General features: G+C 47.0%; 1 protein-coding gene across 1 annotated transcript; it reads left to right on the plus strand.

Annotated features, from left to right (window-relative positions):
- Positions 1-5,011: 5,011 nt before the first annotated feature.
- Positions 5,012-107,869, plus strand: FOXO4 (forkhead box O4). The gene is made up of 3 exons (XM_078640204.1): positions 5,012-6,721; positions 96,693-97,927; positions 106,259-107,869. The coding sequence occupies exons 1-2, from the start codon at positions 6,293-6,295 to the stop codon at positions 97,905-97,907; spliced, it is 1,644 nt and encodes a 547-aa protein (XP_078496330.1). The 5' UTR covers positions 5,012-6,292; the 3' UTR covers positions 97,908-97,927; positions 106,259-107,869.
- The last annotated feature ends 36,310 nt before the right edge of the window (positions 107,870-144,179 follow it).

A 144,179-nucleotide genomic window follows, 5' to 3' on the forward strand; every position in this document is an offset into this window, starting at 1 on the left:
GGGCAGAGCAGCGCCGAAGAGGGGTTTATGACTCAAGGCAGATGCAAGCAGGGGGTGGTCAGCGTGCAGGCTTGGTGAAGGCGAAGGGCTATGTCAGGGGCCAGCGGCGTGCAAATGGGTTCGTTCTGCTCGGGGCATCTTAAAAAAATGGCGGGCGCGCACGACAAAAGTGTGGCATCAGGGGGAGAGGCAAGATGGCGCAGATAATGTTCACCAAAACGTACTAATTTTCAACAAGGGGTCAGCTGTGGAAGTTTAATCGCTGGCTGAATTGTAGAAGTCCGCATTACATACTGAACTAATTGTCTGTGAATTTTTAGTAGTTGTTTTAGCTGTATTAATAGCTCTGGTGCAGGCATCTCGTCGATGTCTGGATGTGGTGTGTATCCGGCTAAGACCGGCCACGTTGCTCCTGGTCTTCCTAAAGGACCGAGCCTTGTAATGTGATTATTATGTTTTAGGGCGCCATCAAATAAGAGCAAATGCTCTTGGAATTTGAGTGGTACTTCCACCTCCTCGAAAGGAGTGTACGTTTCTGGAGGAACCTCTATTTTGTAATAGTGGAAGTACTTTGTTACAGCATTTGCTGCTGGAAAATGTATCCATGTATAGTATACCTCTGTCTGCCGATATTCGTGTGCCTCGATTACGAATATGACTGTGCCACCTCTAGGTGTCAGTCCATTTTCTATAAGTTTTAAGGTTATAGATCTCCTTTTGGCGACCGGAATGAGTATTATATCCGCGTCCGCATCTAGTGCAGCATTATCAGCTGCTGCTATTTCAGCCGCTAATCTAACTGCTTCTCTTTCTCCATCACTGTCTCCCATTTTACAGACAGGATGGTATTATGTTTATTTGCAGATCAGGTTTCTTTATGGAAACAGAGATTAGGTGCACAATATTTTGGAACTGTTTTATCCTTCAACGTTGACTATACCAAGAACCATACATAGGAGTTCCCTCCTGCGAGGTTTTGGAGGATATAACCTTTCACCCACTCCAGACGTCTTTGGAGTATTCGGGAAAAGGGGTCTGAGTGAGAAAGCACGACTGAGTTACTCTAAATGTCTTACGTTAGTTTTATCGCCCTTTCCAAACGCGTTGGGCGCCATGTAGTGTAGTTCCTATTTTCCCAATAGGCTCTGCGCATTGGAATAGTACCTACGGCAGTAAAGGCCTAGACCAGACGTTAACTAGGTCTACTACTGTCGATACTAGACTTAATTTTTGGGTTTGCCAGCTAAGCTCAGAGTTCGCTAGAAACTTTCTCGAATGTTCAAGGAAGGATTAACTCCCCTGATTAGACAAGAAGGGATTTAGTTTCTGACAACCATAGAACATGACAACTTTGCTCTCCCCTAATCAAGAGTCAATCTCAAGAGTCGTGTGAGCACAAGGCAATTATTTTACTCAGTCAGTACGTGCATTCTTAGTCTCATCAGAATGTAGAGAAAAGGAAGAGACGGGCGTGTTCAATAAAAAGATGTTATTTATTGATCAGTCTCTTTTCTCGTACAAGAGAAATGGATCGATATTATTGCGATACTTATAGTTAAGTAAAGTGCATACATTAGAAGCAATAGTATAAAATAATACTGTAAAAACATTGATATGGTTTCTGAGCCATATGATGTTTAAAACGATTAAAATATATTTACATACACATATACATTTGACTAAACGTGCTCAACTGGTGTTTCTAAATACGCCTACCCCGTGTACCTGACCTAAGTCTAATGCGTGGGCGGGAATAGAAAGTTACAGTTTAAGTTAAGTTTGTTTTTGCCAAGTGAATAACTAAAGAATTCTCTAGGAGGGGTTATTCAGTTCTGTACCTGGAATTTAGGATGAATGAGGAATGGTATCTCTTTCTCTGCTCTCGATATTCCAGGCTGCCTGCGAGGGCTGCCCAGAAGCGCCGGTGCTGGGTCTCTCGGCTTGAGATAGCAGCGCGTCTCTCAGCGCGTCAGGAAGGCGGGGCTGCTGCCTGCGGGGTCTGCTTCGTCTTGTCACCACGCGTGTGTTTTGCACAGGGCAAGATCGGCAATATTTATACCTTAAAGGTGCCGGGAATGACGTAAGGATGGACATAGGTACGTCAATAAAGATGTCATACGACTTGCTCGTTAGCACATTCTTTACTAAAGTTCTCTGTGAAATCAAAACAATGGCCGCACGGATTATCCAGGTTGTCATAGGTTTGATTTGTTATGAGAACGTCGTATGCCTTATCAGGGGCTGGAGGAATATCGCTTGTCTAATTAGATCTCAAGCGTTATGACCTAATCAGATAACACGTTCCTGTGCCGTAGTGTGACTGCGTCAGATAACGGTATCTGCATCATGGGGAATTTCTTGCCTCATGGGCTGACTGTTAGTTAACTAGCTAGGTAGTTTAACCAGAATAGGGTCAGGAATAGGGGGATCGATTCAGAACCTATAGAAATACACGACAATCCTCAAGGTGTCTACGGTCTCGCAGACCACCTTTATATCTTAATGATTACTGTTGTGATTGATTGATTAGTAAAATGAATCAAAGCATGTTCTCTATAATGACTGCAAAATGTATTCTCTGTGTCATGTACTTTCCTTGTATTACATATAGATTGTTTCCTGTTACTAATAGATATTTTATCTTTCTTTAATTATTCTAATACTTTTGTATTCAGCGAGAGGAGATGTGTTATACATTATTCCTACCTTTGTTTCCTGTAATTTCTTACCTCACTGTATTCCAGAATGTACATAGTTCTGTTCTCCTCTGGAGATTCTGAGTTGAGTCAGTTATTCCTGACCAGCTCCTTGATGAAGATACTTAACCTGTTCTCTGCATAATAAATCCAACTTACTTCAAGACAAGATCTAGAGTATTTACTACAGTTGGCTCTGTGCATGGGGCGCAGCATGGCACGATCTGTTTGCATCCCCTCCAAACACATGGCCGCACTCTCGGGTTCACCTGCTGCACCAGACCCCGACATTGTGGTTTTACCAGCCGTTGCTGCCCCTGTCTCTCTGGATTGCGTGCAGGCTCAGCCTCAAAGCAGATCATCTCATGCCTGCAGCTACTACAGAGGCACCAGACCTGTCTTCCAGGCACAGGGTCGGGTCACGGAGAGTGCACAAATACAGCATTACAGACTTCACTGTTATCAAGCTGTGTCGGTAGTAAGAGCCTCGCAGCTCTTTAATTTTAGAGACACAGACCTGCCCTCACTCATAGAAGCACTCAGCTCAGAGCAGAGAAATCACATTTTCTGGGTAACATTGTTTCTTTTACAATTTTATATACGCGACCAAAAGGTATTCAAGGGCTTTACATGAGCACCAGTTACATTATACTGGCACATATTCACATTCATTTTCCAACATTAAATTGAAAAGTAACCTTGGTGGCAAACCCAGTGCAAGGCTGCAAAACTACCCGATCAGACAATTAAAAAAAATAAGTGCACAACCAAGCACAGACCTTAAATACCATAATCCATTGCTCACGTTGGTAGTGTAACCAACCCCTTTAGGAACGTATCCGTTTTCTACAAAACACACAGTTTTATAGAAGCATTGCTCGTGGTATCTGGCACCTGACCTACCAGTTCTGAGTGACCGTATACTCAAAGCTGCGTACCAGCATCTAATGTTCTAATGAGTCATTCTGTATTATTTCTTTTTTTTTACATCTAATATTTCAGCCACGGTGGCTTGTTTAAAAACTAATTTATGGCAATTTTAGACAACTCAAAAACACTATTGATGTATCTGTAGCTGTGGGTTTATATTTCAAAAGAAATATTAATTCTGGAAGGTGTTCGCCATTTTTTTACCTGCACAGGTCTAAACACTGGTGCAATATTGATAGGGCCTTAACCTAATAATGCCTGAGTGATGTACGTCTTTCTCAGTAACAACTGCAAGGTTTCTCTAGCATACCATAGTCGCCACAGGTTAGGGGTCTGATCAGTTCTCCCCAAAAGTGATCAGGCAGCAGTCATCACAAGGTGTCGATGATCTTTCTAGAAATCACTATAGTACGACCACTTTAGAAATGTAAATCAATTAGTGACCCTCCATTTCAGGAGTTTACAGCGGTTTCCAGGGCTTCTACAAGGCCTCTCACTGCTTAGAAGGTGGTAATTTCCAATATGTATCTCCTTAAATTAATATTATTCCTCAATTTCACTTGTGAGAAAGTGTCACTTGAAGTGTCACACATTTGGCACTACAATGTCCCTCATAAGTGCACTTAATTATTGGAAATGTAGCACTTGAGCAATCTGAAAATTGGCAGCTATGCACTAGGGTTAGTGTCCTTCCATTTCTGGTGCTCTGCAGCAGTTTCAAGAAGTTCTTGGAGTTTCTTGTAGCGCAAATGGCTGTCATTTCTGATATTTATATCTTTTCCTCGTCTTCATTGCATGATTTTTGCTTGCGAGAAAGTGTCACTCATAGTCGTTAAAATGTCACTCATAATTTCACTGATATTATAAAAATGTCACACATGGCAATCTGAAACCTTGGCAGCTATGTGACAGTGATGAGTTTTTGGGATGCCTCATTACTCCACATTCATTTTGAGTTTTTTAGGCGCTGTTTCGATGTTCTTCTTGATGTGTGGCACGAGCAGCACCGTCTCACGAGGACACGTTTATAGGGCCTTATCACCCCATCTGCACCCGGTGACCCGCAGCCGCAGGGAGGGAGGCGAGTTTACAGGCAGTCACGCGTTCGCCCGGTGCATGCCGGGACTGTGTTATATCACAGGGCTGAGGCTTGGCTCCCAGGCGCGCTGGGAGTTGTAGTTCCCTCCATCACGTGCTTCTGTTTCTCCCGCTTCCTTGGTGCCAGCAGGTGAGGTCACGTGCCGTCATTTCCTGGCGGTTCCTTCCGGGAGTTGTAGTCCAGCGGGTGGATAGCCTCCTTGGGTGTCCCATGCTCCGCAGAACTCTAAACGACATCTCCCGTCAAACCCTACGGCTAGTCTGAGCGGAAGTGCGTCATCACGCGTGCGTGGCCGAGCACTCGCGACCTCCTTAGTAAACAGAGACGTCAGCCAGCGGGTCTGGGAGCAAAACAAAAGGGAAACTCGGCACGGGAGCCGGGAAAGGAGACCCGGGAGCAGCGCCTGGGGGCCGGGGGGCTGCGAGGAAGGGACGCCGCATGGGAGCGGGGCGTGCGGGGGCCTGCCGTCCAGTGAGAGGAGAGTTGGCGCTCGGCGGACGGTTGTGACGTCACTGAGACGGGGCCTGCCCCTGGACCCGGGGTCTACCTGCGCTGGGTGCCCGGGGGTCATGGGGGTGCACTGGGGCTGGGTGAGAGAGACTGACCCCGCCTGAGGCAGAGAGAGGGGCCACAGCGCCTGATGAAGCTCAGACCCCGTCGGGGCGCTAGATCGGACGAGTCACCCTGGCTACCCGCGCAGCTGTCAGATCATCGCTGCCCAGCAGCGCCCAGGCATCGGCTGGAGCTTCCCCAGCGCCTGCCAGAGCACAGCAACTCTCAACATAAGCACTTAAAGAGCCCGGGGCCCCATCAGGGCCTCCCCAGCCTGGATCCAGCACTTAACTGAACGCAAGCACTTTACCAGAGCCGAAGCACCTTGACAGAAGCGAGTCACCGGCCTTTGCACAGACCCGGAGCAGCAGTGGAACACGCACATCAGACCTGCAGCAGGTGACCGGACCCAGGCCATAATCCCCTCTCCGGAGCTCTCTGTTGGAGTCCAGGGACCTTGGAACGGTCCGGGGTGGAGGTGTCCTCCCTCTGGCCCCCAGCACACACACTGAGCCGCCTCTGAGCCTCCTTGCACCACCGGATCTCTGTACCAGGGGCCCACGGCCGAGCTGAGGAAGAGGCGCCGGTGGAGGTGTGTGTGTGATGGGTTCCCCAGCACCGATCTCCAACCCCTCTAGGCTGTGCTGAACACACGTGAAGGATACACGTGCATCAGAGCCCTCAGGCCACCCTTGCATGGGGTTTACACACACACACGCCGTTGCACAGATCTGCAGTTCTCCAGGCTGCTCCGCTCGCCTGCTCACCCTCCAGAAGTGGGTCCCGAGTGTCTCTGACCCTTTGCATACTTCGTTAGCCGCGTGTTTTCACATCTTGGTAGAAGCAGGATTTCCTTTGCCCCCTGACTCAAGTAGACTGAAGTTTCCTCTCTGCTGCCATGGTGGGTCCAGCCTCCTCCCATCGGTGAAGCTAACGGGGCGCTGAGGACCGAGCTGAAAACAAGCACTCGTTGCTCCCTTGATTTCACTGAAGTTATCTCAAGAGGGTCGCCGAGATGGAGGAAGCCCTGGAGCAGGGCGGGGTGGACATTGACCCTGACTTCGAGCCTCAGAGCCGGCCCAGGTCCTGTACGTGGCCTCTGCCGAGGCCGGACTTGTCCATTGTGAAGCAGGAACCTCCGTCCGAGGGGATCCCAGTGGACGAAGCTCGGTGCGATGGCCAAGAGGCTGTTCTCTGCCCGCAGAATGATTTGGAGAGCAGGGCCGTGGCGGAGGGCATGGCAGGGGTCGGGGGGACGACCCCTCGGAAGGGCGGCTCTCGGCGCAACGCCTGGGGCAACCAGTCGTATGCCGAGCTGATCAGCCAGGCCATCGAGAGCTCCCCGGAGAAGCGGCTCACCCTGTCCCAGATCTACGAGTGGATGGTGAAGTCCGTGCCCTTCTTCAAAGATAAAGGGGACAGCAACAGCTCCGCCGGCTGGAAGGTACCTTTCCCGTCTTTGCATGTCTTTGGTTGCTGCGGTTCTAGTTCACTGCTTCCCATTTAGGTGTCCGTGCTAAGAATCTGTTTGTATTTATGTCGGGTTTTAATTCCTGCATCCCTCTCCAGGCTCTGTTAAAAGCTTGGTTTACTCCAAGTGTTTCCTGGCAGCGATTCTGGCGCCAGGGAATGCCCCAGGGATTGTGTGGATCGGGGTGCGCTGAAGCGGAACCTCTTTGGTATGTGCCGGTCGAGTGTTGGGAGTGAGAGGGTGCTGTTAAGTCACTAAAGCACCTACGATGTTAGGCCCCCCCCCCCCCCCCCCCTCGGTGAGGCTGTCGGCTTGTACTGAGTGTGCTGCCCCTGAGCACAGCAGAGATATCCATGCCAGACGGCCGTTGGGGCGGGGAAGGTAGCATATCGTTTTAGCAGAGTGAGAACAAGCCACAAGTGTCTCAAGTGACTCCTCTATTCGGATGATAACAGTGTCAGTGTGCTAGATAAAGAACACATCACCTCCCTTCAGAACTATCCACCCTTGCCGGGTAAACATCCCTAGGGAGGAAGCCTTCAGGCCAGCATCACTCTGAGAGAGGCTGAGTGATGGAGCGCAGAGGCCATCAGGCCGCACATTACTCATTTCAGAACAACTTTATTCGATCTAGTTAAAAAGCATAGATCATAAAAGTACATACATTAAAATCACATTTCTGACCATACAATCTACTGGGAAGTAAATATAAGAAGTACCTTTTACAAATGTTAGTCAGTAGCACTTCAAATTTAACAATTCCCCAGTATGCAAATGTATATAATTGGTATCCTTACTCAAAGTGAACACAGGGCAAATTCAGCTATCATGATTGCCTATAAAAATCACAATTGATATATGGTTAGATATTACAGTTAAAACGACTGCCGCTGTCATAATAACAATAAAAAGAGACATACATTCATTCTTATATCAATTACATCATTTCCTAAATGATGTTGATACTTAGTTAATCAGTTATTAAAACTTAGGCTGCTCTTAATTCTAAAACTGTTCTCCTCCTGTTACAAGCCCAGAGGAATGAGGCGACAGAAAAACACGCAAAAGGATCATTAAGCTTTTTGAAGAAAAACAGGGCGATGCAACATTGTGCAAACTTATTTTGTTTTAAAAGCGCTAAAATATATCTATATATTTGTTCTTTATAGAAGTTACAGAAAAAGACATGAAGGTCAGATTGTTCAGAGGAATTGTCACAAGGGCAGAGTGTAAGATCATTAAAGGAGAACTTTTAGCAGGGAACCCCAGCATTAATATGATTACATTTTTGTGAAACCTCAAAAGAATAAATCTATGCTGCAAGTTTCTAACTTTTTCTAAGTATGAGTACTCGCCCTCGATTGGGTAGGGGGGTTCCATTGATGCAACATTGCAACAGGTTTTGCATGATACCTTTCCTTTCTCTCATAACCTGCTTTTGCTAAAAAGTTAACAAATGCAACCAGACAATTTTCTGTACCTTATCCAAGGACAGTTTTTTTTTTTTTACAGTCTGAGTTAGGCCTACTGTGCCTCTTTTCCAGAGGTAAGTCTTATAATGTCAGTCATGCAGGGTAAGTCAAATTCCAAGTGGTAGACATAGTTTGAAAAAGACACAAGAAAGTCAGCTAATTCAGCACACCCAAAGACAATACAGTAGGTCCCAAACACAACAAAATCTCCAAGGACCAATGTCAGTAATAAGTAAATAAGCAATTTCCAAAAGTCATTTATACAATGTAAAGCATCCAAAGGTTCCAAAGGATGAGATGAACAGTCCGCGAAGCTTCAATAAATTATGTTACTTTTATTATTCTTCCAACACATATCCAATAAAGAGTGTTTCTGTCGAGCGTTATCATGCGCAGTGACCGTGGACTTTGAGCCTACAAACACATACGGATCTTCTTAAAAATTGTTTTGCCCATCGCTGTGTGACCTCTTGTTGCCATCAGGAAAGTGATTGCTTCAGGAGGTTCTTTTGCAAGCGGCTCACATTTGATTTGATTATATTCTTTGGACTTCAGAACAGCGTTTATTGGGGACTCAGTACTTTCTACAGCTGTTTATTGACACAGTTACGGAAGGTTTTTATATAGAAACACAGATATTGGAGCACGTACTTTAGCGTGGACCATACTCACTGCGTCTAGACTTTTCCAACAGTGAGGATTAACCTGACTATAGCTTGTACACTGTGGACATTTTGTACTGAGTTTACAGTTCTTCGCTCGTATCTAGTGGATTTTGGAAAAACGTTCAGAAACAACCACTAGCCTTGAGAAAGTCATTGTACGTACCAGGTACAGACGAAACACGTGTTGGCTGTTCTTTATTGGATATGTGTTGGAAGAATAATATAAGTAACATCATTTATTGAAGCTTCGCGGACTATTCATCTCATCCTTTGGAACCTTTGGATGCTTTACATTGTATAAATGACTTTTGGAAATTGCTTATTTACTCATTACTGACATTGGTCCTTGGAGATTTTGCTGTGTTTGGGACCTACTGTATTGTGAATGGGTGTGCTGAATTAGCTGACTTTCTTGTGAATCTTCCAGTGGCTTGTTTCTTCAATCTACTTACAACACTTTTTGGTAGCAAGTGCTTACAGCCTACCTAGCACCCCGCTGTACTCACAGCTACTTTTTACATATCATGCCATTTACTTGATTTTTAGATACTTGCTTTTCCTTTTTTGATGTGAGGTCGTTTCCCATGTTGGGAACACTGCTACCTTCTTGTATTATAGTTTGAAAAAGAGCCAAGGACAGAAACTACGGCCTTAAAAAAATCAGCTAATTTTTTAAGAGAATCTATTGATGCTGTTCCCCACATCCCTATATGTTGTGGCCTTAACTTGTTTTAGCACTATAGATCTTTTTTTATAGTCTCAATGGGTTTTAAGCCCATTTCCTTGATGAAACTAGAACCACAACCATTGTTCGCTCCATTATTAATGCCCTATTATCCACCATTTGTGACCTGGATTTTTTATTGTCAAATAATACCCGTAAGTAGGAGAAAGACTCCACTACTTCCACTTTTCGACTTCCAATATGGAAGGATGGGAGCCTTTTAGAGGGGGATACTAATGTGACTAGAACAAAGGATTTGGACTAATTTACTCTGAGGTACAGCGATGACATGAAACTCACATAGGCGCTGTAGAGCTACGCCTGTCCATTAGGACAGCATCATCCACGTATGCAGAATCAGAAGTGTGCCCGGAGGAAAAGAGGGGACGTCAAATGTGGCGCCAGTCAGGGCAGCCTCCACCCTATTTGTGTAAAGCGAAAATATGAATGGGGCACATTACTCATCTTCCCTCCACAGTAGCAGTACAGAGCACCCCCACCATGAAGGGCTTGGAGCTTGTTGAGCAACGGATTACCCCGCCTTCTTCTTCTTGACGGCCAAGCAAACAATGACTCCCAGGGAGAGGTAATCCGAGGTTCTGGCTCGGCTCCAGGAGCCCTAACTCGAGCTGACAGCATCTTTGGCATGTGATACGTGCCACAAACGATATATCAGACTAAAATAAAACTCTTTAAACTTACATATTTTTTATTTTCGAACACCCTGAAGTATTTCACTTTGGGGCATTAGATTGCGTTGAGTGGCATTGTTTGGAAGTGAAAGTTTATAAACATGAGCTTAGAAACACCCGCCCCCCCAATCACTATCCTGATGACAATGTTGTTATTGAACTAAAAGGCACTAATTTGTCATGCATGCCCTGTATGCGGCCTAGGTTCTTAGTAAGGATGGAACATTAATTAAAGTGTATCACAACATATTCAAGAGTGATTTTTGTATAGCACACTTCCTGGCCTGATGTATTTAACGTGCTGTCAAGTGTGACAATTAACTAAAACAAGCTTTGGCAAAGCCAGGTTTGGCATTGGCTGCCATCATTTACCATTTGTCAATGCTTGTTTTATTCCTGCACAGTTTTTGTTAAACTTTGTTGGGGGAATTGCTGGTCCGTACAAATATAAAAATAAAATGCTAAAAGCAAAAAACACTTTCAGTCTAAAAAACCACAACCTGCCGTAGTGGTCCAAGGCACCGAAAGAAATCCCTTTGAGTGCAGATGTGCTCCTTGTGAAGGGGCACAGTGCTGTCACTCTAGAGAAGTGGACTGACCTATGCAGTCTCTGTAGTGAAGGGTAGAAAATTGTGATTGAGACAACAGTAGACCAGTGTGTGAAGAGAGCGGTCTGACCGCCCCTATAAGTATATTTGGTATTAATATCATTAAAAAAAGTCTCACTTAACTCTAGACATAACAAGCATTTGCAATGCAATGGGTCTCGCATTTGTTAAAGTTAGAGCTGTTGGCGTTTGACATTTTTTTACTTTAGGTTTTTTTATTTTTAGTGGGGTTATTTTATTTGCATAGCACTTTTACCAATGGTATAAAAAAGCAAACATAAAAAGTATTGTAATTTTCAACACCAACAGCTCTAACTTAACAAATGCCAATGTTTTTTTACCTAGCCATGTTTCTGGGTGCCCTTACATAGCACTTGTCCTTGCAGTGATCTGTTAATAACTAGCAGTTATCAGACACTTAGGCCCTGATTAGAAGTGGGTCAGTGTTTTTCAAGCCCTGCGCAAAATCGTGTTTGCGCAGTGGTCGTAATTAAGAGTTGAGTGTTATTTACTCCTCCTAGTAATCACTGAGTGTGTTAACTATCTCCCCTTCATTACGTTTTGTGATGTAAAACCTGCCGGAATGTAACAGGGGAAAAGTATAAAGTATTGAGCGTACCGTACGATTTTTGTGCGGTAAGCACCAAAATCAGCATGTTGTTCCCCATGAACGTGTCATAAGTGTTATTAATCGCATAACGGACCCTGCAGCGTACTTAACAAGTGCGATACGTAGCACCTTCATTCCTACAGACTCTGAATCCAGGCTGTGTTCTTGACCCTCTGTGAGCTTGTTCATCGCTTCTAGTTCTGCTGCTTTTACCCCTCTAATCGTCTCCGTGCTGTGCTTTTCCTGCTCCTGCTTTAAACAGCCTCGATAGCATTTCTGGAGTTTTCACACCAAATGCAGGTAATACGCTTTTGTTTCAGACGCTCTATGCAACACTGAGAATTTGTTCCACAAATTACTTCCAGTTATCTCGTTGTATTCTGGAAATGTTTCTCCATATTCTTTTAGATGTGTTATTACTAAATCTTGTACAAAGCTGTGAAACCTGAAAGGATGAAGCCTGCGCTATAATAAAACAATTTAGTAAATAAAATAACAGCATGGCCACCTTGGTTGGTCTGTGTTCAGAAAGAGCTCCTTTACTAGACAAGCTGTGTGGCATGGCTGGTTTGCGGACAAAGGTCCCTTTAAGAGGGGGGATCATGGAGGTCACTGGCTCTGCGCTCGCCCCAACTCAAGCCGCTGCCTCCCCCCCCCACCCCCACCATGCGGTCCTCTTGGTTGGGGCTGTCACGTGTGGGGTTATCTGCAGCAGTCACCGTGGTGGACTTGTGCAGAGCGATGAGTAATGAGACTGCAACCATGACTGTCTGCGGACCAAGGCGTGCTTAGCTTATTTGTCTGTGCTGTGGCAGGGCTGTGCAGGCTGCTGGCATCTCAGGTTTGGGCCGGAACCTGAGGAGCCAGGGATGGGGCGAAGGGGCAGGGGCTGCTACATATGGTTTATGGTGGGAAGGGTGGCAGGGGCTGCTGCTGCCTATGGTTATTAGTCCGTGCAGTAGGCTGCTGGGTTTTGGCTGGGCCATGAGTAGCCGGGGTGGGGGTGGAGGGGCAAGGGCTGCTGCCTATGGAAAGGTGGTGGGGGGGGGTGAGTGTTGGCAGGACCCGGAGGCTACTCGCATGTTTTTGCAGGTGCGTCTTGCGGTGTGGCACATGTTTCAAGGTGTGTGTGTGTGTGTGTGACGCCTGTGTTGCAGCCCATTCCCGGGCCTCGCTTTTTAAGATCTCTGACTTGGCAAAGCTTTCAGTGTCGTTGCAGATTTTGACTCTCTTTGCTGGGACTGTCTTTTCAAATTAAGGAGACAAATGGATAAGTCAATGTCTTTCGTGTAGGACTCTCGAGAGCACAAATTCTCTAAAACTTATAAATAAATGAAAAAATATGTGGTAAAAAGCAACATGCAGGAATTACTGAAAACCGTGACTCGAAGAAACTGCTCACAACCTCTCTTTCCTTCTTTCATTTAGTTGCTTCCCTGTGAAATGAATACAAAAAAGAAAAATCCTACAAGTGGTGCTCGCGTGCCACAGCAGCCATGTGGTTTCAATTATTGCGCCGATGTCTGGGCACGATATTTGAAAGCACATGGCAGCGGTGCGCGTAATAGACACCAACAGGCCATGGGCGGAGCAATGCGCCAGCCTTTGGCCAATTGCGTGCTGTCTTTGATAAAAAGACGCACACAAAGGCCAATAGCGAGGCCCAAAAGAAAAAGCACGAGCGTGTGCGATTCCTAGATAAGTTTCCAAACCCCCTACATGAGGTCTCTCACTGCGCGGGCAGTGCTGCGCACTGCAACGCAAGCGCGAGACCTAAAAGGGCTCGTTGAAATTGGGTGTGGCCTAGGATCATACATTTGGTCAACCAGGTTGAGCGAGACTGGTCTCAGGTTTTCTAGTTACACAATTTCACCACAGCACGAGTCTCTCTTTTCCTCTCTCTCCCATTTTAAATCCAAGGTTAATAATTTGTCTTGGATTCTTTGAGGCCTGCCATCGTTACTCTGTGTTAAATAAATACTTGTGTAAAAGGCTCCAAGTTGAAACCAAAAGATTCTAAAGTTGAATAAGGGGGCAGGTTCCACATGAGCACTCTCTGTTTTTTGTTTGTTTCAAGAGGGCCTTGAGCTGAGCTCTTAGCTCGAGTCTTCAGAGGCTTGCACCTATACTTTTTTAAGGTAATTTTAGTCGTGGGTCACGCTGTATAAGCAGCAGTGATTCTGATAATCCATCCACAGCCCTGCTGTAGCGCCCAGTAAACTCTCCCACCTACTGGAGGCTGCACATGCCATGTTTTGTATTCTAGGCTGCAAAGATCTTTCTGAAGTGAGGTGACTTCACTACCTGTTGGACGGCTATAATGGACTTCTTTGAAAACGAGATAAAATAGAACGATTCTGTCCTTAAAATGGAGTGGACCCGCACAGTATGTGGCCACATTAAAACTATTGTAAACCCATAAAATCTTTGTCTCATTAAACATTTAGAAGGACTTCCCAGCCCCTCCCCTATCGCCCACCTGCCCCCACTCAACCATGCATCTTAAAGCATTGTCCCTCTGCCCCCCCCCTGAGTTGCCCCTCTGGCCCCCCCTGAGTTGCCCCTCTGGCCCCCCCCCTGAATTGCCCCTCTGGCCCCCCCCTGAGTTGCCCCTCTGGCCCCCCCCTGAGTTGCCCCTCTGGCCCCCCCTGAGTTGCCCCTCTGGCCCCCCCCTGAGTTGCCCCTCTGCCCCCCCCCTGAGTTGCCCCTCTGGCCCCCCCCTGAGTTGCCCCTCTGGCCCCCCCCTGAGTTGCCCCTCTGGCCCCCCCCTGAGTTGCCCCTCTGGCCCCCCCCTGAGTTGCCCCTCTGGCCCCCCCCTGAGTTGCCCCTCTGGCCCCCCCCTGAGTTGCCCCTCTGGCCCCCCCCTGAGTTGCCCCTCTGGCCCCCCCCTGAGTTGCCCCTCTGGCCCCCCCCCTGAGTTGCCCCTCTGGCCCCCCCCCTGAGTTGCCCCTCTGGCCCCCCCCTGAGTTGCCCCTCTGGCCCCCCCCCGAGTTGCCCCTCTGGCCCCCCCCCTGAGTTGCCCCTCTGGCCCCCCCCCTGAGTTGCCCCTCTGGCCCCCCCCTGAGTTGCCCCTCTGGCCCCCCCTGAGTTGCCCCTCTGGGCTCCCCCTGAGTTGCCCCTCTGGCCCCCCCCCCTGAGTTGCCCCTCTGGCCCCCCCCCCTGAGTTGCCCCTCTGCCCCCCCCCCTGAGTTGCCCCTCTGCCCCCCCCCCCTGAGTTGCCCCTCTGCCCCCCCCCCTGAGTTGCCCCTCTGGCCCCCCCTGAGTTGCCCCTCTGCCCCCCCCCCCTGAGTTGCCCCTCTGGGCCCCCCCCCTGAGTTGCCCCTCTGGGCCCCCCCCCTGAGTTGCCCCTCTGGCCCCCCCCCTGAGTTGCCCCTCTGGCCCCCCCCCTGAGTTCCCCCTCTGGGGACCCCCCCCCCGAGTTGTCCCTCTGGACCCCCCCCCCCCGAGTTGTCCTCTGGACCCCCCCCCCGAGTTGTCCCTCTGGACCCCCCCCCCCGAGTTGTCCCTCTGGACCCCCCCCCCCCCGAGTTGTCCCTCTGGACCCCCCCCCCCGAGTTGTCCCTCTGGACCCCCCCCCCCCCCCGAGTTTGTCCCTCTGGACCCCCCCCCCCCCGAGTTGTCCCTCTGGACCCCCCCCCCCCCCGAGTTGCCCCTCTGGGACCCCCCCCCCCCGAGTTGCCCCTCTGGGACCCCCCCCGAGTTGCCCCTCTGGGACCCCCCCCCCCCCCGAGTTGCCCCTCTGGGACCCCCCCCCCCCCGAGTTGCCCCTCTGGGACCCCCCCCGAGTTGTCCCTCTGGGACCCCCCCGAGTTGTCCCTCTGGGACCCCCCCCGAGTTGCCCCTCTGGGACCCCCCCCCCCCCCCCGAGTTGCCCCTCTGGGACCCCCCCCCCCCGAGTTGTCCCTCTGGACCCCCCCCCCGAGTTGTCCCTCTGGACCCCCCCCCCCCCCCCCTGAGTTGTCCCTCTGGCCCCCCCCCCCGAGTTGTCCCTCTTGGCCCCCCCCCCCCGAGTTGTCCCTCTGGCCCCCCCCCCCCCCCCGAGTTGTCCCTCTGGGCCCCCCCCCCGAGTTGTCCCTCTGGGCCCCCCCCCGAGTTGTCCCTCTGGGCCCCCCCCCCCCCGAGTTGTCCCTCTGGGCCCCCCCCCCCCCCGAGTTGCCCCTCTGGGACCCCCCCCCCGAGTTGCCCCTCTGGGACCCCCCCCCGAGTTGCCCCCTCTGGGACCCCCCCCCCCCCGAGTTGCCCCTCTGGGACCCCCCCCCCCCCCCGAGTTGTCCCTCTGGACCCCCCCCCCCCCCCCCGAGTTGCCCCTCTGGGACCCCCCCCCCCGAGTTGTCCCTCTGGACCCCCCCCCCCCGAGTTGTCCCTCTGGACCCCCCCCCCCCCCGAGTTGTCCCTCTTGGCCCCCCCGTGTCCCTTTGCCCCCCCGAGTTGTCCTCCTTGGCCCCCCCCCCCCCCCGAGTTGTCCCTCTTGCCCCCCCCCCGAGTTGTCCCTCTTGGCCCCCCCCCCCCCGAGTTGTCCCCTGGGCCCCCCCCCGAGTGTCCCTCTGGGGCCCCCCCCGAGTTGTCCCTCTGGGCCCCCCCCCCCCCCGAGTTGTCCCTCTGGGCCCCCCCCCCCCCCTGAGTTGGCCCTCTGGGCCCCCCCCCCCTGAGTTGGCCCTCTTGGGCCCCCCCCCCCCCTGAGTTGGCCCTCTTGGCCCCCCCCCCCCCCCTGAGTTGGCCCTCTGCAGGGCTCGAAAAATCTACTCGCCTGCTCGCAATTGCGAGTAAAATTTTATCAGGTTGAGGTATTGTTAGCACTTACTAGTCCCATGAGTGAATTTAGGCTGGAAAGGAGCAGGTGTTCTGTTCCTTCACAAAGTGTATGAGCCTTAGAGATGCCATTAAATCTTGTTTTTATCTTGACACATTTGCTGTCTGTTAAAAGAAAGAGATAACAAATCAGTGTGTCTTTTTACTAACTGCTGCTTGGAAAATAGATTTTATTTTTCTCTCATATTTGCAGAAACTGTATTTCCAAACATTGTTCGTACACTATATAGTTTTATCAGTAAAACCACATGTCAGTGGTAACGTTTATGGCCATTTAAATGTAAAATGTGCTTATTACTAATGACAGTGTGCTACCACTTCATGCTATAATTATGTATTTATTAAAAGTGATGGTTTTTAAACGTGATTTGAGAAACCTTCCTGCCCCCACCCTGATGACTATGCTGTTAATGAACTAGAGGCAGGTCAGGGGTCATGTGTATCCTGTGGCTAGATTTGTAATAACTAATATATATATATATGTCTATTAAATCAAACAAAAGAGCTTTCTGTACCGCACACATGCTGAGCTTGCACATTTGAAGGTGCTGTCATATGTGATAATGAAGAAAATGTCGGCTCAATGAATTTAACTAGTTGCCCACGCACACGCCCTTTGAAACCAGTTTATGGGTCATGAGTATTGCAGATCGGTTGAGTAGATTATTTAAGTCACTAGACCTGCAGGTCTAGTAACCTTTGTATGATTTTTCGAGGCCTGCTCCGAGGTGGTCTGAATGGGAGACCAGCTTGTCCCTCTGAGTTGGCCCGCTGGGCCTCTGAGCCTACTTTCCATTCCACCGTCTACCAGTGAGTTTGCCCTGCACTCTCCAGCTGTTCAGTGCTGTCAGCTCTTGGTCTCTCCTATACACTTTCTCATGCCCCCTTACTGTACATCCTACATAGGCCCCTTTCCCAGTTTTCTCCCAGACGTTTCTTTGGCCGCCCCCCTAACTTATCTTTTCTCTGATGGCCACACTGCCCCGTTTAATTGTACTCTGGTCTGTGTTTTGTTGGTCGTTGCAAAGCAAAGTGTTGGCAAGTTTGCCATGCATTTTGTGTGGATGGACTGTCACCTGCACTCTGTGCCAAGCAGGCCCATTGCATGTTGTGCGCATGTACCCTGTGCCAAGCAGCCGCAGGCCTCCTCCGGGTGGCACGCCTGGCAGCGCAGCCCCAGTGGCAGGCCCCATGCATGTTGCGTGCTTGGACCGTCCCCTGTGCCAAGCAGCCCCCTCCGGGTGGCAGGCCTGGCAGCGCAGCCCCTCTGCGCACCTTTACGCGCCGGGGCTCCTGCCACAAGGGTGCGATTCTCTGCCGCTGCAGTGACTAAGCCCTGGACGGGCCGCATTCCTGGCTCCCTGGAGAAAGGGTGCTCTGTGCCCGGCTTGGCCGGGATTGCGCCGTTTCTGAGAACACATTGTGCCGCTGAATGAAGGGGAGGAAGGCCCTGGAAGGGGCTCGGCGGTGAGCGGCCAGAGCAGGCCATCACATGAAAGGGCTGATATGTGAACACAAGCGCCCAGTAATCCGGGGCCGGCAGGCCTGGCAGGGCGGCCTCGGTGCCATGGCAATGCCTCGGACTCGCCTCCGGCCTTTGCAAGATAGACGCATGCGGCCGCTTAGCTTGATACCAAGATAGCCTAACTTTGGCACGCCGATGCCCACGGAAAGGGGAATAGTTTTCCAGTATCCCGAGGTCTGTTGATATGAGGAGTCTGCGTGCTGAGTTGACTCTTTCACCAGCAGACCGGAGCCCCGCGGACTCCCCCGGCACACCTGCCTTCGTCCACCTCCGGTTACATCACTGGAAGACGCATCGCCACGAAGGTCCTTTCTCGGAGAAACGTCGTCTGTTTATTTCAAACGCACCCAATAAACAGTTAGTTATGCAAGATCCGCCCTTTCAAGAGCTGATGTCCACCCCGCCGCCTCCCCTCGAGGTGTCGAACCGTCGCCATGCTCCCGAGGGCCTCTGTTCCAGAGTCCTACCCCTCCTGTGTCACCTGTGCCGCGCCGGGGGGGGGGGGTGGGGGGGGTGGAGGCCCGAGAGCCGCCCTTTCAAGAGCTGATGTCCACCCCGCCGCCTCCCCTCGAGGTGTCGAACCGTCGCCATGCTCCCGAGGGCCTCTGTTCCAGAGTCCTACCCCTCCTGTGTCACCTGTGCCGCGCCGGGGGGGTGGAGACAGCGGGGGCTTCGGCTCTGCTCTGACTGTCCAAAGCCAGCCTCCTTGTGCACAGAAGCCTCGTCCGCCCAGCCCGGCGCGGAGGCCCCCGGAGGGGGGTGATTTCAGGGGGTGCTGTAGTTAATGCCTGCGAGGGTTCAAAGAGCCAGCCCGGGGGTCCACTCCGCACATGGGCCGTCTTTGAAGACCCTGACGATGCATCGCGGATTAACTCCTCTTAGCCTCAAGCCGCCCCTTGTTTATCACAAATGATGATCCTGAGAAGCAGACCACGCCCAAAGAGCGACACAGCAGGTGCTGCCACTTGTAAGGCGCGTTTGTAATCATTGGCCAGAGACAGGCGGGATGGCTTCAGGGTGCCTCAAAGGGGTGATGCCTGTCACCTGCCCCCATTGATGGGCCAGGAAGCCTCCATGCAGCCAAGCCTGGCGCACGGGCACACACCTGAAGGGTCTGTGCTGCTTCTAAGAAATGTGCACCCATCAAATGTAGAAAATAAGAAACTCTTAAAACAGCGACGCACACTAAACATGTCTACTGTATCAGTGAACTTAGCCACAGAGGTCACCATAGCCTTCTCAAACAGCATCTTTTAGGTCAGGCTGGTGGTCCATTCTCGTGTGTGGTTTATTGTTGAAAATCAAAACCCCCTGGTGGGCTTTACCTCTGGAGCACAATCCAAACATGCCTCTATGTACCCAGGAAGGGGATGTCTGAAGCGGAGCAAACGCCTTCTGAAGAGAAAGAAGGGAATCGCCATCCTCCTTTGATCCAGGAAGCCTGTGGATGGATGCACACTTGGGGGGAGATTTACAAAAAAAGTGACGCAGCACAGCACCCCAAGAAGTTGCACTGGGAGCAGGAGAGCACCATATCTTCATAGGTGTACGTATATCCGGGCGCACAAACTAATTGTCATTTACTCAATTGAGACAAGTTCATTGCTGTATAAATTGAAGATAGATTCTTGTATTTTAATGTTCTTTCTTCCAAAGAAAGAAAATTAAAATACAAGAATCCATCTTCAATTTATAGTGTGCAATGTACTTGTCTTTTAATTGAGTTAATGACTATTATTTTGTGTGTGCTCGGATATGCGTGCAATTGTCAGTGAGATCCCTAGAGATCATAACTTTGGAGGAGTGGATGATTCCTCCTCCCTTGAGCACTATAATGAATAATAAAGTGGAATAACACAGTCACTAGTGAGTGCTAACACCGCATGGGCCATATCATCCAACACAATATCTTCATAGGTATGTCTCTCTCCTTCCCCGGCACTGATTTCAGTGGCCGTACGTCATAGCACTAGGATGTGTGCATGCGTCTTGCATAGGTTTTGTACAGGAAGGGTACCCTTCTTGTACAAAATACTGTAGCAAGACACAATGGAACGCTCTTCCCACTTTGTATGGGTGCTGCACAGTGCAGCGGGCATGCAAAGTCGGAAAAGCATGGAGAAATGAAAGCATTTCTCCTGTTAGCGCCTCCTTTGAAGGGGCATTACTTTTGACGCAAAACCATGTCTACAAGTCTTTGTTAATATGGTTTTGTGTCAAAAGGCACGGGTGGTTGCATGGGAACACCCATGTAACGCCCCCTCAGCGCTAAGTAACGCAAAGCAGTGCTTCGTGCTGCTTTACGCTACTTTGAGGGAGCTTTCCAGCACAAAACAAGTTTGCTCTGGAAAATAAAAAGAAAAAAAGCATTTTGTGCTGGTTAGCATCACTTTTGTGACTCTAACCCAGCGCAAAATGTTTTTAGGTCTCGCCTGTCGATGCGCATGCGCATCGAGCTTGCGAGACTATGGGGGCTTAAACAGTCTTTAACTAACTTGCAAGGAATCGTGGCGATTCCTTCGTGAAATTCAAGCTCAATGCGCTTGCGCATTGAGCTTAAAAGCGCGTGCACATGCCCCCAGCCGCCTGCCTTGCATGTATTTTCCCTCAGGCGCACTCCTCCCACACCCCCGCTCCGCCCCCTCCCCTGCCTGCCGTGTCGCATTTCTTCAGTTCCCTCAGCCGCACTCCAGGCCCCTGCTGCTTTCACACCCTCTCCCCGCTCCGCCCCCTCCCCTGCCCGCTGTGTCGCATGTCTCCTCCCCCCTCCCCTTCTCTGCCTTCCCTCCGTCTTGTCTCTTTTGGTCTTATTCTTGTTTTAACTTTTTTTTCATCTTGGTTTGCCTTTCTTCACTTTCTACTGCAGTAACACACTCAGTTTGTCCCTTCACGCGACAGCATCTCTCAAATTGCAGTAAGTCTACAGCGGGTTCTTTTTGATGCTCTACTTCGTTGCAGTTTGTATTTTAAATTTGCACACTTTTGATGCGGCCGCTGCTTTCACTTTCGCGTGCACAGGGACGAGTCCTCTTCACATCCACCTCCTACAAGTGGTGCCTCCCGCTCACGTGCTGCTGGGTGGCTCTTATTTACCCCACACTACCCAACCCCCCATCTTCGGGCCACTGCACTGTCTCGCCCGCCATATTTGCATTTTGCTAGCACCCTCGCCCTCAGTTCTCGTTGACAGTAAATAATAAAGCGTTTCCGCTATGCCGGCTCTGCAGTGCAGGGCCATGAACCATGTATGATAACATCACCCAAAGTCGCCATTCACATACCGTCTATACTACCGACTTTCAAAGGCCCTCATGCTTGTCTGGCTCCTCCCTAAGTAAAGCAATCCAGAAGTACAACTCTGAATCAAAGACTCTCTGCCTCATCACCATTTGCCAGCATGCGGAGACTTCAAAGACTTCAAGCTGTGGCCATAATCAGGCCCCCTGCTTGCCATAACCCCTCCCTTTTCCCCCTCCCTCCTGGACAGCCTCGCTCTCCCAAGCACCTCGCTTAGGCACATACATACACCACTCACGTGCTCCCCACCCCCCTCCTCCCCCGATCACTTTCACGTCCGTCCGTCTCCCTAGATATAAAACAATTACACGCAAAACTGAAAATGTACAGCTCAGCTGTTGATCTCCCAACTCAATGCCGTATGTGCGACATCAAAGAGTTTAAATACCTATATTCCAAGTGCTACTGTTAATGCAGGTTAAGTGAAACTACTAGTTGTTTTGAAACTGGCATAATAAACTCATGTTTTAAAAATATTATTTTAATCTGTGCCAATTGATTGTAGTTTGCACTCGCCACAGGCAGCACAGTCACACACCCAACGCCACTCACACACGCAACGCCACTCACACACGCAACGCCACTCACACACGCAACGCCACTGACACACGCAACGCCACTGACACACGCAACGCCACTGACACACGCAACGCCACTGACACACGCAACGCCACTGACACACGCAACGCCACTGACACACGCAACGCCACTGACACACGCAACGCCACTGACACACGCAACGCCACTCACCCACGCAACGCCACTCACCCACGCAACGCCACTCACCCACGCAACGCCACTCATCCACGCAACGCCACTCATCCATTTGCAAAACGAAAAAGGTCAAACTCTTCTATTGTGAGACCTATTGCATTTTCAATGCTTGTTTAATCTACCCCCGTAGTTTCATATAGAGGGACCCTACCCCCCTGGTCCATTAATCTATTTCCATTTTTATTGGATGGCTTAGTAGTTTAATTTAATTTAAAAAATAACTCACTGCGTATAGCTTCAGTTTACAAGCAGATATTGATACTAAGGTTGTGTTAATGTATATCTGAATGATCTGTAAAAAGAATGTAGTCTGGTCTGGGTTCACGGACAAACAAAATGGATAAACATGTTCCAAAATTTCAAATTTTTTAATCTAAAAAAATCTGGAAAACCGTGATTTTATTTTTTTGTTTGGGGAAAAAAAGCTTCAGTGAAAGATTGAAAGACTCAAATCCTGGGTTCATGTGGCCTTTGAGGAGTAATCTTAAAAAAAGTTTTGTTTCTTTTATAACAGACGAGGTGAGCCAGTTTGTGTTTTAATGCTTTTGCACCTATAGGAGCGCATGCACAGACACACTGGAAGTTTCTCATGGTCATACACCACAGTCATGTGAAGTGTGTTCTATTATGTGGCGTAGTCCTATGGCGTGTAGACTGTCATAGTACGGTCATGTGGTGTGCAGACTATCGTATAGTGCGGTCATGTGGAGTGCGGGTGATTTACCTTTTTTTGGATTTATATCGCAAATGTGTGCAGTAAATCTCATTGTCTTGCTTCATAGCAGAAAGAGGTCTTTGTCATTAGGCATTCAAGGTACCTGTTAATCCTTCAGTGAAGAAACTTGGTCGACAGTGTCCTAGTGTGGGTTCTAAGGATAAGCCAAATGTCTTCGCTGCTGGGAACCCATGCGCCCTTTTATTTGGAGGCCTTGAGTATTTGCATCGGACAGCACTCCTAAAATTGCTTGGGCCTGAGAAACGTCTCCTCGCTGGATTTACTGAGGACTCTCGAGGGAGTTTACACATAAGGTGGTGTTTTCGTCTTCACATGGCAAAGTACTCTACCTATGCAAGTCTTCGCTGCAGCAGCTGTGCTCATGTGGGGATGGTTATTATTCGAATGGCTTTCCCAGCTTCATTTGACAAAGATGAGAGAAAGAGCAGTGTTAATGTTAAAAAAAAATTGAAACACAGATTCAAAACGAGAAAAGAGCAGACCTTTCTTCCTGTCTTGTCCCTGCGATGGAAGCCCCATTTTGGTGTGCCTGAAGAACAGTCTTGTTTCGCATACTCCCTATAGACCCATGAAATCACCCTCTCTTGGCGTGCAGGAATTGAAATTTAAGTCATGGACTACCTTCTTGATGTTTCCCCCGGAGCTCCCAACCAACCTGCTGCTGGTGTAGGGGGTCTCCCGGCATAAGGAGGCCTTCGTTTTCTTCATCCGTCACAATCCTGTTTATCCAGTTGCTAATCCTTTATGGAGCTTTGTCAAGTTGTTCATAGCAGCACCTGCTACCTTTAGTGAAGGTGTTTGTTTTCTTACTTTAATGCTTTACCTCGAGCTCCAGCAGTTGTTGAATTCTGCCTTCATCAGAAACCCAGCTTCTTGGAATGTGTTTTTTGTGTTACCTTGTGTGCAGCTATTTCCGCCACGATTTCTTTTTCTTCCGCTTGCTATAAGTTGCTGGTATTGTTGGTTACCTTTTTGAGTTATTTTCAGTGCCTACTGCACATACACTTTTTTTCTGTCTGCAGTTTTGGCTCGTGTTTTTTTTTTTTTTTTAGCTAACAGATGAATGGAGTGTTTTCATTGAGATAGGATATTTAAGCTCCTAGGCAGACAACAAGTAGTATTCAAATCTGTACAAACATTCACTTTTTATGTAATGTGCCAAATACAGATTGTTCAAAGTCCACATTTATGGCTCTGAGCGCTTCTATTTGTGCCTGAGCTGCTGCCTGACTTAGGCACAGGTGGTGTAGCTTCAAACTCTGTCTACACTCCAGCTAAGAAGTGAGGCTCGGACCTCAAATCAGATAGCAAAAGACGAAATAGGTGCAGCACGAAAAATCATCTTTGCTGTTTTGCAGGTTCTGTCCCTGTTTTTAAATGAATTCTAGCTTTACTGTGATTCAATGGTCTGTGTGTGTCTCCTCTACTCCCAACTTCGCCACACCAAACCCCTGCAAAATTTGACCTAAACAACGATACAGCTTGGTCTTCCTTTGACACTGAATCTGAAGAAGCTGTAGGCAAGATTCTCAGTACCCTTAAGCCTGCCAATCACCTCACTGATCCTCTCCCCGCAAACGCTGTTAAAGACTTAACCCCATTGCTTCTGCCTCTCTGGACTGAAATCATTAATAGTTCACTTCAACAAGGATGCATCCCGGACACCCTTAAAGTGGGACAGGTATCACCCATCCTAAACAAACCCACAGCTGACCCTACGGACCAAAAACAACTATCGCCCTATTTCTAATATTCCTACTTTGGTCAAACTGTTGGAAAAATGTGTACACCACGAATTGACTAAACACATTGATCACTTTGACCTTCTTAACAAGCACCAATCAGGCTTCCGAGCAGGCCACAGCACGGAATCAGCTATGACACACCTAATTGATGATGTGCCACAAATACTTGATCAGAACGGTACATGCCTACTCATCCTACTAGACCTCTCCTCAGCCTTTGATACATTCCAACACGAGAACTTGATGGATCTGCTGAATCATAGAATGGGTCTATCAGGGTCAGTGCTTAACTGGTTTACCTCTTTTCTTCAAAACCGGACTCAAAAATTCAAGGTCAACAACACCCTGTCTAAACCCGCTCCAGTAACGTTGGGAGTCCCGCAAGGGTCCTTGCTCTCCCCGACATTGTTTAATTTATTCATGGAACCACTCACCAAACTGTTGCAAGCGTCTAACGTGCAATATCACATGTACGCAGACGATACCCAACTATACCTCAAGATACACAACCCTGAAGACATTAAATTGCTTAACACAACGCTTGGGAATACCCAGACTTGGTTGGCAGAGAACCATCTCAAATTGAACGCTCTAAAAACTGAATTCCTCCTAATAGCTCCTCCTGCTAAAGTCCCCATCATGCATGATTAGCTCAAACATTGTGCTGAAGTCAACGTTCAACCAACCATTGTGGATTCAGCAAAATCATTAGGTATAACCCTCGACTCCAACCTCAATATGCAGAAACACATTAGCAATGCAACAAAGGGAGCAAACTTCTAGATAAATACACTGAGGAAGCTGAAACCCTTCCTGCCTGCCAATGACTTCAAGATGGCAGTTCAAGCTCTAGCTATCCCTCGGGTGTACTATGGAAGTGTCTCTCTCTGCGGCCTACCTAAAGCGACAACCGCACCCCTAAGAGCCTTCATTAATACTGCAGCGAGACTCATCACTGGCTCGAAAAGAAGGTCCCACATCTCCCCTGACTTTAAATCCTTGAATTGGCTACCATTTGAAGCCAGAATTCACCTGAAAGATTGTGTGCATGATACATAAGGCCATACATCACAATGCACCCAGATATTTCACACAGAAGCTGACAATTTCTGGTGGTATAAGATCCACAAGAAGTGCAGAAAACCTCCTACTGATGCCACAAAGATTTAACAAGAAAAAAAACATATAAACTATCCTTCTCAGGGATGGCGCCTAGGATTTGGAATACACTACCTCCGGAAACCAGACTTAATTCCTCCACTGCATCCTTCAAAAAGGAAGTAAAATCGATTCTCATGCCAAAATTCACGTGAATATAGACTAAGGAAATTCTGATAACATTCGTACCCTCACCAGTATTCCTTTTATGAAAAGGGTCACCTAGGCATTATAGTTGCCATTGCCTTGACTCCAACGGGACTTTACTGTCTGGCACCTTTTTGCTTTACGTTGCACATGTTATGTTTACCTGATCTATCTGCTTTATTTGTTGTATAAGTAACCCCAATGTTTGTAAAGCGATCTGATATCCACAAGGGTCTTGTTCGCGCTCTATAAAACTTTCAAAATAAATAAATAGGCCTACATCAGAGGGGCATCTTGGTTTTGGCAGAAAAGCTGATACTAGAAAGGGGATTTTGTATCAAGTTAGTCTGCAGCCTGGCAACCAGAATGAGGAGCAGCAAGTGGGAAGGATAGAGTTGACCGGTAGATTTCTAACATAGTGTGGACTGCCAATCAATCAATCACTTGTAAAGTGGACAACATACTCGTGAGGGTCTCAAGGCTACTGATCGAACAGCCAGGTCTTGAGTATCCTCCCGAAGGTCACCAGGTCTTGGGTCTGTCGTAGGCTCAGTGGGAGGGTGTTCCATGTCTTGGCGGCGAGGTGGGAGAAGGATCTCCCACCGGTGGTTGTTCTTCGGATGGACGGTGGCGAGTGAGAGGTCGGCGGAGCGTAGCTGGCTGTTGGGGATGTAGAAGGAGAGCCGTCTATTGAGGTAGGCTGGGCCGGTCTTGTGGAGTGCCTTGTGTGCGTGGGTGAGGACTTTGTTGACGGGGAGCCAGTGCAGGTTTCTCAGGTGGGGGGGGGGGGTGATGTGGCCGTGGCGTGGTACGTCGAGGTTCAGTCGTGCCGAGGCGTTTTGGATGCGTTGTAGTCGTTTGATAAGCTAGGTCGGGGCTCCCGTGTAGAGGGCGTTTCCGTAGTCGAGTGTGCCGCTGAAGAGCGACTGGGTGACTATCTTTCTTGTATCTGTCGGGATCCATCTGTAGATCTTGCGGAGCATGCAAAGGGTGTTGAAGCAGGAGGAGGCGACGGCGTTGACTGCTTGGTCATTGAGAGCGTTGAGTCGAGGAGGATTCCCAGGTTGCATGCGTGGTAGGTGGGTGTCGGGGCTGCCCCCAGTGCCGTCAGCACCCAGGAGTCGTCCCAGGCTGAAGGGTTGGAGCCGAGGATGAGGACCTCTGTCTTGTCAGAGTTCAGCTTCAGACGGCTGGTCTTCATTCAGTCGGCGACAGCCTTCATTCCTTCGTGGAGGTTGGCATTGACGGTGATGGCATCCTTGGTGAGGGAGAGGATCAGCCGAGTGTCGTTGGCGTAGGAGGTCGTACTGTCGGGCTACGTGTGCGAGCGGTGCCATGTAAATGTTGAACAGCGTCGGGCTGAGGGAGGATCCCTGGGGTACGCCAAAGATGAACTCAGAGGTTTTGGAACGGAATGGGGGGAGGCTGATGCTCTGGGTTGTGCCGGAGAGGAAGGAGGTGGTCCAATCCATAGCCTTGTCTCGGATACCTGTGGCATAAAGGCGTGCGCGCAGTGTGCGGTGGCAGACGGTGTCGAAGGCGGCAGAGAGGTCTAGGAGGATAAGTGCTGCGGTCTCGCCGTTGTCCAGCAGGCTCCTGATGGCGGCGATGAGGGCAGTCTCGGTGCTGTGGTTGCTGCGGAACCCTGACTGGGAAGGGTCCAGGATTCTGTGTTCTTCGAGGTATCTGGTTAGCTGTCTGTTGACGGTTTTCTCGAGGACCTTGGCCGGGAAGGGGAGCAGAGAGATGGGCCGGAAGTTCTTGAGGTCTGGCTTAGGTTTTTTGAGTAGGGTGTTGATCTCTGCATGTTTACAAATCTCTGGGAAGGTCGCGGTCTCAAGGGAGAGATTGATGACGTTGCGCAGGTGGGGTGCGATGGAGCCGCTTGCTCTGTTGAAGACATGGTGCGGGAATGGGTCTGATGGAGAGCCGAAGTGGATTGTGCGCCTGGTCTTGATGGTGTCATTGATGCTCACGCTGGCCCAGGCTAGCAGGGGGTCATGGTCGATGGTGTGCGGAGGGTCTGTTGTGTTGCTGTCTGTTGCGGCTGTCTGGGTGTTGAAGCTGTTATGGATGTCGGCTATCTTGCGGTGGAAGAAGGTGGCGAGGGAGTCGCACAGGGCTTGCGACGGCGGGATGTCATTCGTATTGGAGCTGGGGTTGGAGAGTTCCTTCACGATGTTGAAGAGCTCCTTGCTAATGTGTGCGTTGTTGTCGGGGCGGTCTTTGAAGGAGCTCCTCTTGGCCGCCCTGATGAGGTGGTGGTGGTTGCAGATGGCGTCCTTGTGTGCTGCGTGGCTGTCCGGAGTTTGCTCACTGTGCCATTTCTTCTCTAGTTTCCGGCAGGCTTGCTTGGAGGCTAGGAATTCTGGGGTGAACCAACTGGCCCTCTTGCTGGTGTCTCTGTGGGGGGGTTTCTACAGCGGGGCGAGGGTGTTGGCGCAGTCCTCGATCCAGCGTCTGAGGCTCTGGGCAGCATCGTCGGTGTTGGAGGGTTCAGTGGGTGAGCTGAGAGCGAGGTTTGTGTGTAGTTCGTCTTCGGTGATTTTGCTCCAGCAGCGGCAGGGGATCTGTTGGATGCGGTGTTGTGTGGTGGGTTTCTGGAAGGCGAAGTGGATGCAGCTGTGGTCGGTCCAGAGGAGTTCGGTGGTGTGGCTGACGGAGACGTGCAGGCTTGAGGAGAAGACTGGGTCGAGCCTGTGGCCGGCGGAGTGGGTGGGCATTGTGACGAGTTGCTTCAGTCCGAGGTTGTCGATCAGGGTTGTGGAGTTGTTGTTGTTCTCCAGGTGAAAGTTCAGGTCTCCGCGAGGAGGATGTAGTCGGTGGAGGTCAGGGCGTGCGTGCTGATCAAGTTGACGATGGAGTTGCTGAACTGGGGGTGGGGTCCGGGGGGATTGGTAGACGAGGGTGCCTCTACGGGTGGCCCTGGGTTTTTTCCGTGTGACCCCATACTTGATTGCTGTTCAAGCCCCATCCGCCTGCTCTCCCATGTGCTTGTATCTTCCTTCCTTGGCCCAGGGTGTTTTCCGTGTTCTCCCATTCAGAAGGCCATGAAGTGTGGTATTGAGGCTGACGATTGTGATGGAGAATAGGATTGTGTGTGATGAGATGAAGCACAGGGAAGATCGAGGTGTAAAGACATGAAGAGGGAGGCTGTAATGGAAAGAGGAGGGCAAGTGCTGGGGCTAATGATGGATACAGGATGGAGCAAAAGATGAGCACGGGTTGCAAAACCATGGATCGCTTCTCAGTTTGGGTATGTACACCAGCAAAAGAGGGGTGTAGTGAGGGAAGAGCAGAGCAGAGTGGCAGGTTGGTCAAGACTGCTGAAGGAACGACACTGGGCAGAAAAGGGGAATCCCGTAGGGCATAGTGGGAGGACTTTCTCAATTCAAGTGACCTATTGATTACTCTTGAAAGGGAGGACCTTGCTGGAGTTCTTTTCTAAAGCACAGGATGGGGCGGGAAGCCGGACCCATTTTTTACGGCAATGGAGTTCTAGACTCTTGGCGCCTAGCAGGAACATTTCTTTGAAAAAGGACATAATGCCTCTGAAGATAATGTATCACGTGTCATCCAAAACAAATCCCCTGATAACATTGGACTTGGTGAAGGAGCAGTGAAAGGAGTTAGAAAGGACGGAGCTAAGACAGACCACTTATCGAGAGATTGAATGACTGGTGTTTGTAAAGAGAGATTGATTATTGAAAGGCAGAATGGATGGAGTTAGTGAAGAGGGATCAAGAGGTAGAATGGGTGGAGTTAGTGAAGAGGGATCAAGAGGTAGAATGGGTGGAGTTAGTGAAGAGGGATCAAGAGGTAGAATGGGTGGAGTTGGTAATTGGGGATGGATTAAGAAGAGCCGGTGGGTAGAACACTGGAGTTTGTAAAAGAGTATCGAAAGTAGATTTTGAACGGATAAGTTAATAAAAAGGGATGAAATATTGGGGGATAGAACGGATGGAGTTAGTAAAAAGAAATCGACTATGGAGAGACAGAATGGATGGAATTAGCAAAGAGTGATCATCTATTCAGTGGTAGAATGGATGGAGTTAACAAAGACAGATCGACTAAGAGGCAGAGCGGTTGGAGTTCGTACAGAGGGATTTTCTACTGAAAGGTAGAATTGATGGTGTTTAGTAGAGGGATTGTCTATTTAGAGGTAGAATGGATGTAGTTAGTAAAAAGGGATTGTCTATTGAGAGGTAGGATGGATGGAATTAGTTAAGAGGGGTTCTCCTTTGTGATGTAGAATGGATTGATTTAGTTAAAAGGGGTTCTCTTTTGAGATGTTGAACGGATGGATTTAGTAAAGAGGGATTGTCTCATGAGAGAATGGATAGTTAGTAAAGACAAATCGACAATTGAGAAGTAGAATGGATTGAGATCGTAAAGAGGGATTATCTATTGAGAAGTAGAATTGATGGTGTTAGTAGAGGGATTGTCTGAGAGGTAGAATGGATGGAGTTAGCAAAGACAAATCGACTATTGAGGGGTAGAATGAATTGAGTTAGTAAAGTGGGATTGTCTATTGAGAGGTAAATGGATGGAGTAAGTAAAGAGGTATTGTCTGAGAGGTATAATCAGTAAAGAGGGATTGTCTCTTGAGAGGTAGAAGGGACAGTTTATAAAGAGGGATGGAGCATTGAGAGGATCGTCAGTAAAGCAGGATGACTTGGTAACGAGTAGTGCTAGAAAGAAGTTAGTAAATAGAGGTCCAGTGTACATAGAATGGATGTAGAGTTGACAGTCTGAAGAGATGCGTGGAGAATGAAGAGATGAGCAGTAGAATGGGCGTAGCTAGTAAATAAGATGGAGGGGTCCGAGGTCTTCAGTGCTACCCTCCAAGTGACTGATGGTTTGCACTATTGAAGCAGGGGGCTTGAGAAGCTCTTGGGTGCTAGATTCAAAGCCTTTTAAATGGTACACAACTGAAAGCTAGGCTTTGTTGAAGCTCACACTCGTGCTCACTTTTTATCTGTGACAATTTTCTGGTATTAGTTTCTGGCACAGAGGCATATGTAGGCCTTCTCATTCTGAGCCATCCAGCAATTCTGATTTCATTGGTGATCCTCAGCGCTGTAGGGCTGGTAACCAGAATTGTACCAGAGCAGACTGAGTTTGGACAAAAACACATGGTATTTTCACAGCTGAACTGGAGCTATGATGCCTCCAGGCCATAGAGGTACCTGTTGTACATCTGTACCAGGATTTTGTATGGTTGCTACCACAAGATGGCGCTCCCAACCGGATGTTGTCGGTGCCCTCTGCTTCTGCTGTGATTGACTGCCTCTGCTACTTAACCTCCACAGCACCCATTGAACTGCTCGAACGGCTACGCCCGGTTATTGTTCTTCGCAGATAATCCATAGCCTAAAGCTCCCTGAAACCAGCAGGTGGAGCCTGTGTTTGCACCTGTTAACTTGGCATGTCCTGAAGAGCGGCTCAGGTATTTGTTTCTGTTGATATGAGTCAAGGAGATCAGGGCGTGGTGTGGGGATTACCTTTCGCTTCACCCTTTAGGTGTTCCTTGCTGTCTGTTCCAATACGAAAAGTAAAATGCTGAAAGTCCTGGTCACTGTAATGCCAACTGCACTCAGATGACTTGGTGTCCACTGATGTAGAACTGAATAGTCCTATTGTTGTGTGGCCGTGTTTGTGCACGGGTTGTACATCCTAAAAAGGTACATTTGTTACTTCTGTTCGTCACCCCTTGTTACTAGCTCGATATTAAAAGGGTAAATGCGACTTCATTCAGTCTAGAAGACCTGGTGCTTGGGGTTGTCTGGTTCTGCCTAGTGAATGTGAAACAGAAGGTGGAACTGACTGCTTGGACAGAGGATTTTTTTTTTTCAATTTAGGGTTTCTCCTCCAGTTTCTAGAGGCTCTCTATATTGGCCTGCGCGAAGTGGCATTTCAGACGTTTGAGTAAAGGGAGGGGTGTTATTAATCGTTTTTACTTAGGATTTAGATGAGCGAGTAGCTATATTCCCATCTTTGCCGTTGCAGCGAATCTTGGTGGGCCCTTATATGATGTTCAGATTAATGGCAGACAGCATTCGATTTGGAGTGAAGTTAATTGATACCCTTGAGCCACAAGAATCGATTGAAGGAGAATCTGAAAGCAGAAGTTGGCTTTTACGCGTGATTGTGAGCTAGCGTTCTTTGAAGAGTTGTTTCTTCAATTCTTTTCTAAATTGGAGCAGGGTTGTGACACTCTTGATGGGTGGAGGGAGGTTTTTCCAGATCCTGGGGTGCAGAGCTGAAACCTGTTGTCTTTTTTGAGCATCTTCTTTGTTGTGCTGCCATGTTTGTCGGTGTGCCAAGAGCCATTGCAGATGCTGGGTTTTTTCAGCCTGGTATGCGGGGCTGCTGGTCATGATGGCTTTGGCAAGGGCAGCTAGTGAAGTTCCATCATGGTGGGGGTGATATGGTCATATTTCTTTAGGTCTTTGGGGCATTCTAGAGCATGTATGGCACCATCGGAGGTCGTATGTAGAACAATGTCGAGCCTGGGAGGTCTTGGTTCCTAAGAGCTCACAGGTGGTTCTAGCACCTCAATGTCAGTTGGTAGCGTTCAACAAACAAACAAAGGCAATAGTGACCTGTAAATGAAGGACACGTCTCTAGAAAGATGAATGTTTGAACTGATCATGGAGGAGGAATTGTCAGGAAATCGTGGCAAAGGACTGGTAAGAATGCATGAACACCTATTCTGTGATGTAGGAATGTGAAGCCACTCTGCAGAATGATGCCAGCAGGCAAGAGAACCACTGCATCGAGGGCAAGATAGATGTGATGCAGCAATGGAAAGAATAATGATTGATGAAAAAGGAATTCTTCTTTCGACAACATGTTGAGCAGTAATACACAGTGTGATCTATAAAGAAGGCACAGTATGTCTTGGGGCTCAGAGTTAGGAAATGTGAAGACTGAGTCCCTACACAATAATAAAGGGAGGTACATAGAAAGAAGAGTCAGATTGCTGGAGACATCAAGAAAAAAGTCGCCGCATTGCTGGAATGTTTAAGTCTTAATCCAAAGGGGCAAGCAGTGAAGAGTAGAGCAGGGGGTGTATGCCCCATGAAGGATTTGGGATAGGCCGAAGAATCCATGAAGGCTGTTACAGGTACGGTGTTGCATTGCTGCGTTGCTCAGTTAATATGAATTGCATTTGTAATACATTTTCACTTCTGCCGGGATTTGCCCCTGGATGCAGCGACCAGCTGAATGCCATGGTCGGCTCTGCCTTTGTTTGCCTCGTTTGCCACCCCTTCATTGATTTGACAAGGCCAGAACTGAAGCAAGAGTAGCCTAAGGGTTCACTCTGAGTGCATCCACTGTTCCCTCCGTAAGGCTGAGCGGGCTGGTTACAGGGTAACATCACAAAGCATCATACAGTGTATATTAAGAGAAAGCCAGGTGACCAGGGTGTGACTGTTGGTCACAGAGGACAGAATGCAGGAGTGGGGCCTCCAAGCCTTCCACCTGTGAGCAGCATAAGGAAACTGCATCTAGGCTGCTGACGAGGAGATGTCTCCCCCCTGCTAGGCTACACGCAGTTTAGATTAAGTGAGAGCCAGGTGACCGGGGTGTGACTCTTGGTCACAGAGGACAGAATGTAGGAGGTGGGCACCAAGCCTTCCACCTGTGAGCTGCATAAGGAAACTGCATCTAGGCTGCTGACTAGGAGGTGCGTCTCCACTGGTAGGCTACAAGCAGTGTTTGGAGGATCTGACGCCTGCTGGAAAGGATGATGTGAACGGGGTGCTCATGTGTAGGCCTGGGCGGTGAACTTCGCTCCATTCGCGAGTGATTTCTGCACTCTGCAGAGCTCGTGGAGTGTAGAAAACTCTGCTTTGAGGTGCGCGGCTGAGTTTTTTTCCTCGCTTGCGATCGTGAATGTTAAGTTCGCAATTGCGAACATTAAGTTTGCGAGCTGCCGCTCGGGTAGAATTTCTACCAGAGCTGCAGGAATACCAGCACAAACTGCAGTTCGCACTGCACTACGGCACTCGTGGAATTTCACGGAGTTTCGCGTAGCAAAACTCTGCGGACTATGCCCAGGCCTACTCACGCTGTGATCTCACCCCTCCATCCGAGTGTTCAGACCTCCGCCAATACGGTAATAACTCGCACCAGCAGAGCAGGCTTCGGTGCTTGTGTTAAGAACCCAGGCAGAAAAGCGTATTCCCGCTAACCACACCCACTGGGACATTCATCTGACATTACCTCCTCGCTGCATAGATCTGGAAACTGCAGCCGGCCCCACAACTTAACGTGGTGCCCGGGATGAGTTGGAGACGAAGCGTAGACATTTGTCACCTGGCTGTGAGAATTGTCTCCTGCTGGGGGAGAGATGAGGGTAATCCTGTTCCACATGAAGTTGAGGTTTTCTTTCTATTTGCTCTATTATGGAGTGGCCTTTGAACAGTTAGGTGATTTACCTTTCCTGTAGGCCCACAATGATCAGAACAATCTTATTGACTTTCCGGTGTGAATATAATTAGAACTTTAGCATATGACATTGCTTCAAGTGCCAGTGTCCATGTTGAATAATGAAAATAAAGTGTTTATAATGATGTTGAGGGGGGAAGCGTAGAGCGGAACGGAGACCACATGAAAGGCCCTGCCACTCCCTCCCTCGGTGCCTGGTTCATTCTATTTCTTTCGGTGCACTGCTCCTCTCAGTGCAGCTCGGTTCGCCCTACAATGACTCCGCATACCCACAGACTTGGTTTCTGTGCCTGGGGTCGTGTCCTAGACATAGAAAAGGAAGGCCACATTCTGCGCTCGAAACTCGCACTGTTGAGTGGCACCGTCTTACTCCGGAAGTAGAAGATGGATAACTGAACCTCTCTTATCGTCTGAATACGGTTCGCGTTCTTGCTTTTATGGTCCGGTTTAAGATTTGAGTGTTTTTTGCTCCTTATTTCCAAATACTAATGATTCTCGCACCTGCTGTCATGCAGATTAGTGCCTTTATGCTGTCACTTGCGCCCGTAGCACTAGTGATGTGCATCCCAGCCAATCGTTTCTCAAATGGATAGGCTTTCTCGGGACCAGGTATTTTTATTTATTACGATTACTTTTTTAGGCCAAGGTGTCTTCAGGCTTTTCATATCAGGCAAACACCATAGAGATGTGCACACAGAGGGACTGCTTTATTATGAGTTGCTGCTTCGGGAAATATTAGCTTTGCCTAATTTGCAAAAGTTAATTCTGTCTGTAAATAAACTTTCCTGAGGCTTGCCTGATCCTATGTTATTGTTTGGTTAACTAAACACACTCCTGCTTCCTTCCGAGAGAACCATACATAACATACGTTTTGCAGCGTGAATCTTTCTGGATTCACTATGCTGTGCATTATTCCGCGGTCTTGTGGTTGGGTCCGGATTCGTAGTCTTTTCTTTATTTTATTTTTTTGTAGCCCAGGTGGGCGTCGACGTCCCACCTTTTGGTGTATTTCCGGTGACGTCAGCACGCTTCCTGCGGAAGCTCCCACCCTTGGGCGCCATCTTCAGATTCTTTTTTCCGCGGTTGGGTCTGGATCGTTCCCGAAAGGGCGCCAGACATTTTTGGAGAAAGAAGAAGAAATTACGCACCTTTTTGCAAGAAAAGAGATTGAGAAGACTACAAAAGAATACACCATCAAAGAGGACAACGAAGGAGTAGAAGAAACTTCGAGAACTTCAAGAACTTCGACGTCCATCGGAGAATGCAAGCTCAGGGGGCCCCCTGAACGCATGAGATGGACAACACTCCATTCAAATTCTGCCGTAACTGCCACCACAAGTACGCGCAGAAGGACCAGCACCCGGTCTGCAACCTATGCCTACCGGTCGACCACGAGAGCGACGACTGCAACGCCTGCTCCGTCTTCACGCCAAAGACTCTTCGAGTGAGAAAGACAGAGGATAGCCAACGCCACCATGCAGGGCAAGGGACAGCCACTGTCCCTTCGAGACCTGGGGCTATCATCAGACGAAGAGGACAACGCCGCCGCAGAACACGACGACTACACGGTCGTAGAGACCGATATTACGAACACTCCAAAGAAGGTAGGAGACTCTACGGCCCCTAAGGCACCGAGAGACCCCGAGTCTCGAAAAATTGAGGGCAAAACCTCAAGCGCCGACGGCAAAAACTTTGGGGTCCGCGGCTACACCAAGGCACAGCGGATCCTCTGAGAAGGACTCCCAGGCGCCGAGAGCTGGAGAACAGCTGAAGAGATCGAAAATCGCCCCCGAAAAGGAGCGTTAGATGCAGAGGGAAAAGGGACCCGAAGGGCGATCCATCGCCAACGAAGGACCCGAGAGCCAGCTCGGCACCGAAACCTTCGACGATGAAAGTGGGCTCGGCGCCGAAAAGATCGGCCGACCCATTCGCCGCAGATCCCGCGGCCGAAATGGAGAAAAAGAAAAAACGGCTCGAGGCCGAGATGGAAAACATCCTGCAGCGGAAAAAAGATTTCGACGCCAGGATGAAGGAATACACAATCCCGACGAAACCCAGGCTACAGGTGGTCGAGGAAACAGAGGAGGAGGACTACAACGTCGAAGGACAGTCGATGGTCGAGACCTTCGACGACCAAGAAGAGGAGGAGGCCTCCTACCACGCCGAGGAAGGAGACGACTACCGCAGGACACTCCTCGGGTCTGCATCCTCGGAAGCTCAGGATACAGATTGGCAGGACATCAACACCGAAAGTCCAGAGGAAGCCGTCGACACGTATCCCTCGAGGCCCACGCCGCCGGATGACATCGGAGTCTACAACAGTCATCAGGAATGCAGCTGCAGTTTTCAAGGTGAAACTCTACTAAGAGAAGCAGAACGCAGACTTCCTTCTAGAGACACTGCGCCCTACACAAACAAGGAGCCAGTTCCTGCCCATGCTCGACAGTGTCATGGCACAGGGAAAAGAGGCTTTCGAAGAACCAGCCACATGCAAAGCCGTCACTCCCAGGACGGAGAAAAAGTATAAACATTCCTCCAAGGACCCACCCTACATTCAGGGATTGGTCTCAGCAGACTCCATCATCGCAGCCACGGCAAGAAAGAGGGCCAATGTGCCTACCACTTCTGGGCCACCTCCAGACAAAGAAAGCAAGAGGATGGACCTGGTGGGGAGAAGAATTTAACGGAATGCCGCAATGCTCTGGCGCACGGCGAATTCCAATGCTCTGCTCAACAGACACCAATACCAGTTCCTGGAAGAGCAGCTCCAGTTAATAAAGAACATGCCACAGGAATTCAAGCAAAGAGCGGAGAACCTTGTCGAAGAGGGGAAGAATGTAGCCAATTCTTGCCTCAAGACTGCCCTGGACGGAGCAGACACCTCCAGCAGGCTCATTATGATGGGCATCACGGAAAGAAGACGAGCCTGGCTCAGAATTTCGGGTTTCAAGCCAGAGGTGCAGCACAGCATCCTCAACACACCGTTCAACGGAGAAACGCTGTTCAGGGCTCCAGTTGACGAGAAGCTCAGTCAACTGAAGAAGGATAATAAAACTGCAAGATCCATGGGGGCACTGCAGTTCAGAGGAACTAAAAGGGGCACCCCCTCACGAAGACCTAACGGGAGGGGAGGAAACCAGCCAGGAACATCACACCAGGCGTTCCAATAAACCCACCAAGCAGACACCCAGACACAGCAGGGGCAGCAAAAACAGTCCTGGCAGTACCAACCTAGAGGCCAGTCCTTTCGCGGGAGAGGGAATGGACGTGGGCAGAATAAGAGAGGGGGGCATCAACCCGCCTCTAAGTGACTCAATAAAACTCCATGTGCCCACCCGAGCAGAAACTCCCAGGGTGAAGCACAAACACATCGGACAGGAGTTACACGAACTAGACACCTCCGTACATGTAAGACCAGTGGGAGGAAGACTGAAACACTACTTCACGGAGTGGAAGAGTATAACATCAGACAAATGGGTACTCAACATCATACAGTACGGGAACTGCATAGAGTTGGAAGGAAATCCAACGGACAGGAAACCAAAAAGAAGGCCACTAGCAAGAAAAGACCTAGAGCTTCTTCGGGAGGAAGCAATGGAGCTCCTGCAAAAGCAAGCCATAGAACCAGTACCTTACAGGGAAAGGAACAAGGGCGTATACTCCACATACTTCCTGGTACCAAAGGTGGACGAAACTATGAGACCCATCCTGGACCTAAGATTCTTAAACAAGTTCGTAAGAACGCAAAAGTTCAAGATGACCTCCCTACAAGAGGTACTTCCTCAATTCCAAGGCGGGGACTTCATGGTCACCATAGACCTAAAGGATGCCTACCTGCACAATGAACAGGGGCCACAAGCACCTCCTCAGATTCATCATAGGAGAAGACCACTACCAGTTCACAACCCTGGCGTTCGGACTCAAATCGGCACCAAGGGTTTTCACAAAGTGCCTCGCAACAGTCGCAGCACACCTACGAAGGGAAGGGATACACGTGTACCCTTACCTGGACGACTGGCTGATCAAAGCAAGTTCATACAAAACGTGCAAGCAGCACGTGCAGGGAGTGACCAACACACTGATGAATCTAGGATTTCCTCCCTGGAACCAGAACAAATAAAAATCTTCCATGGAGCACAGATCGACACCTTACAGAGCAAGGTGTTCCCCAGCGAGAAGAGAACGATGGCGCTCTTGAGGGAGACGCGGCTCTACCAGAAGGGGCAAGCTCGGACGGTGAGGACAGCAAGCAAAATAATGGGCATGATGGCATCATGTATACACCTAATGCCAAACGTACGGCTCCACATGAGACCTCTACAGGAATGGCTACAGAATAAATGGTCACAAGCTACAGGTCGTTGGGAGGATCTAGTGGTTGTAACGCACGCAGTGCAGAAAGAGATGACCTGGTGGAACATGGGGAACATAACCAGGGGGAAGCCTCTGACTCCACCAACGCCAACAGTGACCATTACCACAGACGCGCCCCAGAAGAGATGTGGCGCTCACATGGAGGAACTCAAAGTAAGAGGCCTGTGGACACCAGCAGATGCGGTCAGACACATCAATTACCTGGAGTTGAAGACAGTTTTCCTAGCCCTAAAGGCCTTCCAAACAAAACTGTACGACCAGAGAGTGTTGATCCAGACAGACAACACAACAGCGATGTTTTACATCAACAAGCAGGGGGGGACACAATCAACCACGCTCTCAACTTGCGCAGGAGATATGGAGATGGGCCGTACCACTCAAAATAGACCTGCTAGCCATACATCTGCCAGGGAAGCACAATGTAGAAGCAGACTAGCTCAGCAGACCGACATCGGCATCCCACGAGTGGGAACTCAATGCACAAGAGACAAGGAGGCTCTTCAGCAGGTGGGGTACACCGTCTGTAGACCTATTTGCGACACGCCAGAATGCAAAATGCCAAAACTTCGCATGCAGGCATCCCGGGGAGGGCTCCCTGGGGAATGCCCTATGGATAGACTGGTCCAGGACATTTGCTTACGCTTTCCCCCCCGATACCCCTGATACACAAGGTACTCGGCAAGTGCAGAGCGAGCAACATGACCCTGATACTGGTCGCACCGCAGTGGGCCAGGCAGACATGGTACTCGCAGATCATGGAGATGACACAGAGCGCACCCCACAGATTCGGGAGGAGAAAAGACCTACTCTCCATGCAAAACGGAGAAGTGCTGCACCCAGAGCCAGAGAGCCTGAGCCTCGTAGCGTGGCTCCTGAGGACATAGAGTTTGCGTATTTGAAACTGCCAGAAAGCACCCTAAGGGTACTTCGGGAGGCACGAAGACCCAGCACACGGAAGTGCTACGCAGTAAAATGGAAGAGATTTACACTGTGATGCAGGAGGGAAAAGCTACTCAATAAAATGAAAAAGGACTCGACAGTGCTAAAGTACCTCACACACCTGCTTGACAAAAATCTGAGCTCATCCTCTCTGAGGGTTCACTTGGCAGCGATTGTCGCTTACACGAGAGGAGAAACGTGCAAAAGTTTCTTCACATCACAGGTCGTTAAGAGATTCCTGGAGGGAGCAAAGAGGATCGCACCGCCAAAGAGGGCGCCACCACCTGCATGGAACCTTAACCTAGTCCTAACCGAACTCATGAAGGAACCTTTCGAACCAATTCACAAGGCCTCCCTAGAAATGCTGACCATGAAAACAGCTTTCCTGGTAGCAATCACTTCACTGCGCAGAGTGAGCGAACTGCAGGCACTAACGCTACAGGAACCCTACATACAGATACACAGCGATAGGGTAGTGATGAGAACGGACCCACACTTCATGCCAAAGGTGGTGTCAAGGTTCCACTTGAACCAGACTATACAAATACCGAGTTTCTTTCAAAACCCAGCAACAAGAGCTGAAAGGGCACTGCACACCCTGGACGCCAGAAGGGCAGTCTTGCACTACATTAAGAGAACGAAGGAACACAGGAAAACAAAGCCGTTCTTTGTGTCCTTCGCTAACAGTTTCATACGGAAACCAGTAACTAAAGGAACAATAGCGCGATGGATCGCCCAAACGATACAGTTCTGCCACAAGCGGGCAGGGCAGGAACTAGCAGAGGGGACACGTGCCCACTCTACCAGGAAAAAAGGAGCTACAATAGCCTTCCTAGCTACCACACCAATTCAGGACATATGCCTGGCGGCAACATGGGCTTCAGTGCACACGTTCACGAAGCACTACTGTGTGGATATACAAATGAACAAGGAAGCACAAGTCTGACAAAAGGGTGCTTCAACACATATTCAATAACCAACGCTCATCTTCCACCCAGCCGCCACAAGCATGAGAAACCGCTACAAAGTCTATGCACAGCATAGTGAATCCAGAAAGATTCACGCTGCAAAACGAATAGTTTCTTACCTGTCGGTGTAGTTTTGCAGCTTGATTATCTTTCTGGATTCACTAGCGAACCCACCGACCTCCGCCAGAAAGATGAGCCTGGAGAGAAAAGGTGGTTGAAACCAAGACAATACTTGCAAAAAGAAACCTTAAAGGTTAAAGCGGTGAAAATACTTTAGTTGAACATTGCCATAACTTCGGTAACAAAACGAACACGAGAAAAAAGAATCCGAAGATGGCGCCCAAGGGTGGGAGCTTCCGCAGGAAGCGCGCCGACGTCACCGGAAATACACCAAAAGATGGGACGTCGACGTCCACCTGGGCTACAAAAAGAAAGAAAAGACTACGAATCCGGACCCAACCACAAGACCGCGGAATAATGCACAGCATAGTGAATGCAGAAAGATCATCAAGCTGCAAAACTACACTGACAGGTAAGAAACTATTCGTTTTATCTGAACTGGGCCTCGCTTCCTCCAATGCTCTCCTCCTCTCCACCGGGTAGGGTGGTCTTGGCAAGGCGCTGAGGCTCCAGGGCAGGTGGTCTTAGATTCCCTCAGTCATGTCTCCACACCCAGCTCAGAGGCTGGCAGGCCTTGACCCTCAGTCCTGGTCACAGACAGAAGTCTTGCAGAGATTCCTCTCCTCCTCACACAGCCCGACTGGCTGCTTGACAGTTGATAATATTTGGGGTCTCATGCGCCACTCCTTATTGTCTATTTCCAGGCATCAAGTGTGATTTACAGTCTGAGCCTTTGAAGTTTATGTGGGGGGGTCTGTTCCATTTGAAGTGTCCACTCCTCTATCCTCTCTTCCTTCAGAAAGCATTCGGTCACTGCAGGAGCGACTCCAAATCTGATAGCCCCACAACACCGGCCATGGGAGCGACCAGAGTTCACACCTGGATTTTGCACAGTGATATGTGTATCAAAAGCTTAACCCAGGTCCTCAGCACTACTCTTTATGATTCTCTTATCAGCCCCATTCCTTGTTGGCTCTCTCTGAATGAGCACAGTTTGAAGTGTACATAGGAAGCCGGTTTCACCCTTCTCCAATGTGTACCACCCCGCTACAGGAATGCAGCAATACACAAATCTGTCTGGGGGTGGAGGGTTCCTCTATGCAGCCCTGGATCTCCAAAAATGCATCCCAGAGTCGGCTATATTGTTCACAGGCACGCATACACCCAGCACACACCCAGCACACACCCAGCACACACCCAGCACACACCCAGCACACACCCAGCACACACTACACCACTTAATCCTTCATGTATTGTCCCTTTCGCAGGCATACACCCAGCAATTGCATGCAACATACATGCACCACACAGTAATGCTTTATCCCTGTATCGTACCATTCAGACACACATACATCCAGCACATGTACACCACACATGCACTGTGCAACACTATACAGCAAAGAGTTGTAGACCAAGGGTGAGTTCAGCACAGCGATTGAACTTTAAACGAGTGAGCCTGTAGCAGTGATGCAGGTAAAAATGACTTGTTCACTCCAGCTGATTACGACACTGTAGGTTGCCACAACCATACTCGTGTTCTCAACTCCTGGTAAATGTAGTAGCCTTTCACCACTTTGAAGGTAGCACTTTGGGCGGCCCCTACTGGTCCAACAAGACTGCAACCTGTGACAACACTATGTCATGGTGCAAGGGTATGATCTGTGTTTGCCTGTGACAACAAAAATCACCATTCGGGATCCAGGCATGAGGACATTTGGAGCACCCAGGGCAAAGGTGCACATCCATTACCACGCAGAGGACTTTTCTGTCCCAACAACACTTACGTTTGTCATTGGTGGAGTGGTGACGTGTGTTCTGTCCACAGAAGCCTTGCTTTATAATGGCCCAAACTCCTTGCAGGTTGCAGAAGAAAGAGGTGTGGTATCGGAATATTTATCCCAGGCACAGAGCACCTGTTCCAATGGGGCCCTTGATGCTGCTGGTTCGAGAGCAGTATGCCATACATAGATGCCTAGTGTGGATTGGGGTGGAGTGATATCGACAGAGAGGCCACATTGGTAAACAATTGGGCTGCAGCAGAGACAGTTCACACAGGGGGAGACCGTGGGTGACAGCAGAGGGACAGACAGACAGATTGCTGCATTATATTTCTAGACCTTGCAGGAAGTGGCTGCAGCCTGCTCTGAAAGGGTGTGTGTCAGTATGTATTTACATATGCGAAAGCTTGCTGTATTTTTAGCTACGAGTGGTCTTGTGGGGATTATTTCTCTCTTTCATATTAGCGCCTTCGAGAGTCCCAACCGCATGGACAGGCAGCTGCTGCAGATACTTGAGACAGGCAGGAGGTGTTTTCAGACGTCTGCCGCAGCTGAGGCGCAGAACCCGATCCACTATCCTGCAAGGCATGAAGTCCTCTTTGGTACATTCAGCTGGCAGAGGGCCAGCCCTCGTCCCTAGACCAGGGATGACTGACGTGTATTTTACATTCTTAGTCTAATTCTGCATCGGATCCCACACATTACTTCTAGGCTCACGCCTTTTTTGGCTTTGCTTAATTCCAGTTTCTGATAAATTAGACTTGGCTGATCATTGTCTATGATCTGATATCTATCCTGAAGTTTGTATTCTACATCTTGGCACTTGAAGAGGTATGTGTTTGGAATTTTGCATTCCTCGTGGAGCTGGCTCAGCCATTCATCTTTCTGAGGTTGAAAAGTTGAGTAAAGACGTTTCTTCTTGGCCGCCAAGGCACCTTTCAATAGTGGTGTGTACTGTTAAAATATCTATCTCTTTGTTGGTTTGCTATTTTTAGAGATGAGCTCTCACTAAAAGTAATGTAATCAAACTAAAAAAAGCTTTCAGGAGTCCCACAGTGTTACTTCTGCCACACCCACAGGTTGGTCGTCAAGAGTACATGTTTTGTTTAAGGAGAAGTTGTGCGCATCCACAGGGGAAAAAAGTGCTTTCACCTCCACGCAGCGGTGTTTAAAGGATTGGCTCGCCAGCCGTGTCACTTACCTGCGCTTCTTTGAAGACAAATGTGCATGTGAACTAATGCTAAAGTGAGCTCACCTCTGCTCATACTGTATGGTGTAAGCTTGTGGAAGCAAACAGGAATGACGGACAAATGGGTGCAGAGGATTGATTTTAAGGCAGCTCTACGTGTGTGTGTGCGCGCGCACACACACACACACACACACACACACACACACACACACACACACACACACACACGCGCTAAAGATAAGTTATAGTTATGAAAAATCTATTTATGTTTGGTATATAAACACAACTTACTGCACAAGCATAAGAAATTCTAAATGCATAGCACTCTTAGACTTATGATTTCTGCACCACTAACACACTTCTTTATATCTTATTTGTTCCAAACCCACCTTAAACTACACAACTAAAATAAATTCCAAAGTTTTACGAATCTGTTGAATTTCATTTATGTACCACTTTCAAATTACTGTCGTACTTATACCTCACATTTACTCTTGCGCTCCACTGTTAAATTAATATCACTCACGCACCTCTGTACAGAGCCTTGTCACCTCACTCACCACACTGCATGAACTCTCATTTTTAGGTCGAGCGACCTATCTCAATGCGCATGCGCATTGAGCGGGAGCTCGATATATAGCGGCTTAAACAGAGCTTACCGAGATCAGGCGATTCCCAGGCGATTTCTTCCAGTGCATGTGAAAGCGCGTGCACAATGCCACCAGCTGCTTGCCTCGCATTATCACATCAAAGGCGGCCGCATCTCAGGCCCCTGCTGCTTCACACCCTCATGCCGCTCTCCCCGCTCCGCCCCCTCCCCTGCCCGCCGTGTCGCATTTCTCCTCCGCCGGCCGTACTTTCACTTTGACGGCCGCAGGCCGTCTCTCGTGTTTCTCCTTGTTCTTTTATCAACCCTCCCAGGCATGGCACCTTCACATAGTAGTATATATGCTATAATCTGGTTGCATCTGGCTTACAGTATTACATACTGAATGGTATTTCCTTCTGGTTCAGCCAATCTTTGCAACCAAATCCTTCTCACTAAAAGTACTGTTATATCATCAAAAAGATGGGGATATATTCTTTTATAATAAGTGCACTGTTGAATTGACTACGTCCATAATGCTCTAAGGTGGCAACGATTGCACTCGTTGACATAATAACTCCGACATCGTTTGGCTTCCCGGGTCTATTTTGTTTTTTCGAGGCAAGCTAATATCAATTTGCACTATACATGCAGCATTTTCCAGTTAGCTTTGCCAAACTTGGTTCGCTAATGTTCCATAATGAATAGTTACTCTATTGGGTCCACTCAAGCATGGCGACGATCACTATTCCTTTGAGTGCTCATCTCGTAGCCCTCTTCCTATGTTTACTTTCTGACTGCACGTCATTGCCGTCAGGGCTTGGCGCGCATTCCTCACAAACAAAGTTTAAATAGCCAGCAGCTGCTGGCATGTAACACACGTCATCTCAGCATTGCTGTAGCTCGGTTTGTGGAGCGTTCAAGACGCATGGGATCATGAAATAAAGATCGGCTTCAACAAGGATCAACTATTGTGGCGTCCTCCAGCCTTGGCTTGCATAGAGTGATCTGGCTCCTTGGAGTCTTCGTAACCATCGATACCATAGGTAAGAACCCATATGCCCCAGTCTCGCTTCGCCCGATATTGCTGCCACTTCTGCTACTGCAGTGTGTTCACTCAGTAACTTCGAGTAATCCTTTTTCTCTGCAGCCTAACTAATTAAAGTCCACTGTTCTTCAATACTGCTACCGATGGCAAGCTTCAGGCCATGTGAGTCTCTGCCATTTTTCCTTCCCCTTATTTCCCTTTCCTTCTCTATAATTATGTAATACATTCTGTTCTATGTCGGTAACCTGCTCATTGCTGTTTCACTCTGTCTTTAGCCGTATCGTGAGCCCCTGCAAATTACTTAAATATAAGACAAGACACTAATCAACTTTTAGCGGTGACCCTACTAATTCATTGGTAAGCACCGGCGCAAAGCATTCTCCTACCTTTGTATACTCAGAGCTCCTTTTGACCCAACTATGAGCATGCAGTGCGCAATATGTACGCCTTTAATTATACATAGTAGGCAGTATTTATTTAGACTGCTTATATACATGCGCACTCCAATAGGATTAATACGTTTTCTGATTTATTTACCACTCGTTCTCAAGTAGGACATACATCGTTTTTTCATCCCGGTACAGCTAGTGTGAGCTAAGCAGGCCTGATGCATTGTAGATATCATGTGATCTTCGCAGCTATCGAATTCACTAATTACATGCAGAGTAATATATATATCCCCTCTTCTTAACTTTTGAATAATCTGACAAGATAGATATCTGCCCCACATTATTCTTTGCAATCTAATGTCGAATCGTACCTATGTTATGTTGTTTAGACTCACGGTCTCACAGCCTAGTGGACTGCGGCCGCTATTGATGCGAAAATAACATCATTGCAATCCAGTCCTTTCTATCTGGACCTGAGGACCCCTACCTACATAGGTTCCATCATAACGCCAGACTTTCATTACTGATTGGTAATGCCCTTTACATGAGTAGTGGCTCTTTTACTTTTTCAATACTAATGTAGATAGAGTTTACTCTTGTACATACCTTGAATCGTTCTTTCTGTTCCCATATAGAACCATCTATCCAACCTGAGGCCTCACACTATCCTAAGTGATCTACCTCATAAGTCCCAATAAGGTACTTAATAAATGATTCTCCTGAGAAATCCCTTTATAATATGGTGTCACTGGATCAATAGCATACTAGCTCCTTTCATTTATTTTTTGCATGTTACATAATTGCCACCAAGGCTATCTTGGCTTCTCTACTCTATTCTTGGGACACTATTGCTTCATTTAATCTTTTCACCTCTAGGTATCTTTGGCACTGCTGGTTTCACTGATGGACATTCAGTAGAAATGGCACACAGTTAAGTTTAACTATTTGTCTTGTGTTTTTGACAGTTATAAATGACTTGCAATTAGCGTTTTTAATTCCTCAGCCGCTTTCGGTCTGAGTTGTATCTTTCGCATACCATATGGTAGCTAATATTGTAATAGGAATGTTGATTTTGTTCTTAATATTGATCTTTGTTTTGTTTGTACATGCACCCTCTTTATAGGCCATGCCAGAAATGATTGTCCTCTGAATATATCAATATGATCATTTTGAATGTATGTTGTTGATATTCATTGTATCCTGCCAACAGTTTCCCATATATCAATGATTGACACTGTGTGCACTATATATGCCATTTCATTAATGTAAAAAATTTCTGTATTTTGACTGTATGTACCCAGTGCAAACATACATACAGAGGACGATATGTTTTATATGTGGCCTTATCTATTTATAAAAATAACAATAAATAGAAACAAGCATTGAAAATGCAATAGGTCTCGCAGCATTAGAGTTAGTGCTTTTAGAATTGTTTATGGGTTTTTTTTGTAAATCTTTAGCATTTTTGTTTCCTGTAGCCAATGCTAAAGAATTTCAAAAAAAAAAAGCCATAAACATTTTTAAAAGCTCTGAAATGCAGTCTGAAATGCTGGATATATATTCAGTACAGATACACTATATTGTTAATGAAGACATAGGATATAATATGTTGTACTGTATACACACAATTAGATGGGAACGTGCTGTGTGTGTCAGCGATTGAATGTGGAGGTGATGGTGGATGTGGTGGTGGATGTGGTGGTGGATTCGGTGGATGTGGTGGTGGTGGATGTGGTGGTGGATGTGGTGGTGGATGTGGTGGTGGATGTGGATGCGGTGAATGTGGTGGGATGTGGTGGTGGATGTGGTGGATGTGTTGGTGGTGGATGTGGTGGTGGATGTGGTGGTGGATGTGGTGGTGGATGTGGTGGTGGATGCGGAGGTGGAGGATGTGGTGGATGTGGTGGTGGTGGATGCGGTGGATGTGGTGGTGGATGTGGTGGATATGGTGGTGGATGTGGTGGTGGTGGGTGTGGTTGATGTGGTGGTGGATGCGGTGGATGTGGTGGTGGTGGATGCAGTGGTGGATGCGGTGGTGAATGTGGCGGTGGATGTCATGGTGGATGTGGAGGTGGTGGTGGATGTGGTGGTGGATGTGGTGGTGGATGTGGTGGTGGATGCGGTGGATGTGTTGATGGTGGATGTGGTGGTGGTGGTGGATGCGGTGGTGGTGGTGGATGGGGTGGTGGTGGTGGATGGGGTGGTGGATGTAGTGGTGGTGGATGTGGTGGATGTGGCGGTGGATGTGGTGGTGGCGGTGGATGTGCCGTCCCAGAGTGATGTGGCGCCGTCCCAGAGTGATATGGTGGTGTTGTGCGGCGTGCAGCAGTGTGCGGGGTGCAGCAGTGTGAGGCGTGCAGCAGTGTGAGGCATGCAGCAGTGTGAGGCGTGCAGCAGTGTGAGGCGTGCAGCAGTGTGAGGCGTGCAGGGGTGAGAGGCGTGCAGGGGTGAGAGGCGTGCAGGGGTGAGAGGCGTGCAGGGGTGAGAGGCGTGCAGGGGTGAGGGAGGGTGAGGGAGGGTGAGGGAGGGTGAGGGTGTGTGAGGGTGTGTGAGGGGGTGTGAGGGGGTGTGAGGGGGTGTGAGGGGGTGTGAGGGGGTGTGAGGGTGAGGGGGTGTGAGGGTGAGGGGGTGTGAGGGTGAGGGGGTGTGAGGGTGAGGGGGTGTGAGGGTGAGGGGGTGTGAGGGTGAGGGGGTCTGAGGGGGTGTGGGGGTCTGAGGGGGTGAGGGGGTGTGAGGGTGTGAGGGTGAGGGGGTGTGAGTGAGGGGGTGTGTGGGTGAGGGGGTGTGTGGGTGAGGGGGTGTGTGGGTGAGGAGGTGTGTGGGTGAGGGGGTGTGTGGGGAGGGTGTGTGAGGGTGAGGGGGTGTGAGGGTGAGGGGTGTGAGGGTGAGGGGTGTGAGGGTGAGGGGGTGTGTGGGTGAGGGGGGTGAGGGGGAGTGAGGGTGAGGGGGAGTGAGAGTGAGGGGGAGTGAGAGTGAGGGGGAGTGAGAGTGAGAGTGAGGGGGAGTGAGAGTGAGGGGGAGTGAGAGTGAGGGGGAGTGAGAGTGAGGGGGAGTGAGAGCGAGGGGGTGTGAGAGTGAGGGGGTGTGAGGGGGTGTGGCGGTGTGAGGGAGAGGGTGAGGAGTGTGAGGGTGAGGGGGAGGGAGGGGGTGTGTGAGGGTGAGGGGGTGTGCATTCTGAGGGTGTGTGGCGGTGTGAGGGGGTGAGGGAGGGTGAGGGGGTGTGCATTCTGAGGGTGTGTGGCGGTGTGAGGGGGTGAGGGCGTGTGAGGGTGTGTGTAAGGGTGAGAGGGTGGGTGTGTGTGAGGGTGAGAGGGTGGGTGAGAGGGTGGGTGAGGGTGAGGGGGTGAGTGAGGGGGTGAGGGAGGGGGTGAGTGAGGGGGTGAGTGAGGGTGAGGGGGTGAGTGAGGGGGTGAGAGTGAGTCAGGTGAGTGAGGGTGTGAGAGTGAGTGAGGGTGAGAGGGTTGTGAGAGTGAGTGAGGGTGAGAGGGTTGTGAGGGTGAGTGAGGGTGAGTGAGGGTGAGTGAGTGAGGGTGAGGGGTGAGTGAGTGAGGGTGAGTGAGAGTGAGGGCTCTGAGGGGGTGTGGCGGTGTGAGGGAGAGGGTGAGGGGGAGTGAGGCGGTGGGTGAGGGGGTGTGCATTCTAAGGGAGTGTGGCGGTGTGAGTGGGTGAGGGCGTGTGAGGGTGAGGGGGTGTGCATTCTGAGTGGGGGGTGGCGGTGTGAGGGGGTGAGGGCGTGTGAGGGGGTGGGTGAGAGGGTGGGTGAGAGGGTGGGTGAGAGGGTGAGTGAGGGGGTGAGGGGGTGAGTGAGGGGGTGAGGGGGGTGAGTGAGGGGGTGAGTGAGGGGGTGAGTGAAGGTGAGGGGGTGAGTGAGGGGTGAGAGTGAGTGAGGTGAGTGAGGGGGTGAGAGTGAGTGAGGGTGAGAGGGTTGTGAGAGTGAGTGAGGGTGAGAGGGTTGTGAGGGTGCCTGTAGATGGCAGACTCGTTCCCTACATTCTCTGGGTATGCAATAGGTCTGATAAAAACACATTTCCTGGGCTGCTGTTTCCTCCCAGTCCACCACTGCAACAGAGGTGCAACAGAAAAGAATACAGTGACATAGCCGAGTACCCAGTACCCTGGAAAAGAGTCAATCACTGCTAACTGACCTCTTTATATAGCAGGGATAACGAGTTCTCGTGGGTGCTTTTCCACACGAACACACCATCGTCACAAGATGTGTTGTTACTTCGAATTGGCTAGCGTTACATTCGCATCTGCTGCTCAGAGCCTGCTTGTTCAATAATGAATTCACAGTTCGGAACGTGTTAACATTAGGACATTTTGTCTGCTTGGAGAAATGCATTTTGTCAGATGCAAATGGGAGCGCCTCAAACCCCGAAGCACATTTTTAATTGTTTTACTCCTGCTAAAAATGACTGCATACCTGCAAGCATCTGTCAGATCGTTTATGAACTGAACAAAATGTCTGCACCCCCGCGTGCTCCTCCAAGGGTGTGCTCGGTCTATTGTTTATAGGCCCCTTCGAGCTATTCTGCAGCAGAACATAGCCTCGAATAGACTGTGGCACTGCAGCGACAAGGATGCATGTTTCACCCCAGCTGTAGAGCAATTCAGAGTAGGCTGAACCATGATACTAATTGATTGTGAAAGAACAAATAACAGTTTTGTCACTTTAAAGCACTGCTCGACTCATTTGAAAGAATATGCATTAACACCTCTTGATCTGTGTCAAAGTGAAAAAGAATGTTGAATATTAAAGGGATGAAGGCTTATTGCTGCATATATCAGCTTTGATCTTAATTGGCTCCTGCTATCGCTAGTTACACTTGGGTTGTTTGCCAGCTTTCCTATGAGAGCAGGCGCCCCTCCCCCACGCCAGAGCAGGCTGCCAGGGTGCTTGCAAGTGGCCAGGATGACTTCTAACGATGCAGATGCTAAGTAGATGATTGGCGGCACATCGAGGTCTGACGGCTCAAGGGACGGGAAATGTACCGCTCGTCAGGCTTTCAGCAGGAAATTAATTAAAAAATAAAAAACGAGGGGGCGGGAGGCGGAGAGTTGAGGCAGGAAGAATTAAGTGAGAGAAATGTGTGGAGAACAGATGAGCACGAAGAGAAGTGGGGGCGAGAGGGTAGAAAGAAAAGAGAAAGATGTGAGAGTAGGCGGGAGAAACGAGGAGCTAAGGAAACAGAGGTAAAGGGAGGCAAACGTGTGGGGAGACGAGGAAAGCAGACGTGGCAAATGTTGGAGAAAAGAAAGGAACAGGAGATGGGCATAGAAGGAGGTTCAGAGAGGGAATAGAAAGGAAGGGATAGAAGTAAGGGGCAAAGAGTGACAAGTGAGCAAGAAGAACAAGACGGAGGGAAGAGAGGGGAGGGGGGAGGAGAAATGCGACACGGCGGGAAGGGGCAGGCAGGATGACTCAGGGGAGGGGGCGGAGCGGGGCAGAGCGGCATGTGGGTGTGAACAAGCCGGGCCTTTGAAGTGAAGCTAAGCTTCACTTCAAAGGTGTCGGAGGAATGCGGGCGGCTGTGCACGCGCTTTTAAGCTCAATGCACATGCGCATTGAGCTTAAAAGTCAAGGGCACTGCAAGGAATCGCCACGATTCCTTGCAAGTTAGATAAAGTCTGGATGAGCCCCTATAGTCTCGCTTGCTCGATGCGCATGCGCATCGACAGGCGAGACCTAAAAACGTTTGATACTACTGAACAGAGGTTGCATGTATATGTCTTTAATACTGTTTAGCTCCATATTTATTTCCATTGCTCCTGAAATTGTGATATTCACACCCCAAACAGGATTCAAACCTGTTTCTTACTGGTTACACACAGATATCTGCAGTGATTGCATTAACCAGTTGACGTTTCATCATGTAAAGGAGTGCATGTTCCGCTGAATACTCTAACTTGCATTTATCTTTAGTATGTGTTATTTGATATGCTGCTAACTGAAGGTGAAAGAGCAACAGAATAGTTACAGGATAATTTGTCATTTTAAGCCATTTCTGTGACTCTAACCCCACCCTTTGACACTGCCCCCATTGCACTCAGCATGAGTAATTCCTCTGCTGGACTCATCTGTTTCAAAAAGAAGTGCCTCCCTGGAGACTGTCAGGCTGAGAACCAGAAGCTTATCTCCCCTCAGGAGGTGATCCACTCGCTGTTCACTTACAGTTCGCACCACACTCATCAAATAGTCACTCTTAGTGACTGTTACACAGGTGTAAGGATTTAATATTATATCATATCAAAAATATTTACAATATGTATGTACCCACAATAATATAGTGATACCACAGAGCATCTGATCTAGAGAACTAAAAACTCAACATTTAAAAGAAGGATGACTCTTCACTGCGGCGTCAATTATCCAGTACATTAAAAACCCAACAATAAACATAAAGTAAGCATTGGCATAGCCAATAGGTCACGCCTTTGGGACCTTATAAGTGTTTAGTTATCCAGCACAATATCCTTGGTGCAACAACATCAAGTGTTGTAAAGCTAAACACTTATAAGATCCCAAAGGCGAGACCTATTGGCTATGCCAATGCTTGTTGTAAAGGCAGTCATTAGCAGCGACTAATGCCGATACGAAGTGATACAGCGGCAAGTGGGAGAGGGGGAGACTTACATACATTAAAATCAGTGGTTCCCAAACTTTTTCTACCTGCGGCTCCCTTGACCCCTTGGCCATTGCCTGTGGCTCCATAATGTTGTTTTTTTTTTTTTTTGGGAGAGTCGGGAGGATGTAAGCCCAGCCTCTGGAGCATTGCATTTTTTTCCCAGAAAATAATTGGGATGACGCTGATGAAGGTATTATCATATACGCAGGGTGTTTGGTATTACTAAGGCAGCGCCTCTAATAAAATATTCCTAGTTACGCTTCTTTGCCCATGCCTTTTTTAGAATAACCTCCCAAACTTTTTATCCCACTTCGTGCTAGATAGCACCCCTATGCATTTTGCTCCTTCCACCTTAAAATAAATTACTGATATATTTTTTTTGTTGTTGTTTTGAAACGTCTCTTTCTTTTTTCCAAATGTTGTCATTATGGTGTACAAGGTGCTTTACTTCCCTGTGCTCAAGGAGAGGGCAGGCCTGCTGGAAAAGAATGAAATACTGAAAAAAATGTGTACTGGAAAGTAGCTATGATTCCAGTCCGAATGTCGCTACTTAAATAATACTTGGTTTGTTTAATAGACGGGACAACTGTACTTTCTTGATAACATGCATTGGTGTAAAATGCATTTGGAAACAAATAAAACTATTAATGAGTCTAACAAAATAAATCCGGCATCTTCCGCTTACTTTGGGATTGTTGGAACTTGGGGATCCAGTGAAATATGGTGGTGATCTCCCTCGACATGCCATCAATTAAGCACTGCGTTTACAGCTTTAGGAATGTCACTTACAAATCATCGACATCATGCGTTTAGGTCCAATTAATTTAACTGAAGCCAACAGACCCTTCAACATTAAATGCAATAAAGTGCTTGGGGCGAGGCTCCCCAGGCTAGGTTTGGTGGCTCCCCAGACACACCACTAATTAGAGAGGCTTCTGTTCGTTGACGGCATCTGTGTGTGGTGTGCAGATTACTCACAAGATCTGACTGTGGTGTTTCTCCTTCTCATGCCGATACATTTCTATTAGGCATTAATACACCATGTCATTCAAGGCGCTGTGAAATGGCAGTAGCAAGGGCTACGTAGGAATCAAGGTTGAATGCGCGAGGATAAAATCCGAGCCTGGAGCCTAAACTTCAAGGAGTGAGACAGACCCACAGACAACTATGTTGGTAGCCTGGAGACATCTGTGTTTAACGCATGTGCGTCTGTTCAGATGCACGTGCATGAGGTAAACAAACGTGGGTCTGCCTGGACACAGCAATCCTGCTAGTTTCCAGCTTCTGACATCATTGAAAAAAGCAGCATATGAGCGCACCTGCTTCGTGGTGTGCTTAAAGAAACATGCATTAAGATTTGTAGTGTTTCCCTGCAATACTGTGATTTAAACATGAAAGCATCGCTTCACCCAACAACCGGTCCGTGCAGTCTCCCCTGTGTGCGGTGAGGGCGTCTGGCGGAACCCTCTGTATTAAAGTAAATAAATACACTGAGCGCAATGTCCCTAAAGCAGTGCGCGTCCAGGACACAAAAAAAAATAGCAGCTGCCATTATCCCCAAAAGTGGCCATGAACAAAATAGTGCTGACCCCCTAGATAAAGCTGATCGTGTATAAATCAATCACAAAAATTTGTAAAGCGCGCTACTCACCCGTAAGGGTCTCAAGGCGCTGAGGGGGGGGGGGGGGTAGCTACTTCTCGAACAGCCAGGTCTTGAGTTGTTTCCTAAAGGAGAGGTGATCCAGGGTCAGCCATAGGTGAGTGGGGAGGGAGTTCCATGTCTTGGCTGCCAGTTAGGAGAGGGATCTTCCTCCGACGGATTTCTGAAATCGTGGGACGGAGGCGAGGGCGAGGCTGGCGGATCGGAGCTGGCGGGTGGGTGTGTAGAAAGTGAGGCGGCTGTTGAGGTACTTTGGGCCCATGTCGTGGAGAGCCTTGTGTGCGTGGGTGAGCAGTCTGAACGTGATCCTCTTGTTGACGGGGAGCCAGTGCAGGTCTTTCAGGTGGGCGGAGATGTGGTTGCGGCGAGGGATGTCCAGGATGAGTCGTGCTGAGGCGTTCTGAATGCGCTGGAGTCTTTTCTGGAGTTTGGCTGTGGTTCCAGCGTAGAGGGTGTTCCCGTAGTCCAGAGCCAATAAAAGATCCAGTCGTCATGGGCGGTCACAAATGGAGATAGGGCGGTAACAAGGATAGGGCGGTAACAATGAGGGACTAACAAACCTCAACAATCATTTACCTATGACAATGACACTAGCCAATCAAAAATATGGGTGGAGAGAAGGCGAGGCTTATGCAACTTACTCTGCTACTGTATGCCTCGCAGAGCGAGCAGTGTATGCACGCTGCCACTAGGCTCGACCTAAAAACAAGACACAGTAATCATCATACGAAGGTTTGGTGGTCACTGGTCCTGGGGGTCTCAAGGTATTGGAGAATGAACCATGTGCATTTTCTACGTAAAGAGTAACCATAGTGCTGTGTCTCATATTTCTGTGCCCGAAACAGTGGTTGAAACATCAAAGGTGGTGGGGAGAATGGAGAAAAAAGACAAATACAGTTTCTCCAAATGCACCCTAACACAAATGTTATGCTCTTGATCTCCTTTTTGTCTCATAAAAATCATCTTCTAAGAATCCAGTTTCAGTGGTCAATCTCTCTTCTGTCACCAAATCACACTCCGTGTCCAATATGCCACACAGCCCCTTTACCTGGGCTTACTAGAGCTGTTGTCCATGTTCAGGCCACGCGTAAACAACAAAAACAATACTTTTTGGAAAAACGCCCGAAACATGTTCCGGCCCACATAACATCAGGGGCCGAATTACAGATGACTGCGCCGGCGCCAATTGTCCCTTTGAGGTTCGGTCTCTAATGCGCCGTGATGTTGGCGCCGATTTTGAACTGTGTTTTATGTGCATTTGCGTCTGTGCGCATAATGTATTGCCGCAAAGAAGCACATAAACACAAACATTATCTGGCGCACATCGATAGTTAGCGTTTGCGCAGTCATCTGTAATACGGCCCCAGGTGATTAATGAATGTGAGCAGCTACGGTGCGAACTGGGTTCGAGTTTCGAGGTCGGTTCTCCCCAAGCCTCTCAAAAAATCCAATTCAAGTACTTGTCGAGCCTTAACAAATAAAACAATAGAAATACAGAAACAAAATGCAGAATGCCCTACAAGTAATTAGTAGTACCACATGAACTCTCTTTGGGTGTACAAAGAGAAACCAAATACAAACAAGCATTGGCATGGCCAATAGGTCTCGCTCTTGGGACCTTATTAGTATTTAGTTATGCAGCACAATATCCTTGGTGCTACTTTATCAACCATTGCATGGCTAAACACTTATAAGGTCCCAAAGGCTAGACCTATTGGCTGTGCCAATGTTTGTTAGGGACAGGGACCGAGTTTTCAGGTCAGACTTAGACCGAAAGAAAGGATAGAGAGGAAATCTGTGGCAAAGCGAGAAATCGTGGGCCGAAAAGGATCTGAAAGAATTTTATAACGATAGCATACGTGTGGAGTGGTGAAAGAAAGATGCAGGAGGTGCACTGGCATGTGGCCGCAAAAGCATCTTCTTTCTTGGAAGAACGTTGGGCTCTTGCACTTATTTTATTTATTTACATATCTATTTATATATTCATGAAGTAATCACAGCGTTCATCCCTTTCGCACAGCGGCCCTGACCCGAACCCACCCCCTTTGAGATTTTTAACCACATGCACTAATGCATAGACAGGCACACTTGACGGCCAATGCAAGAATAACAATTTGGGTCCCTTTCATCAGAATATGCAGTGTTGACTCAGTTGTAAGAGGGTGAAGTGTGCGCTCTGCGAGGCTTTTTCTTTGATTGATGGCAGCGTGAATGACAAGCGCGGTCCGTGTTGTGTTTTTGGCGGCTCATTCCACCTCATGGAACGTTTAATGACCTCGGGGCTCGGGGTAAGCCCGGCAGACCTGACAGAAACCCTATTAGGGTAAATAAACTGTTACCAGTCTGTTGTTGTCAGGGGGGGATTTGAGGTAAAGGGTCTTCAAGTGGTTCTTTCCAAAGTTCCGCTACAGGTTAAAACGTATCCCCTGCGGGTGAGCTTTTTCTCACTGGATTTACAGCACTGCACACACCAGGAAATGGACTTTCCATGTACGCATGCAGTCTCACAGCATGGAAGGCAGAAAAATGTGTGGGAGCTCTCTGAGAATAACAGTTTGCGGTATGTTATTTATTTAAAAATTGTCTTTGCGGAAAGTTAAGGTTAATAAACACACGAGTATTGTTAAACTGTAGGCAGCTTACTAATGTTTAAATGAAGGTGGTTGGGTCCTGCTTGAGTCTCCTTTCTGAGTGATTGGCATCCCAAAATGTTTCCTCTCAGCTGAGGTCGAGACTGGAGAGTCAGGTGGTTGGCTGTCTCCATTTATAGGAGAAACAGAGCTTTGGAATGGATGTGAATGCCCCATACTCCTCGTAGCTAGATTAAAGGCAAGTAACATTCTACAAAACTGGTCCGATGCGAACAAGCGAAAAACGCAGGGGGGGAAAAGGGCATGGGGAAGACCGCTAAACAACGCGACGTGTCCCTGAAATTAATCACAATTGCGGGGACGTGCTCTGTGGTCGGGGGCAGGGGGCGGAGCGAGGCACGCTGCATTGGAGAGGCAGAGCGAGGCGCGCACGCTTGTGCGTGTAATCGCACGCTGGTGGCCGGCAATAGCCTTTGGGAGCACTTCGAAAAGCCACTGACTAAATGTCTTGGCCAGACCAGCGCATGCGCTGGATCAGGCGAGACCTACAAAGGAGCTTTGGCATAGGTTCCTCCCATGCCTACCAAAAAACCCACAGTTTAAATGCAAGTAGATCCATAGCTAATTAATAAATGCATAACGAAGTAGTCCGATTTCACTCGTGTCCTGTGGGTCGGACACCTTGAAGCACAGTTTCACTCACATAATGTGGGTTGTACACCTTGAAGCACAGTCTGACTCGTGCAATGTGGGTCTGACGCCATTGAGCGCAGTCTCACTCCTCGGATGTTGGTCGCATTGAAGGACACGCTTACTTGGGTCTTACACCTATACGTACAGCCAACTGGTGGGATGTGGGTGTAGCACCTTGGAGCACAGTCTCACTCATGGGATGTAGGTCTGACACCTTAAAGCACAGTTTCACCCATGTGATGTGGATTTTACCACAGGGAGTGTAGTCTCACTCCGGTGATGTGACTTTTACATCTTGAAGCTCCGCTTCGGTCCTTGGACTGAAGCACAGCCTCACACTTGTGATGTGGGTTTGACACCTTGACACACAGCCTCCTTCGCTTGATGTGGGCCATGCACCTTGAAGCACAGGCTCACTTGTGGGATGTGGGTGCCGTTTCACACGCTGGAGTGTAGTCTCCCTCGTGGGATGTGGGTGTTACACCTGAACGTCTCACTCTATCCAGCCTCGAAGGCCTCTTTCACTTTAGTTAGGCGCCTCTCGCCCTAAACGCACCAACATTACATTCTAATATATATAATCATGAGTGTGCATGTAAATTTGCCCTTTTTGGTCTCAAATTGAAGATTATTTGAGAAAATACTCCTCTACTTCACTTCTCTCAAACCCCGGTTTTTACTGTTGCAGGATGCATCAGTCTCCCCCGTTTCCTTTCGTATTTTTAAGTGGCTTTCTACAGCTCTCAGTTTGGTCAAAATTAATATCTTGTAGTTATTGTAAGACGGATACTATCCCGACGCTTAATTCTTGGCTGAAAGATAGGTTAGATGTGGCTCAGTTTGAGAAAATGAATTATAAATTAAATGATAATTTACAATCCTTAGATCACACATGGAGTCCTTTTCTTGATGCACGATAATACCAAATGTAGTTACTCAACGTTATTCAGTTTGCTCTACATGTCTCAAGATATGTATTAATATTGACAATTGATGCTCTAGTTTTTCAACTTTACAAATTGTTTTACTGTCTTTATATGTAGATATGGTATCTGATTTCTTTTTCTTAATTTTTCTGTTTTATCATCTTCGTTCTCTACTTATGACATATACAGCTCAGAGTACCTGTAATATCTTATTGTAGGGAACAACCAACAAATCATTTTTATGGTACGGTTCAGTGATGCATACAAACTTGCTTGTTTATGCGTTGTTAGTACAAACATGTGAACAAACAATCAATGGTGGATTGGGAATGGGGTACAATTGAGGTAAACAATGACTGCTTTTCAGATGCAAGAAGCTAAAGTGTGGTCCCATTAATATCATTCCAAAAACACCACATGTTAGTGGTAGTTCCTAAGTTGTACCCAATGAAAATCCGGTAATTGAAAAGATGTATCTAAAAAAGTCACTCGCCATATATCTGAAACTTTCAGTCTGTAGGAAGTTACAAAGGAAAGAGTGAAAGAAATAGTAAAGAGTAAAATGCATTGTTGTATAATCTGCTCTCTACTAGGTCATGGGGGGTGCTGAAACTCTTCTGAATTGTGATTGGGATAGTAAAACTATAATTGCAGAGTTTAAGAAAGCACTAAGGGTTCTCCTCAGAAGAAAAAGGGTCAGTCAGAAAGTAATACACTTATGCATTGTCATGCTTAGGGCCGCAAAACCCAAAGTTGCAGAATTTTACAAGCACCAAGGGTTTTCCTTGAAAGTAAAGAGTCAATCGGAAAGCTATCCTAGGCTCAATAAGTAGCTAACAGCATAATGCATACTAGACCGACATTAGCTATTAACAGTCGCGGAAAATGAATGACTGCTGGAATAGGAGCGTTATGTCCTGCCTAGAGTTACTTACCTCTGGCCTGTGGAATATAGATGAACGTTAGAGGAAGGTGTCTCTATGGTCCATACGGTCTTTCCCGAATGCGCCATTTTTAATTATGTGCAAAAGGATGTTTACATAAATTGAAAACTATACAGAACTTGTAATAAAGAGCTTACAAAACAAGCATTCTTAAAGACATAAAATGAAGGTACTTATCTGTGTGGAGCTGCATTTGAAAAAGGCAGGCACTTACGTGCGTGAGTTTGTTATATGCCATGAAAGTTGTCGTCTGGAATAGTTTCTTTCTGATGTATGACTTTCAAGTGCTGCATGGAGGTGGCATTAAAGGAATAATGCACAATGGTAGCCTCTGGGCATGTAATGAAATTCTTAGAACACTTTTCCATTATAATTTTTCAATATGCCGTTCTACAACATAGCTTAAAGGCATTGCCAATAGCTGTGGCTAAACACACAGTCTCAAAGGCAAGACCTATTGGCTATGCTAATGCTTGTTCTTTACTCTGTTTATTTTCTGTTGATTTCAATGTTTTGTAAATGTCACTTTAGAGGCTCTCAAGATCGCTAGCCGGCCATGCAGGTACTGAATGGACGTGAAACTGGTTTGAAAGGTGGACTGTTTTCTCATTGGTGCGCGATAGGAATGTTCCACAACCAGTTTTGAGTGCTGTTGTCGCCATTCCCCTGTCTACAAAGGCTTACGACCGACCTCGGCTGCTACTCTTCAGCCCTGCAATGATAGAACATGTCCTGCTTTCACAGTAGGTGCAAGCAGTGTCCTGTTTTTGTTTCAAGATTTGCAGCATGCCTGCTCTGGTGTTTTTTAGGTCTCGCCTGGCATTGCAACGCAAAGCTCTGCACGCTGGGCGAGAGATTTTGTAGGAGAGTAGATTTAAGAAGGGGACCTGAAGCCCCGCCCCTCATTTTCATTGGCTTGCGTCAGCGTGTATGCTAAACGGTGGCCTGCCGTTGGAAATGAGGTTTTTTTTCATGCCCTTTCGCCTCCGATCTGGACTGCGTCGCCTGCTTTGCTGCTGTCGCAAAGCACTTTCTTATCTTTATGGGGCTATGTGTTAGACGCTGATTAGAAACCCATGGCCCCATAAATCTAAGAGATCGATGCTTGTTTTCGTAGTGCGAGGGGGTGTGTACTCCTCAAGGCAGCACAGTTTTCAACATTTGGCGGTCATAGACGCCGTTTGATATAACTTCCGGTCGCCATAATATAAGGAATAATAATAACTTGGCTTATTATAACACACCCTAAGCATTACTGTTTGTGGCATGCTCTACCACATAAATACAGACAGATTGTGAACATCTGTGCTTGCCAGGCTGGGGCTTACGGCATGAAAATAACCTTTCTCTACAGAGGCTGCCATATAAAACCCTCCGGGAGTTTGCTGAGCTACAACCGTATGGGTTCTACTGCCAGAAGAGTTTTATCAAAATGATAACACAGTAGCCGCCGGCAGGCCGTGCTAGGGCTCCGGCTACTAGAAGCAACAAGAAGACATTTGCTGTTGTTAGGGGCTCCTTCTGGCAACGCCCTAGCATCAGCTCAAGTTAAGGGTCAGCCTTAGCAACAAAACTTGGAACAAAAGTTGTCACTGGCTGCTCTTTGTGTCACTTGTGTTCTACAAAGTGTGTCAAAGCATTAACATTCCAGGCCAAAAATTAGACCAATAGATACTCATTTTGTGTTTCATTTGTACAAAGTGAAACCATAAAATCTGGATTAAAAGCGGCTTCCCCGCATCGCTGCTGGCGCGCTGCTGCTGCCCTGCCTCTGCTGCACCGCTTCTACTACACCGCAGCCGCTCACCACTTCTGCTACACCGCCGCTGCTGACACACCGCTGCTGACACACCACAGTGATGAAGGCAGAATTCAATGCAGCCAAATTTGGAAGAGGTGGGCATGCACAGCACAGACTCGCGTCATCTGAAGGAGGAGGGTGCAAAAAGCTGCCAGCACAGCTACTATAGGAGGAACATTAGATAGGTGCATGAAAGACAAGGACTATATCCATTTGATCCCAAAGCGGAGACACGCGGGCGGGGGATAAGATGTTGGGTGCAACTAAAAGAAGTGGCGTAGGAGGAGGCAAGAGCTCTGATGAAAAGAAAACACTAGCTCCGTAGAGCAAATGGACAACAAGGGGTGCTACCGGGTGGACAAATCTTTACAGAGCAGATTAAGGCTGCTCAGCCCTAACTAAGGATTGTCTTGGGTGCAGGTAAAAGGGATGTTTGGCAAGGATTGTAGGGGGAGAGGACATGGGAGAGTTACACGAATAGAACAAGCATTGAAAATGCAATAGATCTCGCCTTTGATTAAGTTAAAGCCATTTGCTTTGCTTATGGTATTGTATAGCAAAGCAAAGGGCTTTAACTTAATGAAAGACGAGACCTATTGCATTTTTAATGCTTGTTGTACTTGTTTGCTGGATTGCACCAAGGGCACTTCTAAATCTGGGCAGTGTGTGGCCCCTTCTGCAGAAGTCTAGCACATAGCTTTGTGATCTTGCTGAAGACCGCGGAGCTGCACCCTGATGGAAGTCCGGAACCTGCTCTGGCTGAAGTTGCTATTTTGGACATTAATTCAATGACTCGATCACATCTACCTTCCCGTTATTTTTCTGCAGTTGCCCCATTGCACTAGGGCAGCAGTGTGAACCGAAGGGGTGTCATTCTCCTTGTATGGACCTATTATTTTTGCTGGTCTTTGCTGCACCTGTATGGTTGTTGTTATGTTAGTAACACTTGTTATAGTACAGCGAATCATCCCCGGAAGAATATCTCGTTGCTTAACTGAACACATACAAGCTAAATTAATTAAAATTAAAGTGCCCTGCTAAAATAACCACGTTTTTAGGCTTTTTTTTTAAACTTTCCAAACTCCATACATAAACAGAATTGCAGAGGTAGTTTGTTCTAGTGGACGGGGGCAAGATAGGAAAAAGATCTCCTGCCGAATCTAGCAGTACATTTTGCTTTTCCTCTATTAGGTTATACTGCTGAGCTTCCGGTACATATATCTCCATCAATATACTCAATATCATTGGGAGATACTACAAAAGGCGTATTGACTCGTATTCTCGAACCGAGTTATTTAAAAAAAAAACACATTTAAGGTATTGTGGGCTTTATTTTCGGTATGGCAAAAAATTCGTCGCCATTTTCATATTCCCAAGATCAATTATTATACCCCATTAAATGCTTGTGGATTACTGCCAGTGATATTTCAAGAGGGGGTGGCAACTACTTGGATATCTCTTGGTGTGAAGGAGATGGGCGATTTAGCTGATCTTGGGCAATTGGCTTCTTTTGCTTTTTTGAAAGAGAAATTTCATTTGCAGTCCAATCATTTTTTTAAATATTTGCAATTGAGAAGTTTTCTTGATAAAATATTTCCCCAAAATTCAACAATGTTTGAAAAAGTTATAATCGTTGAATCCATAAGAAAGAAAGAAAAAAAATTGGTAGTCTATATCAGATTCTCCTATCTCAACTTCCTGATGACTTAGATGACCAAAATAATAAGTGGGCGATTAAATTTGGAGTACCCTCTATTGATTTAAAATTCCCATTGGTCTTAGCTAGGTCTGTTTTGGTTTCAGGCACTCTGTGTACGCAAAGCTATATGGCTATGTATAATCTTTATTATACGCCTGCAAAGCTTGTTAGATGGGGGTTGTTAGTGGGGGTAAAGGGTCGTTTTGCGCAAGATGTAAATTTTATTCTGCAGACTCTGTTCATATGTTTTATAAATGTCCGGAGCTATCTTTATCAATCAAATTGAAACCTTTCTTACTCAGATAACTCAAACTTCTGTTAAAATCTCAGCGGAAATGGTAATTACTGGTTATGAATATTCTACGGCTCCTGAAAAAACGAGACCTTTGCAAGCGTTTTTGTTTATCGCTATGGCCATGATCAGACTCTGCAATACATCACTCTGGATAAATCCTGAACCCCCTACTTTTTGTCATTGGAAGACCAGGATGCTGGCATGGTTTAAACTAGAGACTTCTGTACAGGCTTTTAGAGGAAAGAAAAGACGTTTAACTGCGTCCAAGAACTGGGCACCTTTTGAAAAATGGTTGGCGACTTAAATAATAATGTTCTTTAATAATTATTGTATAATTTATTTTTATCTACAATCATGTATGATTTATGTTTGTTTGCTTTAATCTGTCTTCCACCACCATGGGCACAAATGGTGGAAAAAATCAATAAATAAATTTTTTTAAAAAATACGAATTTGCAAACCGCTTTCTTTAGATTTTAACAGTCTGGCTGGGTTAAAGTGCCAGAGCCTATGTTGCAGATGGGATGAAGCATTGCCATATAGTGCCTTATGAGTAAGGCAGCATAACTTGAAGATGAGCCTTTTCCTAATGGATATCCAGTGCAGAGAATTCGAAATCTGAGCAGAGGAGGAACCAGATGGTCGTTTACAAACTAGACTGGCTGCCGTTTTCTGCACCACCTGCAGTTCAGATAGCAAAGTCTCATTAGCTGCTACCAATAGAGCAGTGCCATAGACTAGGCGACTTGTGATCAAGGCTTGAAGTAGAGTTTTTCTAGAAGTTGGAGGGAGGCAAGAAAATGCTTTTTTCAAAAGTCGCACGTGGAACAGCAGGATCTACAAATCGAGGATACGTATTCTTTCATATGTGCTATCCGAAGTGAGTCATGAGTGAGTGGTGATCGATCTGTGGGCAAGGAGGGTGTTGGGTAGGTCAAATGTATGAATATGATGGTGAAGAGTGGTTGAGTGAGTCGGTGCCTACTGAGGGACATTTAAGATGTGGCATAAAAGATTTTTCAGGCCCTAGGGGTTCTGTAGAGGCTGATATTTGGGAGGAGTGTGCAGGCGGTCGTTTTCCTCCCCTGAGGTTGGGTGTCTTTATGGGTTGTCTTCACTGATTTTGACCCCATGTTCTTTAGTTTTGTTTGGTCAGTGTTTGGTTTGTTAGCGGGAGCCCAAGCGCACCTCAATCCAGCGGACATGATCATTCCAGAAACCACTGGTGATTTATTTGTCGCTTGGTTGTGCAGTGGCTGCATCTGCATCTTTTACCCCCATGAACATACTCTGATGCATCAAGTTCTTGGTAATACTTCATTAACTCCCATCCAGTTCATTTACCTGGTGTTTAGGTGTTTTTCTTGCTTTTTCTGTCCGCAGGACTAAATGTGCTAAACATTTTTAAATGTCAGTGCTGACCTTGGTGTCCAGGTCTTGCTGTGGTATCCTGGACAGTGCAGATGCACTTAACCAGATGTGATACAGGTGTTCAGGTACAGGCGGTAAACTTTGTTGTGGGGGGCATAGCACCATTAGATGGTTTAGCAAGAGGAGATCGGGCCTCATAAGTGCTCCTTCATGAACATTGAGCACTTCTCGGACACCTTAACCACCTGCCAGAGACCGTATTATTGACTGTAATTTGTATAGCGCTTTTTACCCTGGAAGGCGTCGCAGTGCTGGACATCCTACGGCTTAGAAGCTGAGTGCCAGAAATCTTCCACAGATTCTCTCTTGAAGTCTGCTGAGGGGGTGATGAAGAGCACCCAAGGAAAGGAACTCCAGTGGCTCCACCATCTGTGCTGGTATCTTTTCTCTTTCTGAAAACCCTTGCTGCTTTTAGGGTTTGCCTACCACACATCTTTTAGCTGTTTGTAAGCAAAAGCCTCCTTTTGATCATACCAGCACGTACGTTGGTCTTAGAGTCCCATTGGGACATAGCACTGGTAACAGGTATTGGCAAAGCCAATGGGCCGAAAAGGCGAGACTTATTGGCATTGTTCTGTTTGGAAGTGGAGTTTGTTCAGCACAGCTCTTGCTCACAGACCCCTCCAGACTCCAATTAGTAATAATACTTCCTTGATGGGTTCCTCTCTGCAGTGGCCCATGGGTGAAACATTGGTGCTCACTCTCTGTGCTTCTCTTCGCCCAAGTTCTGTTTTCAAGATTTCCTGTTTCTTTTTCATTTACAGACTTAAAGTTGAAAAATGTGTCCTCTCTTGTATGTTGTATAAAAAGGGTATGGGTACAACCTGTTCTTTCATAGCCGGGCTTTGCTGTACTTCCTGTCAGATTATCACTTGTGTTCAATGGTGCATGGAAGATGGCAGCTGTTGATGTTAGAGGCAGTGTTATAACGTGCTCGTTTAAGTGCCTGTTTTGTCTTTTATGACGGGATGAATGTGAAGCAAAGTCTTGTATTGGTATGCTGTAAACACATACCTTAGAAATTACATTTAGAGACAAGGAAAAAGTGGTTCCACTGTCTCCGATACATTAATTGTCAATTACTTTAAGATGGAACTCGAACACAATGTTGCTCTTAAAAGTCTGTCGATTTTAGTGCTTGGAAACCTCACATTCTGCATCCCGCCAGGTCTGGCCCTAGGTGTACCATTGTTGTTCTAGCCCTTAGCGGATATAGATCTGCAGAGTACTTACTTTAAATCCTTCAAAGTTTACCTAATTTTTTTTTTTAAATAATGGTTTACATGTGTTGTCCTATTGCTCACTAATATCACTGTTATTGCCCTGGATGCCGTCTTGGAACCGTGTGCTTTTTGGTCTAGGCTGATGTATTCTTGTCTGTTTTTATAGAAAAACAGAAAAGTGATGGGTGAAGTGCTTAAATGAATGTGCCCCTAGTAATTACTCTGACCTATTCCAGCCATCAGCACTTTTTTGTCCATTACAACACCCCAGATAAGTGACCGCCCGCATTCAAATCAGACCTGCTCCAGTAAGAAATGACCAGCCGGAACTCCCAGGCGAGGTGCCCTTCTGAAAGGAATACAAGCAACCTCTGGCGGGTTTTTGCATAATTTAGCCTCACTGTGAGCACAACTCCCACATCTGTGCATACTGGTCACACTTAGAACACTTCACGTAGAAAAGAAAAGCATTGATGGGTGGAATGCTTGAAATGAATATCAGCCACTGGTAATTATTACTTTCATTAGAGTCTATTGGTTTTGTGCCCACCAGGCATATTAAATATTGACCAGCTGTATGCTGATAAGATTTCTACTTCCCCACCACGGACAGTTCAGACTGTGCCATATTAGGTGCTCTCTCGCGACGGGAAGACAAGTGAGACGTTTCTCTCTTTTGACAATCATGGATGCTTTGTACACGCCTCCCCACTCCAGGCTATTTTCAGGAGCTGTTTCATACTTGTCTCTCTGCCTCATCTGGCTCCACCTCAAAAGCCCTGAATTCCATGTTTTGTTGTTTGGGCATAGTGGGAAGCTTTAAAAAGACCATGCAATGTTGCTTATGTTGTAAAGATGGACACGAGAACAAATCAATTACATCCTAGAGTATAGGAAGTTGGCAGAGCTAGGCAGCCTTTGGGCCATCCTTGTGCAAATGGACTGTTTCCAGAGCAGATCTTTAGTGTTAGAACAGCATTTAACCTTTTAGAGCCTATTTGTCCCAAAAAAATGAGTCTCTGTCTGGGATGTCTTTCACGTGTGTATTTTGTCGAATACATTGCTTAGTAGTACTGGCTCTAGATGCCTTAGTGTTCCTGCTGGATGCTGCCACCACCTCCATGTCCCCGCTCGCCATAGCTGTGTCTTGTTTGCTCCCGTTCACTGCTGCCACTGTGCCCCCACTGGCTCTTACCTGTGCAACCCCGCTAGCCCCTTCCTTGGTGTCCCCGTTGGCTTTCTGTGCTGTACCCGCTGCTTCCACTGCCATGCCCCTGCTGCCGCTACATCTGTGACCCCACCTGCTGCTGCTTGAGAGCAAATCATTTCCTCCTCCTCCAAGACTGTGATTCCACAGGTGTGGGCAAAATCACAAGCACAACAGAAACAGCCCCTTGAGAAATCATTATAAGCACTACAACCTTTGCTACCCTCAGCCAGTGCTTGGGCACAGAGCATCTGATAGTAGGTTCACTGACTTGCATACAGGATGGTCTGACTAGGGCATTTATAGGTCCATTTTAAAGTTGTTGTTTTTTTTATAGGCTGTCTTTTGATGGCAGATAATCAACAACGAGTCCAGTATCCACGAGAATGGCCTACTAGAATTTATTTACCAGATAGTCCCCGTGCCCTGGGTGTTTATCAAAGACACAAAAGTCATTTAGTGCCCAGTTTCCAACGTGCCAGTGTTACAGCTGTTTAATGCGTGGAACTATATTGGGAAATGGGTTGGGCCCACAATACCCCATTTCACAAGCAAGTTGACCCTGGACACTCCAGTGAGGAAGTTGGGCGTCCACTCATCAATGAGGTTGTTCCCTGGTGTACTATTCAGGCAAAGTGCTGCCTCTCTGCACTCCATTTCACATGTAAGGACACACCCAGAACTCGAATCCGGAAGCGGGGGCTCACAGCTAAGTCAGATAAACTAAGGCCATGACCAGTAACTACAAGGCTTAGGGATGCCTTGCAGTGAGAAATACCACGTGCTGTGCTGAGCTACGTGAAAAGGTGTGAAACTTTATAAAAAACCAAGGACGGGATGTTTTGGAAACCTAATAGTCCTTTAAAAATATCCACTCGTCACTTTAGATGCCGTACAGTAAGGTGACAAATGATGGCAGTGTTCTCAGTCTATCAGAGCTCTGATCGTTTTGTGGTATTCTGTTTGGGCAAGTTTGGATTCTAGCTGGGCTCTGATTTTGCCACCTTTCCACAACTCTGCACACAGGGCCTAGAAGTAGGTGGGAAGCAGTAGTTGGAATGCCCTTTGAATCTGTGCACAACCATAAGGCTTTTCACCAACTCCTTTCCAGTCGCTTCCCACACTGGAAAAGATTGGAAATTTACTTCAGACAAAAGCAAAAGTAAAACTTTTTCAAGAATGGGCTAAAATTAATTTTGGACCAAATGAATTTGCAATTGCTCAATGCATTTTCACAAGAGAGAATAAATGTGTATATTTCTTCATGTTTAAATGGAATTCACAAAACTTTGCCGGGAGTAGCCTTCTGAGGCCTACTTCTATGAACGTTTGTGAATTGCTGAGTCTTAAACCCCCACCAGTGAAAGGACATATACCTTCAGTGCCACTTTCGTAACTTTCATCAAGAATCGGCCCTTTGATTGATTTTTATGCTGCCCATAACATAGATTCTGTATTAGTAATCTTTTTTTTTTTTATATATTTAATGTACCAAATTATAGGGGCTTTCAGCCTGCCCTCTTCGTCCATTGTCATTTGTTTTCATTCTTGTTTTGTTCAGCTCACTGCTCTGTACAGCATGGGGCATTGGGTAGCCCATTACAGCCATTGGCTACCTTCACTCTTAGTGACTAAATCCTGCACTTTTAAAAGGAGAACACAATGCAGTACGTGAAGGGACTATGCTGTTTGAAACCAACATAATATATATATATTTTTTTAATATCCGTGAGGGCAGCAGAGCTCTCATGGCAATTTTTTTTTTTTTTTTAAATACCAAATAAAACCGGCACTGACAAAGCCAAAAGGGTGACAGCCAAAACTAGACAGATTGGTTTTTGCCAATGCTTGTTTAACTATTTGCATACATCAAACACTTTTTACTAGTTGATGCCTCCAGAAATGGTATTTAAAAGTTCACAATAGTTTAGGAAAACTTTTTTGGGCCAGTTGAAATTTTTTTTGTGTACTAATTATTTTAAAAGTGAACTTTCTCTATTTGTTTTACTTTCTTGCTTACGAATGTTTCACATAAAATCGGGTGAGGATTTTCAAAGCAGCAAAAGTAGTCTCTGGTTGTAAAATTTTGCAAACACGGTTTCATACTGGAAACATTGATGGTAATGCAAGCCGAGCTCACTGCATGTCCTTCGAGCACCCACACTAAATTTGCCTTAATGAATCATATTTAAAAGTTTGGATTCTTATATATGCAGGTACATGCCTTATCTTCGGGCTGCAGACTGTCTTCTTTAACCAATTTGTACGGTGTTGCTGTAAAGTGGCAGCAAATGGGCTTTTTGGTGCTCACATTGACTAGTCGAGTAACTCTAACCCAGACTAGCTGTTGGGGATTATGATATAATCTATGTACAGGAAACTTGCTCTCATGATAGCTTTAATGTTTTTGGGTTCATTGTATGCACAGTCCGGCTGTCCCTTCACGTGCCAGCAGAGCAAAAAGGGGCTTAGCTACTTTAGTTTCAGTTTAATTAATAAAACTGGTGGTGAAGGAATCTTGTATTGTCCTGGTCTATCGAATGACGCTTTTAAAGATTCCCTGTTCCTTGGATATTTTATCGATCAACTTGTATTGTAAACTTTTTCATGACTATTTCTCTTGAGATTATGGATGATTTAGCAGAAAATATAGTACATTTCCTTGATGAATACAAAAAAAATCCTATTCTTAGGGGTAATCTACGTCTGTGTACCGCAGGTAACCGCACGTTGGATAGTTTAACTGGAATAGAGGGAGAGGAACTGACCCATTTTAAGCATGTCCTGTGTGGGACGCTTTCAGGGAACTTGGTTTATGTAAGGGACTGGAGGATTTCAGAGAGTCCCTGTCCTCCCACTTATAAAGCAAATAGAAACTGTAGTGATATTGATCATATTATATTAGCTTTTGATCTGATGCCCTTATTGCAAGGGTGTTGGGCGGGGCACGCGTTAAGGATGTTATTCACAAAATCAAGTCAAGCTCTTCAGGAAAAGCCATGGACCTGGATGGAGTCCCCGTGGATTTATATAAGGAAAATACTCCTCTTTGGGCCTCTGTTCAAACTAATATCATAAAAGCATTTCTAATGAGGGCTGTAGTGCCCTCCTGGAAGGAGGGCAGTGGTGGTCCCCTTTTTTTTTTTTTTTTTTTTTTTTTTTTTTTAAAAAGGGAAATGGCAGCAACAACCGAGTAGAGTCCAATCTTCCTTTTAGACAGCTTGTTTAAGAGTTTAGGCAGAATTTTAGTTTCCAAATTGGAAACCTGGTGGAGGAGAAGCAGATTTTATCTAGGTTTCTTTTTGGCTTCCGTCCTGGGGTAGGTACACTAGGGTAGGCCCCTAATCTCCACTTAATCCTAGGGAAGTATTGTTAGACCTGGAGAGGGTCTGTTCCTTGTGCCTTTGATTTAATCGATCTAAACTATGGGGCTCCTTGGAGGAGGAGGGGTTGATCTAGCCATTATTGACTTGCATCAGGATACCCTGGCAAGAAACTGATATGGAATGGATGGCGAACTCTCTGCTAGAGTCCAGATTGGGAGTTGTCAGGGATGTATGCTTGCCCTGTTGCTCTTTCCTCTATTTGTAAATGGGTAAGAGAAGCACCTGCGGCAAGCTGGCAAAGATATGCCACAATTGGGGAACCTTTTAGTCCCGATTCTGCTATATGTTAATGGTGTGCTGCTACTTTTTGGGAAAAGCAAACTGCCTCCAAATGCTGTTAGATGCTTTCAATTCCTTTATGAATAATTTGGATCTTAAAATAAATTTATCAAAATCTTTCATCATGAAAATGGCGCCAAAACATTCAAAAACCTGGAATTTCAGCTGGGTGGGATAAAGATAGCCAAGGTACAACATTTCAAACATTTGTGCATCCCCTTGGATTCCCTCATGAACTGGGAATCTCCATGTAAAAGGAGGGCGCATCTACTGTAGAGATTCAGAAATTGCATTTTTAACTTCACAATAAATTGGGTCAAAAATTAATGAATGTATAAAAAGCAAGTGTGCGGCCACAGGGTCATTTGGGGCAGGGGTTGGGTGTATAATGTAGCTAAGCTACTACAAAGGGTGGAAAATAATACATTCTTATATAGATTTTTGGCGGACACAAAATCTACTTAATATTTCATGTCATTCTGAAATAAGGCTGGACTTCATGACAGACAAAATTGATTTAGGCCTATTGCAACTATGGTTAAAGATTTGGGAATTGCCAGAGGGAAGCTTTACCTAAGAGTTTTTATCATGTCTTTTATTGGATAATATCTCAGTTATCCCTGGCTTGTATATGTTAAACTGTTTTGTAATAGCTTGTGCATTCCTGAGATTTTTTCCAACCCCGATGGCATAAAAGCAGATTTGGAAAGCTTGATTAAAATTCAGTTTTTCAGTTGGCCAGCCCAAATACGTCTCGGGGACTTCCAAGGTGCGCATTGTAGTTTAAGCTATAACCTTATGATATCTTCCCCAGGCCCGAGTATTATTCACATAACATTCTGAGAACAGAGCATAGATTTTACTTGACGAGATTCCGCTTTAATATTATTATTATTATTTTTTCCCCCCGCTGTTTTATATAGCGCGAACTTTACCCGAAGGTATCGGATCGCTTTAAACGAGCGCCAGTTATGTTACACAAGAACACATTCATTTTTGTTAGGCACGGGGAGATTAAGTGATTTGCCCAAAATCACAGGATGTTGAGCGTCATTGCTGAGACTCGAACCTTGTTCCCCAGATCTTGTAGTGTAGTTCCTATATTCCCAATAGGCTCTGTGCATTGGAATAATATATCCTGTAGTTTAGACGTAGGACTGAGGTCGATTAGGTCTCTACCGAATATATTAAACTTAATTGTGAGTGCCAGCTAGCTCAGAGGTCACTAGAAACTTTCTTGAATTCACAAGAAGGGATTAGTTTCTGACAACCGCATAAACATGACAACTTTGTTTCCCAAGAATAAGAAATCACTCTCTAGAGTCGCGGAAGCAATAGATAGCTATTTTACTCAGTCAATCATGCATGCTTCGTTTCACCCGAGGTGCCGAGAAAATAGAAACTGGCGTTTTCAATAGAAAGTATTTATTGAACATTCTTCTTTCTCAAGCATAAGAAATGTACTGCTACAATAGTAATACTGGTTATAAAGTACAGGGCATATAATACGAAAAGTATTATAAAGTAGTACCTTAAAAGCATGATATGTTTTTAAGCCATAAGTTGCCTAAAACATATAAAATACATACAGTGATAAAATGACTAAAAGTACTCAACTGGTGCCTCTAAAATATGCCTACCCCGGTGTACCTAACCTAAGTCTAGTACAAGGGAAGAAGTAAGTGAGGAGTAGCTTAAGTTTAGTATTTCTCTGCCGAGAGTCTGTCAAAGAATTCTCTAAGGGTCTAATCAGCTCTGTACCTTGGTTTAGAATGAAGGAGGTCTTGTATCTCTCTCTCGGGACTCGATTTCCCAGCAACCCGCAAGGGTAGCCTGGAAATACTGGAGCTGGATTTCTCGGCATGAGAAAAGACAGCGTCTCTCACTGCGTCAGCTGGAGGGTCGACTTCCTTCGGCACTTGCTGCTGCTGGGCGTCGGGCAAGTAGTTAGTCGATCTGCTCCAAACCACCGTGTGTTTGTCTGGGCAAATCTAGGCATATTTATACTTTGAAGGTGCCGAGTTTGACGTATGATTGGACTTAATAACGTCATCAAAGACTCAGTTCTTCGAAAACTCCATGATTTCCTAGATAAATTAGTATTCAGGCAAGGGGAAGTCCCTAGCTGCTGAAGGCGGGTTTCTCTAAGAAATCGTTGTTGATTCTTGGAACTTAGTGGAAGTAGCCATGCCGTATTTGGGCTGCATAGGCTCAGCCTAAATATGGTAATTTCTGTGCCTATATAAGGATCGGATAATCTATGGCTGTATAAGGGCATGAATCGGGAAAAATTACACTAGGGTCCTAGATTCATTTACAACACCCACTCCACGATTTTAAGTTCAATAAAACTAAACTTATAAGCACTGAACATATCTAAAGCTAGTGTTTACAATCCCACCCAAAATACAACATACAAATTGCATTTGAAAAGGCTTGTTTAAATGTAACGAGTATAGACTAGTACGAACAAACAGCTCTCTATAGACATGAAGCATAGTGTGGGAGCATACATTCTATCATTTATAAAATACAAAATTACATTCATGAAACATCTCTGAAGTTTACAGATTTTTTTATTTTTCGAGATCTCATAGCATAATATCTAAACAGTTTTTGTTCTTTAGGACAAGGCCAAATATTGTCATTAGGAAGTTTTCAAAAATAAATCTTGTTCTCTAAGAATAGTTATACTTTAAGCAGATTACTCTGTGCCAAAAAGTTCAAATTTGTTAGTCGGTTTGTTTTGAGAGAAAAAACAAAACGAAGGCCGAATTTCAGAGTTCAGAGAACGCAGTGTGAATTAATCAAAAGTTATTCTCGGTGTTGGGAGGAAACATCAGATCGTCTAGGCTGGCAAAGAAACCGTCTACCATAGTAGGCGAAAGTGGAACAACTTCAGTTAGCAGATCAAATGTGCATAAATGTGGATCATCGCCATCAGCGTTTGATGCATTAACAATGTCCGCCGTAGATGGTACCTGTGTGCCTGTAGTGTCTCGTATCTCACCCTCAGTTAGACTAGCCGGCGAGACCTTAATGAATGCCGTCATCAGAATTGGCAGCTGTTGGGGGCAACACGATGCATGAGTCGTTACCGGACCGAGCAAAGCGTCAACATCCGATGGCAGGACTGATGGAAGTGTAAGACAAATGTCCAACACTCATTCCTCTCCGCAAAGCAGGCATCGTAGAACAGGTAAGATGCAATCTTGCCAGATTGGTCTGAACGATAGAAACCAGGTTGTGTTCAGATCTTTTAAACGAGCCAAGCCAAGCATCTGTGTAATTCTCTCACGATACCTCCTGGCAAGGAGGGCTCCTTCCATTGTAGTCTGGGTATCGCCGGTGACTGGACTTGCCATATTGGAGCAGAAGGAATAAAAATAGAATTCCTGCTACTAGTCCCAAGATGAGAGGCAGGCCGCCAAACGCAGAGTGCACGAAATTTGGAAAAATGCCGAGGACAGGTGTTTCTTGACGAACTGTTATTTGGGTATCCAGAGGCACAAGTTCCATGGCTTTGTTACATAGTCCTTCTTTTCTTACTGCAGGTTTATCAAAGGTGATAAGTATTTCAGTTTGAACCTCTTGGAATGTAGCAAGATTTGGTCGTCTGCTATTTCTTGGGAGTCCACTGGGCCTACTACTTATTATTGGCCACATGATGTGGTTTGACCAGGTCGATGGACACAACTCTAATCTCCCTTTTACCAGCAAGGGACGGTAGTAATACTGATCTTGTTCCTTGGATTGCCAAGACAGGTACTGCTTTTCTGTAAGAAGGCCCAAATTCCTTCTTTACCGCGATCTTTTCCCTCTCTAGATTCCCAATCTTTGGAATCCAGACAGGTCTTGCTGGGACAGGTGTTTTTTCTTCAGGGTTGTTGGCTTGTGTATCCTGTTACTCAGACTTCTTCTTGTTTCATTTAAGTCCTGTAAAACAGCCAAACGATCTTTGACATCAAAGGCTTTTTGTTCCACTACTGAAGTTTGACAATCGAGGTCTTCGATTATCATTCTAGTACCAAACAGTAATTCATATGGAGTGATTCCCCCCCAGAGAATTTCTTGGCAGATTAAGACTACGTTGGACATTTGTTAGATGTTTGACCCACCCTTCACCCGAACCTAATACCTTAGCTGTTATGGATTGCTTTATGTCAACGCCCAAGCTAGCCATGGCCTCCTTGTAAGCTCGAGAGCTAAACGCAGGACCATGGTCAGAATGTAGCATGCCGATTGCGTATATGCCGATAAAGAATCGCAAATCCTTTATAACCGTTCTGGCGTCAGCCGAGCGCTGGGGCCACATCCAAATAAATCTTGTCCTAGTAGTTGTGGGACCGCATCTGTCCATCGCGACGTTGTTGTATCGATAGACTAATGCTGTCTAGCAATGGTATCTGAACTGGGATGGCTACACTGTAGTCAGGTATCTGGTGGTCTTCAAAGCTGTGATCTCTGTAACAGTCATCGCAATTAATTCCAAATTCGTAAACTTGAACACTCATTCCTGGCCTCCAGTACATCTCTTCTAATTCTATTAGAGATTTTAAGATCCCTTGATGTGTCAGACCCTCTCCCATATGTGCTTCGTGTACCAAAGCATCTCTCCGATTCCTGTTTGTAATTACTCTGTCCCCCACTTCCGGGATTCGAGCAAAAGGAACGGAGTTTGCATCAATTATGTATGTATTTGTGAGTGGATAGTTTAGAGGTAACGCTGCATAGCTGCCTTCCATTGAGGCTTTTACCGCTAGTAACGTTTCACCGTCTATTACTCTTCTTGATCGAGTGATTGTAGCTACGGAAGCTGTTTGCACAGCTGCCTTCACGGCTTCATCAGCCAATGAATTCCCTGCAACATGAACGCCATCACGCTGTTGACTCAGTGTATGAATCACGTGAGTCTTTTGTAGTTCTTTCTGTAATAGAGCTACTTGTTCCCAAAGCATTTTATGCTTAATTGTGCCACCTTTTGTATTTTTGAAACCGTTTCGAACCCAGTTCTGCAAGTGCTCGTTGTAAGATTCGATGCAGAAATAAGAATCGCACACTATAAGTGTGGGGAAATTGCGGTCGGTATTTTCAAGCGCCATCTTGAAAGCCTGTAGTTCAGCTCGCTGAGCTGTACAGTCTCCGAGTGATTGAATTTTAGTGACCATAGGTCTGAATTTACCTTCGCGCCAGCGACCTTTAACAATCGCGCACGCAGCACTATAGGCTAGTTTACCCCCAATTGCCGGCTGTGCTGATCCGTCTGTATAGATTATACATCCGTAATGTTCTAGAGGCAGAATTTCGCTCGGCAGAGGACATTCGTGTTCGTATTGTAAGAATTCTTGTGACTTCAAATAGGGGTCAAAGATGTATTCCACGTCTGTTGCAGCAAGAGAGTTAACCCATTGTATCCATCTCGGATGTAAAGCCTTAGCAATGGGAATGCTTGCTTTCGTCACTGCCTCTAAGGCAGGTACAGGTGTAACGATCATTATGCGTTTACCCTGCGCGAGAGCTCTCTCCTTTGCTACTGCAGTTTGAACCGCTGTCAGAATTTTTTCTGTAGAAGTGAATTTTATTTCAACTTGTGTGTACAAGTGTGATTTGTAAGCTATTGGTACCTTTTCACCTTCATTAAAGGTTAGGTACGTGAATCCGCATCTCCCTGGGTTGATTCGGATCACAAGGTTGCGCAGATTGTCGCATTTCTCTAACTGTTTTTGCTAACATGTCTGTTTGCACAGAATGCAACATTTCTGTGTGTGTTTGAGTCCAATTAGTTGGTTTGAAATCAGGTTTGATTAGTTCGTAGAGCGGTTTACCCCTTTCTGCGTAGTTTAGAACATACGTTCTTCCAAAATTCAGGAAACCAAGAATTGACTAAGTTTTTCAGCGTTTTTGGAGGTTGGAGCAGCGCACATTTCTCTAGGAAGTTGGCTGCCAGGCTTTTGCCTTCACTTGATAACTCGTATCCTAAGAATAGGACGTTGAGCTGGGCAATTTGTGATTTCTTAAAATTGAATTTGTACCCTTCAGATGCGAACCCAAGTATTATGGTGTTCACTCTTTTCAAGTGCACGTCCAAATCATTGTCTGTAAGATAGATGTCATCGACATAAGATAATGCCTCATCATCATACATTTGTAGTAACTCTGTTACTCTGGCTGAAAATAACCCTGGACTATTCTTGAATCCTTGGGGGAGACGGCAAAATTGTCTCTGTGTCCCCATTATTGAGAAAACGGTCAAATGTCTTCTTTCAGGTGCAATATTTTGACAGAAAAACCCATTCGAAATATCTAATGTGGTTTTATATTTTTTCCGCACAATGTTATTCATCAGTGCTGCACTTTGTGCGTTTTGTACTGCAAATGTTTTGAAACAGGAGTTTAGATGTTTATAATCCAAAACTAGACGATATGAATTGTCTGGTTTGGAGACAGGAAACAAAGGATTGTTCATTGACGAGGTGCATGTTTCAATCACCCCTTGGTATTCAAGTTGATTTAAAATCTCCCTGACTTGTTTTTTAGCTTCTTGCTTAACTGGATACTGCCTTTGTGCAGTAGGTTGATTTTTTAACTGGATTTTATGGTGAGGAGAGTCCTCATTCCATCCCACATGATTTTTATATAATGCCTGACCTACTGCCCATTTTCTGGCATATGTATATTTTTTATGAATTGAAATGTGATTTGAGAAGGCTGGCATAATTATCTCTTCGCCATGTAGGCACTCCCTGACCAATTCAGGTGGCCAGTCTTGTTCAGCTAGAAGAATGTCATAACCCTTAGAAAACTTCTCCCAAAAGAGTGCCTTTATTTTTCTAGGTATGTCCCCCTCCATCCGGAGTGTTACTTCATATAACTTGTGGGGTACACTAACCCTGGTGTCGGCAGTTTCAACTGGCCTAACGGCTAAGGCGCTCGACCTCGGACCTGGGGATCTGGGTTCGAGTCTCGGTAACGACCCCAAAACCTCCTGTGATTCTGGGCAAATCACTTAATCTCCCCGTGCCTAAAAATGAAAGTGTGTCCTAAAAAAACTTAACTTGTGCTATGTAAAGCACTCTGATACCTGATTCGGTTCGGGTCTAGTTTGCGCTATATAAAACTTCACCCAAAAAAAAAATGCATTCATTCAAGTCCACTGTCTCCAGATGATCCATCAGGATCTTGCGAGCTATGGTCACTTCTGTTGCGCTGTCTAGCATTGTCTGGGCCCACTCCCCGTTCTTGAGTTGTGTCCTCAAGATCCTAGGCATGTCTGATCTTTACACTTGCTACCTTCTTTTTGGTGAATTGAGGTTTCTTATTTTTTGGAGCGTGCTGTTCGTCTTTGGACTTCACGCGTTCTTCTTTTTGTTTTGATCGTCCTCTTCTTCCTGATTTCTGCGAGGAAGTCTGAAAGGTACGAGAGGAACGTGTATCAGTATCTTGATATCTATCAGGTTTTCTTAAGTTATCCCTATTTCTGAGGTTGTACCTTTTTTCCAGAGGGCTCCCGTTGGGGAGACCTACCTCAGGACTGGGAATGCTTCTCTCTAGGAAGTGCCTGTTTAGTGTTTTCCCACTTCTTTTTCGGAGTAGGTAGATTATTTTTAATAAACATTTTTCCAGGATTTTCAGTTAATTGGTGTTTTAACGGTTTCCCACCCAAACTAGCTCTACCTAGTTCTTCATATGATTTTTCAATAATTCTTGCCAGCTCATATGGCTGGTCTGGTCTGGCTGTTTCTTTTAACTTCTGGCGGATTGCCACTGATGCTGCTTCACCTTTAATGTTGGCTAATAATATAGCCGAGACCCATTTGAAATATTTTGGTAATTTCATACCAGATTTAAGGCAGGTTCTGGTCTGTATTCATTTTGAATCTGTATCAGAGCATCTGGTATTACCGCCAAAGATGGAAAACCATGTGTTTTTGTGCCCCAAGTGTCACAGTCCTCCACGTGGTGCTATCCCCATTGGTAAACAGATTGTCAGAATTCTGTGTTTCTCATGAGGTGTACTATCAGGGAATACTGCCTCAATTTGAGTAATTTTTTGTGCTAACCAAAACAGAATTTGTTCCCTTTTGGCAGGCAATTTACCAATGACTGATTGTATAGTCTGTGGTGTGATTTTGTTTGTGTTCCCCCTGGTGAGGGGTATGTTGTGGAATCCTTACAGTAGGTTGGACTGTTAAGGTCTGCATGACATATTGAACCATTTTTCTATGTATTTTAATTAACTGTTTTAGCAGAGCTAACAGTTCTGGACCGGTCATCTTTCAATGTCTGGATGTGGTGTATAGCTGGCTAGTACCGGCCATGTAGCTCCAGGTCTACCTAGTGGACTGAGCATGGTAATGTGATTTTGATGTTGTAGGGCGCCTTTAAACCAGAGCTGATGCTCTTGGTAAGTTAATGGAATTTCAATGTCCTCGTAAGGAACGTATTCCTCTGGAGGTTCCTCTACTTTGTAGTAGTGGAACTCGTGTGCTCCTCCATCTGTTAGAGGTATTTTATTCATGGATTCACTTTCCTCCGTCTGCCGATATTCATGTGCCTCTATAACAAAGATTACTTTACCACCTCTCGATGATACTCCATTATGTATGAGTTTGTAAGTTATAGTTTTCCTTACATTTATCGGGATGTTTATAACATCTGGGTCATTCTGTAACCTATTTCTGTCATCTAAATCTGCTTGTGCTGCTGCTGCTGCAGCTAATTCTTCGTCTTTAATCATTTTTTACTGACTGAAGAGTTTGCAGAACAAGTTTCAAGGAAACAAAGATTAGGTGCACAATATGTTCGAACACTATATCCTTCAACGTTGAACAAACCAAAAACTAATACATAGGATTTTCCGCCCTACTCCGCTCTGGCGGATATTAGCCTTTCACCCACTCCAGACGTCTATTGGAGTTTTTACGGGAGAAAGGGGTCTGTGTGAAAAGCACGACTGAGTTACTCTAGTATCTAGCGTTAAATTATCGCCTTACCAAACGTTGGGCGCCATGTAGTGTAGTTCCTATATTCCCAATGGGCTCTGCGCATTGGAATAATATATCCTGTAGTTTAAACATAGGACTGAGGTCGACTAGGTCTCTATCGAATATATTAAACTTAATTGTGAGTGCCAGCTAGCTCAGAGGTCACTAGAAACTTTCTCGAATTCACAAGAAGAGATTAGTTTCTGACAACCGCATAAAGATGACAACTTTGTTTCCCAAGAATAAGAAATCAATCTCTAGAGTCGCGGAAACAATAGATAGCTATATTACGCAGTCAATCGTGCATGCTTCTTTTCACCAGAGGTGCTGAGAAAATAGAGAGACGGGCGTTTTCAATAAAAAGCATTTATTGAACAGTCTTCTTTCTCAAGCATAAGAAATTTACTGCTACAATCGTAATACTGGTTATAAAGTACAGGGCATATAATACGAAAAGTTTTATAAAGTAGTACTGTAAAAGCATGATCTTGTTTCTAAGACATAAATTGCCTAAAACATATAAAATACATACAGTGGTAAAATAATGACTAAAAGTACTCAACTGGTGTCTCTAAAATACGCCTACCCCGGTGTACCTAACCTAAGTCTAGTACAAGGGAAGAAGTAAGTGAGGAGTAGCTTAAGTTTTTAGTATTTCTCTGCCGAGAATCTGTCCAAGAATTCTCTATGGGTCTAATCAGCTCCGTACCTTGGTTTAGAATGAAGGAGGTCTTGTATCTCTTTCTCTCTCTCAGGACTCGATTTCCCAGCAACCCGCGAGGGTAGCCTGGAAACACTGGAGCTGGATTTCTCGGCATGAGTAAAGACAGCGTTTCTCAGTGCGTCAGCTGGAGGGTCGACTTCCTTCGGCACTTGCTGCTGCAGGGCATCGGGCAAGTAGTTAGTCGATCTGCTCCAAACCACCGTGTGTTTGTCTGGGCAAATCTAGGCATATTTATACTTTGAAGGTGCCGAGTTTGACGTGTGATTGGACTTAATAACGCCATCAAAGACTCAGTTCTTCGAAAACTCCATGATTTCCTAGATAAATTAGTATTCAGGCAAGGGGAAGTCCCCAGCTGCTGAAGGCGGGTTTCTCTAAGAAATCGTTGTTGATTCTTGGAACTTCGTGGAAGTAGCCATGCCGTATTTGGGCTGTATAGGCTCAGTCTAAATATGGTAATGATTTCTATGGATCGGATAATCTATACCTATATAAGGGCATGAATCGGGAAAAATTACACTAGGGTCCTAGATTCATTTACAACAATCTGAGATCGACTGCCCTAGCCCGTTCGGCCACATCCTCTCCCCATTTCATGGAGGCATTCTAAAAGTGGGGAACTTGGTGTGCAGTGCTTCCTAATTGTCTTTGTGAAAATGCTTCCAACCAAAGGACATTGCACTTTATGCTTTTTTGCCCCTTGAATGAATACCCACAGAATCGTTTTTTATTCCCAATTTTACGAGTTTCCAACTTGTGGCAGCATCAGTTAGCTTTTGAATTTTTGCAACACCTAGGCTCATTGCATATGTGATGCTGTTATTTATTGAGATGCTCCCTGACGGTTAGAAATATCTATGGGTCTTCAGTGTGATTATATTCACATTATGTCTGGTTTTTCATTTGTTTTAATATGAGGGATTTGTGATAACATTGGCCACCACGGGCCATATTATACAAACGTTGCATTTTCCTGGTTTGAGCCGGGCGCAACTTTCATAACATGTGCTCGGCACTAACAAGGAGAGTGTGCCGTATTATATTGAATGTGCTGCCCCCAAGGCAGCTGTGAATTCGTGCTGCCCTGGAGGACCGCGCATTCAAGTGGAATACTGAGCGACTTTGAAGCAGCCACTCCGTGTTTCACTATGCACGCGGCAAGCCGCCTGCAGTTTTAAGAGGTGTGAGAGATCCCCTTGCAGGTGGGTGCAGTGGAGGAGTGCAAGGAGATGTCTAGCGGGCCCATAGGACCCCCTTCAGAGGGCTGCCATCAGGGGGCGCACTGACAGTGGGGCACTGTCAATGCGCCTCCTGACCGCTTCTTTGCCTCCGCACCTGCACCTATAATATAACAGAGGCAAAGAGATTCCCTCATTTGCATAGGGCCACGCCCCCATGCAAATGATGGAACGCCCTTTGATGATAGTGCTGGCACTATATGTGCGCCAGCACTATCTGCGCGCCAGCACTATCTGCATTACAGAAGGGACCACACAAGTGTCTGCGGCCCTCCTCTGTAATACCAAAGTGACACGGGCCGCACAAAGCTGGGCGCCAATGCCCGTTGCACCCCTCGACACTTTGTGTAATACGACCCCAGGAGGAGAGTTGAGTGCTTCGAAAGTTGATGTCCATTTTTGTCTTTGTTTTATTGCTTAAATACGTATAAGGATTTGTGATACTATCGTTATTAGAGTGCAGCACACTTTATGTTCACTCGCCTATGTAGGGAGGTTAACTGAATTTAGAATAGATAACTTAGGCGAGCTCTAGAAAAATTTGGATTTGTATCTGGTATGTTTTTTTTTTTTTTTTTTAGAATACTCTGATTCTTAGGATGTGATATGAACTGTAGTCTGAATTACATAGTTACTTTTGATATCGATGTTTAACAATGGAATGCATTTATACTTTAATGTTGTTTTAGATGCATGTTTTCTTTTTATGTTGGTGCTTATATATCTAGTTACAGCCAAATAAAGAATGATGACTGACTGACTAGTTCAGTAGACAAAACATTTGTTGTCCTTGACTGAAAGCAATGTGTCCTGTACGTGGGGTGGTAGTGTGTTAAAGGCCCTGGTGTCATTATTTGAGCTCTTCCTCCGTGTGGTTGCCCGCATCCGGTGTTGTGGGTGGTAGTGTGCTAAAGGCCCTAGTGTCATTATTTGAGCTCTTCCTCCATGGGGTTGCCCTCATCGGTGTTGTGGGTGGTAGTGTGCTGAAGGCCCTAGCGTCATTAGTTTGAGCTCTTCCTCCCTGTGGCTGCCCTCATCAGGTGTTGTGGGTAGTAGTGTGCGAAAGGCCCTAGCGTCATTAGTTTGAGCTCTTCCTCCGTGTGGCTGCCCGCATCAGGTGTTGTGGGTGGTAGTGTGCTAAAGGCCCTAGCGTCATTAGTTTGAGCTCTTCCTCCATGTGGTTGCCCTAATCGGGTGTTGTGGGTGGTAGTGTGCTAAATGCCCTTGCGTCATTAGCTCTTCCTCCATGTGGTTGCCCTAATAGGGTGTTGTGGGTGGTAGTGTGCTAAAGGCCCTAGCATCATTAGTTTGAGCTCTTCCTCCGTGTGGCTGCCCGCATCAGTTGTTGTGGGTGGGAGTGTGCCCTAGCCTCATTAGTTTGAGCTCTTCCTCCGTGTGGCTGCCCGCATCAGTTGTTGTGGGTGGGAGTGTGCCCTAGCGTCATTAGTTTGAGCTCTTCCTCCGTGTGGCTGCCCGCATCAGTTGTTGTGGGTGGTAGTGTGCTAAAGGCCCTAGCATCATTAGTTTGAGCTCTTCCTCCGTGTGGCTGCCCGCATCAGTTGTTGTGGGTGGGAGTGTGCCCTAGCGTCATTAGTTTGAGCTCTTCCTCCGTGTGGCTGCCCGCATCAGTTGTTGTGGGTGGTAGTGTGCTAAAGGCTTTAGCGTCATTAGTTTGAGCTCTTCCTCCGTGTGGCTTCCCTCATCAGTTGTTGTGGGTGGTAGTGTGCTAAAGGCCCTAGTGTCATTAGCTTGAGCTCTTCCTCCGTGTGGCTGCCCTCATCGGTGTTGTGGGTGGTAATGTGCCCTAGCGTCATTGGTTTGAGCTCTTCCTCCGTGTGGCTGCCCTCATCGGTGTTGTGGGTGGTAGTGTGCCCTAGCGTCATTAGTTTGAGCTCTTCCTCCGTGTGGCTGCCCTCATCGGTGTTGTGGGTGGTAGTGTGCCCTAGCGTCATTAGTTTGAGCTCTTCCTCCGTGTGGCTGCCCTCATCGGTGTTGTGGGTGGTAGTGTGCCCTAGCGTCATTAGTTTGAGCTCTTCCTCCGTGTGGCTGCCCTCATCGGTGTTGTGGGTGGTAATGTGCCCTAGCGTCATTCGTTTGAGCTCTTCCTTCATGTGGTTGCCCTCATCGGTGTTGTGGGTGGTAGTGTGCTAAAGGCCCTAGTGTCATTGGCTTGAGCTCTTCCTCCGTGTGGCTGCCCTCATCGGTGTTGTGGGTGGTAGTGTGCCCTAGCGTCATTAGTTTGAGCTCTTCCTCCGTGTGACTGCCCTCATCGGTGTTGTGGGTGGTAGTGTGCCCTAGCGTCATTAGTTTGAGCTCTTCCTCTGTGTGGCTGCCCTCATCAGTTGTTGTGGGTGGGAGTGTGCCCTAGCGTCATTAGTTTGAGCTCTTCCTCTGTGTGGCTGCCCTCATCAGTTGTTGTGGGTGGTAGTGTGCCCTAGCGTCATTAGTTTGAGCTCTTCCTCCGTGTGGCTGCCCTCATCGGTGTTGTGGGTGGCAGTGTGCCCTAGCGTCATTAGTTTGAGCTCTTCCTCCGTGTGGCTGCCCTCATCGGGTTTTGTGGTTGGTACTGTGCTAACGGACCTAGCATCATTAGTTTGAGATCAGGTGTTGTGGGTGATAGTCCGAAGGTTGTGTTTGACGACTGAGTCGTGTGTTGTTGCTCTGTACAAATATATGTGATTATGTCTAACATGACACAGAGTGGAGAGTTTGGGCTACAACTTAAAATGAATGTGGGGGTCGTCATTAACACGAAATCATGAATAAATTCACATAGTGCCTGCTTATATGCTTTCTTGTATTGCTGTATTACAGGACACATTCTGAGTGTCCTTGCGCCTTCACAAGCGGTCACCCAAATAAATGCATGTGTTGTGTGAAGGCATGCATTGCCTACAAAGCCATTCTTTTTAAATGCAGCTCCTTACTTGTTGAGTCTGCTCACCATCTCAGGCGGGCCGAGGAGTCTTAGAAGCAAATAATAGATTTGGAAACGCTCAAAATCAAGACTTCCCAAGCATTGGACCAAACTTCCGCCTGAGCCTCCACCTCCATTGGAACCCCTTCAAGGCAGACTTCAGAACCGAACCCACGTTACTTTTTACTTCTCCGTTGTTTACCTGCAAGACTGTATATCTGGATTCCAGTCCTTGGTTACTGTTCCGAGACTGGAGCCTCACCACAGCCTTCTGCGGTCTCAGTGTTTACTATATGTGATGCTCACCCCTCCATTTTCTGTGAAGCGCGCTGATGTCTTATCGTGCAGGAGCACTATAAGCGCTGCAAATTAAATAAAAAACAGCTGTTTTATTCATATAAACGGTGTGATCTCCTCCCCCGCATGTTTTTAAGCACTTACAAGAAGCCTCATCGCTGACCTTTGCAGGGCTGCCCTACTCTGGCAGGTTACTGCCCCTGAGCACCCTACATTCTGGAAAGCTTGTCAGGGGCCACTTGTAGAAGCCATATCTTACACCAACATGCTTCTCTGGAGCCTCACTAGCACCCGTTATCTCCTGTAGTCAAACATTGGCTGGTTGAGGGTGTGTTGAAGGCCTTCGTGGTGTAATAGGTTACACATTGTTCAGCATTAACGGTGCACTCATAGCAGCTGAGTAATATTGCCTGCAGCTCCTCTTGCTAGTACTCAGTGGTCACTCATTACCTAAGCATTACAGCTCTACCTACATATTGTACATGTAGCCTCATCGCTTCCTGAGCACGTCTGGTTGTACCGTGAAAATGCCACACTCGCCTTTCTCAAACTTAAATACTTCTACTAGCCTTTATTTTATTTCCTCTATTTAAATGGGATGTTGCTGTTGCGATTGCGTTCACCATTAGTTTAGTGCCTTCTTTTGCGTTTAATGTAATCTCTTTGAAAAATCCTCCGATCTTCTGGTTAACATTCGAGGGAGCTCCTTTGTTCTCTGCCTGCATCTCTTCGGTGCTCTCTGAGCCCTGTGTAGAGACTTCCCAAACATCTCTGCCTATTGATGTCGGCCTCGGCACACTATTCCACATGCGCCTGGTAGTATCAGCATGCCCCTAAGTAAGATTGCAGTGGTGCTACATTTAGTCTTCATCGTACACTTATGTACCTTCCTGGCTACATCCAATCTCCCTGTGTTAGCTGCTCACATCTGAAACTAAATTCCCACACCTAGCTGTGCCCATGTGCGTTTAGCTCTGATGACATACTATCTGTAGCAAATGGTCGTTAGCGCACTGTTGCTAGTGTTGTATGTGCTTGCAGTGTTTGCAGCATTCTAGTGTCCTCGGCTGTGTAATGTCTATTCTTTAGAAGAAACAACGGTTCAAAGGTGGCCCGAAGGTCCATATATGTAAATAGTGCTCCCCAAGAGAGACACTGTCAGGAAAATCTTTTTACAACGACAATCACTTTGGGAGTATCTAATAATGTACAGGGGCAAAACGGTCTTGTAAGGTAGGGTATTTATTACCAAAGCACAATTGAAAACTCTTAAAAAATATTCAGGTGTTCACATATAAGTCAAAAAGCGTGGAGTGACAAAGTGAGGATGAATTTAAATCTTGACATCGCATTGACAACAAGAAATGGAACTCCACACGAATTAACAAAATGCAGGGAGTTCCTGTTGGAGGGGTCGACGGCGTTTCGATCTCATGACATTGAGATCATCTTCAGGACCACAGGTGAGCGTTTGAATTAGTCACAATGGGAGGCAATGGCGGCGGGATCAGGCACAACAGCGAATCGGTGGAAATTGGAGTAACTCAGGGTAGGGCATAGATCCGTGTCCCTCGGGCGTTACCATGAGAGAATTCAAATAAATTCCTCCCCTTTTTTACGCGCTTTGTACACCAGTTTCCCACGGTATTGACCGGATCACCACTGATCTATGCCCTACCCTGAGTTACTCCAGACACCAATTTCCACTGATTCGCTGTTGTGACTGATCCCGCTGCGATTGCCTCCCATTGTGACTGATTGAGCATTCAAGTGGTTGCACCTGCCCCCTGGTGGAACTTTGCGAATGCTGCTGGTGTCTCTGCAATCAGCTGGTTGCACCTGCCTCCTGGTGGGACTTAGCGAATACTGCTGGTGAATCTTCAACCTGCTCGTTACATGTGGGTACTGGTTGGACTTCTGGCAGTGTCCACACACTTCATTTTGTGACTACATGATGATGATGCATTCCTTATCATCTCTGGGGTATCTGCACACTCTTGGCTCTATCTTGAAACCCTGGTGGTGCATGCACATTCTTTACACCATCTACAACCTAGCTATGTTATGGGTGCACTATTGTTGCTGTCAGCAGAGACCTGGGGCTACCTTAGGCAGTGTCACCCTTCGCTTTGTCTGCATAGCCCTGGTGGCATCAGCTCAGTCCCATCTCCTGGCGTCTCCACACACTTACCTCATTCGCTGAAGGTTCATGGTCGTTGTTGTCTTGCTCCTAGTAGTATTAGCATAGTGTTGGTGACGTCCACTCCATTTTTGTAATGTCTGTTGGGGTCTGTAAAGCCCTATTTTTGTTTTTTCCTGACAGCAGTTGCACACTTGTATTGATGTCCCAACATTCCTAGTGGCCTCTACAGTCCTGTCCCCATTCTATTTTTCAAATGGCTCTTTATTTGGTTTTCAACGTAGTCCTACATTTCCACAAGATATGCATCAACATTTAAAGATAAGAAAAATAAGGTCACAATGTGATCAATTTTACAGGAACACCTCCAATATCCTTTGCCTATCATCCTGATGAAGGCTCTATGTTAAGCTGTCTGATCAAAGAAAAAGTATTAACAAAACTTCACACAAAAACAAACACCATGAAAAAGTGCAAGATAACTCTGGAGAGCAACTACATTAACACAAGGCTGAAAGACCCACTTGTTGGCACTGCTGTTGTGCTGACACAGTCAAAGTAGGCATGCCAGTGCTGCCTCGGTTCTACTGAAACAATTTGACGGGTACAGCGAAAAAATGTTTTAACCATCCCTTCAGGAGCGATCCAACCACAAAGTCACTTAAAACATGCATTAACGTCTAAATTTCAGGGCACCAAGTTTGGTCATAATTTCATCCTATAACAATGCCTCGAGTTGGAGCCACCGTTGCTTTCCAACCCATTGCAATCTTTCATTTTGCCAAAATCTGCACCAAGTCTATAAATATACAAGTCTGTAAATTTTCACTGGTCCTAGATAACTTGCACAACAGTAGAGATCAGGAGTCGCCCCCCCCGACGAGTGCTGGCAAGGTTTTAATTGAGGAAAGGACCTGTATCCAAAACTGCCCTTTTACCCCACTGTCTCGCACCATATGATGAATGTCGGCCTGAAGGGCCCTTTACTGTGTGCAAAGGTCAGAGGCACCGAGTGGATCTTATCAATCCTGGAAGGTGCCTGGTAAGTGTGGCGTAAATAGTTAATTTGTATATACTTCAGTGACTGACTGCTGCAGAGTGACTTGACGCATTCCAGCATGCTGGACCGTTCCCTATTATTTTCTCCAACAATTCTTTATTAAGGTTAGTCCTCCACTGTATCTTAACGCCTGTAATGTCAAAGTAAAACGCCGGTGCCAGCATGGAGTACAGCGTCAACACTGCTCTTCTACCAGACCCGTGTGTCAACATTAACACGAAGGCATGGTTCCTTAATGGCTCACAAAAGATCCAAACCCCGGGGGACTCGCACTGCATCCACCAGAGCCCTAAATGCAATAACTGGCAGCACTCAAGTTTAAACTCCTTCCGAAGTAATTCAGAGGTGCAGAGTACACCATCCCTTTAAAAGTTCCCCACCTTCTTGATCCCCGCATCTGACTATGCTGACTCCTCATAAGTGCCAACTCCACCACTTGGCCCCCGAAGGATCCATAAGGGTATCTCGGGGGAGTACTCTATTTGTATGCCGGTCTGCATTGCGCTGCGGGGAAGGTTCTAGGGTATGCGTGTGTTAGTTTCAGATCAGCACTTACAACATCCCCCTCAGGTATTGTCTCACCTCCGCGCCTTCCACATCTGTGGCCTCCTCGATCTATCGCACCGGCCATTATAAATGCACCGAAAGATAACCTTCATAATTAGGAGTACTCATACCATCCCCATCTAATAGATTAATAGCCTTCCCCAGCGCCAATGTAAGCCTGTCTCAGCCCTATAGCAAAGCACCAAGGAGTGAATTTACTTCTCTGAAAAACCCTACCGAGGGCCTCGAAGTGGTACGAGATGCAGCTTGTCTCGCTGCTGTCAAGTCCTTACTCAAACTCCATGCAAACAACTTCTCCGCATGTAATTTTTGGGCCCCTAAGTAATCGAATCAGGTTATCACTGAAGTGCAGTTTCAAATCCGCGTCTTCCATCTTGTGGAATATCATCCCACGACTTCTCCCAGCTATTTTTCAGGTGAGAAATTTGTGCATAACTACCTAGTGGTCTGAATCATCTGATTCTGAACATATAATGATATAGGAACTTCACACCCAATCAACAAATTCCTGAATACTATTAAGATCTCATTGTGACAATCATCACAGGAGCATAAATAAATCACAATTTCTATTTCAAGAATTTGCTATTAACTTCAGTCACCTGGTGTGAGGAGGAATCGGAGAGTAATGCTATGAAACCCTGTTACCTTTCCTGGAAACTGGAGGCATCACGGACCAAGGAATGCCAAGGTATAGCAAGGGTTAACCCGTTGCTCCCATCCTCTCCGCTGCAGGACGGAGGTGGCTCCATGGAGGAGGACTAAACAGAGATGCTGGATGGTGAAGAAAAGGCGGATACGGAAGACTTGAGAGCGCTCGAGGAGGAAGCAGGAAGGTGTAGCCAGGAGAAGCCGCAGAACGCTGAAGCGGAGAAGACCAAGGAGAAGCTGGGGAAACGGTACTGCGACGACGACGAGAACCAGGACGAAGGAGAGGAGTGGTGCGAGGAGTGGTGGATCGCCCCTCCCCCAGGAGGTGCGAGAACGCAGCCCTAACTCAGCTGCCCCTTTAGCAGACGTCTTTTAAAAAGAAGTCAAATCCGAAAGAGCTTAAACAACCATCAACCGAGGCAGTACAGTCCTTTCTTAAATTATAACAGGCCCTCACCTCCAAACCAGCAGTACTTAGTCCAGATTACACCAAACCCTTTATCCTGCAAACAGACGCCTCCGAGTACGGCATAGGAGCAGTCCTGTCCCAACAAGATTCCCAGGGGAATGAGAAACCTATAATTTACATAAGTCTGTGTGACGTGGGCGAGAAGCAGACCAGGACAAAGTGGGGTGCTGTTCACTAAGGCAAGTTTTATTGGGGCTGAAAACCAAAACAAAGCAGAATAGAACAGGGACTGTTGTTCTTCCCAAACGGGCTACTAGAGTGTCTGCAAATGTCTTCACAGGCAAAGGATTATGGGAGATGTAGTCCGGTTGCTTCTTGGGGTTATTGGTCAACCTCCTCTGTGTCTTGTGGCAGCCTCTTCCTGCAGTGGTTGCTCCGGAGTTCGGTGAGGTGGACCCCAGAAAAAGAAAAGCAAAGAATAGTCAGGAAGGGGTTTCCTTCCTTTTAACGTCGCGGGCGTGCCGACGGGGGGGGAGAGGGGGAGAAGTGTATGGAAGTCACCACTACCGTCACCAGTGTAGCGCTACTGTAATGGACAACGCGCTTCTAGGTTTACTCTTCCTTTCTACCCCCACCCTTCCGCTCCACCCGGTCTCCTCCCCACGTTAGCCCAAGGCGTCCCCCGTACCTTGTGGAGCCACGACCCTTCTCCTGGGCCGTGGCGGGCGATGGCGCGTTGCCAGCTAGGGTCTGGCTGCCCTTTTTGCCGGTCGTCCGTTCTTCCCTCCAGCGACAAGGCTTACTCGCCAGCAATCGGATCTTTCTCCTCAGTCGGCGACGTGTTCTGGTTCCACGGGAATACCTCAAAGGTTGCCACCAGCGTCTCCTCCTCGCAGACGGGTCCCAGCGAATGCCGCTCTTCCTCCGCGTCTTCCTTTTTCAGCGCGCCTACGCCATGTGACCCTGTCACATGACCGGCCCAGGAAGAGGAGTTAAAGGGCCCGTACTCCCCAGGGACATTCTGTGAAAAGAGAAGGGGAGAACAGTGAGGGGAAAAGTGCCCCGAGTGTGTCTCTAGAGTCCGTGTCCTCCGTGTCCTCACAGTCTGAAATTTTTTCCCCGAGAGAAAAACTAAGCAGTAATAGAAAAAGAGGCTCTAGCCATCAAACGGGCTGTTGAATCCCTGCGATACTACCTGGACGGACGGGAGTTCACTCTCTATGCAGACCGTGTCCCACTGGAGTGGCTCTCCCGAAACAAAGGACTTAACGATCAAATTCTAAGGTGGTTCCTGCCCTTACAACCCTGTAGATTCACTACTCATCAAAGGAAAGGAACAAACGAATGCTGATTACAAGAAAAGGGTCCAGGGGATACCTGGAGAGATGAATAAGAAAGGCATCACGGACCAAGGAATGCAGGGGATAGCAAGGGTTAACCCGTTGCTTCCGACCTCTCCCCTGCAGGAAGAAAGAGGTGGCTCCACGGAGGAAGACCAATCGGAGACACAGGAAGGTGAAGAAAAGGCGGATACGGAAGACGCTAGGGCGCACGAGAAAGAAGCAGGAAGGTGTAGCCAGGAGAAGCAGCAGGACGCTGAAGCAAAGGAGACGACGGAGACGCCGGGGAAACGGGACGGCAAAGACAGCGAGAACTAGGAGAGGAGTGGTGCGAGGATTGGTGGCTCCCACCTTCCCCAGGAGGTGTGAGAAAGCCGCCGCAACTCGGGAGAGTTGCGGCCATGACGGTGAGTGAACCGGGTCGGATGTGGGTACCAAGTTGGAAGGTTAGGGCATCTTGAGGGAGTGGATAGGGTGGAACGAGCACAGTAAAGGTGCGAGGACGAAACAAAAGTAGGGCGGTTGTAATGCACCGGAGTAAGCCACTTGTATTTCTTCCGTGGGGGGGGGGTCCTTTTTATTTTTCCATCTTTCTTCAAGTTTAACAGCTTATTGGGCTGATATTCATCTCTGGTGGTTCTCTCTCTCCATAACCTCGGAGTGACTCGATTTGATTTTCCTACACCGCGTGGGGTCGCGTAGTTTAAAAGCCAGCCTCCAAGTGTTCTGGGGTCTGGGCAAAATCTAAAAGATATGTTAGCCCTTGAATGGTGACAACATTCTTCAGCAAAGACAGAGTGAAGGTCAAGAACGCCCGCCGTCTTGAATATCTATCTGCAGCTAGGTAGAATGTACGGCAAGTCCAGGAAAATAGGACAAGGAATCCCGGGGCATTTTTTTCCTTACAGGTTTTAGTTGTTTGTTGGATTTTTCCTTAAGTACTTGGCCCCAGTAATGGTCATCAACCCCTCTCTGACACATCATGGTGTGGTGACGGATACTTTCCCATTTCCTGATCAATATCTTTGTCGAGCTCAAGAGTCTCACTGTCCTTTCTTTCCTTTTTAGGTCTCGCCTGTCGATGCGCATGCGCATCGAGCAAGCGAGACTATAGGGGCTCATCTACTCTTTATCTAACTTGCAAGGAATCGTGGCGATTCCTTGCAGTGCCCGTGACTTTTAAGCTCAATGCGCATGTGCATTGAGCTTAAAAGCGCGTGCACAGCCGCCCGCATTCCTCCGACACCTTTGAGGTGAAGCTTAGCTTCACTTCAAAGGCCCGGCTTCTTCACACCCACATGCCGCTCTGCCCCGCTCCGCCCCCTCCCCTGAGTCATCCTGCCTGCCCCTTCCCGCCGTGTCGCATTTCTCCTCCCCCCTCCCCTCTCCCCTCTCTTCCCTCCGTCTTGTTTTCTTTGATGCTGGTATTTCCATATCTGGCAGCTTCCTGCCCTCACCCCACGCACGCTGTTTATTTATTTATATTTAATATGCAGGAGATCTCAGTTTATTTAATTTATAATTAATGATGCCGCCCACGCTGAGGCTCGAACCCTGTTCTCCTTCTCCAAAGTCGGCATCGTTATATGTTGAGCCACCTCTTCGCACCGTTTGTTTGTGCTGACTTTCTTGCTCTGCCGCTGCTGGCAGCGGCATTGCGCTTGGAGGGAACATGTAATTGACCCGTCTCGCTTCTTTTCATTTGAATTTTTTTTACATTGTCTCCTTCCTTCCGCCCCTCGCAGTTTGTTTTCCTTGCACCGTCCCTTCTTACAGTCCCTTTAACCATTTTGGTGTTGCTCAGCCCCAACTAGCATGTTATTGTCAAGCCTCCAAATATGCAGCACAAACACGACGTACAAAGAGATTAACGTGTTGCCTGGAGCACATTTCGGGAATAACATTAAATGAAAGCCCAAACCCGCTTTACCGCAACTTGCTTTCACTTGTTGTCTTTGTTTCCAGTGCTATTTTAGAGCTTTGTGCAAACTACACTCTCGTTATTTTGCTGGTAATAACTTTGAGGGAATAGCGTATTTTTGTTTTTTAAATAGCATGCACGAAAACAGTATAATTTCAATTTGCACCACTTATTTCCCATGTTTGTGTCAATGTAAAAATCGACCCTGCACACCCAGCACCAGGGCCGTGTGCCTCAATGATGCAGTACACGCACCAGTAACTGAAATATGACGAAAGACTGAAAGGAGTAGCTACAAGCTGTGCTCTAGTTCTGCTCTCCAAAAAATCAGCAAAGAAACAAGCAATTAAGAACATTTCATTGAAGAAACCATTGAGCAGGAAACAGAAGGAAATCCTACAGAAAGAATCCTAGAGAAAGAAGCTTGAGGTATGTAAACACTTTTATTATGCAAAGGACGTCAATTTCAGGATGCTCAGATGCTCTCATTGGAGTGAAGCGATGGCTTACGTTGAATGAAGAAGCAGCTCTGAACAGCACTTCAAGAACAGCTGTAGTTTACCACAAGGCACAGAGGCTCTGGCAAGCTTGCATAATGTGGCGGTAGTCCACATCTCGTCATCTAGTGCCCCTCCCTCTGACCACATTATAACACGTTTGTGCCGAGTTGGCTCTATGGTTTATGCAGGAATGAAAAGAAACAAGTAAAATGCATCAGAGATGAGAAAATAAAAAACAGCGAATCTTTCGTACTAAAAAGATGTATGTGAAATAGTTACGAATCTGTTAAAATATGAGCGACAATCCTCAAGTCATCCACAACTTACACTGGTGCTGTTCACTGAAGGGTTCACACTCTGCTTATTCAATTGTTGGCCTCTTGCTGAGATGGTGAATAAAAAGCTATTTAGTGTTCATTTGTATTAGAGCATGAATTACAAGATCAGCGAGTAGTAGTGAGACCACCCAACAATTCTCCATCAGTTGGCAAGTAAGGGGCCATTCTAAAATGGCAACACCCAGATCCTGGACTGCCTAACTCTCGGCCCACCCATAGTATAGTCTGGTAAAGATGATGCTCACGAGTGCCTGTGCAGCAACAAAAAATATCAAAAATGCATAATCTCGCCGGCGCTGAACTATGGATCGATAATTATTTGTCAAATACATTTTTAAAACATAAATGTTCCTCTAAGGCACATGGCAGATGCTATCTGTAGCCTTGAAAGTCCATAGGCCCTGAGAAGTGAAAGGTGATTGGTGAGGGCAAGTTGTGCTAAGACATACTCCTAAGCTTGTGTGCTCACCCTCACCCTCAAACCTTCACCCTCAACCCCTCACTCACCCTCACTCTCACTCACCCTCACTCAGCCTCAACTACTCTCACTCACCCTCAACCCCTCACCCTAACTCACCCTCACCCTCACTCACCCTCAACACCTCACTCACCCTCACCCTCACTCACCCTCACCCTCACTCACCCTCAACACCTCACCCTCAACCTCAACCCCTCACCCTCACTCACCCTCACTCTCACTCACCCTCAACCCCTCACCCTCACTCACCCTCAACCCCTCACCCTCACTCACCCTCAACCCCTCACCCTCACTCACCCTCAACCCCTCACCCTCACTCACCCTCACCCACTCTCACCCTCACCCTCACTCATCCTCAACCCCTCACCCTCACACAGTGCAATAGGTCTCAGACCATTTCAGTTAGAGCTTTAAGAAATGTTTATGGCTTTTTTTATTTGTAATTCTTTAGCATTGGCTACAGGAAACAAAAATGCTAAACATTTACAAAAAAAACCCATAAACAATTCTAAAAGCACTAACTCTAATGGTGCGAGACCTATTGCATTTCCAATGCTTGTTCCTTTGAGCTACCTGGGAGACGGACAGCAGAAGGGGGATTCAGGAACCAGGAATACCGGGACCTCGGTACAGAAAAAACAGGAGAACCACTGGTCCGGACATCTACTCAAGGAAAACTCCTTATTTCCTCTCAAGTTTTCAAATAAAACGGAAAAATTGATTAACACATCAAGCCTCCTAGCTTCTATTTCCTCCCATCCCTCCCACACCAAATTGAATCCAAAAGTTCTCAGTTAACCTAGGAACAGGATAGCTTCAATTTTGCCAGTTCACCAAGGAAAATTTATTTCCGAAGGATCAAGTCAATTTCAAAATCAACGCATGTAGAACAAGTATGACTTGCGCTTCAAAGTCTCAGTGGTGGTGCACAACACTACAGCTGCAGTGCTGACTCAGCCAGAGTAACGGTGTTGAGAAGCAAGGTTCTGACTATTCGGTTTCCTTCTGTCCGGCCTCTCTTTGGGCCACCAGGGCACCTCTTCTGCGTTGCTCCTGGACTCATCCAAAATAGCCAGCTCTTACCAGAACCTTTTAATGTGCTCTGCTCTCGGTTACTCTACTTGTGCTGCCAGATTTGTGAACCAGATTTGAACCCTGGTGCCTTTGCATCAATTTCTAGGTAAGTCTTGATGAGACAATGGTAGGGATAAGGGCTTTCGAAAAGTGCTGCTGGTCATGCTAATAATCGAAATCCAGCCTAGATGGCTTTGCATGATCTCTTTCAGGACAAATAGGGGTGCTACCTTTTAAAGAGAAGTACTTGGTATATAGTTCTAACTCCAACGGGAAGAGAGGATAAGTGCCAAGTGTACTTCCAGCACCCCCACTGGCAACCTGTTTTGCAAGGAAAATATTTACCCTGGTTGTATTGACAAACTGCTGAGATCTTAGCCACGGTAGGAACTGGGGTAGGTCTCACTCTGGAGATTCTCCCTCTGCAGCCTCTTTTGCAGCTTCATCGGCCTCCTGGTTCGGTTACCCTCAAACCTTCTGGTGGCCCAATATTTTGTCTTTGTTCCACAATGGAGTACATTTGACTTTGCTTTCTCCTGATTCTCTGTGAATTTGTTTGTGGATTTAGCTTTCTAATAACAAATCTAAACTCCGAGTGTAGAATGCTACTCATGTTTGTGTTCCTATTTGGTGGCATATTCAAGATCTACAGCCACCACCACCAATTCAACATATTGAGAATATTGATGTACTGTCTGGAGATTATCACCTTCATCGACCTGACAAGCACTCCCTTGTAATGTGCACTCTAGTCTGTGCAGCATGCCACTCTGTATCTGGAGACTTAGTCATGTATTTTGTTCTGTGACACTACATGTGTACCACAAACTACTTGACAATGTATTGTTTTTTGAGATGAAGATGTACATTATTTGCTTTTACCCAACCTTTACCCTTTTTCTTTTTTTAATTCATGAGGGCCAATCGGCATCCCCAGCAATAAAATGTTGCAGAAACCATGATGAAGCAAACATTGACCAAGCCAATAGGGTGGTGGTCCACTCCTGACCTGTTGGCTTTGGCAGAGCTAGTTTTTTTCCCAGCACCGCTTAGTAGTGCATGTGTTTTCTTGATCTCTCCCCTTGTTCTCTATTGTGCGTGTCTCCTTCACATCCCTGCACCTGCACTTTCTATGTTACTTTACCCATAGTACGTCACAAGACCCCGTTCCATCGTAATTGGTGACTCTAGTATAAACTTGGCTCCACTTGTCTCCATCCATTGCCTATTGTTACGCTTTGTATATTGGGCCCTGAACATTACTGTATCCCTATTTTTGCTGTGAGACATCCGTTGGCATATCTACTAGGTTAAATTTCACCTTAACGTTGCTACTCTGATGTCTAGTAAAAATTATGTTCCTCTCACTCACTTGGGCAAACGTACATTTTTCTCAAATATGACATTCCTTGTTTCAAGACACTTCTAAGTTGGAATTCTTAGGACCGGACCATTATCCCACCAGAGTCAATTGTTGGTGGTTAATACCTGTTTGCAAAAATGAGTTTGGGCACTCATTTAACAGTGTGGTTGCTTTAGTGTTTGAATTGTAGACTTTTGTTGTTTCACGTTCTCTGCCTGGCTGTGAGGGAGTTCATACAGAATTGTCAGGTGTCCTTTAGGGGTTGAAATAGGAATGGCCAAAGCAGATTACATTGATACAGGATTTAAATTGAAAGTGTTGCATCATGTGACTATTTTCCTATGTCTTATTTTGTTTTTTCTTTTTGTTTAGAACTCGATCCGACACAACCTATCTCTTCATAGCAAGTTCATTAAAGTCCACAACGAGGCAACGGGGAAGAGTTCCTGGTGGATGCTGAACCCAGATGGTGGCAAAAGTGGAAAGGCTCCCCGGAGACGGGCTGCTTCTATGGACAACAACAGCAAGTTGCAAAAGGCAAGGAGCAAGGTGTCAAGGAAGAAGGCCACCATGCCAGCTTCTCCGGATGGAACGGCTGACAGCCCAGGCTCTCAATTCCCGAAGTGGCCCGGCAGCCCTTCTTCTAGGAGTAACGATGACTCCGATGTGTGGACAAGCTTCCGGCCTCGGACAAGCTCTAATGCGAGCACCATCAGCTCCAGGCTGTCTCCCATCATGAATGATCAGGATGACCTGGCTGATGAGCACCTTCATCCGTCTCTGGTGTTCTCAAGCACCTCTACTAATGTCCCTCCGACAGTAACTGAAGAGCTGGAGCTCATTGATGGTTTAAATCTCATGTCACCCAGCTCCTCGATTCTCCCAGCCCAGCAATCCCTGAACAGCGGTCTGATGCCAAGGAGCGCAAGCTTCTCTTTGCGACAGCAAGGCTCCACCGGCCATGCTTCGTCATTTGGTAACTCTTTGTTTAACCCTATAGATATCTCTCTGCAGCGTTCTGCTGGTCACTACTCTGGCTCTCAGACACTGGAAGCCCTCTTGACGTCAGATTCGCCCCCTCCCAGTGATGTCATGATGACACAAGTAGATCCCCTCTTGACAGGGAACCGTCTCAGCAGCCACAACCTCATTTTGTTAGGCGGATTTACCCCTGAAAATAAACAGCTCCACATGGGGAGCATGCAAGGGCAACAGCAGACCTCCTTGGGTGTCCTTTCTCTGCCAACCACCCTTACACTGTTGGTGTCACCGCAGAACACAGCAAGCTTGTCTGTTTCGAAGGGTCTGGTTCAGGGTTCTGCCAGCCCTGCAGGCACCTTGGGTACCCTGCCCCCTGTGTCGTCTGCAGGCACGATGGCCTTTAGCAACGTGAGAGAAGACAAGCTGCCCACAGACCTGGACTTTGATATGTTCCTAGAGAATTTGGAGTGCGACGTAGACGATATTATCAATAGTGACCTCATGGACGGAGATGGGATTGAGGGACTAGACTTTGAGTCGACGCTGCACAGCATGAACTATCCCAGCACTTCACAAGCCTCTACTCACAGCTGGGTCCCCAGCTAAGGCTCGGGTGAACGTGAAAGGTAAGAGTGAGAGTTATCTGCGCCTCAGGTTAGGAGTGTGACATTGATGATCTTTTACTAGTGGCCTGGGTTTGCTTTTGTTCAGCTGTTGAAATCTACAGCTACGTAGGAGGGCCTTTTTGTGTGGAAATCACAAGATTCACCTTGAAGAAGAATTGTAGAATAGTAGACCATAGACCAAGTAGGGGATGCGGTTAGTGTCTAACCTAGACTCGTGGGAGTTGAGCAACAGTGTTCTTCTCATTGTTAGGGTTCTCTCTGTCTTTATTTGATTTTATTTTTAGTGTAAGATGGAAAATGAAATGCTAAGTTGTTTTATCTCTTTTCATTATTTGCGCATTCAAGTGAACGAACCTCCCTATTCACTGATCCACCAGAGTGAATTACCTCTCAATCTGAGAAACTACAGAAGTGGAGCCAACTCACTAACCTCACTAACGAGACTGCCACTAAATATGAAACGGGCTGGCCCATCACCAGAACAGCTCCAGCGGTCATGCATACAAGCTGTGCTAACCTGGGCCACTTTGAAACAACTGTCCAAAGCATGTGCAGGTCTCGCCTAGCCCGAGTCTTGGAATAGGATTGGCTTGGGAAATTACATTCCCTCTCTATTTACTTTTGACCATGTGACCTGCACTGTTACCAGAAGTATGTGTTGTACCCATTTTTGCTAAATCTTTTGTACAAAAGAGAGTAAAGCAGCTTTCTTTCATCTCCAGAGATTTCCTGCCAAAAAATCCTTCCCATGTGGATTTCCAGGCATAAAAAAGTGGCACCAAAAAATATGCATATCAAAACCACTCTTTTTTTGAGTTACCCTTTTGATGGTTTAAAATCTGTTTATTAAAAACGTGTGAAAGTTATCCCTTGCCTTGTCACAGCAGCCTTAGGCGCCTGGGTAGTTTGGAAAAGATAACTTAATGCTTGGGCTGGAAGACCGCTCAAATCTTCAGAGGAGTAAGGGAACATAACTCAGGAGGTATAGGACTGATGATTTGTTTAATGTATGACCACGACCATTTTTGATTCTGTGCTTCACACTGGTAATTTTCCAGCTTCAAAGCACTCCTAGTTTCAGTAGACAAGGTAACTAAGCTACTCTGCCCCCATTGATCAATAGGAGCATGACTCTCCGGCCCCCTCCTGCACCTTCTGGTTGTAACCAGGTCAAAATGTACGGAGCCTTTATGTGGTCACAAAGGGTCCAACGTGCAGAATCGGACCGTTTGCAACCGCAAAAAGGCCTTTTCTTATGTGCAAAACTAATTTATTATTGCGTTCTTGTATAGCGCCTAGCTACCCTTAGGGTTTTCCAGCTCTTTGAGGACAGGTGAGACAGCTTAGAAGTGAGACCTAAAATAACCAGGTTTTTGATTGCTTGCAGAAAGTGGTTAGGGAGGTGCAGCATCTCAGACCCCCAGGAAGAGTATTCCGTAACTTGGGCCCAGAAAAGAGAGAGAGTGACCACCCATCTGGGTGGAACTGTAAAGAGGGATCGATTCCTCAAGTGCAAAGTTCGAAGCGAGGTCCCGAGCGCGAGTTGAGTTTATATGTGTAACAGAATGCCTTAAAATAAATAGCTTGTCCACTTTGAGCCAGTGAAGGTCACGGAATGTTTAGGAAGCCAGACCAGAAGCCTGGTGTCAAGAATTCTGGACCATTTAGAGGCCTCTGAACACAGCCTTACCTAAGTACAGGAAGTTGTCTTAATCTAACCTACATAGTATCATAGCTTGGATGACCGTTCTTTGGGCCAAGAAAAGAAGTATCCACAAGATCTTTTTGAGCCATTTCATAATGGCAAAAAATAGAAGAAGCTACTTTAGCTGCCCCTGGCTTCATGGACAGGGTGGAGTCAAGCCAGAAGCAAAGATTCTTCACCTTGTTGGTTGGTTGGTTCAGAAAGTGCTCCCAGTGTGGCAGGCCAGTGTTGTGGCCGCTCAAGCTGGGGATTCTTACCCAATATCATAACCTCAGTCCTGCTCCATTTCATTTTAGGGAGTTGGTATTCATCCAAGTTGGAGACAAGGCAGAGGCAGAAGTTGAGGTCTTCCAAGAGAACTTCCTGTTCGGATGACAGAGAGAAAACTATGTGGATGTTGTCCATGTAGGAGAGTAGGGCAAGGCCACAGCTTTCAACTAGGTCTACCAAAGGGCAGACGTGAATGTTAAAGAGCATGGGTTGAGAGCAGAACCCTACGAAATTCTAAAGGGGAGCGAGTGAGGGCTAGACAGTACATTCATCGAGAGAACCTGAAAAGTGCGATCTGCCATGAAGGTGAGCCAGGCAAGTGCTGTGCCTTGAAGCCCAGTTGTACCAGTCTTTCTGCAAGAATGTCATGAGACTGTGTCAAAAGCCGCCCTCAGGTCTTTTTTGCGATTCACTTACATGTTACCAAACGGCAATTTATGTTTGTCACCAAAAACCGATTCTGTATCTAGCAAATTTGTGTTTATGATGTCCCTTGCAACTCATACATGGTGGTAAGCCATTTGCACATATGAATGTTTACAATAGCATTTTTTGAGAGTAGAGAGTCGTCTCGTGTACCACTAGCTACTCTTAAAAAAATTAACCGTACACTTCTCATTTGTGTTTTTTTTCACCACCAAAGTCATTCCGTTTTCCTTTAAGGAAAACTGGTTCCATATATATATATATATTTTTTTAAGCGCTGTTTTTAAAAGGCCACCATCCCTGTGATTGCTGCGAATCCTAGTGGTTCTCAATTTGCAGCCTACCTCATTGATATTCTTTATTTTTTTTTTTTTTTTTTTTTGGTTAAAGACTTTTATTGAGCAATCAGATAAGAATTACAGAGATGGGCCTACAACCACACAGGCTGGCCGCTAATAGCAACGCACAACATAAGAAGCAAACGATCACTTCCGTGGCCAGGCACAAATCATATATCAATTATTGCTCAAAGCATAGGACAGGACATAACAGTTTTCTGTATGGAACATAAAAACAACGAACTCTAAACAAGGCGAATGCACATTAATCAAGTCAGCCCAGAAGGCGGAGGGGAAAGCCACTAATCAGGAAGACAAAAGCAAATCAATGGTACTCGGCAAGGCCGGGGGGGGGGGGGGGACAGCGGGGAGGACAGGAAAATCCTAAAACAGCATGAAAAATTTCGGGAACGTCAGCCTAGGGAGATAGGGTAACATCGGGAGTGTCAACCAAGGGGGGGGTACAAATATCTCCACGATATGCATTCCACTGACCCCAAATCTTCGTCCACGCCCTGGGTCTGCCCCTAGCCACATAGACGGTCTTCTCTCGGAACATGGACCAGTCCATGTTATCCTCCCACACCGAGACGTCGGGAGGTCTGGATGCGCCCCAGAGTTGCGCAATGTCCCGCTTCGCGACCATGTATCCCAAGGTCGCCCATCTGGTCTGGGCCACAGAATAGTCGGTGGGTTCCCACACGTTCAACAGGCATCGTCGGGCCTCAGGCCGCAGGGTAATACCAGTCACAACAGTCATCACCGCAAGCACATCAATCCAGTAGGCTGCTACCACCGGGCACTCCCAAAGAATATGCAGAAATGTAGCACTCATCCCACAACCACGCTTGCATAAGCCATCTGGGGAAAAACCCATTACAACCAAACGCGGACCAGTTACATACACCCGGTGGAGGATCTTAAGTTGAACCAAACGAAGACGGGCGGGGATGGCGACCTCTTTCGGAGAAGAGAGTGCCGACTGCCAATCCTCGTCATCCAAGTCCAATTCGTCACCGACCCAAACCTCCCTAAGTCGGACCAATAAGTCAGCGCGATTATTAATCAGTTTCTTGTAAATAAGGGAGATAGTGCTATCGGGCAGGTGTCCATCCAGTATGCGATCCTCAAGGGGGGAGGACTCGGGCAGGGTCACATCAGGAGTCAGAACTGAGGCCAGGGCATGCCGGACCTGCAGATACCGAAAAAACTCTCTATCACTCAAGTCATATTCTGCCTTAAGGGCCTGGAAAGACTTCACTCTACCCTTTACACAGACATCACCCACTTTACATATCCCAATCATATCCCAGCGGTCAAAGCCCTTAGTAGACCAGAGACACCCCAAACGTTCAGAAGCATAAAGCGGAGTCGCCATTGTCAGTCGATTCTCCCATCCCAAACTCACATTCGCGGCGTGCCACACATTGACTGCGATCATTGATATTCTTGAGGTAGGTCGAATTGTGACCCACTAGGTTTCGGAAATTTCCAAACTTCCCTATTAGTACATAGGTCGGTGCACAAATTACCACACTGTAGGAAATTGTCCCTTTTTGCATGACTTGGTGTGCACTGGGTCCCTGCTAATCAGGTCTCCAGGCCCTGTGTTCTTTCCCAAAACTGTACCTTTGTACCCACAAGTGGCACCTCTCTGGCCTCAGGTAAGCCCCTTGTAAAAGGTACCACGGGACCAAGGGCACTGCTACCAGAGAAGGCCTCTTAGGGCTGCAGCACCTATTATGCCACCCCTATAGGCCCTGTACATTTACACCCACACACTGCCATTGCTGGCTGTGTGTTTTGGTGCAGAGAAAAGTGAAGTCGACATGGCACTCATCCCCGTGTGCCATGCCTGAAATCCACTGTCTGGGGCCCAGGTAAGTGACCCTTCTAGAAGGGTGTACTAGCCTCCAGGTAAGGGCATAGTCTCATGAGTCCTGTACCCCATATTATGATTATTTATTATTTTTTATTTATGCGTTTTTATATAGCGCGGACTTTACCCGAAGGTGTCAGAGCGCTTCACAATAGGAACAGAACTGATACATGAGAGCATTACAAGTGAACAAATTACAAAAGCAAACATTACATTACATGAGGCAAAAGTGACAATCGTGAGCAAACAAAATACAAGAGGTAGCAAACAGTGCATTATAGGAGGAAAAAGTGACATGCGTGCAGGTTACAAAAGCGTACAAAGTACAAGTAGAGGTATAATACTGCAAGTCCATTCTTAGACATTGTCAGTGTAGTAAAGCCTTAAAGAGTATATGGTCTTGTCGTTGGTCATTACGAACTCCACAGCTCCATAATGGCTTTACTAAAACCTAGGAAGTTTGGTAGCAAACTTCTTAGCACATTAACCCCACACTGATGCTAGTGTGGGATTTAATATAAAATGCACTCAGAGGGTACCTTAGAGATGCCCCTTGAAAAGCGACTGCCCTGGTGTGGTTCCTGAATGGCTGCCTGCCATTTTCCACCACCAGACCGGCTTCTGGACCCCTGGGTAGAGAGCCTCCTCTCTGGGTGCCGAGAGAAAGCTCATCCTGCGCAGAGGTGTCATGCCTCCTCTCCCCCAGGGTGGGTTGGGTCCATGAAATAGGAAGCTTCAAAGGCCTGCTGCCTTTGTCCGCGGTCACTGCCTTTTGCTTCCCCAGCAACTGGCTCCCACTGGTTCTTACCCCCGCTTTGGGCAGGAGAGTCGATGGTAAACCGAGCTAGTAGGTGAGGTGTGCTCACATTTGCCAGGCCCATCCCTGAGGAGCGGACGCAACCAGTCAGGCGAGTCTTTTGCCCCCCTCCCACTGGAGGGTGGCATAATAGAGGGTGTACTCACACCAAGGAAGGGACCTATTGGTCCCAACTTACACAGCGCTGTAACACCCATACATTTAGTATTATGGGGCAACCCTGAACCTTGCCTCCTCAGATTCAAGGAAGAAAGAAGGACTGAAGAGCCATGCTGACCCAGGAAGAAGAGGGCACCTACTGCTTTGGCCCCAACCCTTCCAGCCTTTCCTGACTCCGACCTGCCTACAGCGAAGAAACCGGCATTGCCTGCAGCCGCCCAGAGGACCTGCCCTGCACTCACCTTACAGACTCTGTCTCCTGTGAACACCAGATTTGCTCGACAAAGACTCCAAGACCAAGAACCGGAACCAGGCGGCTCTGCGGTTCTGCACCTGATGCCAATGGCCTGAGTTTGAGTGGCCCAACACCACGAGGAGGTCTCCCCAGTGATCAAGACCTGGCATCTTGTGATCCCTGACCTCCCTCAAGCTTCAGGACTGTGCCTGCAGTCTCAACCTGAAGGGTAGTCCACCCCCCCAACCCCTGACCAGAGCTGGTAAGACACCCCTGCACTTGAGGCCCCACGGCCTTGGGTGGCCCATCCAACATCCCCAAAGAACCCTATTTTAACTATCCAGCCGCTGGTCGCCTTTAGGGTGTCTTCCTACCCAAGCCTGCAGCCTCTTCGCCAAATCAAAAGTCTCCATTGGCATCAACCGGGTCCCTGACATCTCCTTGGCACTCTGCACCCGGCTGCCCCTGTGCCGCTGGTGGTGCAGCTCCTGTGCTGATTGTTGGCCCCTTCAGTGCAGATCTTTAATACCAGGAGTTTTGCTCCCACTCTTGAGTGGCCTGCTCTTAAGCATCCCCTGACCACAGGCCCTCTTAGCCCCATTGGCTAAGGTTGGGCCCCTGCACTCTGTACCCGACCGCCCCAGTGCCTCTGTTGGTGAGATTTGAGTGCCTTGGGGAACCTTGGTCCTAACCCCCAAAACTGTCACTTGTAAGTCGCTTACTTACCTGTGAAACCGATTACCATTTTTCTCACATAAGAACCCATGTCACGAGTTTTTGTTCCTAAAACGTCCTCTATCAAGTTGAACTTTTGTATGGAAAGTTAGGCAAGAAAGGTCTTTCTTACCTTGTATTGTGAGATCCTCTGTGTGATATCTAGGCATGCCACCCCGAATCTAAAAGTAATCCAAAGGTATTCCAAAAGAAATTTGTGTAATTTAAACTGCCTTTTGAACCAGTAGAAACCTGTATCGATTGTAGATCAATTCCCAGTTGCACTTCTTGGAATTTTCGAAGATTGAAAGTACAGTTTACCTATCTGTACCAAGTCCTGCTTGGCTCTAAAAATAAAACATAAGTATATCTTCTTTTTTTATGCTTACATGATTGGTCTGGATTCAGTCTCTGAGTGTGTGCCATCAGTCTTGATTGAGTGAATAAAATTAATGCCTGGAAAAGCCTAATTACTCTCCAACACTACCACAAAGAGAGCTGTTGGTACTTAACTCATTTAGTCTCTGCTATACCTCTGGGGACTCCCGGGACTCTGTACACACTATACCCTACTTTGGTATAGTATATACAGAGCCAGCCTCCTACACACATTGGTCCCAAATACTGATTGCAAAGTGCAGCCAGTATTTTGCAACCGTATATGTGGACCCCAGTCCTACAAATTGGCTCACACTCTTCCTTGTCCGCAGAGCTCGCACCTGAGCATTATCCCTTTATTCTTCTCAAGTTGCCAGAGGACGACATTGAAGCTGCTCAGAACACTAATTTGTTATTAAATTGTGAAGCTATATAGAAGTTTTAAAATACACTATTGCCACTATATTGGTGGGCTATTTCCTGCAGTTTAGAAACGTATGCTACGTCAGCATAGGAAGCATTACGCAACGTAGATGTTTCTAGAGCTCAGAAGTTCTACTTGCAGAGAATGCTTTAGAGCATGCATTTTAAATATACGGTCCTCTTCCACTAGTGCATTAAGTGTCTAAATCCACTATTGGCAGGTGGGAAAGTCGTTTGCATTTCAAAGGTTAGGACATTAGTCGTTTAGGTGTTTTAGCAGATTCAGAACAAAGGCAGTATCACTGGCTTTGAAAAGCTATGAGTTTTTGTGGATCTTGTTGATAAAGCCTTGACCGGTATGTGCTATGTATCCCTCACAGCATTAGGGCCCCAAAATATTGGGACAAAGTATTTAGCAGGGTATGGGGAATGTATCTAAAAGGTGATCCATGTACTCTGGTCCTTGCTCTCCCTCTTTCCAAACATCCACCCTCTTACGTGCTGTGCCGGAATATTGCGTATCCGAGAACGCATGTAAGTTGGTCGCACACCGCTTTGGGATGATGCTCTCGTGAGCGAAGGCTCAACATTTTTAAAGTGCTGTCATTTTTAAAGCTGGTAAAAAAAGCCCGCTATCTTATATAGTCTGTTCTTCATAATTACTTGCTGCCTCATTGCCTCAGCCTCAGCGCACCCCCTTTCTAGTGAGTGCCCAGGTTGTGGCTAATAGCTCTTTCTTCAGGTTAAGTTGTTGGTGTTTAATAGTCACTCTTTACTGTTGCAGGCAGCAGCACGTTTGTTTGTACTGCTTTCCTTAACTGAAAAGAATGTTTCAGTCGCCAGGGTAATCTACTTTTGGCTTTGCTCCCTGGAGTAGTGCTTGTTTAGTGACCTCCCACCTTCTCACCAAGAGCTAGAAAGGACTAGAGATGTTGAACAATTGATGCCTTGTGTTAATGATTTCTCTTATGTTTTTTTTATCCAAAGATTTCATCAGACCATCCCTGGATCAACTATTTCATCTTCGCTTCTCAGACACGAAGTAAAGTCCTTGGAGAACTAGACGGCATCTGTGGCAGTGACCAGGCAATTGTGCCCACTCTCAGGAGGCTTTCACCCAGTTGGAACATCCTTCAGCTTAGCAACTAGGATATTCGTTCCAGATATGGCGTGGGTCTTCCGCCTGTGGCCACCTAACAGATGAGATTAAAGCTTGAGATGGCTCTCAGAACGCACCTTGATTCATGGACCGCTCACCATTGCGGTGTACGGATGGCTACTGACTCCAAGAGCGCCTGCTCAGCGGAGCTTGCTTTTCTTCTGCACAGAAGAGCACCAGCCATCTTCTTTGCCCAATGCACTTAGGTGGGGACCGGGCACCACCATAAACCAGCCTTTGCCCTCCTAGGTTTCCACGCCTGCTCTCATGTCCTAGAGGAAGGAGGGTCGTTGGATCAGAGCTGAAAGATTCATTTGTAATGTGTACAATAATATATGTGGACAATTTCTGATCAATCTGCAGAGACGGTGGGCTCATGTATTCTGTGTTATAAGCAGACATTGGACAGACAGCAGTACTTCCTGAAATCCTCCTCTTACTACCGACTGTCAGGAAAACATGCTAGCTTGCCATCATTTGCCCTTTCAAATGCCTCCTGCTGTGTGATTGCCAGGGACTGTTATTTCTTTGCAGGCTCAGAGCCATAACTGCAATACATTTCATTTCTTCACAGGATACCGGAAGCCTTTCACGGGGTCGCATTTTGGTTGTGGCCGAGTCATTCAAAAGTAAGCCGAGGCGCATCCTCGTAGGCACAAACGACTACACCAGGGACAGCCAGTTTTGATCCAGGATTGGTGACTTGGGCTGTTTTTAGAGGGCCTTTCCCACCACTCTTGTGTGGAGTTGAAGGCCTTTTTATTGTTTTTTACAGTCTCCCTTTTTAATCAAAGGTACTGAGGGGTAGGCATGCCTGCCACAGCTGCCTTGTGTCGGTGCGGTGTTTGTAACTGATTATAGTACCAGGTTTATAAAATGTGGTGGGGGAGGGGGATCTGTGAGTTTGGCTTTCATCCCTCCCTCCCGCGTAACCTGTTGATTTGTATTTTTTAAAGATCTAGTTTGATCATTACCTTGTAATCTACCAGTAAAAGTAGCTGCAAATAACAAGAAAGCTTTTTTATAAACTTTTAAAGATATAGATCACCTATTTTAATTATGAGCATTATTAGGCAAAAATGTAAGAGAAAGAAAACAATTTTCTACTAAAATTTTGTAATTTTGTGTAGAATACTTTTTGTAACTTTGATAATGAGGTGAACACTACAGAAAAGTTTCAGGCATAACCGATGGGTTACAGACAATGGAGGAGTCTTGGAAAATAAGCTACGGATAGATGCAATTCAGTTGATAGTCAGACTGTAAGAACGCTTGTTGGCTAGCGCTTTTGTAGGATCATCAAAACCTGTATCTGGCTTCTTCCATCTTTCCTTTTTTATTTTTACTTGCACCCTTGTACATTATTGCCTGTGTTTCCTAATGGTTTTGTGACGTGATGTTCCTTCCTCAGAAATCATAAAAAAATAACTGTATTGCCACCCCTCTTGCATCCTTTGTCTTTACTTTTCTGTACAGCAAGGACACCAGTGTCATAGGGTTAGCTGCAGATGGTTCTAGTGATGCACTTGGACCATCACTAAGGCGCACGTTTCTCCCTGATCGTGTGGCAGGCTGGAGTTCATTTTGAAAGCCCCGTCATCCGATTTGTAATGAAGGGTAAGAGACCAAGCTTAAGAATTTCTTGACAGTGTCGCTCCTAATGGAGTTTAGAATTTATGTGCACAAAACAGTAGTTCTATCCTGACCAGGATAGGTGAGCAGGAAGCTTAGCAGAAGGTGTTTATTTCCTACTAGGCAAAACCCATTGCTAAGCACTTCTCCTATTTCCCCCTGACCAGTATGATAACTGACAAACAACCAAGCCTCTCTGGCCCTTAAGGAGCTGTGCCCTTGTAACTGTACTAGCGTAGCTGCTGTTTTCAGTTTTTCAGGATACCCATCGCCATATTGCTAAATCTCTACACCTTTCCTAGATTACAAACTATTCACCTCTACCATTGGACCAGAGGGCATTTCAAGTCACAACCCAACACTTTTAAGACCTTTAGAATTAATGGTACAGTGCATATGAAATCAATTTTAATTCTATTCATCAGGGGAGTGAATAGCACTTTGAAAGAGATACGTTACAGTGAGTAAATTGCTAGTATTAAGTCATTGCCATGTATGGCACAGTAAAGAAATTCAATCTTAATACAGAACCTTTCTAATCTTGTCCAGTAGTCCTGCAATCCAGCTAATGGATTTTTCAAGTTAGCAAGAGGCTGCAGCCTACAGATTTGTGAATTTAAAAGCGTTCTTACTTAGCTTTCTACCATGCATTGTGGAGAGCCCACACGTTTGGTGTTTAGAAATGGCTACTACATCCCACCGTTATTCTGTGGTGACTTTGGCTTCTGCTGTAGTTTTCCCATGTAGAACATCACAGCTTGGTAGGCAGATTGGTTTCTGCTTCCAGGAACTTTCTTTTTATATAGGTTCTTGTGTTGTAAGAGAAAAGTGTTACTAGGTTTTAATCGAGTCACAGACTGCATCATCCCACCAATTAGTTAATGAGCTTCAAAAACCATATATGCATAACCTGTTGTTTGTACCATGCATGTTTAATACGTATGCTCTGCATACTCCTGCCATCAAGTGTTGGGCGTGAATGTTTGCAACTTCTTTTTGCCAAAGAGCTTTTAGGTCACAAGGTTTTGTAACAACTCCTTGAGTTCACCAGGACAAAGATTCCACCTCCGATATTTTTTGTTGTTGTTGCTTTTTTGCCGCCATCTGGTTCAGATATTCCAGTGCAAGCCCCAGGACCGACTACTCGTTTCGCTGGTCTGACCAGCAATATATGTGCAACCTCAGTCTCCTGACCTAGAGAAGCTCATTAGCTTAGTGTGTAAGGCGTTACAGTGAAAGAAACCCATCTGGTACCAGTGCAAAAGAAGCTGGACACATGAAAAGATGCAATGTCAAGGTTCCACAACACTGGATATTTTTGGTCCAGAGAACATCACCAATGCTGAGGGAGAAGAGCTAGGCCTTGAGGCATCCAGCTGGCATAAGGGCAGCAGAGCTAGGAGGTGCTGACCTCTGAAGTTTGGGAAGCAGAGGAACAGGAAGAACTCCCATTTCGCAAACACAAAGGCTTCAAGACAAAAACAACCCCTAGAGCCTTCATTCCACCACAGTTGGTAGAGGATCAGCTCTCCAGTGACAGATGCCATAAGTGCCCTCTCATCAAGTACCGAGCACTACTCCAGAATAAGTCCAGCATCAAGCCTTGAGGTAAGCCACAAGAGCCACCTACCGTCTGGCCTGATTTCAGGCTTCAAGGCCTCTTGATTCTAGAGACCACCTTCACACCAGGAAAGTCTCTGACAAAAGGGCTTCCAGCCTCGAAACCCACTGATGCAGGCCTGACCCCTTAGCCTCCACAAACCCCACTTGTTAGTCGAAATCTGCTTCGAAGCCAGCTCTGAAACTTAGCCTGCACTTTGTGCCAAGAGGCTTCAGTACCAAAATTGGACTCTAGGAAGACACGACAACCCCCCCCTCCCCCAACACACGACCCGCACTTGCAGCACCTCCTCAGCCTCACACACCATCAAATCTGCCTCAGACATGCGCACTGCAACCTCCTTAGTCCTCACAATCTTCCTTTCATTTAGATCACTCAGACTCTCACCACAGAAGCACCTAGGACCCACAGGACCCACACCATGACCGCGTAATACCTGGGAATGGACACAGCCCTTGGGAAGATCACCAGGTAGATTCCCAAGGCAACCACGACCTTGAGCCCTAGCCAGTCAAGGCCGCTCCAGCGCATGAAACCGCGGTCTACCGTGATGATATGCAAAGGACAGCCCAACATCGCAGAGCAAATGTACACTTCGTGGAAGAAGTTAATTTCTTCAATAAATCCCTCTCCAGGACCGAAAAATCGTCCAAGCACCTCTCCATGCTAAAAAGGTTGATGAAGTATCCAACTGAGAACTTTAAAGACACAGTCTAGGACCAAGCTGTAACCTCCGGGGCCGTAAAGAAATGAAAGGCTGACCCTGTGTACATCAGGTGGCTGATTATGCCAGACTCTTGGTGCACGCTGCGAGATAAAATGGTCTCCGTGGAGGCAACCGGGGATGATCATCCTCCAGACAAGGAGAGCAAGAAGATTGAAACGGCATGGATACAGGTGGGGCTATCCATGCAATGGAGAATCGTCTGATTAGTTGGACGGCTCTCCAGGTATGATTCCACAACTGGGATGTGGTTGAGTCGTTGCTCAAGCACCTCTGAGACCCATTACAAAAGGGGCCAGGAAACGGATGCGGAAGAGAAGGCGATCTCCAACGTAATCATCGGGTGCTCACTGGAATGTGTCAACTTCCTGAGAAATAAACATCCGTGTTCTCCTCAGACGCCACGCCTAGCGATGGGTATCTGGCTTTAGGCCAGAGGTGCAGCACCACATAATCAGTATGACGGGGAGGTCCTGTTCTTTCTATGGTAGATTCCATGATGGAAAAGATGAAAACGGAGTAAGGACACAGACTCCTGAGGTGATTGGAAGGCAGATGTAGGTATCTGGGTATGCATTACACCAAAGACCTAAGCCAAGAGGAACCCCAAATCATTAACCCTTATTTACAGACTGGTATGGAAGCAGTTAGCAGTCTTTTCAGTGCGTGCAAGGAGGATAAGGCAAACCGTGGCAACGGTGAGGCAAGGGGAGAGAGGACTCCCAACAGGGGCACATCCACAACTAATCATTGACTTGCCTGTCATTCATTTCCCATGAATACCTGTTTGGGGAGGAAGATTGAGGTTCTTCCTGCCACAGTGACAGGAAATAAACTGACAAATGGGTGCTTTCAGTTGTATAGGTGGATACGCCATACCATGCCACCAAACAAACCTCCCCGTCGCTATGCAATGAGTTAGGACCAGCTATGACTATTGCAGGAGGATGTGCAGGTGCCCCTAACCAAAGGGGGCAGAGAATCTGTACCCTCTCACCAACTGGGTCAAGGACTCTACTCCCTGTACTTCCTCGGCCCTAAAAATGATGGACCTGCATATCAGGCCCTTAAATGGCTACACACTGTTGGAGCTCTTCAAGATGACTGTCCTGCTAGACATTTTCCCCCATGATGACCCTAGACATGGATGCATACTTTCCCATTCCCTTTCATCCAGTGCATCACATCTACCTGTCCTTTGTGTTAAGTGGACAATCCTGCCAATCCAAAGTACTTCGCTTCAGTGTCCTGACGGTGCAAGGATGTTACCAACTGTCTAATGGTCATCGCTGTGCACCAGCGCATAACCACCATTCGTGTTTACTTACCTAGACAATAGGTTGACAATGCCTAGTACACACTCTGGCCACAGTCTGTTACACAGGCTAGGTTTCACAGCCAATGCCAAAAGTTCTCCTTTTTGTGCCACAACTGATTCAACCTTTTTTAGGATTTCTCCTAAGCGCCATCACAGGAAAAGCCAAATCAAGAGTGATGGATGGGATTCCAACGACTGCTGCCTCTTTTTCGGACATTGTCCTTTCCTGGTGAGGACATTCATTAAACTGTTGGATGGTGGCCTCGTGCATATCCTTAGAGCTGCAAGCAAGATTACACATAGGCCTGTTAGAGGAGTGCTTAGCAAGGCAATGCTCACAAGCAGAGCGTCAATGTAAATGTCTAGTGTTGGCAAGGCCTAGATCCCAGTGCACACTCCTATGGTGGAACAGAGTAAATTCTGGACAAGCCATTCCTGGGCCTCCTCTATCCTTCTGCTATCATTCCAAATCTAAATAACTGACTAACCTATCCACCACTTAAAATGTACTTGCATGTTTCACTATACTTATTCAACACTAATCCTTTATGGGTCACGGAGTAGCATGCTACTCGCCGAAAAAGCGCTTTGATGCCTCGTCGGGGGTAGTAAGCGCTATATAAATGCAATTACAATTACCACAGACCCTTCACTCATAGGGTGGCGTGCATGTCACTGTGCAAGAGCAACAGGCAATAGAATTTGGACTGTGCATTTCTCTCCTTCAATGTAGGCAAAACAGTACTCCTCAAACAGACCGAACAGTGATGTACCCAATTGAGACTGCCGTCCCTGCTGCCAGTGGAGTGGATAGAAGATTTGTGGACGTGTTAACCAGGACACATCATTAAGCACAGTTATGGGAAATGAATCCCCAAATAGTTGACAAGTGCTTTAAACATGGGCAGCCCCGCAATCAGGCTATTTGCCACTGTGCAGAACACTAGATGCCACATCTTCATCTCCAGGTTCCTACACCCACAGTCTATGGGGCGTGCACTATGGATGAACTGGTCAGGGATGTTTGCCTACTCTGTTCCTCTGATCCCCTACATTGTGAGCAGCAAAATGCAGCAAGTATTAATGGCCCTCATTCTTGTGACACCAACTTAGGTGAGCTAGCCTTAATATCCCATGCTGCTAGAAGAGTCAGTCCATCCCCACGAGAGGTTAGTACTTGAAGCAGACCTTCTGACTCATCAAGAGGGTCAGCTCAGACATTCAGACCTCAGTCGGTTGGTACTAGCAATCTACCATCTGAGGTCCTAGAGTTTGTTTACTGTAATCTCCCAGAGGAGTGTGTGCTAATCTTGCAAGAGGCTCATATGCCCACAATTAATGCCTGCTATGAAAGTGAAAAGGACTAAAGATGGACCCTCTGAAAGCATCTGTTCAGAATATCATCCGCTGTTAATTACATTTGCAGAAAGCAGGGTTGGCGTAGACTGCTCTTTAGTTCCATTTGGCAGCCTACGTGCACAACAGGAAGCATCTGTCAGTTATTAAAATACCTGCCGTTAAGGCTTTCAAAGGAGTCATTCCTCCAAAAACTCCTCCAAGCCACCCTGACGTTTGAGTCTAGTTTTAAGAAGGTGGATTAGAGCCTCCTTTTATACCACTTTATTCTAGTGGTTTTGTCTTTAGTTCTTGTCTTAAGTGGTATCATTTTTAGCAGCGATCACTGACTTAGAATAATCAATGAGACACAAGCACTAACAGTGGGCAAGTACATGGAGCCCCATCTCACTCCTGTAACCCACTTTCTGCCTTACACCTCTAGAAGCAGAGGAAACAACACCTGACCGGGTTTCACTCATGGAGCTAAAACAGCACCTCACTTTAAGAGTCCTGGGACTTCCATCCCACTTGCTTGTTAGCCCTGGCATTTTCCTCACAGAGTTGCTTCTTTTAGAAGCATATGATAAGTCGGGGAATTCTTGTCTTTCATACCTTTCTTTCTTACGGTAGACACACAAAGCTGGGGAGGGCAATGGGTCGTGTACAACTTCAGTGAAGATTCTTACAATGCAGAACCATACTAAATGTAAATAACTTTTTTCTTCATTGTGGAATTGTCGCTAATTAGCATAAGTGTTGAATTAGAATAGCTAGCATATCCTCCCTTCTAGTAACCTTTTGTCTTTAAGGGAAAAATGTTAGCGACCCTTTGAGGAGGAAAGTTAACCCTTCAAGTGCAAAATTAGCCAAACAGGTGTTTAAGGTAGCTTGACCAACTCTAGAGTCAGACAATACTGTCTAGTAAAAGTATGAATTGGATTCCCGGTGGCGGCATTACATAGATCTGCTTTTGAATGATTTGAGATCGCTTCCCCTGGTTGGATGTGTTTTTGGGCTTGCTTGGAAGAGGTTTATTTTGCAACTGATAACAAAGATTGAATACTAGAAATAATCGGCCGGCAATAGTGATGGTTTCGAAATGGCTAAACCAGTACATATTGGACCATAATTTGTGAAAATCTAGTTTGTTTTCCTTAATGTTGGTCTTGTGTAGGTACAAGTTTAAAACCCTCCTAAGATCCGGGCAGTATTTTGCAGAAGGTGACTGACCCAGTGATGGAATTAATTTTTGGAACTGAAAGACCCCCTTACTTCAATACGAGGTGCAAATGCTCTCTATTGGAGTGAAAAATGGCCTGTAGCTCACTAACTACGTGCTCTTGTGATAGCAGCTAAAGATGGCAGCCTTCCATTCTTCCTCGAAAGATGCTGCAATGAAGCTTTGTGAATGGGTCAACCCTCCCAGCGAAAAGTAAAGTTAGCATGTTACATTCTACCGAAAATCCAGATACCTTCATGCCTTGCCCAATGAATGACGAACAACAAGCTGAAGATGCGGTCTACAGTTTGAACCATTTCTGTCAACTGCAAAATGACGTATATCAACTACCCCTATGATCGGTACACCTACAAAGACATGTTTAATATTAATGCTATGCTGTCCGGTGATGGATGATGCATAGCATGTGATTCTAGAATCTCCTCAGGCTTCAGAACAGTTTTGTTTTGATCAGACACTGTGGTGGAAGGAATGGGTTTTGCAGCGCCAAAGACATCTGTTGGATGTAGCAAATCAACCAGCCTTCCAGTATGCAAGATGCACGTCTTTACCAACAGTAGGAATGCATCGCTGCAGTTTTTCAGACCACTGGAACCACAAAGGATTTTAATTATTGTCTTGTAGAAAGTTTTTTAAAAATATTATTTTCATTATTAAAATGGCAGTTAGTATTCTCTGGTTTACCGCAACATATTTCAGTTTACATTCTACTAGCGAAGCATTGAAGGACTTAGGGGAGTTACAGTTTTTAATTGATGTTTCCTCTCGAACTGACTCTGTTGACGCCAAGCATGTGTCCCACAGAATGTCACTACACCAACAATAATCAATTGGACTATAAAAATAATGCATGGTAGGCATGTCTAAATCTAATCTTTCACAAATTTCTGTTCGTCTGGCTAACTCTCAAGCTAAAATATGGGGTAAAGTTTGTCGGCTGCACTCTTCCTTGCTCTTACCTTTGACATACAAGAGCAACATCTCCGAACACAGCAGAGATCATGACAAAAGTTGTATCTGCCATCTTTATCTCAAGTTGACTAACCCTCTATTGAGCTGTGAAAAAATCTTTGCCCTCATGAAGCAGGAGACCATGCCTCGCTGAGGTAGATAGCTTGTGTTCTTTTGCTTCTGTTGTTATGATGCTGCTGTTTACAAATAAGCTGAGTTTTGGTCGTAGTCTTCTTCTCGGTTCTGTATTTGTTGTACAAGTAAGTGTAGATTGAAAGTGGTAGGGGTCATTCTAAGAGAGGCTTTTTGAGACCCAGACGCAGATGACTTGCTTGATTTTGGAACTGAAGTATTGCACAGTTTGTTACCAGATGGATACCGCTACTTCCATCAAACAGAGCTTGCAAGCGCTTTCTGCTCCCATCAGGTGTGATTTGGAGGTCACCTGTTTAAATCCTGGTAAGAGCAACTCCACCTTTCTTCCATCCAAGGTTGATGAATTCAGTACCATTAGTTTGGGTAATAGTACACATATTACTTCCAACACTTAGACAGGTCAAGACTGTGGTATTTACTGATACTTAAAAGTACGTTCTCGTTGAGATCAGGATTCCCAAGGTGGCTCTTAATCAGTAATGCGCCAATTCCAAATTGAAGACTGATGCCTGATTTGACTGAGTTTTATTTCACCATTTCTCCCCTCTCTAAAGCTGCACCTCAACATCCACCCATCCTGGTCGTTGTACTGCCTCTTTGCTTATTGATCTGGCAAAAATTGCAGGCCACACATAGATTTTGTGTTGCCGCTGGTGTCCACTAGACGTACGTTCGTAACTTCCTTCTGAGGTGGTCGCTCTTACATCCTTCATGAAAATCAACAAGCCGAACTGGTAAACAAGGCAATGGTAGAGTGTTTTCAAGATCGCTTGTTAGTGTGGCTCAGTGTGACGTCACAGTCTCTGAAGCCATTGTAGAAGCATCTCTACTGGTGTGGGTCTGTGGATAGTAGAAAACAGCCCTAGCAACCTCGAAATGAGGATTTAAGAGTTAGTTATTGTCACCCCAACTTGATAAAGTCCTTTTTTCCTTCCAACAAAGTTTTTGCTGGTTCAGCTTCAGCAAACCGTGAACGACTGCCCAGATATTGAAATCATGTTTTTGAAAGCAAGGGTTCTTCTTTGAAATTGGGATTCTCTGTGCAACATTGCTCTTACATGACTGATTAATTCTTAGGGGTGAGCGAAGTTCTCCCCTATCTTCTGATAAGGACTTGAAGTTGGTGAATGCTTTTCAGTCTTGACAGAAAGCAGCATGTATCCGGCCCCACTGTGATTCGTGTGGCCATGTTTTATCTGCTTTTTAAGCTGGGGGTAATTAATGTTTAAGTCCTTTTTGAACCGCGAGATCCAGGGTGCAGTAGTTTTCAGACCGTATCTCACATTTTGTATTTTATGGCAATCTATTCATTGTATTTTTGTGTTTTAGCACAGATATTTCTATGAGCTTGAATGTTTCTGTTTTCACTGTGATGATTTGTTGGGGCACAGTGGTGCTGCAGGATCCCCTTACATCAGATGTAACTTGTTCACTCACTTAGTTGCATTCAAAACATTGTTTGCCGCCAGAAAGTTAAGTAGTTCAGAATCTGTCATGTTTTTAGTGATAATCTTGCTGAAACATATTTCAGTGGCAACCCTTGGCACAGAGTATCAGAATGAAAGCATTACTCGTTAGTGCAGGTTTTCGATGGTATGCAAGTTAGTTGACAGGATAAAATATTGTCTGTAATGTCAGGCAGATTGCTTTTACTATGCCAAAGCTTTCTTTTTAAGTGCTTGTAAACCTTGCTTATTGGAATTGCACCCTAGAGAAATGTGGTGCTTGTATTCTCAAAAAAAGTTTATATCTTTGTGCACGAGTGAAGAATGTATTTTTCAGTTGGAAACCGGTGATATTTGGTACTTTTCTTGCACTTTATTTTCCTATTTGCCCCAACGAATCCCACATTTCTCTTCATTACAGTCATGACTAATTGTTGTCTTATCTACCTCGGCAGGATAAATGCCTGAGCCGACTTAGCTGGTATTTGAAAACTCAAATGCTGGACATTTGTGTAGACCTTATAAGTTTGTGCTACAGACCTCCTAATATTATTGTACGCTGTTACGTTACATGCCAGTGGTGTATCTGCCCATACCCAATTGTTTGCGAGTTTTTGTTTGTTGTGGTATAATTTTAAGGAGTGCTTTTTAAAAGATGGACGAAGGGGAGTTGGGCGGTCCTAATCTAATGGAGATTTGTTGGTGTACTTTATGGTTTGAATGATGCTAAAGAGCACATCAGGTCCTTTTGGAGAGTTCGTAGAATGTTGGGGCATGTGGGGGCAAGGTTGACCAGAAGAAACTTGGAATGTTTATTTCCGCCGCCTCACACCATGTAATGACTCCAGTTCTGTCGCGAGATTAGAGCTTTAGAGATGGTGCAACATCTGGTCCGCAACTCATTGTCAACAAAGAGGCAAGCCATGGCATCTCAGATGCCATGGCTTGCCTCTTTGTTGACTAAAAGGGAAGAAGTGTAGATGGTTACCACAATTGAGACTTAAATACTTCAGAAGAATGAAAATGTAAGAGGAGGCAAGCGTGTTTCACTCCTAGTACAGTTTCTACTTGAAATGGGTTCGAAGATCAAATTTCACTGAGCGGTAAAAAAAATAGTTCTTTGCAGAATGTATGGCAGCAAAATCTGTACCAGAATCTGTTGAAGGCTGTCAGAGGGATTTGGTGGTCTGTGCTGTCAGGCTGCTGTTTTACAGCAGGTGCACATAATTGTCAATCTGGATGGCCTAGCCTGACAAATCTATCATGAGTTTCAGTAGGCTTTCATATAAATGCTTTCACACTGATTAATATACAACTAAAAAAATCCCTCTGGGTGTCCATAAGTATAGAGACTGATACAAAATGGCCAACTCACTGTACAGAAAGTCCAACAGTACATTTCTGTTTCTGTTAGATGTTTGATATACCTCTACGCCAAACATGTATCTTGCCTTAGGTCGCATACAGTGAATTCTGAGGCTGCTTACTCCAGAGCAGACACCATGGCTTTTCTCCATCACCTTCTCAAATCAGCCAGATAATAGACAGAAGTAATCCATTCACATCCTGTTCCTTTAGGTATAATAACATTTTATTTTGCTTTTTTGCAGAAAAGTGAACCAAAGCAAATGGTCCATGAATAAACCCCAACATCTGAAAAGCTTATTATACCTGTATACAGGCGCAAATGTGAGAAAGTATGTACATTGCATTGCTGTTTGTAATTCAAAGTGAAGCACACTTTGACTTGATGTATTATGTTGTGCATCACACGCATTTGTCTCCTTGGCATAGGAAATATGTTTTTATTCACCAGATAGATAGATCATCCCTCCTACCTCCTATTTTTACATGTGATTCTAGGCCTGGCCGCTCATGCCTTGCTGTTGTATTTTCAAATCTGTGTTAGCTGTGCTGCATTACACATGGATATTTGCCATATCTATCACTGTGTAGTTATGTTTATTCACACTATAGGACACACTATATTTGAGTTGCAAACTTGAATTGCATGGAAGAAGTTTACAAGTGCATATCTCTTGCACCCTGTGTAGAGTTGTTCCTTTAGAAAAACGTTTTATGAACCATCATCCATCTGTCCAAAGCACTGCAATTACCGGGCAAGGGAGAGGAGCTCCTCGGCCAAGCTCTCAAAACGCAGTCTGTAGAGTTTGCGGGTTTAACATTGTTTTCAGCCTGTAAAAAAGAAATCCCAAAGAAAACCAGCAGGCAGCCATTTTAAAGAAGAGGCTGGATCAGTTTCCATATGCAGTGGAAGGTTTGCTGTTTTTTTGCCAGAGTCTGGACATTAGTGAAGCACCCCATTTGTTTGTTTTCTTTAATTTTGTCATTTTAGTTATGGTCTTGTACTTTGCAAAATAAAAATCATATTGACAGTTAATTAAATGTTGTTCTGGTCCTATCTGTTCTTTTGCGACTTTATGCAATGTTGACAGCAAAGCGAAGAAAGTTAAATAAAAACAAGCATTTCCATGGCCAGTATGTTGCAGCTTTAAAAAGCCAGGTTATTTTCTTTGCAGTGCTTTTTGAAAGTGCATGGGGCACAGAAAAAAGCAGGGAGAGCAAGGAAATACATACACCTGCATGGAGGGTTGGAGAAAAAAAATTCTGCTTTAAAGGTAGAAGGATACAACTCATTCAATCAATACTTAGTCAGAAATGCTCCTGGGTGGGACCATAAACAAGATTAGAAAGTAAAGCCATCAAATCAAGACCAGACAACTGAGATAGATACCAAATCTGATCCAAAGTGCACTGGACGTATATTATGTTTTAGAAACTATAGGCCTCCTGCTGACAGCAAAAGCGGTCTGTCGGCGAGACCTAACCTAACAGAACAGAACCTGTGAGCTCCCAAGCATGCTGCAGACCTTTTTGTTAATGTCCATGTGTGTTCCAGGCTTGGATCCGACATTGTGAAAGTTTGAGACATTCCTCTGACTGATGTGCGAGTGCTTTGGTCTTCAAATGGTACCTGTGACGTAAGCCCTCTTGTGAACTGCATATGTTCAGTTGTTTCTTGTTGACCTGCTTTCAGTTTACAGTTAAGGAACATTGTAAACCCCTTTCCTTGTTGCCCAAGCAGTGGCCAGGGAATGAGTGCGATATCGAACTGAATGTCCAGTCATAAGACGGGATCATGAATTGTGCCAGTGTTGATTCATATGCTTCCCCACCCGAAGTCACTCCTTGCTCCGCATCCGTGGTGCTCTTGTGGCACAGATGCTAGATTATTTTTTAGGTCGAGCCTAGCACAGCGTGCATGTGCTGCTCTAGGAGATGACCTTTAGAAATCGGTCTGCTCTTTTCAAGCACTCGTGCTTGTTGCGACATCCACCTTGCAGGAGCGTGCAGCGGCGCGCAAGGGCCATCTGTTTTTGTAATTAACGTGACTGCGCGCACTTTACTCTCGCTCCCCTGCCTGTGCGCCTTTCATCGCTAATTTGCCCACGTCCTTGCACGTCCTGGATATCACGCTGCGTCCCCCCCCCTCCCGCTCCTCACACCCCTTTTTGTTTTATAAAACTAAGCATTTCTACCAGAGATAGGCGGGACCTGGGAGGAGTTTGGTTTGATGTCTAATTCTTTTTAGACTGTGCCATAAAATGTACCTGTATTTAAGCCCTTGAGAGGTAAAGAAGGGGGCGAGTGGGACTGAATATGGGGGGTGGGGGAGGGGTGTCTTGAGGAGGGCATTTTATGTTTATCCAGATGGTTTATCAGAAAAGCATGTTCGAGGCATGTGGGCTGCTAAATTCATATCTTAGCATTAGATCGCCGCCTAGTGTTGGGTCCGGATGATCGCACATTGTTGTCCTGGAAGAGTCTTCGAAGTATCCTGAGATAGGTGGCTCCTCCCCTGGACTACAGTGCGCATGGGCATCGGCTCCATCCCCAGATTGTTTTTTTCCGCCATTGGGTTCGGATGCGGTCTCGACTTCTCTCTGTCGGAACCGAGTAAAACTAACTTTTTAAGGCCAAAAGGCCTTGTATTTTATAGCGTCGGTATTGTTTGCGCACGGTCTCGAGTTCTTCCAACTCTTGGAGTCGGATTCAGCGGAGTTTTTCGCTCTTCGGACGTCGAGGCCTTCTCATCGCGACACGACCACAACTTTCCAGCATGGAGAGGAGTCCGTTTAAGTACTGTCCGCTCTGTGGGTCTAAGTACCCACATATAGACCTGCACCCGGTCTGTAACAAATGCCTTTCACCGGACCATGACGACGGCAAGTGCAAGGCTTGCGCTCAATTCCGGTCTAAGAAGACTCTCAAGCTCCGGCGCGCGGTGCGCCTGGAGGCCAGACAAGCGGCCCCGGATCCAGAAAACATCTTCGGCGACCAAGAAGAAGATGAACAGGGTCATCATCTCCAAATATCCCCACCCGAAACGGAGGTCGAGGCGGATCCGGTGGACGACGACGGAGTCGTGGGTCAAGGCCTTGAATACGTCGACGAGGTAGGGGACGTCGAAGAGATTTATGGGGCCGCGTAAGATAGCTCAGGGAACGAGCTATGCCCCGAAGGTTTAGAAGATCTCGATCGGGTCACGGGATCGCCAGTTGGCCTTACCCATGACCCCGTGCCGCAAGCCACGGCCCCGCCATCAGGCCCGGCCACGGACATACTTGCTGAGCAGGCCGGATCGAAACCGAAACCTACGGTGTCGACTACACCTAAAATGGCCGACCCGAAACCGAAACTTATGGACTCGAGCGTCCCTAAAATGGCGGCCGGCCCGCCCACATACAACTACTGCACCCGCCGCCGCATCGGCTCCGTCGACCTCCGGTCCGCAGAAGTCGGTCGATTCCACAGGGTCAAAATCGGCGCCAGAGGAGGGATCCTCTAAAAAGGGTGGTCGGCACGGATCAACCGCGGCGACACCGTCTAAGCACGCCAAGGCCAGCGGCACGGCTCCGGTTACGCCTGGGACTCCGTTAGTCGGTCGCGTAGTGGACACGGAACCGACACAGGCGCACGGATCGACAGCTGGCACATCTGCGCATCGATCCAAGGACTCTGGGTCAGCGACAACTGCATCGGCGTCCAAACCTAAGAAAGGCCACCATGACGTCGGATCCGAGGGGAAGGTCAAGACATCCTCGTCAGCGCCAAAAGCCACTGTGAGTGAAGCGTCCCCCATCGCCGCTTCGCTACAGAGAATCAGGGACAAGGCCGCTGCTACGTCGGCTCCGTTGCCGTCGCCTCAGACGCCGAAGGACGCTCCGGCAAAGCCTAAGAGTAAGCTTCTCTTCCTTCTGCCGCCGAAAGAGGCTCCGAAGGCCTTTTCCACTAAATCGACGCCAAAGAAGTCGGATTCTTCTACGGCAGGAGCACCTTCAGGTCGAGAACTCGAATCAGAGGACGATTCTGAGCACTTCATCGACGCCAACACAGGCAAATTAACCCTATACAAGAGGAGGATCACTTCAGAGCCTCTGGACTCCTATGTCATCCCACTAAAGAAAAAAGGGTTCCTCAGGACGCTTCTAACCTCATAGAGCCTATCCAGCCTCCTCCAAGAAGAAGCCCTACTCCCTCACCAGAACAATCTGAGGGTGAGGGATATGATGAAGAGGACCAATACACCTTCCCCATCAATGAACCAGATGCACATCCAGATGCATATGATGACATTGGTGACCAAGGCACCCAGAGTGTGGGGCAAGACCCACAACCTTTCAGTGCACGTGCATCCCCAACAGAGGATTCTGCAGGTTTTCATGCACTCATTGAGAGGGCAGCTGCTAATCATGATGTGGACATGCATGCTGACCCGGTTGAAGAAGACTTTCTCTTTGACACCTTTTCAGTCTCTGAGAGGACTGTAAAGACACTGCCTATGCTCAAGGGGGTCCTCAAACATGCTGCGGATATCTTTTAAAGAACCTACCAGGGCGAGAGTGGTCAATCCACGTATTGAAAAAAAGTACAGACCAGCACCTGCAGACCCTGCATACATTCGGGGACAGTTGCCGCTGGACTCCCTGGTGGTCGCCAATGCCCGCAAAAGGGCCAACTCCCAAACAACGGGTGAAGCTCCTCCCCCGGATAAGGAGTCCAAAGTGCTAGAGGCAGGGGGCAAAAGAGTAGCTGCACAGGCTGCCAACTTTTGGCGTATTTCTAATACACAAGCACTCTTAGCACGTTACGATAGGGCGCATTACGACACCCTAGAGCAGATTGTACAACACCTGCCTCCGCAGTTTCAAAAGGGCACAAAACTGCTTATAGAGGAAGGAAAATTGATCTCCAACGCAGCCATCAAGTGTGCACTTGACGCCGCAGACACAGCAGCTAGGGCGATCAACACTAGCGTCATGCTGAGACGACAGGCTTGGCTCCGCATATCAGGGTTTAAACCTGATATTCAGACAACCATCCTTAATCAGCCAGTCAATCCTGATAGACTGTTTGGTCCAGATGTTGACACCACCCTCGAAAAGATAAAAAAGGACACAGAAACTGCTAAGTCCATGGGGGCCCTACAGTCACAACAGTTTCGTGGCAGCAATTTTCGTCGCTCAGGTGCACGTGGAGTCACCAGAGGACAAATGGGTCAACAATCTCAATTCTCAAGAGGTGGAGCACAATCCTCGTTCACAAAACAGAACAAGGGAGGTTACAGAAATAACAGCAACAGAGGTCGCGGCAGAGGAAACAACAGCTCCCGCTCCTCTACCCCAAGCAAACAGTGACTCTCTGTCACTGCCCCCCGACCACTTAACACCTGTCGGGGGGAGACTGCAGCAGTTCCTGCCTGTCTGGAGAAACATCACCACAGACAGGTGGGTGCGACAACTAGTCCAGTACGGTTATTGCCTAGAGTTGAAATCCACTCCACCCAACATCCCGCAAAGGCCTATGTCCGCAGAGCACTTGCACTTATTGCAGCAGGAAGTAGTGGTGATGCTGCAAAAAGGCGCAATCGAGCTCGTGCCGGTGGGAGAGGAAGGCACAGGGGTATATTCCCTGTACTTCCTTATTCCAAAGAAGGACGGATCTCTCAGATCCATTCTAGATCTACGTCCCCTCAACCTGTACATACTATCAGAACATTTCCATATGCTTACATTGCAACAGATTCTTCCCTTGCTAAACCAAGGAGACTTCTTAGCAACCTTAGATCTCAAGGATGCTTATTTCCACATTCCACTACACCCGTCCCACAGGAAATACCTCAGGTTCACTATTCAAGGCAAACATTACCAGTTCAAGGTCCTACCCTTCGGAGTCACCACAGCCCCAAGGGTATTTACCAAGTGTCTGGCGACAGTAGCCGCGCACCTCAGGAGGCAGAACATCCATGTCTACCCCTACCTAGACGACTGGCTCGTTCAAGCCAAGTCGGAACAACAGTGCGCCGCGGACATGTCGACTACCATTCACCTCCTTCACAATCTGGGCTTCTCGCTGAACTACCCAAAGTCGCATCTTCAGCCGGCACATGTCCGGCAGTTTCTAGGTGCGACGATCAATACCCTGACGGCCATGGCTCAACCAAACCAAGTCAGGATAGACAGCATGCAGTCTCTAATCCAGAAGTTCAGACCACAACACTCGCTTCCAGCGAGAGTGTTCATGCAGTTGATAGGCATGATGGCCTCCTGCATCTTCATAGTCCCTCACGCACGGTTACATATGCGCCCGCTCCAGGAGTGCTTAGCGAATCAGTGGACACAGGCTCAGGGGCAATTGACAGACCTAGTGTTGGTTACCAGTCGGGCATACGACTCTCTGCATTGGTGGACTCCACACAACCTTTGCAAGGGCCGACTGTTCCAAAAGCCAGTGCCGCAGATTATCCTGACAACGGACGCATCTCTCCAGGGATGGGGAGCTCATCTGCTCACTTACACAGTGCAGGGACTATGGACGACGCAGCAACAGAAGATGCACATCAACTATCTGGAACTGATGGCAATCTTCATGGCGATCAAGTCCTTCATTGTACATCTGTGCAACAAGGTAGTGTTAGTCCGGACGGACAACATGACCGCGATGTACTACATTCAAAAGCAGGGAGGCACCCACTCGCCACAGCTGTCTCATCTGGCTCAGAGCATGTGGAAGTGGGCCATTCAGAGGAACATTTTCCTCATGGCAGAACACCTCCCGGGAAAGGACAATCAGATGGCGGATCTGCTCAGCAGGTACAGCCATCAAATGCACGAGTGGGAGATACACCCATCTGTCCTCCACCCGTACTTCCAGCAGTGGGGTCATCCGGAGATAGACCTGTTTGCCACAAAAGAAAACGCCAAATGCCAACACTTTGCCGCCAGGTTCCCTCACCCACAGTCGCAGGGGAATGCGATATGGATGAACTGGTCAGGCAAATTTGCGTACGCTTTTCCGCCAGCCCCTCTGATACCGCTGGTCGCAAGAAAGCTAAGGCAGCACGCGATGACTCTCATCCTAGTTGCTCCAACGTGGGCGCGCCAAGCATGGTACACCACGTTCCTCGAACTCTCAGTGGTGCCGCATCAAAGACTGCGCCTCACGCCCAGTCTTTTGACGCAGAACCATGGAGAAATTCAGCATCCAGATCCGCAACAGCTCAACCTGGCGATCTGGCTCCTGAAGTCCTAGAGTTTGGTTACCTTAACCTACCTCCGGAATGCATGGACATCATCAAGGAGGCAAGGAAACCAACTACCAGAGCATGCTATGCTGCAAAATGGAAGCGTTTTGTCATTTACTGTACTGCCAATGACATCAACCCGCTAGATGCATCTATCCATGACATCATTTGCTATCTGTTGCATCTTTACAAGTGCAATCTAGCGTACACTTCCATTCGGATACATCTATCCGCCATAGCGGCTTATCTTCAGAACAGGCAGCATCTCTCTGTCTTCAGAGTGCCTGCCATTAAGGCCTTCCTTGAAGGTCTGAAACGAGTCATTCCCCCAAGAACACCGCCAGCTCCGGTGTGGAACCTCAATGTGGTCCTCACCAGACTGATGGGCCCACCATTTGAGCCACTGCACTCGTGTGAACTCCAGTTCCTAACGTGGAAAGTAGCTTTCCTAATAGCTATTACGTCTCTGAGGCGTGTTAGTGAGCTACAAGCGCTCACAATCCAAGAGCCATTCATTCAAATTCATCCAAATAGGGTAGTGCTACGCACTAACCCAAAATTCCTTCCGAAGGTGGTGTCACAGTTTCATCTCAACCAAACTATTGACTTGCCGGCATTCTTTCAAAACCCACAAACGGTGGCGGAAAGAATGCTCCATACCTTAGATGTACGGAGGGCATTGATGTACTACATAGACAGGACACAACCCTTTAGAAAGACAAAACAACTTTTTGTTGCCTTCGCACCACAACACAAAGGCAACCCTATTTCCAAAGCAGGAATAGCCAGGTGGATTGTTAAGTGCATCCAGATATGTTATCAAAAGGCCAAGCGCACTTTAACGATACCCCCAAGGGCGCACTCCACACGCAAACTGGGGGCATCCATGGCTTTCCTAGGGAACATTCCTTTAGAGGATATTTGCAGAGCAGCCACGTGGGTTACACCACATACCTTTACAAAACACTACTGTGTTGATGTACATTCCAAGCAGCAAGCTGCTGTAGGACAAGCTGTTCTCAAAACACTTTTTCAGGTTTCTGCAGCTGGCACGGGCAACCGCCGCTGATGGAGGGACTGCTATGTATTCTATGCTAAGATATGAATTTAGCAGCCCACATGCCTCGAACTGAATATGCTACTTACCAGTATGCATCTGTTCTTGGCATGTAGGGCTGCTAACATTCATATCGCCCACCCTCCTCCCCGGTGCCTGTTGCAGCTGCAGATATACTATTGTATTCACTTATTAGCATGGACATCCTTTACACTTTTCACTCCATCTTCTGCCACAATGGCGAAAAACAATCTGGGGATGGAGCCGATGCCCATGCGCACTGTAGTCCAGGGGAGGAGCCACCTATCTCAGGATACTTCGAAGACTCTTCCAGGACAACAATGTGCGATCATCCGGACCCAACACTAGGCGGCGATCTAATGCTAAGATATGAATGTTAGCAGCCCTACATGCCAAGCACAGATGCATACTGGTAAGTAGCATATTCATCTTAGAGGGTGCCCTGATCAGTGTTTGGGTCTGGTGCTTACTCAAGGGTGCCAGAGACCTCCGTTTGCTCTACCATGACACTGGAATTCTGCCCCAGTGGCCTTCAGCCACTCCCAAGATGGTGTTTTGTTACATTGGATTTGAAAGAGTTGATGGTGTCTGAGACTCTAGGTCTCTTCGGAATCCACAGTTGAACTGTGTGTTTGGTGCTTTCACGTCTGCCAATATCTCAGCCTGCCTTTACCACCCAAGTTCATAAAATATAGAACCTTCTCTTCATTCTTACATTTTTTAAATAGTATTCTTAGTAAACCTCCCCTTTCCTTTATTTTGGGAGGTTTGAGGTAGAATTAGGGGTGTATAACTATTGCGGAATCATCTACTTGGATGTCCTTATGGTGGACAGTGATACAAGTTTGCGCTGATCTATCGCTTAGCCGTAAGAACAGTTCTTGCCACCATAATGTCCCCGCTCTGCACCCTGGTGAACTAGTCCAGCTTGCCTTTGGCGCATGTTTTCTAGCTGCAGAGGTCCTGCTGATTGGATATCGGTACAGGTGAACCTAGAGTCTAGCCAGGAGGGCTGGGGCGGAGTCAAGCTCAGGTCATTCAAAGCCTGACATGTGCTCCCTGCACACTGGTAGTGCCGACCCTTATGTGTGTTAATTCTGGCCTGTCCTGCTTTTACTGGCATTAGCTTCAAGTTACAGACCTGGGAAGGTGCCCAAAGAGCGACATTTGAGTTGGCTTGAGCCGAGGTCCTTGCCTTTCGGTGCTTAAGTGACATATTGTATAATTTATGCAATCTCTTAAAAAATATATCCTACAGCGCAACATCACCTCGGAATCAAACTAGCATCACCTCAAAACAACTCCAGCTAAACAGAACTCAGCACCACCTTAACACCAGCTAAGCACACCTAACACAACTGCAACAGCACCACCTCACCATGCCTTTCTACCACCGCAGCATCACTAAGCACCACTATAGCATCAATCAGCACCACCACATCATTCATTACCACCTCAACATCATTAAGCACCACCTTAACTTTAGAACATCCAGGAAGAAGTAGTTAGCATTGCAAGGACAAAAAAAAGTCATTTTTTATGTTTAATTCTTTTTTTAATCGGGTCATTCAGTTGTACATAATATCTTCTTGGTTATATACAAGGTAATAAAAATGCTTCTAATACTTTTTTATTATAACTTTTCAACATGCTGCACAGCAGCCACAATGCTCTACAACATACCTTAAAAACATTGGCAAAGCTGCTAGCAATGGCTGAACACTTATAAGGAACCAACGGTGAGACCTATTGGCTATGCCAATGCTTGTTTCCATGTATTTTTGTCAGTGTCTTGTTTTCTGAGTCATTTTCTGAGTTACGCCCTGCTGTAAGTGAAAAAAGATATGTTGGGGTCAGATATAATTAGTTGTTCCCTGCGCTGTCTATGGCTATATCGAAGTTCTGGTAGATCGAGGCCTATTGCAGATACCCCAAAAACAATAGAACCAGCAGGGATAAGGTTTTTCTGTCCATTTACAAGTGAGTCCAGATACTACTCTACTCTTATTCGGGGTAGATCTGAGATTGTGCAGTCATTCTACTCCTGACCCTGGTGATGCTTCCTGCCACACCAGAAAAACTGGCCACACTAGAGACGTAGGTCCAAGTCGTCCTCTTCTCTAGATATCGATGTGACTCAAGCACGGACTCGTCACCGAAGGCAGTGATTTGTCTCTGGCCTCCCAATACCTACTCCAGTCTAACTGCTGAATTGGTTCTAGGAATTGAAGTTTCAGTTGAGTATTCAGCATCTTGTTTCTCGTTGTCCTTGTCGCATCATGATTAGATATGAGAGCCCATGGCAAGGCTGGTTTGCAGGTCTTCAGAGGTACTACCTTTGGCCCTCAGCCCTGGGATGCCTTTGTTTCAGTAGCTTTGCCAATGTGGCTGCCAGTGGTTTCGGCCTCCTGAGAATTTTAAGGAAGACTCTGAAATGGCTCCCTATCAAGGTCTGAAGTATTGTGATTCAAGGACTAATTATCTTGCATTGATTCTGGCTACTCACATTACCCGGGTAGCCCAAGGTCCGTCTTAAAAAAAACTCCAGCTCACCCAGAATGCGGCTGCCTAAATATTGATGGGAATTTCTAAACACAGTCAGCCCAAGCAGCGCTCAAAACCCTTAATTGGTTGGCTATAGATTGTAGAATACAATTCAAGGCACTATGTATCGCACGTCGTGCAAAGCATAAAGTCGGTCCAGATATTCTCCATCAGCTTGTTATCCCCCATCGAACAAATGGGCATCTTGGGTCAAACAATCTGGGCCTTCACGTTGTGTCCAGAGGGCCAGATATGAAGGTCACTCATTTACATATCTTGCCCCAAAACTTTGGAACTCACTACCTACCAACCTGAGACTAGATGAGAATCTTATGAGATTCAGAAAGCAATTGAACACTTACCTCTATTCTTAAACATCTCTAGGCAGTCTCACTTCAGCAAGGACTGACAGCACTGGGAAGCCCGTTTCGGGTAGCCATGCGCTGTACAAGTTATGTCAATCAAATAGAATGTGGGTAGTGCTTGGTGCTACTAATGACTAGGTATGTGATGATGCTTGAGGATGGCCTCTAGCACTCAAGCGAATGACGATTTGAACAAGAACAGCAGAATTCTTTCCAGTGGAGATTCCGGCACCTTCAGTGTGACAAGCATTGTTTCCTTACTCTCCCACACTTGATTCTCAGAGGCGCAGGAGAACAACTCCTCGAAACACTGATGCATTTCCACATATCTGTGGTTCTGATTTTTAGGAAGTTCCTATTAGTAACACCTTGAAGGGAGGGAAAGGCCTCCGCGTAGAGACTGATCACTTCTTCCACCATTTGGGGATGGATACTGATGTTTAAAGGCGACTAGTCAATTCTCAGGAAATTAAATTTTCTTTGTTTTGTGCCGCCCACTGAGAAGTGCTCCTCTATTTAAATAGGCTCTGAGCAAGCACTAGGGCGGGTATTGCGACAGTGGACACTGTTATGTTGTCAGCATTTGTATAGCACACACATACCATTTGTACAGCACTATAGCATGAGCAAACTTTAGGCAGCTTTTCTATTTAGTTTTGATTTTTCCAATTTTTCCAGTGATTGCAGTTTGCTTAGTGAAGATTGGTTTCACCAATGTATTATTTACTAATCTTCATACACTTTTATTTAAACTTGATGGCTCACTCACCCTGCCCATCCAAGTCTTCCATCCGCCTTGCTCCTAGTCAGCACCTGTAAGAAAATACACGGTAATCACTTTGTCAAAATTAGATCGTATCACCCCCTGCAAGGAATTCAATAGTGGGAACCTCCTTCAATATTGCATTTAGCAGGGGCAGATCTGGTGCATGAGGTCGCAATAAGCTTCTTAATAAATAAGCAGTATGAACATTACATCGGGCCAGGATAGACATTTCCATTAAAAACTAGGCAACATCCTTAAATCAGCATGAACCTCCTCTTACGGCAGGTATGAACATTTCCCTACTCAGGAGTAACATTATGTAAAGCAATCACCACACTCCTGATAGTAGGGTCTAACAGTCGCCTGTAACCAACTACTTTCCCCAACCAGGATTTAACTTGGACCAACATAGGCCCCAAAGGTGTCTCTTGGGGCTCCGGCCCAGTTCCAGTACTTTGGAAGGATTTCACAGGGCCAACGGGGCCCAACAACAGTATTCCCCAGGGGAGGGGCGAACTCTGGGCCTCCTGTAGCCTTCCGCCCTCCTCCCTGGGGGTTACCTGGTCTCTTCAGGCCTCCTCGGCCTCTTGCGGCGATGTCAGCAGGCCTCTGGGTGAGAGGGACCAGCTGCAGGCACCGCAGGGTGGCACGGGCCCCGCGCTGATGGGGGGCCGGCCCCGAGGGCGTCACAGCTCAGAGGGGCTCTCAGGCTCTTCTGGAGCCCTCCGATGGTGAAGATGCTGGTTTCCGGGCCTGTCGTGATGTCAGCGGTGTGGGGGACCAATGGCTGTGCGGTGTCTGACGGGGGGGGTGGGATCCAGGACGACGCCCCCATCACGTGTTTGTGGAGGTAGGCTTCAGGGCCTAGCACGGCCCTCTCCTCAGATCGCGGCCTGACTAAGATTTTCGGCAGCCCTCTCCGGGGGCCACCTTGGGGGTGATGAGGTCGGCGCTTCTGAGCCGGTAGAGGCTGCAAACGGCGCCTGAGGCTCTGGCGGGGCTGCAAGGGCCGCGGCGGTGAGTGGGGCTACCAGCGCTTCTCCTTAGCGCTTCAAAGCACAGAGCTAGCAAGGCTTTGCAGCGCTTCTCCTGGGGGCCCAGCACTTGGGTGACAAGCGCTATGGGGCAGTCACAGCAGTTCTAGCAGGACAGGCAGTCTGAGTAATAGCGCTTCTCAGGTACAGCGCCTCAAGGCACAATAGCTTCCAGGACCTCAGCGCTTCTCAAGGGGGCACAGTAGGGGAGCGCTGGGTAGGCAGTGAAGGCAGGACAGCGCAGGGGCTACAGGTGCAAACAGAGGAGGCACAGATGGCACAGCCCAGTACCTGGTTGATCCCCAGTAGTCCTGGTCAGTTAGGTTTCCTCTTGGCGCTTGGTGGTTCTGGCACCCTTTTTGTGGAAGCAGGTTCTTGGTTGCTTGAAGAGAGGGGGGGGGTTTGAGTTGAAGGCTGTTGACAGGTTTCCTCGGCAGGTCACTGTAGGTGGTCCCTGGGTTCCCCTCCCGCCGGGCCAGATCAGTGGGCTAGTTAAGTTTTCCTCACACAACTTGGTGGGCAGCGCCTAAACCCCCGTCACCCCCAGTGGTATAGGTTTCTGACTAGGCCCTACCGCCTAAGTCTCCTGCGTAGGGTCCCCCAGGTCAGTGATGCCCCAACTGACTGGAAAGTTTCCCTCCCTTTTCTTTGATAGTCCCAGGTCAGGTGACCACTCTCTGAGATGGCAGTTGGTGACCACTCCCCTATTCCGGAAGGTTCCAGGAGCTTCCTCACTCTAGCTATGGGCAGGGTAGGCAGGCTGGTATGGCAACAATGTTTAAGGGTTCCAGCCTGCTCCTGGCAATTAGGGTGCTACTATCAAGTCCACTCCGCAGGGGCTTGTGGCAGCCATATAGGTAGGGGAGAGAACCTGCACCTTAGCATTGTTTAGCAATGGGAAGGTGCCCGGAGATCTAAGGCCAACAAGAAGAAGGTGGGGAAAAAATGAGGTAAGGGCAAATAAAAAAAATAGGGAAAGACCACCCTAGGGCTGACAGGTCTTACAGTGTGGTTAATGGAAGCTTACTTTTTCTTCATGGATAGAATATGTTAGTTTATGGTGACAAGGATATGCTGTCGCGGTGGTAACACTTTACCAAGAATGTAGCTGGTGTGCCATGTTATGTACATGCGGGTGATCTGACTTCAGGTAGCCCACATTATATGTTTTTATATATAGACAGAACTCTGAGTGATGTATTGTAGGATGGTAAGTGCTCTTGGGTACATGTCCTATATGAACTGTGAGATTGTGTGAGTGACTGCATTTATGTAGTGCCTACAATCGACAGGCCTCTTGGCTTGTGTGAGGAGATAAGTAGTGTACTACGGGGGATTGCTTGACATTTCTTGGTAATGGATGCGTTCAGTAGTGTTGCGATAGCAGACTTTAAGGTATATGAAAGGCATTTCTATGAGAGCGCAGCAGACGTCCAAAACATCCAAGCCTTTCACTCATAGATATGTAAACTACATAAGTCAATGAAGATACAGCTTTAACTAAAGAAGCTGGTATGCTGCCCTCATTTTCACTTCAAAAAAGGTAGACTGAAAGCTTTGGTAATGGAGTCTACTGAAATACTCTGCCATGGCTGCATCACGCCTCTAAACCATTCTCCTCATGTTTCCACAGTGGAATGCGGGAGCCATATGGAAAACCTCAGAGGGGCAGAAAATACTTGAGAGGGGGTTACTGATAATCTGTAATCAAGGAGAGGGTAGAGTGCCATGTGTGGGGAACAGGTCCCAAAGGAAGTCAGGCCCTGCTGGAAGTACATCAGTAGACTACAAGATGAGGCATGTCTTTTTGTTGAGTTTGTGTATGCTGTTGAGAGCAGTAAGAATATCAGTGGAGTATCCCGTCAGTGTTATGGAATATGAGATGTCCTAAGTGTTTAGCTCAGTTAAAGCCACATATGACTTTCAGATTGTCTTTGTAGTTAAAGAGGGGTTCAGCACCAGGTACACAGTTTTCTGACCATATTGAGCAATTCCGTTATCCTAGGGAGGTGTTTAGTTAGCTACTTGAGGGACGGTCCAAAAAAGACAGTCGATTCCTGAGGTTGGAGACAAGTATTGGTCTCTGGTGAATTAATGTATCCAAAGAAGAAAAAAACAGTTTTTAAACCTGTGAAAAGTGTTTTAAGTATTTTTGGCTCGTTCTATATCATTATATTGCAGTGTGTTTATGAAATGATATTCCAATTGGTTCTCTTAGCTTGCGAATAAATGTTATTCAACCCAGGAAGATGTCACGCATGAGGAAATTGAAAACTATGAACCTGGCCACTTGACAAGCAAAGGGGATTGAACAAAAAAGTCTGTTTCAGACGGCTGAAACGCAGCTGACTGGATAGATGGAGAACGAAAGCTGGAAATGGAAACACCATGGCCACCAGCAGACCAAGCTTGCCAGATGCGCCACTCGGCCTCCATGCAATGTTCAAATACCAGTTATTATGCTTTTTGCAGAACTCAAGAAGCGATGACTGATGTGGAAGATTGTTTCATGTTTTGATGGAGATGTGCAAGAAGGCATGAGCTCTGGCTTAGTTTTTTGTGTATGCAGTGTACATGCACTGGGGAGCATGCGGCTGAGCAGAGGTGCCTGGAAGGTTGGTGGAAGTGAATGCGGCTGTTGATGTAGGCGGGACCTATGTTGTGTAGCGCTTTGCGCGTGGAGTTTGAACTGAGTGCATTTGTGTAAAGGGAGCCAGTAAAATTCCATGAGGTAGGTTGAGGATGAGTCTTGCTGCAGTGTTTTGAATGGTTCGAAGCCTTTTCTGGAGCAGTTTGGTGATTGCTGCTTAGAGTCTGTTACTATAGTCGAGTCAGATAGTTATCAGGACCTGTGTGATTGTTTTCCCAGTGTTCTTTGAAAACCACTTGGAAACATTTTCGCAGCATTTTCAGAATGTGGATATAGGTGGAGGTCACCACTTTTACTTGGTAAACACTAGTTCTGTAGTAGGGGATCTTTGTGTGTAGTCATAATCTAGTGAATAGTCCTGCCCATGTGCGTGGACCCCGGAGCAATCAAAAATAATCTCTTAAGTCGTCAAAAAATGCAGATCTGCACAGACACTTAAGAGAGAATTTAGAGACAGATAATGCAGCCTATATCCACAGGCTACACTGTCCAGTACTTTACTAGAAATTCCACCAAAAACCCACAAACCGCACAGCCTGTCCAGTTTTCTCCACAGAGAAAAACTTTCCTTTACCAGCAAAAGCCTCTGGAATGATAGAGAGGAAAGAGTGGACAGACAAGCCCCATAGGCTAGCAAAACAAACAGAAGAAACCTGGTCAAAGTTACTGTGAGTATGCCATGTTGAGTCTGAAACCATGAATCCATTAATAACACTGTAGTGATAGCACTGGGCTAGAAAAAAATTCGCACTGCACTCCATTGGCATCACTAGTGAGTCACTGTGGTCAAAAATTATATCTACAAAATCCATCTTTGCATCATTTCCAGGTGCCTTGATCAAGAATTGGATTTATGATACATTTCGCACGTGACGATACTCCACCAGATGGGTGGGCTGATGGGAATTTTTTCTAGCCCAGTGCTATCACTACAGTGTTATTAATGGATTCATGGTTTCAGACTCAACATGGCATACTCACAGTAACTTTGACCAGGTTTCTTCTGTTTGTTTTGCTAGTATAGGGGCCTAAGTTGCCTCGGTCGTTAAAATTGCCCTTCTGACCCTCCCCCACCTTATTTTTTCAAGCCCCATAGGCTGCCATTATGTGGCTCAGAACAGGATACTGTGCCTTTAAGAGAACTTTCCACAACTCTCTCAGTATCCCAGAATGCACAGCAGGTCCCTTTTACTTTCAGTTCTTTTTTCCGTCTCCTGCAAGCAGGATCCTGGAGCATTGAGCTCTCCCTTTTAAGGGTTTATTTAGAGATTTTTTCACTTTTCAAGTGTGTGAGTGCTTTCATTTGAAGTACTTTGGTGCTTTCTTCCTTGTGTGTGTCTTTGAGCACTCTCGTATTTGTCAAAATGCCTGCTTTGTTTGACAAATGCCCAGAGTGTTTGAGGAAGAAGGCCAAGTCGGACCCACACGAGGTGTGCATTGTCTGTCTTCCCTCATCTCATGTCCCGGAGGAGTGTGACATTTGCCAGAACTTCTCCACCAGGACCCTGAGACAGAGGATGAAGATCAGGCTCCAAGGCCTGGAAGAGAGAAGACTGAAGGCACAAGGTGGGTCTGTGCATACTCCATCTGCCCATGCTGAGGCCTCTGGGGGGCTCCTCAGGGGCAGGAAGACCAGCAAACGTCCCCGTTCTCCGCCGGCGTTGATAGCATCGACGACAGAGTCGAGAGGGATGACAGCAGTCTGTTCCCCGTCTCCTCAGGGCGCTGGGTCGAAGCGGCGTCGAAGTTCGATGTCGAGGAGACTGACTATGCCGCCGTCGAGATCACCGTCGTCGAGTAATCGACGTCGAGAGAGTTCGGCCCGGTGTCGGCGCTCGCCGTCGAGGCGATACCGCCGTTCACCGTCGAGGAGACGCTCGGCGTCCAGAAGGCGTTCGCCGTCGAGGAGAAGGCGTTAGACGTCTGGGAGGAGACGTTCGAAGACGGTCGCCGTCGAGGAGACGTTCGACGTCCAGTCGAGACTCAACGTTGAGACGATGGCGCCGGTCGACGTCGAGACGGCGTTCTTCGACACCAAAGAAGCGCAGAAGGAGTTCTGGCGACAGGAGTCCCTCTGGGTCCGCTGGGGCGCACCGGCGACGTTCGCCGATAGGAGTCACTGCCTCTCCATCGCCTCTGCCTAAGAAGAAGAGGGTGTCACCGGGCTCGGTGTAATCCGAGGTATATACACCTCCTAAGCTGAGGTCGCCTTCTCCTCCTCCTCCCTTGCCCAAGGAACCTCCGCCGCGGACTCCCACTCCGCCTCCACCACCGCCTCCTCCTCATTCTCATCCTCTGCTTCCGCATTATGGACCGCCTACGGTTCCGCCGAGGACGGCTTCACTACCACGGTACCCGACGCCGCCTAAGGGGACTCCTCAGCCGAGGCTCCCGGTCAGGCCGCAGTCGCCTACTCCTTTGAGACCTGTGAAGCATCCGAAGCCGAGGAGATCGCGCTCTCGCTCCGGCCGGAGGGAGGGATCGCGGAGTCGTCACCGGTCGTCGACAAGATCAAGGCGACGCCACAGGAGGCGCTGATCGAGATCCCACACGAACTCTTCTGGGGCCAGGGACTACTCGCCGACTATCGGAATCCCCTGGGACGAGGGTGTCGCCAGTTGACGACCTCTTCTCATTCCAAGATGTTCTGCTGAGGGGTGCGGCTAAGTTGGGCATCACGGTGACGGTGCCCACGACGTCCGTGATTTTCGAGACGCTACATAAAAAGCACCTGTCTCGGCCGTTGCTGCCGCTAGTACCAGGATTGGTAGAGCCCGCAAAGGAGTTGTTTCTCACTCCAGCTGTGACGAAGGCGGCTCCCTCCAGGCTCCTCAAGAAGTACCGGGTGCCGATTCGGACCCGGCTTTTCTCAGGATGGATCCGACGCCGGACTCTGTCATAGTGACGGCAGCTAGGAAGCAGCATGCCACCACCCCGTCGTCTACAGATAAGGAGAGCCGCTGGTTAGACTCGGCAGGCAGGCAGGCAGGAAGGTCTGTGGGACGGCGTCTACTGCAATGAATGCTGCAAGTGCCGTGGCTTTGCTAGGGCGATACGAACGAGCCCTATGGGAGTCCCTCCAGCAATTTGCTGAGCTCCTTCCTCGAGAGAAGAGGACTTTCAGGAGATTCTGAATGAGGGGCTGTTTGTGTCGAACCAAGTCATCAGTGTGGCTGCTGATGTCTCTTCTGGCGGCGCATGGGTACTGCCATGGTGTCGACCAACTGCGCCATTCTTGGCTTCGCCTTACATCCCTCAAGCCAGAGGCTCAAACGGGTGGCCAACCTGCCTTTCTCGGGGGAAACCCTGTTTGGCAAGCATGCGGACGACGAGATGGCCCGCATGAAAGCGGAGGCCGAGACCCTGACGGCTGTCGGGTTGGAGAAGCCCAAGGACAAGAAGACCTACAACCCATTCCAGAGACGGTACGGGGCGCAAGGCCGAGGGCGAGGGCAGGCTTTGGGACAGCAGCAGCAGTTCCGGAAGCCCTTCCCGAAGCGCCAGAAGGGTAGAGGCGGCCAGAAGTCCGCAGCAGCGAACAAAGGCCCAGCTGGGTCTCGACCCTGAGCGGTTACTTCCCCTACATCCGTTACCCGCTCCGGTGGGGGGGGGCGTGCAATTTTTTCTGGCAGAGTGGAGAAAAATTACTCCGGACAAGTGGGTGCTGAATATTGTTTGCAATGGATACAGTTTTCAGTTCTCCAGCAATTCCAACGGTCCGCTCGCAGTTGCAGCTGTGCGAGCTCCAGGCGGAGGCCGATATCCTGTTAAGGAAAAGGGCGATAGAAGACGTACCTCTGTCTCAAAGGGGAAGAGGTCTGTACTCCCGGTTCTTTATGGTTCGCAAGAAAGACGAGAACGAGTTCAGGCCCATTCTGGATTTGCGACAAGCAAACAAGTGGATTCGCAGAGAAAATTTTTGCATGCTGTCGTTTCATCAGATTTATCCTCCGCTGCAACAGGGTGACTGGCTATGTGCTATAGACCTACAGGATGCGTACTTCCATGTGCCCATTGCACACAAACACAGGAAGTTCCTGCGATTCCAAGTCGGCGCCAATCATTATCAGTACACAATACTGCCATTCGGGCTGAAGTCTGCGCCCAGAACATTCTCGATGTGCATGGCAGTGGTAGCTGCACACCGGAGGAAGAACAAGGTGTTTGTCTACCCGTACCTGGACGATTGGTTGATCAAGGCCTCCTTCTCGGAAGCTCAAGCGCACTTCCAGAAGGCGTGCCTTCTCTTGAACAAGCTGGGGTTGCACATCAACATGTCCAAGTCTGTCCCGACTCCGGTCCAGTGCATACAGTACTTGGGAGCCTCCATCAATACGCTGTCAGCAAGCGTGTCTCCTTCGGAGGAGAGATGATTATCACTCCTTCAGAAGGCTCAGGCTCTTAGGACCGCTCCATCTACAGCAGTGAGGACGGTGTCTTCTCTAATGGGGTCTAGCTTCTAGCCAGAGGACTGACGATAACGGCTACCCATCTACCAGTTGTGCAGAATGTTCAGGCGGACGCACTGAGCAGACTGATTCAGGAAAACCACGAATGGGCCATAAACGACGAAGTACTAGGAGAAGTCTTCGCAAGGTGGGAGACTCCAGATGTAGATCTGTTTGCCACCGCCGAAAACAGCAAATGCCGAGACTTCGCCTCCAGGTACTACCAGCAGGGAACGCTGGGGAATGCGCTATGGATCAACTGGTCGAACAGCTTTCTGTACGCTTTTCCACCCATTCCCCTGATTCCGGCGGTGCTCATCAAGCTGTCCCAGTCCAGGGCGCGGATGATCCTGATTGCCCCGGAATGGTCAAGGCAGTGGTGGTTCACGGACCTGCTTCACCGGTCTCTCCTTCCTCACATACGGCTGCCGTTCCGGCCGGACCTTCTCATGAAGTTCGGGGGGCAGATGGTGCACCCCAACCTCTTGTCTTTGAGTTTGGCGGCATGGCTCCTGAGATAGTGCAATATGGCCATTTGAATCTACCATAAGATTGTATGGACATACTGAAGGAGGCTAAGCGACCTTCCACTAGGACTTCCTATGCTTACAAGTGGCAGAGATTCTGTATCTGGTGCAAGTCCAAGAACTATGATCCAACGACATGTAAGGAAGATGTCATCCTTCCGTATCTTCTACATTTGGCGCAGTCTGGCCTTAATTTCCATTCCATTAAGGTTCATTTCGCTGCGCTGACTGCCTACAGGAAATGCCCTTCACAGACTTCCTTCTTCCAGATCCCTGTGATCAAAGACTTTGGAAGGCTTGAAGAAAGTGTTCCCTCCTGTCCGGCTTCCTTCGCCTTCATGGGAATTGAATGTGGTGCTGTCCAGATTGATGAAGGTGCCTACTGAACCTATTCATAAGGCTTCGTTGCAGCACCTGTCCTGGAAGGCGACGTTCCTCGTGGCCATCACATCGGCCCGCAGGGTGAGTGAAATTCAGGCGTTATGTTGCCAAGAACCTTATACTGTATTTCATGCTGCTAAGGGTGTTATGCGTACTCACCCTAAATTTCTTCCATGGTATCTCTGATTTCCATGTTAACCATACCTTTACCTACGATCTTTCAGAATCCTTCATCTCCAGCGGAAAGGTCTCTGCATTCCATGGATGTCAGGAGGGTGTTGAAATTTTATCTGGATGAAACCAAAGATATTCGAAGGTCAGACCAATTGTTTATCAATTATGGATCAGTCCGGACCGGTCTTGCTACCTCAAAACAGTCCATCTCGAGGTGGATTGTGTCCAGTATACAATTGTGTTACCAGAAGGCTAATAAGACCTTAGGGGGTATACCTAAGGCTCATTCTACATGGGGCAAAGCTGCCACGACTGCTTTGCTACGTAATGTTCCAATTGCAGAAATCTGCAAGGCAGCCACTTGGAAGTCGGTCCATACCTTTGCTAAGCATTGCTGTCCGGACACTGATGCCAGGACAGACGCTCAGGTTGGGCAGGCTTCGCTGCGAAATCTGTTCGCACAGTAGTGGTGTTATTTCTCTTCTCTCCACCGCCGCTTTGGTGTGGGGATGGGCTTGCCATTCTATTCACTAGATTATGACTATACACAGAGATCCCCTACTACAGAAGGAGTAGTTTCTGTCCTGTAACTCCAGTTCTGTAGTGGGGGTATCTCTGTTATAGTCCTAAGCGCCCGCCCTCCTCCCCGGTGGAGAAAGATATTCATGTAAGGAATGCTACAGGTCTGGCGTGTTACGCCTTCAAAAAGAACTGAAAATAAAAGGGACCTGCTGTGCATTCTGGGATACTGAGAGTTCTGGAAAGTTCTCTTAAAGGCACAGTATCCTGTTCTGAGCCACATAATGGCAGCCTATGGGGCTTGTCTGTCCACTCCTTCCTCTCTATCATATACTCCGGTAGTGCACTGGATGTTAAAATTAAACTGAAGTTACTATTTTCCCCTTAAAATCATGTCTTGTGTTTCCCACATGTAGATTCTAATAATGCAAAGTGGCATTTCGCGTATTTTAGAATCCCCTACACTTCAGGATTCGGTAAGAACACGTTACCATGTTTCTCCAATTAAGTGACTAAACACTTTTTTAAGTGTTAGACTCCATGAATATGGTGTTAAAAGTGACATAAAATAGGCATCAAAAGTAACATGTTTCCTATATTTATTTTGGTGTCTCAACAGAACCCCCGACGAAGGAACACATAGTTCCGAAATGCATCGGGTTATGTTTTGAAGTGTATTGAAAAATTTCTGATTGTATAATTTGTAATTTTGAAATAACAGCGGTTATGAATTGCCAGAAATGAAAACTGATTTTGTTTAAATGAAAATGTTTACCATTGATTACAATAAATAATGGAATACCTCTTGAAGTTGTTGCATGTCGGAGTCCTAGCTGCTCACAGGGGCTAGGCCACTTTCCAGCTACACTTCATAATAGCAATTTTCGTTGGGTATGTAAGTGCAGTCAAGAGATTATGTACTAATTCTCCATGCATTATCTGCATCCCGTGGGATGTAAGAAAGCCTCTTTCCTTCCAGAATAGGCCAAAATCATGAACCACTCCAAAAGCATAGCGGCTATCCGTGTAGATGTTCACACACAAGTCAGTGCTAAGTTCACACGCTCGTGTCAAAGCTATTAGCTCAGCTGCTTGAGCCGACTTCTGAGGTATGAGAGTTGTTTCCACTACTGTCTGAAGTGTTGTAATTGCATATACAGCTGAGGTCGTGCCATCTGGTAACTTCAAACAGGACCCATCAACCCACAGTTCCCCATCCACATCTGGAAGGGGCGTATCTTGTAAATCGATGCAACCCTTTGTCTGTTCCTTAGTAAGGAATATATATTCGTGAGGCTCTTTTGATTGAGACTCGGTTACAGGATATGGCAACAAAGTGGCTGGGTTCAGTGTCGCACATCTCTTCAGGGTAATGTGAGGTGCTAACAGTGTCAATTCATATCCTGTCAGACGAGCACTAGTTAAGTGTTGTGTCTTAGTCTGATTCAAAAGGGCATCTACTGCATGGGGTACTAGCACCAACAGTTTGTGAGACAAACTATCCCTTCACTCTGACGTATGGACACAGCTGTTGCGGCAACTGAACGAAAACACCCAGGCTATGCACGAGTAACAGGATCAAGAACAGCTGAAAAGTGTGCGCAGGGACGCTGCTTATCACCATGTGTCTGTACTAAAACTGATAATGCACATCCATCTTTCTGGTGTACATAGAGTGTAAAAACCTTTGTGTAATCTGGAGTGCCTAACACTGGTGCAGAACAAAGAGCTTGACGTAACTGTCGAAAAGCATTCTCACATTCATCTGTCCGTGGAAGGGGCATTGGAGTATCTTTCGTCAAAAGGGCTAGCAAGGGTTTGACAAATTGAGAAAACCCTAATATCCATTGCCTACAAAACGAGGTCAGACCAATGAATGCACGGACATCTTTCTGAGTGGAAGGTACTGGTGTGCCTAAAATTGCTTGTATGCGATCTGGTGTAAGTGCACCTCCTTAGACAGAAGGTGACCTAAGTAGGTTACCTTCAGTCTACAATATTGCAATTTCTTTCGTGACACTTTATGATGGTGTGTAGAAAGAAAACAAAGCAAAGACAAAGTACACTCCTCACATAGTTGAGGCGTATCGGCTGCCAACAAGATGTCATCGACATATTGTATGAGAGCCACTCCTTCAGCCAAAATAAAGGAATCAAGTTGTCGTTTTAAGGCTTGAATATAAATACTTGGACTCTCAGTGTACCCTTGAGGAACTCTGCAAAATCTGTATGATCGATTAGTCAAAGTGAAACCGAACAAATATCGGCTATCCGGATGAATAGGAATCGAGAAGAAAGCATTCTTCAAATCGATCACAGAAAATGTAGTCGCTGTTGGGGGAACCAAAGTAAGTAGTGTTGTTATGTCAGAAACCCCAGGGTACTGCGGTACTACAATCTTGTTGACTTCCCTCAAATCAATGATGAATCTGTAAATCCTAGTGTCCGTATCTTTTTTCAAAATAGGAAGAATAGGACTGTTGCAAACATTGTAAGGAACTTCTTCCACAACCCCCACTTTAATCAAATCATGAACAATGCGTGTAAGTGCTTCTTCTCCTTCTCTAGAAATTTTATACTGAGGCAGTCTTGGCAAAGAAGCACCCTCCCTGACATTAATATGTACTGGCGGAATAACCATTTGCCCTACATCGGTGTCTGAAGTAGCCCACAAAGTACTAGGAAGTGAAGCTAATGCATTGTCCTCTTTAACAATGCAGGATCTCTCAATCACGGGGTAATTGTCATTCAATATAACCCGTACTCCTTCCAGAGAACATCGTATCGTAGCCCTCAAATACAATACTTGAGCATATCAAGACCCACAATATTGTCTGGTGTGTTCGGAGAAAGCAAAAATGGACATGGAGCAGTGAACTTATCAACATGGAATGCGAGTGGTTGTGACAATGGGCTAAGGGAAGGCGTTCCATCGAACCCTATCGATGTAATGGTTAAGCCAGACAGGGGAGCCCTTGGAACCAATTGTTTAGATAAGGCACTACGAGTAGCTCCTGTATCAACCAGAAACTGATCAGTAGAACCCGAAACATGTGCTGTAACATAGGGACCCCTCTGATCTACTGGAACTTCAACTGATTCCTTACCCAACCTAGGCAATCCTATGCAGAATCTTGAATCTCAGACGGCACATAGTCGGACATTTGGTATTGGTTCCTTCTATCAAAAGTGTTAAACCCATCCTGCCCACCTGTATTGGCATCAAACCTAGCACGATCATTTGTGCTTCCTCTAGGCCCTGAGTATCCTGAACGACTTCTCATTTGTCCCCGACCACGTGGACACTGCTGAGGACGCAGCACTGGACAATCAGAAATCCAATGTCCAAATTTCTTGCAGTACGCATACTGGTCAACAGACAAATTCGAACGAGTATAGGAAGGAAAGGACAAACCATAAGGTCCACGTCTATCATTACCTCTAGAAGGCGGACCATAAGCCTGAGCTAACATAACCTTTGTTTTCAACTCTTTAGTCTTTTTATCCTCATTACCCTTCGCTTCTCATTCCTGGCGTTCATAATACTGAGCCATAGTCAAAAGAGAAACCGGAGAAGAGGTATTCCATGAACTCTCACAGGCCTTTAGGCGACTAGCTATTCCTGGCAAAAGGTTTGCGACATATTTATCGACAAACAGATGCATACCCGTGTCATATGTCAATGACTGGCCACTAAAATCGTGGAATGCCTCCTCAAAGCGTGTAAAAAAAATCTGAAACCAATTCATCTGCCTTTTGCTTACACGACGCTAATACAGTCCAATCTATCTTTTTAGGGGGAATAATCGTCTTTAACTTAACTAATGTAGCTGTAGGGAGATCGAAAATCAATTTACACGGTTTCTGTGCGGGCTCCCGCTCTACATCCATTTGTTCTAACTCTTTCAATAAAGCCCCAAAAGTTGCACAATCGTTTTATTTATTTTAAACATTTATAAAGCGCTTGACTCACCCCAATGGGGTATCTCCGCGCTGAGGACAAAAGCGGTACAACACAATGGGGGAAATAGAGCTAGAAAAGATGAATCTTAAGCTTTTTCCTAAAGGCCAAATAGTTGGTATTCAGGCGAAGATCTATAGGCAGGTGGTTCCATAACGTGGGGGCAATGTAAGTGAAGGATTTACCTGCGAGTCTGGATTGCCTGATACGAGGAACTACAAGTAGGCCTTTTCCTTCCGAAAGCAGTGTGCGAGATGGAATGTGTTTGATTA

The sequence above is a fragment of the Lissotriton helveticus genome, chromosome 4_2, assembly GCF_964261635.1.
Source record: "Lissotriton helveticus chromosome 4_2, aLisHel1.1, whole genome shotgun sequence".
Taxonomy (NCBI): Eukaryota; Metazoa; Chordata; class Amphibia; order Caudata; family Salamandridae; genus Lissotriton; species Lissotriton helveticus.

Bases quoted from the DNA above. Each gene is read 5' to 3' on its own strand.
- FOXO4 (XM_078640204.1), top strand. From the start codon at position 6,293: ATGGAGGAAGCCCTGGAGCAGGGCGGGGTGGACATTGACCCTGACTTC. The intron at 6,722-96,692 runs GTACCTTTCCCG...CTTTTTGTTTAG, and splicing joins ACAGCTCCGCCGGCTGGAAG to AACTCGATCCGACACAACCT.